The 108972-nt window shown below is 41.8% G+C and overlaps 3 protein-coding genes and 1 long non-coding RNA gene across 7 annotated transcripts; 2 read left to right on the forward strand and 2 right to left on the reverse strand.

The window, feature by feature from the left end:
* Nucleotides 1-236: 236 nt before the first annotated feature.
* On the forward strand, nt 237-31738 carry LOC144322139 (F-box/LRR-repeat protein 21). 4 transcript variants are annotated; one of them, XM_077911764.1, is made up of 6 exons: nt 237-315; nt 20134-20220; nt 22729-23095; nt 23558-23680; nt 26892-27063; nt 27954-29106. In XM_077911764.1, the coding sequence occupies exons 2-6, from the start codon at nt 20147-20149 to the stop codon at nt 28598-28600; spliced, it is 1383 nt and encodes a 460-aa protein (XP_077767890.1). In that variant the 5' UTR covers nt 237-315; nt 20134-20146; the 3' UTR covers nt 28601-29106. The 4 variants fall into 4 exon arrangements, with proteins under 4 accessions (XP_077767890.1, XP_077767888.1, XP_077767887.1 ...); XM_077911762.1 differs by lacking the exon at nt 237-315 and adding an exon at nt 342-749; XM_077911761.1 differs by lacking the exon at nt 237-315 and adding an exon at nt 18205-18723.
* A 1873-nt stretch (nt 31739-33611) lies between these two features.
* On the reverse strand, nt 33612-43251 carry LECT2 (leukocyte cell derived chemotaxin 2). Its single transcript, XM_077911766.1, has 4 exons — nt 43000-43251; nt 40974-41070; nt 39178-39323; nt 33612-33922 (listed from the first exon to the last, which is right to left on the reverse strand). The coding sequence occupies exons 1-4, from the start codon at nt 43043-43045 to the stop codon at nt 33756-33758; spliced, it is 456 nt and encodes a 151-aa protein (XP_077767892.1). The 5' UTR covers nt 43046-43251; the 3' UTR covers nt 33612-33755.
* A 12000-nt stretch (nt 43252-55251) lies between these two features.
* Nucleotides 55252-56016, reverse strand: LOC144321619 (leucine-rich repeat-containing protein 14-like). Its single transcript, XM_077910940.1, has 2 exons — nt 55746-56016; nt 55252-55656 (listed from the first exon to the last, which is right to left on the reverse strand). Exons 1-2 carry the CDS (start codon nt 56009-56011, stop codon nt 55455-55457), a joined length of 468 nt encoding a protein of 155 aa, XP_077767066.1. The 5' UTR covers nt 56012-56016; the 3' UTR covers nt 55252-55454.
* An 18929-nt stretch (nt 56017-74945) lies between these two features.
* On the forward strand, nt 74946-78514 carry LOC144321620 (uncharacterized). The gene is made up of 2 exons (XR_013387219.1): nt 74946-75077; nt 76327-78514. It is a non-coding gene; the product is annotated as an uncharacterized LOC144321620 (long non-coding RNA).
* Nucleotides 78515-108972: the final 30458 nt, after the last annotated feature.

Raw genomic sequence — 108972 nt, forward strand, 5'->3', positions numbered from 1 at the left:
CTCCTGGGTCCCACGTGAAAACTTTATTGTAAAATTTATATTCCTAGAACATGGGCATTTTTAGAGCATCATGGTTGATGAGCTCAGTCAAATATTACTGTGTCAGTCTCAGAGGATGTGCAGAATGACTATGCTGAATTACAGGACCTTTCACAAGAAATGCAGTCCAGTCATTTCCAAGCACACACAAAATCAAGATATGGAATGTGCACTTAGGAGATCACAGGCCAGCAGTTAACTGTTTGGAACCTTAATTTCCTTATCTATAAAATGAGAAAGTTAGATAAAGTGATTTCTGAGGTCCTCCTAAAGTCTGTGAGTACCTGCCTTAAGGCCCATTGAATTTCCTTCAGACTGTAGACCCATGGATACATAATTGGATAGATTATCCAATCCATATTATCCATATCCATAAATGGATAGATAATAATTTTAATTAACTTTAATGTTAGTTAAAAATTACAGTAAATGGAGCAGCTACATGCTCAAAGTATAGGGGCCGTGAGTGTCTGTCTTGCTTGGCTTTATCTCCAGGGCATTGGCAAAATCCTGCCCCCTAATGCAGAGGCTGGGCCTGGCTTGCTGGTTCCTGATACATTCACTTTGCTTCTGGTTCGCATCTCTCCAAAAGGATATATAACAACCTAGCAAGAGGTGGCTTGTTTTAGCTGTGATCAATGGCCTTCTTGTATGTCAGTTTTGAAAGGAAGAAGAGTGAAAGTCCTGGGCTTGTAAAGAAGGGATTGAAGGTATGAGGGGGGCAGGCCATTAGGAGGCCAGGGAACCAAAGCCACTCTCTAAGCAGCTGGCAAATTGGTAGGGGCTCAGTCTCATAAAGAACACCTGTCTTTTCATTGTAAGAGTGGTCAACACAGAGTTCATGTGGCATTCACACTTTGACCTCAGGAAAATACTTTTGGTTAACCGCCAAGAGGGAGCCCTACTTCCTTCTCAGAGCCTTCCCTGACTAATTTGTTCAACTGTGACATACCCACATAGCCTGGAAGAACCAAGTGAGGTTAGCTGAGGTAACTGACTGGCCCACAGTTCCCATGGCACTCTGTTGACAGTCTACATGTCATTTCCCTTCTTTCTTATGCTAATAAGCCAGGCAGTAATAGACTTTCTAAAGCTTAAGTGACGTATTGTAAATGTCAAACTACTTCTTGGGCTCATCTTACATTTTCTGTTCCAGTACAAAGTTGTCAGAAGCTGAAAGATCTTGAATCCACTAAGACTCCTACTGGTACCTGATGTATAATAGAGATATAGAAGTATATGTAATTATGCTATTTTTTTTCTTTTTGGTAACATATTTTAAGATGTTCCAATGAAAGGTGTTATTTAATACTTAATTTCTTAGAAATATAAAATGTGTAATGATTATATGCTGTCCTTAGCCTAAAATGGGAGATTTCTGTCTATAATTCTGTATTGGTGCTTGGGCTGCCTTTCCTGGAAAGGGCCTGGGGGATGATGGTGACCAGGTCATACCAGCCTATCTGTAGGCTTATTTTTATCTATCTGTCCATCCACACCCATCCATCTTCTGTCTACTGGAACAAAATATAATGTAAGATAACAAGATATTTATTTACTCATTCAATTATGCAATAAGCATGTGCTGCATGCTGGACACCACTCTAGGTTGTGCAGATGCACCAGAAAACAAAACAGGCAAAAATCTCTGCCTCCCTGGAGCTTACGTTTTAGTGCAAGTGACAGATAAGCAAAGCATGTAGTATATCATACAGTTGTTGGTGAGAAAGTAAAATGGGTAACATTTGAGTAAGTCCTGAAAGAGAAGAGGGAGTAAGCCCTGTCAATACCTTTGGAAAGAGCATTTGAGACAGAAGGAAAAGTAAGTATGAAGGCCCCAAGACAGGAGAGTACCTGGAGGGCTTGGGGAACAGGGAAGAGGAGGTTCCTGTGACTGGAGCAGAGGGAAGGAGGGAGGGAGCAAGTAGAAGAAGGTGAAGTCAAAGAGATGCGTAGGCAGAACAGATTAAGGGGAACTTTCATAGGTGCTGTACAGATTGCCTTTTACTTTGAGGGCAAAGATGCCACTGGATGTTTTGAGCAAAGGAGTGACATAAGCAAACTTCTGAACAGGATGACTCTGGCTAGTATGTGAAGATTGTATTGTAGGAGTAAGAGTGGAGGTAAAGAGGCCAGTTAGGGATGGTGGCAGCAAAGGTGGTGAGAAGTATTCAGATTCTGGACACATTTTGAAGGTTGAACTGAGAGGATTTACTGACAGACTGTACATAGAATATGAAAGGAAATTCAGGAGTCAAAGATGATTGCAAAGTGTGCCTTAGCAATTCCACACATGGTATTGCTACTTAATGAGATGGGAAAACCACAAAGAAGCAGGTTTTGAAAGAGAAGACCTGGAAGTCACTTTGAGGAAAGTTAAACAGAGAATGGGATATAAAAGTCTGGAGTTCAAGAGAAAGGTCAGGACTGGAGATATACATTTAGGAGTCAGTAACATATAGATTGAGCTAAAAGCCACAGGAAGGGATGACTTCACCCAGAGAATCAGCAGAGGCAGACAGAAGTGTTCCTGAACTGAGCTGGGGGCATGCTAATGCTGAGAGCTTAAGGAGATGATGGGGCACCAGCCAAGGAGTGGAATGGCCAGAGCAACGGGAAAAGACTAGATATTGCATCCAGTCTTTCACCATGGAACAGGAGATAATTAAACAGTGTACTTGAAAGCTCATTTTCCATTATTGTTCTCTTGCTAGAAAAATGTCTGTGATATAGGCTGGGAGTTGGACAAATTAAAACTATAATAGGGTAATATGATGTCATCTGGTCAGAGAAATCTAACTGGGGATGCCTTCCCATTATTTCTTCCTAGTTTATAAGAGGCTGCACAGTGAAGTTTAAAAGTTGAATCATTTGATTTAAAAACCATGTGGGTATATTTTTCTGCCTAATTTAGAAGAAGTCATTAGTATTCTCAACATATTTCTATGGAATAACAGCAAACAAAATAAATTTAGGCTACTTGAAAATAGGTTTCAGATAACTTCCAGAATAGAGGGGAATCTGAGTTTGTGAAAAGGAACTTTGATCAAATCCATTGACCTCATGGTTAAATTCACTACCCTTTCTGATTGGATAATGTTCTAGTTCTATACTGAGAACAATTAGGAAAAGTGCTAGAGATGCTATTAATGTTGGAAAAGAAATTCTGAGGTTTATTAATTAATGTTTTTAGCACAATTTTCTAGTTACAGGCATTCCTTGTTTTATCTGCTTTACTTTATTGGGCTCTGCAGATATTGTAGGGGTTTTTTGTTTTGTTTTGTTTTTTAGTTTTTACAAATTGAAGATTTGTGGCAACCCTGTGTCGAGCAAGTCTATGGGTTCCATTTTCTCAACAGCATTTGTTCACTTCATGTCTCTCACTTGTTGGTAATACTTGAAATATTTCAAATGTTTTCATTATTATTATATTTGTTTTGGGGACCTATGATCATTGATCTTTGATATTATTATTGTAATTGTTTTGGGGTGCCATGAACAGTGCTCATCTAAGATGGCAGATTTAATGGATAAATGTGTGTGGTCTGATTGTTCCACCAAATGACCGCTTCCTCACCCCTCTCTCTCTCCTTGAGCCTCCCTCTTCCCTAAGGCACAACAATATTGAAATTAGGCCGATTAATAACCCTGTAATGGCCTTGAAATGTTCAAGTTAAAAAAGTCACAAATCTCTTACTTTTTTTTTTTTTTTAAGATTTTATTTATATATTCTTGAGAGAGAGAGAGAGAGAGAGACAGAGACACAAGCAGAGGGAGGAGCAGGCTCCATGCAGGGATCCCGACGTGGGACTCGATCCCAGGACTCCAGGATCATTCTCTGGGCTGAAGACTGGCACTAAACTGCTAAGCCACCCGGGCTGCCCGCACATCTCTTACTTTAAATCAAATACTAGAAATGATTAAGCTTTGTGAGAAAGGCATATTGAAAAATCAGAGAGGCAAAAAAACTAGGTTTCTTGCATCAAATAGCCAAATTATGAATGCAAAGGAAAAGTTCCTAAAGGAAAAGTGCTACTCCACTGCATAAAAAATTGATATGAAAACAAAACAGGCTTACTGCTGATATGGAGAAAGCTTTATTGGCCTGGATAGAAAATCAAACCAGCCAGAGCATTCCCTTAAGCCAAAGCCTGCCACAGAGCAAGGCCCTCACTCTTCAATTCTTTGAAGGCTGAGAGAAGTGAGGAAGCTGCAGAAGAAAAGTTTGAAGCTGACAGAGGTTGTTTCATGATAGGTTTAAGGAAAGACGCCATCTCCAGAACATAAAAGTGTAAAGGGAAGCAACAAATGCTGATGGAGAAGCTGCAGCAAGTTATCCAGAAGATCTAGCTAAGATCATTCACCAAACAGCAGGTTTCCAACATAGCTAAAATAGCCTTTTGTTAGGAAAAAAGATGCCATCTAGGACTTTTATAGCTAGAGAGGAGAAGTGAATGCCTGGCTTCAAAGGACAGGCTGACTATCTTGTTAGGGACTAATGCAGCTGTTGATTAAGTTGAAGCTAATGCTCATTTACCACTCCAAAAATCCTATAGCCCTCAAGAAAGATGCCAAATGTACTCTGCCTATAATCTCTAAATGGAACAATAAAGCCTAGATGAGAGTATACCTGTTTACCACATGGCTCACTGAATATTTTAAACCTTCTGTTGAGACATACTGCTTGGAAAAGAAAGATTCCTTTCAAAATATTACTATTCATTGACAGTGTGCCTGAGCACACAAGATCTAGTCTGCAGCCCACGGATCAGAGTCATTTTGGCTTTCAAATATTATTCTTTAAAAAAATTCTTTAGCTACCATAGATAATGATTCCTCTGATGGATCTGGGCAAAGCAAATTGAAAACCTTCTGGAAAGTATTCACTATTCCAAATGCCATTAAGAACATTGGTGATTCATGGGAAGAGATTAAACTCTCAACATGCACAGGAGTTTGGAAGAAGTTGGATGACTTTGAGGGTTTCCAGACTTCAGTGGAGAAAACCACTGCAGATGTGGTAGAAATAGAAGTGGAGAGTGAAATGTGACTGAATTGTTGCAATATGATGGTAAAACTTAAATGAATGAAAAGTTGCTTCTCATGAATGTGGAAAGAGAGTAGTTTCTTGAGATAGAATCTATCCATGGTAATGGTGCTGTGGAGATTATTGAAATGAAAGAAAGGATTAGAATACTATAGAAACTCAGCTGATAAAGCAGTAGAAGGGTTTGAGAGGACTGACCCCAATATTGAAAAAAGTTCTGCTGTGAGTTAAATACTATCAAAATACAGCATAGAATGCTGCAAAGAAATTGTTCATGAAAAGAAGAGTCTATCAATGTGGCAGATAACACTGTTGCCTTATTTTAAGAAATTGCCATTCACCTCCCAACCTTTAGCAACGACTGCCCTGATTATTCAGCAGCCATCCAGCATGGAGAATCCAGCAAAAAGATGGCAACTCACCAAAAGCTCAGTCATGATGGTGAGCATTTTTTAGCAATAAGGTATTTTAAATTAAGACATGTACATTTTTTAGACATCAGGCTGTTACACACTTAATATAGTGTAACTATAACTTTTAAACAATGTAAGCAGTAGTGAACATTGTGGTGAATGCCTAGCTGTGTTGCACAGATGCTTGTGTGGCTCACCATTTGATCTCTTGTACTGTTCTCTGTCCTGGATTAGGTACCATCATCATTAATGGCAAACCTTTATGTTCAGGTTTGTGAGCCCCATTTTTTCAGTGTCCTCGATAACTTGCCCTGAGAAACCAAAAAATTCATTTGACTTAATTTTGTTTTATCACTGTAGCCCAGAACTGAACCTATACTATTTCCAAGGTATGCCTGTAGTTAATTTAAGGAAATGCAACTAAATTACATTTAGGAGTTAATGACTAAATGCATATCATCAACACCATTTGTTAAAAGCAACCTATATATGTAATTCTACAAGTTTCATATTTGTGAATTTTTCTGAATTGAAAATGAAACATCTGTTCCTAAGGGAAACACATCAATCTAATAAGAGTTTGACTGGGTTCTCTTCTGAAGCACCTGTATAATTATCCTGCTAAAAGTAACGACTCACTTTCAGGATATGACTCAACAGCAATTTGCTCTTAATGAAACACACTTCATTCAATAGTGGACGGTGTCGTGATTTCCTCTCAAAGATTTGAAAAGCTCCCTAAAGGTAAGAAGGTGTGATGTTGATAAAGAAAAATGAGTAACAAAATTTTCTCTGAAGAAAAAACCTCTTTTATGAAACATAAGGGCAAAGATGCTTAATAAGGATTTGGGGATCTAAATACACACTTACTATGATTCAACCCAAAGGGATACATATTCTCATATTCTGTGAATCATCACTGTGGGAAGAAAATAGCTCCCACTCTCACACATGAGATCTGCTCCCTCCTTGGGGAGGAAAGTCATTCCCCTTAAACCTAGAACTTTGTGCATTCTCAAAAGACTGGGCTTTTCCCCAAATCCCATCTTAGATTCCATACTGGAAAGTACTTGAAAGACATGTGGTCAAGAAAGTGGTTTTACTTAGATTTTTATTTATACATGTTTTGCATAGCTCATCCTTCTTTTGGGAGGCTATATAAGAATACTCATATGATAGACTGGAAGGTGTAACTCTCCCTGTAAATGTTGAGCTTTATACTTTTACTCAGTACAGGGAGTCCAAACAGGGAAATGGAAAAATCAGATGTGCTGTGCTCTGTTTTAATTTCTAATGTTGTAATAAATGGAATTACCACCACTGTCAAACAGCCTCACTGTAGGGATGTGTGTATGTGTGCAGTGGTGGTGTGAGTTTCTTTATGGTTGTAAGCACCTGGGTATGTTGCACAGATCACTGTGTGACTCATGGTTTGTTGTTTTGCACTGTTCCCTGTCCTGGATTGGTCATCATATTTGTTGATTGGCAAACCTTGCACATGTTTGTGAGCCAGCTTTTCTGTGTCGCCTTTATAATTTGGTAACAAAGAGCTGCCCTATTTCTGTTTGGGTACTTGGTTAGTGTGTTTGCAGGCAGTTTATTGCTATCCTGTGGCATTTTAAATATTACGTCTATTAAATATGATAGTGTTGTTTTCTATTTCTTCTGACAGTTCTGCTTTATGATCTCATTGTAATTGACTGGCAATATAGCATATTCCTTATGTTAGTGAATGATAATCATTACAAAAACACTGGAGCATTTTCTTTCTAAGACCAGTAAGTCGAATTAAATTGGTATGTACTTAACTTTCAATTATAAGATAGGTCATTTTTCAAAGATTTTGAAGTAACACAGAAAACTTGCTACACATGAGGAAATTTAAATCTGTATCTTCAAAGAGTTTATGTTTTTTTATATGAAAAATAGCTCATTGTTAAAATGTTCCTTTTGTTCAAAAAACTAAAAATTTTCATTTTTGTTAATGACTCCTTTTTGAAATGCTCTCAGAAGTAGCTGATCACTATGACAGATGTAAAACGTGACCTACTAACCTGCTTTTATTAAATGATTTAGAATGACTGTCCCTGGTTCTCTCAGTAATTCCAGATTTGTGCTGACAATCAAATTAATACTAATGGTTTGCCTTTCATAAATAAAACAACTGCAAAAAAATAATCTCTAGATTAACAAAGTATTTACGTGATATGTTTAGTTAAACAAGAAAATAAATGCATTCACTTTTTTTTTTTTTTTTTTTTTAAAGTAAGCTCCATGCCTGAGCTCAACTCAGGGCTCAAACTCAGAAACCTGAGAGCAAGACCTGAGCTAAGGTCAAAGGTCGGGCCCTTAACTGACTGAGCCATCAAGGCACTCCCATTTGCTTCTTTTTAAAATAAAATGTATTTGCAAAATTTTTTACTTGAGTTACAGCTTCTAAAACTAAGTAATACAAAGTTGATTCAGTGTTTCATTTTAAAGAGTTTGCATTGTAAAGCCTTGACTAAAAAAGTCTTAGTGAAACGCAACAGGTTAAAAATAATTTTCCTTCTTTGCTTTAAGAAATGAAAAGTTCAGGTCCATGAAAGTGTATAAGTCAAAGCTACTTCACACTGAATAGAATGTGATGTTAATGAAAACTTGAGATCCACGCAATCCTCTTGGTTTTTTTCACTCTCCAAAACAGGGTGATGGCTTAGAATCAATGTTGTCAGTGATGACTAACCCTGACCCATTTAGAAATGCTTATTTCATAATTCCTCCTATTTACAGGGGCTTCATACTATGTCTGAACACAGTGCAAACAGCAGCAAGTTCATCCACATTTAGAGACACACTAGCTGGCGTTCGTGACTTAAAATGAATTGCCCTAAGGTGTTTGTAAAGTTAAATGTCTCCTTTCCTTTGGCAAAACTTATTCTAAAAGAATATGAAGTAAAAGCTGAATCTTTAGAAAATATTTAGACTGTTTAGAAAATAGACTATATATCTTTTTAAATATTAAAAACCAAATTCTTAAAAAAAAAAAAGGCAGGATAGATACTCAGAGCATATTTAAATGTAGAAGTCACCTGGGACAAACTGTAACATAGCAAATTTTAGAGTATTTTTTTTTTGTAGATATTGTATTTGGCAATGTGCAAGAGGAAAAAAGTGGGAAATGTACCTGAATTTTTCTCTGGCAAGTTGACAGTTTATACATTAAGGCAAATATGGAATTTTTTTTTCCTGTCACACTGTCAAAAATAAATACCAATATAAATATTATATATTATATATTATATATAATATATATATATTACTAATATAAATACTTTATATTAGGTAGCAAATATTACTGATACAATTCAAAGCCATGTTTCTTTCCAGTAGGATACATAGGCAATTTCATTATAGAGTTCTGAAATCATGTTGAATTAAATATGATTTAACTCTCTGTAGTCAAGAATTATCCTTACCCAAGAATGCCTGGGTGACTCAGTCGGTTAAGCGTCTGCTTTCAGCTCAGATCATGATTCTAGAGTCCTGCGATTGAGCCCCAAATTGGCCTCCCTGCTCAGTGGAGAGTCTGCTTCTCCCTCTGCCTCTCCCCCAGCTTATGCGCGCTTTCTTTCTCAAATAAATAAAATCTTAAAAAAAAAAAAAAAGAATTATCCTTACCCAAAGAGAGGCCTGATCTTTACCCTGAGCTCCTGTGTTATGATAAGTCCTTGAAATGTTCTGTCGGACAAGAGTATCTGTTTATTTGGGGCTTTGGGTCACACCAAATAGTCTAACAATGTGATTTATGGTGAGGGCTTTGGGCCAGGAGGTATCATCTCAACCTCTGGAGGGGCTGGAGGCTGAAAGTCAGCCACATAGTTAGGCAGTCAACTGTGTCTGTGTGACCAAGCCCCAGCAAAAACTCTGGACACCAAGGCTCAGATGAGCTTCCTTGCTTGGCAATACTCCGTACACACTGTCATACATTGTTGCCAGGAGAAGTTAGTACTGTCCATGACTCCACTGGAAGATGACAACTGGTGGCTCACATCTGGAACTCTCTTGGACTCTGCCCCATACATATCTTTTCTTCACTGACTTCAGTCTGCATCCTTTCATTGTAAAAAAAACCATAACCGTGAGTATAACAGCTTTCAAGGAGTTCTGCGGGTCCTTACAGTGAATTATCAACCTGAGGGTGGTCTTAAAGATCCCTAGTATCTGCTGTTGGTGTCAGGAGTGACTGCAGTTTTAGGAACTGTCTCCCTCCAAAATTTATATAATCTCCCCCCCCCCAATTAAGATATCATTTCATGCTTGAGAGTATTTTTTTAATGATTTTATTTATTTATTCATAGAGACACAGAAGGGAGAAGCAAGCTCCATGCAGGGAGCCTGATGTGGGACTCGATCCAGGGTCCCCAGGATCAAACCCCGGGCTGCAGGTGGCGCTAAACCACTGCACCACCGGGGCTGCCCGCTTGAGAATATTTTTGATGAAATTTTGGTGGCATAATGTGATATCATTGCACTAATGTTGCAGTCATTATGGGTATTCTCAAATATTCCAGGTTTCTCCTTCCAGCATGTGATAGGATTGCATTTTCTACCCCCTTAAGGGTAGGTATGGCCATTTTGACTAGTTTTTGCCACGGAGAATGGAATTAGCATTTGGGTAGAAGCAAAAGTTGCAGTATATTCATTCCACTCTCTCTTTCCCTCTCTAACACACGGACAACTTTCTAGCTACTAACTGCTCCATTATCCTTGGTTCCAGAATGAATACAACAGACCAGAGCTTTCAGCTGAATTTTGAGAGAAATGTAGTATAACTGAGAAATAAACCTTTGTTGTGTTAAATCTGTGATTTGCAGTTGTGTGTGCCTGCAGAATAACCTTGACTATCCTGATTCAAACAATCAGCATCACTATTTGCTGAAAGCATGACAAACTGACTATACAGAGGTGGTGTCTTTAAAAAAGTTACTAATTTTTAAAATAAATTTAAATATTTATTAAATATTTAAAAATAACTAATTTTTAAATTCTGTGCTCCTTAGTTTGAAATGAGGTATATCACATTTATCAGACCAACACTATTTTAGATATTGCCATATCAAAACCTAAAATGTTTTATTTATTTATTATTTTTTTAAAAAGATTTATTTATTTACTCAAGAGAGACACACAGAGAGAGAGGCAGAGGCACAGGCAGAGGGAGAAGCAAGCTCCATGCAGGGAGCCCGATGTGGGATTCAAACCCGGGACTCCAGGATCACGCCCTGGGCCGAAGGCAGACACTCAACCGCTGAGCCACCCAAAACCTAAAATGTTTTAATCAGCAATTCCATTTCTATAAATGTTCTTCAGTAATATTCACAGAAATGCAAGATGTATCATCCTCACAGCCTACTTCATAATTGCAAAAACTAAATGCCCAGCACTAGTTATAGGACTTGTGATGTTTCCATTTAAAGGGAACTTCTCATTCAACCATTACAAAGTATAAGGCAACCTCTCATTCCAACCAAGATAGAGAAACAGGGAATAGATTTACCCTCTGTGAAAATACTGCCCCCCACCAAAGTACACAATACATAAAATGAGAACTTTCAAGACATAAGAGATATGAAGCCTACAAGTGCCCCCAATTGTTATAGGCTGCTATCTAGGAAAAGAGAAGGAAGCCAGATTCAGTTTAGTAGACTCCCTGAAATTAGGTATCAGTAATAGGCCCCTGAAGGAGTATTTAAGGGAACACTTGAAGCACTAAAGCCCATTTAGAATACAAGAAAATATCTCAAATCAATGTACTTTGCTTCTACCTTAAGAAACTAGAAAAATATCAAATTAAATCCAATGCGAACAAAAGAGGAAAAATAAAGATCAGAACTGAATCAGTAAAATATAAAACAGAAAAAATAATTCTAGAAATTAGTGAAACCAAAGCTGTTTCCTGGAGATCAATAAAATTGATAATCATTTAGCCAGATTGATGAGTTTAAGAGTATACCAATATAAGGGATGAGAGAGGTGACATCCTTACAGATACTATAGACACAAAAGGGTGATAGGATAATATTATGAACAATGTTATGTCAATCAATTTAACCACTTAGATCAAGTGGAGAAATTTCTTAAAAGACACAAACTTCCAATGCTCATTCAAGAAAGAATAGATAACCTGAGTATATCTACTAAAGTAGATAACTGAATTTGTAGATAAAAGTCTTCCCACAAGAGAAACTTCAGTCCCAGATGACTTTGTTAGCTAATTCTACCAAGCATTTAATGAATAAATAATACCATTTTTACACATTTTACATTCTTCCAGAATACTGAAGAACAGGAAATACTTCCCAACTTGTTCTATGAAAACATCATTACTTGATATCAAACTCTGCCAAGGATATTAGAAGAAAAGAAAATGATAAACCAATATCTTCACCCCATGAACATAGATGCAGAAATTCTAAACAAAATTTTAGCATATTGAATTTAACAGTTGGTAAAAAGATAATGAATTGTGACTGAGTGAGCTTTATCTCAAGAATGCAAGGTAATTCTCCATTTTAACAAACAACAACAACAAAATAAAATCAGACCATCTCAATAGATATAGAAAAAGCATTTGACAAAAATCTAAAATCCATTATTCATTTACCAAAAACAGACCTCAGCAAAGTAGGAATAGAAGGAATCTCCCCAACTTGATTAAGGGCATCTATGAAAAGCCTAAAGGTAGCCACATTCTTACTGGTTTAAGAGTGAATGCTTTCTGCCTAAGATTGGGAACAAGGGTGTCTGTTCTCACCAATATAATTCAACATTTTGCTGCAAGTATAGTGCAACCAGGCAAGGAAAAGAAATAAGAAGCTTTTATATTGGAAAGGAGGAAGTTAGACTTTTTATTCACAGACAACATGACTGTATGTAGAAAATCCAGTGAAATATACTAGGTTCCAATTGAAGTTCCTAAAACTAATAAGTGATTTTAGCAAGGTTGTAATATCCAAGATCAATATAGAAAAATCGGGATCCCTGGGTGGCGCAGCGGTTTGGCGCCTGCCTTTGGCCCAGGGCACGATCCTGGAGACCCGGGATCGAATCCCACATCAGGCTCCCGGTGCATGGAGCCTGCTTCTCCCTCTGCCTATGTCTCTGCCTCTCTCTCTCTCTCTCTCTGTGACTATCATAAATAAATTAAAAAATATATATATATAGAAAAATCAATTGTATTTCTACATACTGGAAACAAAAAATTAGAAAATAAAAATTTAAAAAGTAACAGTATTTATATTTTAAAAACCTATACAATACCTAGAGAGATATCTGATAAAATTTGCAAGACCTATATGAAAACTATAGACATTACTGAAAGAAATTAAAGACCTAAATAAATAGATATATTGTATTCTTGGGTTTGAAGACTCAATATTTTTAAGTCAATTCTTCGCATATTGATTTCTTGATTTCTTGATTTCTTGATTGATTTCTAGGCAATCTCTAGCAAAACCCCAGAAAGATTTTTTGTAGATATTGACAAGATGATTCTAAAATTCATAATAGAATGAATATGAAATAGCCAAAACAACTTGGGGAAAAAAAAAAAACAACTTGGAGGGATAAAACCACCTGATTTCAATAATTATTAAATAGATACAGAAATCAAGACAGTAGCATAAAGTGTGACATACATAAAGCATACAGTGTGACAGTAGCATAAAGACAGGCAAATATATCAATCAAACATACCAAATAGTCTAAAAGTAGATCCACACATACATGAACAATGGAATTTCCACAAAGGTGCAAAGGCAATTAGGTGGAGAAAAGGGTCTCTTCAAAAGTCTCTTCAAAAGCTATTGATGGAATAATTGGATATATGTATACAAAAAAAAAGTGAACTTTGATTCACACCTTGTATTACACACAAATATTAAATGAATCATATGCCTAAATGTAAACTCTAAAATTATAAACTGTATAGGGAGAAATCTTCATGAACTTGGCTTAGGAAAGATTTCTTAGATTTAACATCATGATCCATAAAGGAACAAATTGATAGAACTTTATCAAAAGGATGATGCTTATGCTCTTCAAAAGAAGAGAAAGACAAGCCAAAGATTGGGAAAAAAAACAGTTACAAGTCATATGTAATAAGAGAGCCAACAATACTGATTCCATCTCTTCATCTTAGCCCTCTCTTTGTTCAAGCCTGATGGCTAAACACCCACCACCACCACCACCACCATTGCCAGGCTTCTGGAACCCCTTGGAGATTAATATACATACCTTAGAAATGCCAGCCAAGGCCAAGATGGGGGTAGGCTTGCTTTGGCCTTCTGTAAATTTGTTAAAGATACCACTATCTTGCCTTCCTGGCACAGGTGGTGCCAGAAGATCTAATGGAATGTTTGATGTCAAGTAGGCACACCTGAACCCTTCTATCTCCCTACGCTGCCCTTCTGCCAATCCCCTTGCACTATAAAAATCTGTAGACTAAGGTCCCGACTTTATGGAGAATAATTGCACAACTGGATTATTACCCACCACATCTTCCTTGTCATTAAGTTACCCTGAAAAAAACTCTGTGTTAACTGTACGGGGTGGCCTGCTTTGTTTTTCAGTCTAAAAGTAAAAGCGCCTTCTTGATTTGGGGGATTATTTTCTAGTCCCTTCCCCACCTTCTAACAATCATATATCTGATAGAGGAATTGTATCTAGAATATAGAAGGAATTTTCCAAACTCAAAAATGAGAAAAACCAACCAACTAAAATTAGGCAAAAGATTTAAATAGACTCTTCACCAAAAAGATGTACAGATAGCAAATAACTACATGGGGACAAAAAAATGCTCAACATTGTTATTCATTAGGGAAATGTAAATTAAAACTGTACCATGGGGCGCCTGGGTGACTCTGTTGGTTGACTGTCTGCCTTTGGCTCAGGTCGTGATCTCGGGGTCCTGGGATCAGGCCCCCTGTTGGGCTCCCTGCTCATCAGGGAGCCTGCGTCTCCTTCTCCTCCCAGCTTGTGCTGTTGCTATCTCTCTTTCTCTCTCTCTCTCAAGTAAATAAACAAAATCTAAAAAATAAAAAAAATAATTTAAAAATCTGTACTGTGATACCCCTAGACACCTATCAGGTTAAAACATATGGGTGAGGATGTGGAAGAATTGGATCTCTAATAAACTGCTGGCAGGTATGTAAAATAGCCTCCTTGGAAACACAATGGCAGTCTTCTATAGAATGTAAAACATATGCCTGCCTTATATACAGTGCAGCTATTTCCATCCTGGGTATTTCACCCAGAGAAATGAAAGCATAACTATATACAAAGATGTATATGGGGACGCCTGGGTGGCTCAGTGGTTGAGCATCTGCCTTCAGCACAGGGTGTGATCCTAGGGTCCTGGGATTGAGTCCCACATCGGGCTCCCTCCATAGAGCCTGCTTCTCCCTCTGCCTGTGTCTCTGCCTCTCTCTCTGTCTCTCATGAATAAATAAAATCTTAAAAAAAAATGTGTACAACAATGCTCATGCTTTATTTTGTGATACTGCCAAACTAGAAATAACCTAAATGTCCATCTTCAGGTGAATGAATACACAAACTGTGGTATATCCATACACTGGAATACTACTCAGCAATAAAAAAGAACTATGATACATCCAGTAACCTGGATGAATCTCAATGCAATTATGCTGAGTGCACATAGCCAGGTAAAAAAGAGTACTACTCTGTGATTATCTGTGATTCAATTTACGTAAAATTTGAGAAAATGCAAACTAATGCATAGTGTCCGAAAGCTGGTGTTGAATGAGGGGTTACAGAAGGGGATAAAGAAACTTTTGGAAGATGTACATATATTCATTCTCTTGATTGTAGTGGTTGTTTCAAGGGTGTCAAAACTTATCAAGTTTTATGCTTGAAGTGTGTGCAGTTTGTTCATTATACCCCAATAAAGCTGTTTGAAGGGGAAAAAAAAAAAAAAAAAAAAACCTCTCCAGGGGAACTGTGTCAAAATGTAACCATGACCATGATAATAAGCAAAAACAGAAGTCCCAGAACATTAAGTATAGTTTGAGCTCAGATTTTAAAAGAACTAATGATTTAGAAAAAGTAAAAATCCTGACCTCTGTGTACTTTTCTTGTGTGTAGGTATGGAAGGTCTGGTAGTTTACACAATGAACTACTGCAGTGGTTAGCCCCAGGGATTGAGATAGGGAGGATAGGGAGGATAGGGAGGATAGGGAGGATAGGGAGGTAATATAGACATATTTAACACTGACCTGTTGCCACTTCTGATATATTTTTTTAAAGACTTTATTTATTTATTCATGAGAGAGAGAGAGAGAGAGAGAGGCAGAGACACAGGCAGAGGGAGAAGCGTGCCCCATGCAGGGAGCCTGACGTGGGACTCGATCCCGGGACTTCAGCATTACGCCCTGGGCCAAAGGCAGGTGCTAAACCGCTGAGCCACCCAGGGATTCCCCCACTTCTGATATTTTAAGTTTCAACGATTTGTATATTAATAAAGGGGTGCCCTTTCCCGGGGAGGGTTATTTCCAGAAGCTGGAAGTATTAGCTTCCTGGCATTTGGCTGGCCGTCAGTTTGACAGCGCAGGTGGTCACAGAGGCGCAGCTGAAGACCAGCGGGCAGAAGGCCTCCCACTCACCACCTAAGGAGGGGCCCTCGGGGAACCTTGGAGCAGGTGCGCCCGCGCGCTCCCACCCCAGGCTGCACCCGCCCGGGACGCGAGCGGGGCGGGGCGGGGCGGGCCGGGGCCACGCCCACGGCCTCGGGGGTCTTAGGCCCGCAGCCCGCAGCCCGCAGCCGGCTCCCCGCTCCCCGCTCCCCGCTCCCCGCTCCCCGCTCCCGGACGGCTTGGGCGCACGGTCGCGGCGGGCGGGCGCTGCCCGGCAGCAGGGCCTGCGGACGCAAGGACGCGCGCGCGGCACCCCCGCTCCGCGGCTGCAGGATTGAAGGTAGCATTTCTTTGGGAGGGTCGCGCGGTCTGCGAGGAGGGCCCCCGCCCACTTCGAGGAGGCCGCGCGGGCCGGGGCGCCGGTCCTGGCTCAGGCGGCAGGTGGTGCGCGGCCCGGGACGCGCCGCCCGCGGAGCCCCGCCTCCTCCCCGCGGGGCCGCCGCCGACCCGAGCGCCCCCCACCCCCGAGGCCGGGGGCGGTGGGAGCCCAGGGGAGCACTCGATTTCCCCCGAGGGGGTGTCAGCCCCGCGTGGCTCGCCTCTCACCGTGCGCACATCCCCGCAGCGGCCTGCGCGGGACCCGCGCTCCCGGATTCGGTCGTTTTCTTCCTCTTTGGAGGGTAAGCGCCGTGGGGATGCGCTTTGGCCCCCGCGGCCCTCAAACGCGCCCTCGCCGCTGGGTGAATACGGGCAGTTGCAGGAAACGCGCCGCGGCCGCTGATCCACGTGGTCGCCTTTGCGCGACCGCTGCCGGAGTCACAGGTCGCAGGAGGGTAACGAGTGAGAGTTCATGTTTGCCACCAAGAGAAGGCCGAGAGGTCGACTGAAACCTTTCCCGTGACTTGGGAGGGCCTGCGCTCAAAGGTGGACTGGTTTCTGCCTTGGCACCTGTGCCCAGAAACTTTGCCCAAAATGTGAAGTTGAATGAATTGATTATTTTCCTGGAAAGTAATGCTGAGAAATGCTTTCTTGCGTGCGTTGTATTCATTGTGAGAACCCTTAATGTGTCCAGCCTAGGGTGGGACCCTCCCCAGTTCAGGCTTCCCTGGAGAGGGCCGGGCTTGCTGTCCTCAGGGCCTTTTCTTTTAAGGAGTCTGGCTGGTGGGGCTGGGAGAGGAAGAAGGAGGGGAGGGGGGGGGGTGGGCGGAGGGGGACAGGAGAGGGAAAAGATGCCTGAAAGCCTTCTAACCCCAAATCAGGGATTCTAACAGATTGCCTGGTTCAAGTTCTGTGTAACCCTCTTCTTGCATCTCAGAAGGTGTTTTCAATCTACATATATTTTGAAAATTTCAGTTTTCTATGAGTCATTAAAAGGAGATAGGCCTATTTTAAAATTTAAAGTTTTCTTTTAAAATAAACTATATCTTAATATCACAGAGAGACTTAGAAGACAGTATAGAAAACTGCTAAATCGGTGGTGGAATAGGAGGACACCAAAATGCTGGAAATCCTTGCTTTAGGAAATATTTATTTGACATAATACTCTGTCGTGTTGAACCCTTGGTGATAATTGTAATTTGGTGATATTGTACTTTTTTAAAATGGCAGTTTTTGACTTAGAGGGCAACTAAGGTCATGTGAGCTGTAAAGAATGTAGTTTTTTTTTTTTTTTCTAATTATGTTTTTGTTCTGTACTTGGGTGGTATTTATTGGGCAGAAGTGTTGGTCCTTAGTATCATTGATTCTTTTATTAGAAAGCTGTGTGTTTAAGAGCTGTATTTTGAAGCAGATCTTCAGCTCTCCTGTCCAGGCCCATATCTTCCTTGCCATTGCACCCATGACGGGGAATTCAGACCCATTAGCAGAAGCCTTCTGATCTGTGGTAGCAGTGATAAGATTGCAGTGTGCTGCTTTAGAAAGCAAATTAAATAAATGACATTTGATAATTATTTCTATTCATTTTCATCTTGGTGCTTCCAACAAATTTGTGTTGGCTTTTAGGTAGTTTTGAATCTTTATTCTGTTATCTGTAATATTTACACAACATTTCTAGTGTTGTGACAATTGAAAACTTGAAACTTTTCAGAGTACTTTCTGAGTATTCATTTAACTAATCCGGAAGAATTTGGTGATGGTGCAAAAGCTGGTTTCCACTGCTGCCACCAGGTTGGCTTTGGATGTTCAGTCTTTCATTTAATCTGTTTTTGGAAATGTTCTTCTCAAGAATACTTGTTGGAGATTATTCTTAGATAGTCTTAGAGGATCCAATTCACATAGTCACCTGTTCGACCAAACTAGTAAACATAACAAAAAAAGGAAGTTGGGTTAGGGTGGTTAGTGAAGCCACTAAGTGGACTTTGAGTCATTGTTACACTCTTTACCAAATGCTAATAAACCTTTTCCAAGCTCTAGAATTGCACTGAAGATCAGTGTCAGGCTCTCCATCACTTGATGGTGTCCCGTATTCTGGTTTTATGTTCTCCTGTCACTCAGAATTCTGGATAGTGACTCTGAAACAGCCATCAAGTTTCTTCAGTACTCAAGGAAGTAGTTCATCTGATCCTGAAGACTCCAGTGAATTGATCTCAGATAGGTACTTTCTCATCATCTTCTTAGGGGTTTAGTCATTCACTCTTTCTGTACCTTTACTAGGTTACCGCTGTATTCTCCAGCACACAGAACAGCCTGCAAACACAGGATTAGCTATTTTGATAACTCAGTAGAAAAGTTTCTGCAATAAATAAAATTGAGAAAAAAAAATAAAAAAAAATAAAAAAATAAAATAAAAAATAAAAAAAATAAAATTGAGTGTGACATCTTATGAGGGGAATACAAGCCCCTTAGCTTGTCTTTCCCTTATTTTGTGATGTTCTTTGAAAATGTGCCAGGAGCTCCTTTCTGCCTACTTCTGGAGTGGAATGTAAAGTGGGAGAACCAACCTTGAAATTACCTTGTAAAATTGAACACCAATAAAAAAAATAAATTTGTAAGTAAAAAAAAAAAAAAAAAAAAAGAAAAAAGAAATTACCTTGTAAATAGTGGTTTGGATAATAGTAGGACATCAGGTAGTGGTGGGGAAATTAAATTGTGGATGTTGAGCTCAAGTACATGATATCTGTTCTCCAAAGCTCTATGTTAGGAGTAGGATTCAGAGAGAAATTGAGAGCTTCAGGTAGTAGACAGCAGTTAAGAGAAGTTTTTAGTGGATTAATGGGTTGTCTCCTCCACCTCCTCTGTACAGTTGAATTTGGCTTATGAAGGTAGTAGGATGCATTTATTTATTTACCTTGACTTTACAACATTTATTCATGATGCCAAGGCAGTGAGTTTTATCCTGGTGTAGACCTGTTACTATTTTCTTTCATAAAAATGAAATTTCCATAGACTGCTTCTAACTTTGGCAGGTTACTTTCCCTAAAATTGGTCAGACCTCAAAGACAGTATGAATGAATCGATTGAGTATGAATGAATCAATTATATCTATCAACCGAAGTGAAAAACTCAGAAGAAAACCCCACAAAAGTATATATGTTGTGCAGTTAATAGTCAAACAAATGATATTCAATAAAATTTATATGTCTTCTTATTTAATTATTATAACTGTAGTGGCATTATGTGCTCCTAAAAACTGAAACTTAAAGTTTACACAGCCTACAAACAAATAAATATAATCTTGGACTACTTAAACTTTTTGTAATATCTCTCCATATATGTTCATTAAAATGGAAATTTACAGAGCCCTTTGACTGTTTGATCCACAGATTTCTTAGTAGAGCTTCCAGTCTGATTCCTAACAAGGGTTACAATATTCCCACTAACCAGGCCAGTTGTTTTTTGGACTGGTTTCCTCCCGAGTAAAAAACAATTGCTTGGGAATCAATAATTTCCTAACAAAATCCTTGAACAAAATGAGATGATAGGTGAATATCCTAAGCATAAAAATTATTGGATTTTTACTTATACATTCTGATGAATGTGTTTTTGTGGTATTTTGCCAAGCTAGGAAGTGAAATCAGATGGATGTTGGTGAGTACCCCATGGCAGCAGTTCGTTCGTTCAGAGTGAACTATAACTTGGAAGCCTTCTTTAGGTAAGAAAGTTGGCAGTTTGAAAAAGCAATCATCAGTTTTTTAAAATGATCATGTATGTTTAGGTTGGAATTTTTATATAAGGATTTTCAAGCTAGTAAAGATTAATTTGTCTTGCATTCTAAAGTATGTTTAACTGATTCTCATTGATATGACTTATGTTAAATATATGATTTGTAGATGAGTTTTATACTCTGAAAATGAATGTACACAAAGAAAAGACATCAAAATGTTATTTTTAATAGGGTGACTGGTATTCATTTAATGTCTTGTTTATGGTGATTCTATCAGTGAGCTGAATAAACAATTTTACAATTATTTATTTTACTGAATAAACAATTAAAACAATCTGTCCATGTTATATGGAGTCAGTTTGTATATATAATATAGTCTCTTTGTTTACAACTACAGGGCAACTTGCTAACCTGACATTTAGATGAAATCTTATTTTACTTTTGGCCATGCTTCTTTTCCAGTGAAGAATTATATTAGGGGTAACTCTTTTTGTGATAACTTAGTGAAATTGTAACAACCTATCCTATAAGGTTATTAAATAAAACACATACAAGCAAAATGTCCGTAAATGTGCTCCCTATCAGAATTTAGGATTCACTGTCCATTCTTTAATCTTACCTGGGCCAACATATTTCATTTTAGGGAATTAAAATTAAAGAGTAGGGCAACCCTTTCAAATTAAGCATATTTCGAAAAAAAAAAACACACACAAAATAAGCATATTTCAAGTGTGCTTTGAATTATTAGTATCAGCATTTTGATATATTCTACATTACTGGGCCAGTTCTCAGTTATGCGTATAATTGGTTGAGTCATACTAAACATGTGTGATAGCTCTTTCACTGGATGCTTGAGGTACAGCTTTGCAACTATTTCTGTTTTCCATTTTAGTTTTCCAAACCCTGAAGGTGACCTTTCATTTTGTTCAGCAACTTTATAGGTTAGCCCTGCTTTGGTATATCCAGCTGTCTATTATGGCTAAGAAGTGATTCACATCAGAGATATATACATTTCTAACATTCAGGGATGAAAAGAGGATTAAGTAGTCAACCAAAGTTTAATAAAGTTGAGAATCACTCTTACCATGATTTTGTCTCTCAAATGATTGTATACTTAAAATACTTTGGATTCCTATGTAGAATATATGTACAAGATAACCCTATATACTTGGGTACATCTGGACCTGAAATTTGTTGTAACTTAGTTGTGTCTCAAGCTGGCTCCTACCTGAAAATTCATCATATCTTTTGTTGGGGAAGAATGACCATTCCTTTGCTCTTTCACATTTGCTAGTGAGCGTCAGGTGTGTTCTTTAAACAGGCTGTATCCCTGCTAGGTCCAGCTTCTCTAGAGCTCCTGTGTCCTATGTGTCACCTGAAAATTGTGCTTCAAATTAAATAATGAAATTAGTTCAGAAAAATGCATTGGACAGTTTAACACAACAAGAATGCAACATTTATTAAGCCTTTACTATGTTCTGGTACTTAGATGCTTTAATCCTCACAACTGCCTTATGTGATTAGGTACTGCTATTTTCCCTGCTTTTCAGATGAGGAAGCTGAGGCTTACATTTGTTCAGACAAGATTGCATGGTCAGTCAATGGCTGAGCTGGGGCTTTTCCAGGCCTCTGCTTTTGATAACGATTTACTGTCTTTCAGGACCCCAGGAGTTGTTAGCACAATTGCTATGTAATATTTCCTAATTAACCAGGAATGAACCTGGGAGACACAGTGCTTCCATGGATGTTCCCTTCTGGAAGCCTCCCCAACAATTCTCTTCCACACACAAGCTCAATCACATGTCATGGCTTTATTCTTGCAGTGCAGCTTGTCCCAATGTCAGGGATGGCACTTACCATGGTATTTCACCATTTGGCCATAGCTTTTTGAGAGCAAGTTCCCTCTTACTTACCTCTGTATGCCTAGCATATGGCAGTACCTATCAGTGTGTGAAAGTGGAAGATTACTATTAAAATTTAACTGTTTTTGGGATCCCTGGGTGGCGCAGTGGTTTGGCGCCTGCCTTTGGCCCAGGGCGTGATCCTGGAGACCCGGGATCGAATCCCATATCAGGCTCCCGATGCATGGAGCCTGCTTCTCCCTCTGCCTGTGTCTCTGCCTCTCTCTCTCTCTCTCTCTCTGACTATCATAAGTAAATAAATAAAAATTAAAAAGAAAAAAAAAAAAAGAAAAAAAAAATTTAACTGTTTTTGGGGATCCCTGGGTGGCGCAGCGGTTTGGCGCCTGCCTTTGGCCCAGGGCGCGATCCTGGAGACCCGGGATCGAATCCCACATCGGGCTCCCGGTGCATGGAGCCTGCTTCTCCCTCTGCCTGTGTCTCTGCCTCTCTCTCTCTCTCTCTCTGTGACTACCATAAATAAATAAAAATTTAAAAAAAATTTAACTTTTTCATTTTCTAATGTTATTTTGTGCAGAGTATAGATGTCTGAGGGAAATGTGGAAAATATAATAACAAAATCTTTTAATGTTTACAGAATGAAGAGGAACAATTTATCTGTTGTGAATAAGATTGTCCAGTATTCATCAGCAGTGAAACAACCAAAAGTTGGGTTCTACTCTTCTCTCAACCACACCCATTTGCCGGCTGTCCTTCTAGACTGGGGGAGTTTGCCTCACTATGTAGTATTACGCATTTTTCAGTATCTTCCTTTAATAGATCGGGCCCGGGCGTCTTCGGTATGTAAGAAATGGAATGAAGTTTTTCATATTCCTGACCTCTGGAGGAAGTTTGAATTTGAACTGAATCAATCAGCGACTTCATATTTTAAGTCTACCCATCCGGATCTCATTCAGCAGATCATTAAAAAGCATGCTACCCATCTCCAATATGTCAGCTTTAAGGTGAGAAGAGTAAGCATTAAATAGAAACAACTTACATTTTTGTTAGTGTCATATTTGTGTATCTAAATCATTATGCTGAAGCAGTCAGTGAATTTTGCAGAATCTTTACTCCAAGCTATTTCCTGGGGGTTTTGTTTTGTTTTTGTAATTATTTGCATGGACTGAGATATAGAACTTACATATAACTTAAACCTCAGTTTTCTTCATCTGGATGGTACTACTGAAATTCAGGTCATTATAAAGGATTTGAAAATATGAAACACTTAGAAAGTTACTTTGTCCTCAGCTCTATTTATCATTTTCTTGTCTGAGATCTTTTATATAAAGAAGAAATATCAATTTGATACATAGCTTGACAGGATAAATAAAGTGTTGCAGTTGAATTCTGTTCCATAGTTATATTGCCAATAACTTTCTGATAACTTACCTTCAGGAAATAAAGATTTAAAATTGTCTTTATAGGTTGATAGTAGTACTGAATCAGCAGAAGCTGCCTGCAATATACTTTCTCAGCTGGTAAATTGTTCTATCCAGACCTTGGGGTTGATTTCAACGGCCAAGCCAAGTTTTATGAATATGTCAAAGGTAAAGATGCTAGGCTTTTATGTGATATATACAAAAATTCTCAAATATTTCAATCTAGGCAAAAGGATTCTTCCCCTAAAAACATGCCATGTCCTCCTTATGTTCAAAGAATTACTTAAAGCAGTTTTCTATTGACTAGCACTTTGTTTTGTGAAATAGCTTATGGATGGTTTCATCCTTTAGATATACTTTGTAATTTTAATAATTGTTTCTACAGTAGCCATCATTAATATAAAATTTAGGTGTTATACTTAGGATTTTCAAGTGCAAGTTTACTTAGTTTCTTTGAATATAGTGTGTGTATGGCCAGTAATGCATGACTTTCTCTTTTTTTTTTTAAGATTTTATTTATTTATTCATGAGAGACACACAGAGAGAGAGAGAGACAGAGACAGAGACACAGGTAGAGGGAGAAGCAGGCTCTATTCAGGGAGCCTGATGCGGGACTCGATCCCGGGACTCCAGGGTCACACCCTGGGCCAAAGGCAGGCGCTAAACCGTTGAGTCACCCAGGGATCCCCAGCACATGACTTTCTTGTAATTCTGCAGCCTCTCTATTGGAGGTAGAACAACATAACACTAAATGAACTGTACCAGTTAGGATGATGTTGGATTCTGTATAGTAGAAATTCCAAAGCAATAGTAGGTTAAACAATGCGGCTGGAGTTTATTTCTCTTACCTGAAAGAAATCCATGCATGAGCATAGCTGGTATGAAGTTGTTAGTACTCCGCCAAGCTCCTTCCAAGCATTCCCTGCTCTTAAAGGCATTTAAGATGGCATTACATCCTGTCCTGGGCAGGAGGGTGGAAGAAATGGGGAAAAAGGGTAGGCCCCCTGCTTTTCAAGGACACTAGCCATGAGAACCACGTAATGCTTCTGTTGACATCTCATTGGCCAGCACTTAACAGTGTGGCCACACCAGGTTTCTGGGAGATCAGAAACGTTTTTTAGCTGACTGGTAAAGTGCCCAGCTAAAAATTGAGACTCGATTACCAAAGAAAGGATGAATGGCTGTTAGGAAGCCTCTATAAGCATAAACAAATAATTGTCTTCATTCAGGCTTCATTTGGAATGCCATCCCCAGACAGACCTTCCTTGACCACTTTTGCTAAACCAGCGCCCCCTTCTCCAGTTATACTCTGCTGTATTATAGTATTTTCTTTATGTCACTCCTGAGTACTTGAAATTACCTTAATTATTTAACATATTTATTCTTATCCCCTATAGCAAAACACAAAAGTCTTTGAAGGCAGGGATTCTATTTTGTTTATTTACCATTATAAACCCAGAGTTAGAGTAGTGCCTGATATATAATAAACACAGTTCTGATTGTCAGTAAAACTGACTGATGGAAACCTTCCTGTTGAAGAGGAAAGAGGAATAGTAGCATCTTCTCTCTCGTAAACTGGGTCATGGTTCTCAAGTGTTTACACTAGCCTGTTTATCTTTTTAAGAGATAGTCAGGGAAAATGGGTCATTTGGGGATTGAGTAATATAAGCAATCAGATGAAAACTTAACTACTTCTAAATAGTTATTTCCTTGCATATGAATGATGGAATCAGCTTAGCTTGAAATTCTTAGCTTCTAAGCTATCTCAAATGTTACACATCAGCTTCAGTCTGAGTTAGCTGATGCAGGCACCAGGGTGAGGACTAGTGATGAGCACACTTCCAAGATCTGCCTCTACAGTTAAAAAGAGTGTAGTGGCTTCTGGCAAAGTCGTGCATCGCTCTGAGTGTCAGTTTTTTCCACTTGTAAACTGAGGAAAGATAAGACAAAAGTACAGTATTTTGGTAGTCATAAAGAATGCTAAAGGAATATGTGGATACCATGATGAGGTACGTCCTCTAATGCTGACGTACATCCTTCAGGACTAAAAGAGTCCATGTGAGTTGTTTAAAGGGAAAATAAACCTTATATTTCTTAAGGAAAAAGTGATGTGGTTCTCTAATTGTTTTTGACACCATAAAATTTAGTAAAGAGATCTAACCATCTACCATTTACAAATTTATGTAAATCAATTTACAATGAATACAAACCAGTATACTTTTTAATAAATGAATTGAGATTTTTAACCAATTTGGTCATTGTCATAGGAGTAATAGAACCTTTGGTAGAACCCAGATTGACTTTGACAATGGAAAAATGATCATGGAAGAATTTGGTTTTCAGATTGCTTATCTGTGTCAAAAAATACTGGATCTGAAAACTTGTTAAATTGTACCCATTTTGGAGTCAAACTATAAATAAAGTTTTGTTTGTCAATCTTCAAAACATTTAAAGTTTTAAAAACGTATCTTTATTGGGACACCTGGGTGGCTCAGTTGGTTGTCTGCCTTCGTCTCAGGTCATGATCTCAGGGTCGGGGGATCAAGTCTTGTGTTTAACTCCCTGCTTAGTGGGGAGTCTGCTTCTCCCCTCTGCTTGTGCACTCTCTCTCTCTCTCTCGAATGAATAAATTAAAAATCTTAAAAGTATCTTTACTTAGATAACTTTCTAGCAAAAGCATATCACTGAAGAATAAGATCATTTAGTTATGGACAAGTATTTATTGATCTCCTACTATGTGCCAGATATTATTTTAGGTGCTGGAAATATAGGAGTGAATAAAACATGAAAATTCTATTTATTCTATGACAGAGGTTGAAAAGGTTCAGACAGTAAGTATTATGGGTTCCACAGGCTATAGTTTGGGAGCTACTCAACTCTAGCACTATAGTGTGAAAGCAGACATAGATAGACTGCATGTAAATGAAGTAACATGGCTGCGTTTCAGTCAAACTTTAATTGTGGACACTGGAAGTTTCTTGTAATTTTTATATGTCACAAAATATTATTCTTGACAAATTTTTTCCAACTATTTACAAATATAAAAATCATTCTGAACTCAAGAGCCATACAGTAACAGACAACACTGGATTTGTCCAAATAATAATTTGCCAATCCCTATTTTAGGAAATAAATATAACTATATCCTTTTAATATTGAAAATCAGATCCTTAGGATTGAAAATAATTGGAAGGTGTGTGTATTAAATCTTTGAGAAATTATTTTGACTGGCTATTGGTGTCATGAAAAAATGCTAATTTGTTGATTGCTTTTAGTATGTTATTGTAGCATATGTTGATAGAGTTTCAATGAACTATTTGATTGAAGCTGTAGATTTTTAAATAATGCTTTCATAATTCTTTTCTTATTGCCATGCAAGTCTCATTTTGTGTCGGCACTTACAGTTGTCTTTGTCAACTCAAAATCATTATCATCGATCAAAATTGAAGACACACCAGTGGATGATCCTTCATTAAAGATTCTCGTGGCCAATAATAGTGATACTCTAAGACTCCTAAAGATGAGTAGCTGTCCTCATGTTTCCTCTGATGGTAGGTTATATCTTTTTAAGGTTGCATGATGTTTTTTATTATACTAGTACTATAATAGTACATATTATATATATTATATATTACATATAATTTATATTATACTAATTATAACAATGCAATTTAATATTGAACAATTTATGCTTATGAAACATAATTTTTAAAAGTAATCTTTTTTGAAAGAAGTCTTAATCCATAAGGTAGACGTAGATTAAGTTACTTCTAAAAGTATTTTAGTCATATGTATATTTTATTATACATATTTATTATTATTATATATAACTATATATATTTTGACATTGATCTCCTCAGAAATCATTTGATGTCTATTTTATTATATTTAATTTTTAAGCTATCTTCTTTTTTTCTTTTTAAAGATTTTATTTATTTATTCATGAGAGACACAGAGAGAGAGAGAGAGAGGCAGAGACACAGGCAGAGGGAGAAGCAGGCCCCATGCAGGGAGCCCGACGTGGGACTCAATCCCAGGTCCCCAGGATCACACCCTGGGCCAAAGGCCGCACTAAACCACTGGGTCACCGGGGCTGCCCAGCTATCTTCTTTTTTAAGATGTATTCTTTATTTCAGAGAGAGAGAGAGAGAGAAAGAGAAAGAGAACGTGCCAAAGAGAGCTAGTGAGTGGGGGGGAGGGGCAGAAGGAGACAGAATCCTGAAGCAGACTCCCTGCTGTGCACAGAGCCCAACCTTGGTTCCATCCCAGGACCATGAGATCAATGCCTCAGTTGAAATCAAGAGTCAGCTGCTTAACTGACCAAGTTTGATGTCTATTTCAGCAAATAATGAATAACTAGTGTCAGATCTAAATTTACAAAATGTTATATTAGTATCAGGGTGATTCTTTGTTCTTAAGGATTTTTCCCCATTTCCCACAGGAATCCTTTGTGTAGCTGATCGTTGTCAAGGCCTTAGAGAACTGGCATTGAATTATTACATTCTCAGTGATGAACTTCTCCTAGCACTTTCGAGTGAAACTCATGTTAACCTAGAGCATCTTCGAATTGATGTTGTGAGTGAAAATCCTGGAGAAATTGAATTTCATTCTATTAAAAAACAAAGTTGGGATGCGCTTATTAAACACTCCCCTGGTGTTAATGTTGTTATGTATTTCTTTTTATACGAAGAAGAATTTGAGGCATTCTTCAAAGAAGAGACCCCTGTTACTCACCTTTATTTTGGTCGTTCAGTGAGCCAAGCGGTTCTAGGACGGATAGGTCTTAACTGTCCACGACTAGTTGAGTTAGTGGTATGTGCTAATAATGGTCTTCAGACTCTCGATACTCAACTTATTTGTATTGCTGAACACTGTAAAAATTTAACAGCCTTGGGCCTCAGTGAGTGTGAAGTCAGCTGCAGTGCATTCATTGAATTTGTAAGACTGTGTGGGAAAAGACTAACGCAGCTCTCTGTAATGGAAGAGGTTTTGATCCCTGATGATGAGTATAGCCTTGATAAAATTCACACAGAAGTGTCCAAATACCTGGGAAGAATATGGTTCCCTGATGTTCTGCCTGTCTGGTAATTGGCTACTAAAGTTTCTTAATTTTTTTTAAATTGTTAAAGATTAGCTTCTTTCTTTCTATGCAAATATACATTTTAAGATACATTGCTGAAATATTTTAGGGTAAGGTATCATTTGCAAACTATCTTCATCAATTGCAGCAGAAACATATGAGAAAATGTAAGAGATTTAAAAAGCCAGAAATTTCTATAAACAGGGTGTGGACCCTATATTGGGGAATAGGTAGTTGATAGGCTAAAAACTATACATGATTTGTAGATGAGTCCTTCAGCCTTCATTGAAGGCATATTTTAGCTTGCTAAATAAATTTATAATATTGAGCTTTGGATCCCTAAATATGACATTTATAGCTTTATACTGCTTTAACTGCTCCTCTTTCATCTTGCTATTCATATATTTTACAAGATATGTAGTATTAAAATCAGACCCAGGGGCTGACTTACTTGTACTTAATTTTTAGCACAATATAAGACCATATTATAACTCAATAAACAATTTCTAATACACTTTGAATTCTACTTTATTACATTACCTTGGGGGAAAATGAACATTAGGTTAAAATTAATACTGATCATTTTATAAAGATACTGAAATTGTTAATTGATTAATATGCTACTGAGATTTGAAAAAAGTAAATTTTGCCGAGTGTTTTGGGGAGGGAATCCGCATGTACTGACCTACTACTCTGTATCTGGAACCGTCCTACAGATCCTTCGCAGGAGTGATCTTACAATTTAATTAGTAACACAGCTAAAACTCTTTAGTACTTATGGATTACCTTTAGGGTGAAGCTATATCCTCAAAATGACCTATGGAACCCTCCGTGGTCTGACGTCTCCCTGCTTTTTTGCCATCATTACTCCCCTAGCTTCCCCTTGGCTTTCTGCTCCATTCACTTGTAGTTCCTTAAAGACTGCCATGTGCCCTCTACTCAGAGTATATGATGATATCTTATTTCTACTTTGATTGCTGTCTTTGCACCGTCAGATCTTTCCTTTAGCTATCATTTCCTCATGGAAGCCTCTGACTCTCAGCACTCTGTGACTCCCACTTACTTGTAGCACTTAACACTATCATAATTTGCCGTTTACTTATATGATTATTCTCTGCTAATTCCACTGAATGGTGAGCTTAATCAGTGCAAGATCACTGTCAGGTTTTGCTCACTGTTGTATCCCCAGCATCTAGCATATTTAGCAAATAGTAGACACTCAATAAGTTTTATTTAGGTACTCTCATTCCCAGAATTGTTCCTTTAACATTTTTCCTCAATATCTTAATTTTCTTTCTAAGAAAGCAATTATGCTAAAAAATAAAGTTTATTATTTTCAGTTTTGAACATTTTTTAATCAGGAAAAAACTTTGAATATTCTCACCTGTTAAAGAAAGAATACCTTGTGGTTTATAAGTGGTAATTTAAAAAAAATATATATAAGTGGTAATTTTTAAAAAGAGCATATTTTATATCCCTTTTTCAGAGAATGTACTTATGCAAGCACTGTACCACATCCATCCTCACGGTGAGCTCTGTAAGAACGCACATCTTCCCTTCTTCTCCTTTGTGTTTGAGACTCTCAGACCAGTGTGTGGCATATTAGTATACCCTCAATAAATGTGAGTGGAACTGATGTACTGGTTAAAAAATCAGTTTCTTAGAGACAGTTGTTACTATTGCATATCATGTCATTTATACCTGAAGATTTCAGGAGAATATGGAAGCAACATAATAAGGGTACTCAAGGTCTGGGCAGGATAACACGACAAACATAAAGGAAATGGGATAACCGAGATGGAGAGTCCAGCTGGTTGGAGGTCAGAGCGATGGTGGAGATACTGAAGAGGTGAACCTCCAGTCTCACTGGGTATTACTGTAACATGATGTATAGTGGAGGAGTAGGGTGGAAGTATATATATCTGAATGTTTAGGCGCTGGGATACCAGTAATGGTCTCACTAAAGAGCAAAACAGAGAAGAACTGAAGAAGATATCAGGTGGAGTTTCTCCCTGTTACCTGCTAGCACAGAGCGATAATAAGTACCAGTGGCCTCCTGAACATCGAAGGACAATTTGCTGCTCTAAATGTTGGCCTTTAGTTGTGGGACCTAGTGAATGAAGCACTACAATAACTCAAAGGAAAATGCAGTAAAATTGATCAGCTCAGTTACATGACCCCAGTTGGCCTAACTTCCTGGGTTTATAAATTGAATAGCAAACATTTTGAGGATAGCCAAAATCAAGACATGAAAATACATAGTATTTTTGATGCTTTATCAAATGAAAATGTCTCCATTTACTTTGGAAGTCTCTGAAAAGTACTTTTTACTTAAGATGAAAGGATGCTAGATTAAAATGGCCACTTGTTCTTACATTAAATTGCTTTTCTGTGGAAAACTCAAAACATTTTATAAATAAAACTTAATTTTGTTTGCATGATTTACAGTCATCAAACCTAATACCTGATACAGTCTTTATATTTTGCAGTCACTTTCTAATGAAAAATAGGTTAGTACTGTCACCTCTCTGTCATTCGAACCTTAACAGCACTTTAAGCTGAACATTTTGACCCTCAAATCTAAAAAGAAAAGGAGGGCAGCCCCGGCGGCGCAGTGGTTTAGCGCCGCCTGCAGGCCGGGGTGTGATCCTGGAGACCCGGGACTGAGTCCCACATTGGGCTCCCTGCATGGAGCCGGCTTCTCCCTCTGCCTGTGTCTCTGCCAATCTCTCTCTCTCTCTCTCTCTTTTTTTCTCTCTCTCTCTCTGTGTCTCAATGAATGAATGAATGAATAAAAAATAAATAATAATAATTAAAATCTTTTAAAAAAATAAATAAAAAGAAAAAGAAAAGGAAATTAAAATTTTTAAAAAGCCCTCTGGAGAAATGCACCAGAGGGCGCTGCATTTTGGCTCTTTCTAAAAGCAGTCCCATTAGTCTGAAGTTTGTATTTCCATTCAACAGATATGAAAGTGCTTATGGGGTCCTAAAGCAGAAGGCAACGTTCTTGCTCTACCTTGGGGAAGTTCTCTGTTCCAGGTAACAAGTCTGGTTTTTAAAACAATCACTTAAGAAGGTTGATTATTGTTCAGACATTTTAGAGCTCCTTTCAAAATTGTCTTCACAGAACATGAAAGACTCCTAACTCTGGGAAACGAACTAGGGGTGGTGGAAGGGGAGGTGGGCCGGGGGTGGGGGTGACGGGCACTGAGGTGGGCACTTGACGGGATAAGCACTGGGTGTTATTCTATATGTTGACGAATTGAACACCAATAAAAAGTAAATTTATAAAAGAAATAGAAAATATCAAGTGTTGACAAAGATGTAAAAAAAATTGTCTTCAAAGTCTCTGTACTGTTTCCTATTTTGTGTTCTCAATGGGAGCATAGCCTTTGTCCTTTGAAAGCAAATTGAATTTCTGGAAACAACAGAAAGCTATTTGGCAATAAGGTAGATGATCAAACCAGACAGTATTGGTTATAGTTTAAAAAAAAAACACTAAAAATTAAGTTTTAATTTGCTAGCCTTACATGAGATGTTATGATATGGTAGAGAATAATATATAATTGGTTATGAGAATATACCAGTTGTGTTGTAAAGACCCTGAACTGAGGTTATCATTAACTCTTTCTTCTTCCTGACCACCCACCTGCAAGTCTTGTTACGACTATAACATATATCATATATATCATAAATACTCATGAAATCACCTCCTAGCTGTGAAGTGATAACATTGACTTGAAAATAAATTTTTCTGTGTGGCTTCCCTTATTTATTACTTGCTTGATTTCCTTTTCCTATACATTTATCACATATCTGTGTGTTCATAAAAATTACATTTTGGTTTTAATTGTTTTGACTTTATAAAAAGAATCATACTGTATATAATCTTTAGGCTTTTTTTGTTTTACTCAAAATTATATTGCTATGACTTATCCATTTTATTATGTTTAGCTGAGGCTCATTTATTATAACCACTGTATACTATTCCATTCTGTGACTAAATCACATTTCATTTGTTCATATCAACTCTCGAGCATTTGAGTTGTTCTAGGGTTTGCCATGACAAAGAGCGATATCATGAACATTCTTATACATCTGTCCTAGCGTACAAATGCAGCTACTTCTCTAATAATAAAGCTCAGTTAATTATATTTTCCTCTAGCATATCTGTACTAAGAATAGAATCTTTCTCTAGAGTTTTCTACATTCCAAAAGGATTTAAGCAGAAACTCATGGTAAGTTTCCAGAATGATACATTCAACTTACTCATTTCTAACTAAAACCTAGGGAGCCAGTTATTTCTGCCTTTGAACAATTTGTATGGTCTTACTTCCCCGTATTACCTGTTGTCAATGTAACTAGGAAAGAATAATCTAGATTTAAAATGATGTGTAGACATAAGTGGCTGTGGTGTGCATTTGGCTAGATGAGTCTGAGTTTCCATGAGATACTTGGTTTCATGAGATACTTCAGTTTAAGACAGATCCTCTTTCTGATCCTAGTACTTCCTGTAATGCAGTCTTACTGAAATGGAGACTACTGATGTATCTTCTTGAACTGTCATCATTTATAATTTAGAAAATGTTCTGCTCATATAGTGTGGGGAAGTATGGGTGTGAAGACCAGCAAATTCTCTTATCCATGCAAACAACTCACCGTTTGACCAGTTTGACAAACCTGAGGATGTTGCTGAAACTCTTCCTTACCTGTACTCAACGTTTAACTCGTTTTTTCACTTCATATTTATAAAGTATGTATATGTGTCTAGCATGGAACAACACTATATTCTTGTACCAGGAAAACAGCTTCAAGCTTTTTCTTATTTTCAGGCAGAAAGGTAGCTAGTTTTAGAAGTGTCAAAAATGCAGTCCAGCGAGGCTGGAATTCCTATTTTTTTATCCTATGTATTGAGGACTGAGAAACTTTAAAAAGCAAAGAAGTAAAACCTGTCAGATCCCATAAATGACAGAAAAATCAGTGAACCCTCAGAAATTAGTTGACAATCAAACATCCAAGTGACAATGAGTTGAAATAAAAATTCTATTTTCTTTCTTGCATTCATCATGTTTTTATTTGGACGTAAATTTATTGAAGAGTAGGATATGCATCCAGATTTTTAAGAAGATGATTTTTAACTTGAAACATCTGGTCGTCTTCTACTTAGAGGTACATAGTAGGATCGCTCAAGTCACAGTTCTCAATGTGTATGTGGGACTGTATGCCAGGATAGACTTTCTGCAAGGGCAATAGAGTTCCCAGTTTTTCTCCCTTCTTGATAGAACCTTTATATTTAACAGGCTTAATGTAGAACATTTTAATACAGAAACCTAAAAGAAAGGAAATTAAATTAGTTATTTTCTGGGTTTCAGTAGCCTTGAATCAGAAATTCAAAAAAATAACAGAAATGGAAGAGAAGACAAAAAGAACTGAGACCTGATTGAACTCAGTAAGGGAATAGAGGAAGATGAAAAATCATATCAGAAATGAAGACTAAAACTGCAAGGTGCCCAAGGGAGAATAGATTCAAATGAACATTTAATGAAGGCATTGAGAAACAGCAGAAAAACACCAGGTTGCTGAGAAAATTGACACTATTAACATATTTTGTTCTCAGAATAATTTCAATGCCAAGACCTATTCTAATAAAATAATTAGACTTTAAAGACAAAGAGAAATGGTCATAATTGGCACACGAATGCAAATCTTACTAACACTAAAAGGGAAAAAAAGTAAAAACAAAAACCCACCAAATAGAGAAGTAGAGTTAATTTAGTACTATATTTATGACAATGTTGGGACCACATACATGAGGCATATCTATAAATCTTAAATCATCTGTTTATTTTTTTAAAAATTTTTTTAAATTATTTATTTATTCATAGAGACACAGCTAGAGAGAAAGAGGCAGAGACACAGGCAGAAGGAGAAGCAGGTACCATGCAGGGAGCCTGACGTGGGGCTCGATCCCAGGTCCCCAGGATCACGCCCCGGGCTGCAGGCAGCGCTAAACCGCTGCACCACTGGGGCTGCCCTTAAATCATCTGTTTAAAAAAAAATTCCTACTGGCTTGAAAAGCAAAAACCAATTCTATGCCATATTCAGTAAAACAATGCAAGGGACACCCAGGTGGCCCAGTCAGTTAAGCATCTGATTTATTTAGCTCAGGTCATGATCTCAGGGTCCTGGGACCAAGCCCTGCGTTGGGCTCCCTGCTCAGCAAAGAATCTGCTTCTCCCTCTCCCTCTGCTCCTCCCCTGTTTGTGTGCTCCGTCACTCTCTCAAATAAATAAAATCTTTTTTTAAAAAAAGGGTGAAAAATTAAGGGCTGGACCAAGATTTGTCAAGCAAATGGAAATAAGGGAAGCAAGGGTTATGAATCTGTTATCAGAGAGTAGAACTGAGGCCAAAAATCACTGAAACAAGACAAAGGAGGGCAATGTATCCTGCTAAATACAAGGAAGATACAGCAGTTGTAACCATCCATGCACCAAATAACACAGAAACCATGTATATAAAGACTACCTGAGATACAGGGAGAAATAGAAACTCACTAGTAATAGAAGATTTTAACAGACATCAGTGAAAACAGGTCACGTGGACAGAAAATATATGAAACGCCTTAGAATTGCACTGTCCACCATGGTAGCCACCAGTCACATGTCAGCACTTGAAATGTAGGTAATCTTTTTTCTTTTAAATGATTTTATTTATTTATTCATGAGAGAGAGGCAGAGGGAGAAGCAGGCTCCCTGCAGGGAGGCCTATGTGGGACTCGATCCCGGGAATCCAGGATAATGCCTTGAGCCAAAGGCAACTGCTGAGCCACCCAGGCATCCCCCAAATGTAGCTAATCTGAATTAGACTTACTTTAAGTATATGATACATGCTGGATTTTGAAGATAGTACCAAAAAAGTAAAATATTAGTAATTTTATGTTGCATTTTGAAATAATAATAGATAAAATACATTTTTAAAGATTTTATTTATTTATTCATAGAGACACAGAGACACAGAGAGAGAGAGAGAGAGAGGCAGAGATACAGGCAGAGGGAGAAACTGGCTCCACGCAGAGAGCCTGACGTGGGACTCGATCATGGGTCTCCAGGATCACGCCCTGGGCTTCAGGCTGCGCCAAACCGCTGAGCTACCCGGGCTGCCTGATAAAATACATTATTAAAATTAATTTTCCCTGTTTTTTAAAATGTTCTTAGTATAACTACTAGAAAATTCTAAATTACATATGTGGCTTTTATTCCTATTGGGCAGTCCTATACTAAAAATCTAAACCAAAAAAATTTTTTTTTCTAAACAAAATCAATACAGTATTTCTGGGATCCCTGGGTGGCTCAGCGGTTTCGCGCCTGCCTTTGGCCTAGGGCGCGATCCTGGAGACCCGGGATCGAGTCCCGCGTCGGGTTCCCAGCATGGAGCCTGCTTCTCCCTCTGCCTGTGTCTCTGCCTCTCTCTCTCTCTCTCTATCATAAATAAATAAAAATAAATTAAAAAATAAAGCTACTAACTTAAAAAAATACAGTATGTCTAATGTATATGTTAAACAGAACATGTGCATAGCCTCAACACTGAAACCAGTATAACACCTACTAATATAACAGTGCAGGAAGACCAAAATAAATGCAGGATATAACATGTTTATTCATTGGAAGACTCATTACTTTTAATATATCAGTCCCTTTTTTTTAAAGATTTTATTTATTTATTCATGAGAGACAGAGGCAGAGACATAGGCGGAAGGAGAAGCAGGCTCCATGCAGGAAGCCCGATGTGGGACTCGATCCCAGGACCCCAGGATCACGCCCTGGGCTGAAGGCAGACGCTCAATCGCTGAGCCAGCCAAGTGTCCCTGATATCAGTTCTTCTTGATCTTGATTTGATCTATATAACCAGTACAAAACCAACCAAAGTCCCAACAGAATTTTTGGTGGAAATCGATAAACTGATTCTATTATGTATCTGGAAATGCATATGAACAAGAATTCTCAAGGCAGTCTGAAAGAAGGACAAAAGTTGAAAGATTTATACTAGCAGATATCAAGATGTATTTTAAAGCTACAGCATATTTTTGCAAGATTGACACACTGACCAATGAAACAGAAAGACCAGAAACAGATGTATGTATATTCTGACCATGATTTATGGCAAAAGATACTATGCTGCAATACAGTAGGGGAGGTAATGGTACTGAATCAGTTAGTTACCAATATGAGAAAAAAGATCTTGATCCCTATCTCATTCCTTACCAATCCCAAAGGGATCATAAACCTAAATATGAAAGATGAAACAACAAATTTTACAGATGAGAACAGTATTTTTATGACATTAGGGTGAACAATGGATCTTAAGGAAAAATGTGTTAACAGTAAAGGAAAATATTAAATTGGACTGCACTAAAAAGAATTTTTTTTATTAAAAGAAAGCATACAGAAAGTAAAAGGTAGCCCATGAAGTGGGAGAAGATATTTACAACACACAGATCTAACAGATGACTCATATGTACAATACATAAAAAATATATAATAAGAAAAAGGCAGAAAATACAGGGCAAAATACTTGAATGGCACCTCACAGCAGATAATATCCATGTTATCAATAAATATGAAAAGGCACTCAGTTGTATTAGCCATCAGGGAAATGCAAATGTAAGACAATGAGATACGACTATGTACTTATCAAAATGGTTGACATGATAAAGGTAGATAGATAGCACCAAGTACTGTGACTGGAGCAACTGGAACTTTCATCTACTCCTGGTAGGCATGTAATTGGAAGTACTACTCTGGGAAACTGGCGGTGGCTGCTAAAGTTGAAGGCGAACATACACCAAGTGACCCAGCGCTCCCACTCCTACAGCATTCCCGAACTGGGAAAATTGCTGCAGAGTGGATTTGTGGACACACTGGGATCACTGTCAGATGGACCCTGATGAAAAGCTACGTTGATCACTGGACCCTAGAAGCCTGTAGTCCAACTGGTTGACCACAGCGGACTTTTGGGTGTCTAGAATTAGTGTCATTTTTGACTGGGTGTCCAGTAACCTCTGAGAAGCCCAATTATTTTGTCTTCCCCAATGTACAGCCATCTAGCTAAATGGCTGCAGGTCCCTTTGAGGATAGCTGGAAGTAAGGTTTATGGTAGAAATTTTCGGCCATGTGACAGAGCCCTTCCTCAAAGGGACTCAGTCCCGTTTTCTTTCAAGGAGCTCTGGGATTGTGAACTGGCTCAAGTCTGGGAGGCCGGGGGAGGTTTTGTGACCCACTCTCGTGATGATTGAAGTCACAATTTTGTTCATCAGTGTTCCTGTTTATACAAATAAGGCTTTAGTGGGCTGCCCGTTTGTTCAGCTCTCAGGTCACTGTGATTAACTAGACAATGCCCCAGATCTCTGTGCTTCAGATGGTTCTGATTACCACTTCAGCTCTGCTGCCTGTTGGGTAACCATGCCAACCTTGGCCTTGCCTACTAAGTGGACGCTGTCCGGTGGCAGCAGTTTCCCTTGTCATTTTGGGCCTCCAGAGAACAGCCACCAACCATAGAGCTCTTTGAGGATGCGAGGTCCTTCACAAAGTGTTTCTCACAGCTGGGGTGAAGGGAGTGTCCTCCGGGACCACTCCCACAGGAATGCACATTTATGTTCATTACAAACATGTGCAGGGAAAGTTCATAGTATTTTCATCATTGCCTAGGCCCGGATGCGACTGAGATGTCCATCTAGGGAAAGATGATTACAGAAATGAAGATGTATGTGTACAAAGGAACAGCCTACATCATTGAGACCAAAACCGCATGCAAAGCAAATCTTGTAAACATGCAGAGAGAAGCCCCACAAAAAGACTGCATACTGTTTAATTCTGTTTATGTCATTTCCCAAGTCAAGTGAAACTAGTGTATGGTGGGATGGTGATTATTGTTGCTGGGAAGAATGAGTATAGGTAGTACAGGAGGGTCTCTGGGATGCTGTTGAATGTTTTTTTTCTTGATTCGGGGGCTCGTTACACAAGTGTATTCACTTTGTGAAAGTTTAAGAGCTGTATTCTTATGCTTTGTACACTTGCCTGTGTGAATGTTTTACCTCAATGGATTAAGAAAAAATAAAAATAAAAAACAATAAACAACAAGCCCAACACCTGGAGTACTAGATGACCCAGCTTTACCTAGAACATACAGGCCTTTGAAAATATTTTTCCAGTTACCTTTTGCAGAAATGCTAACATCCTGAACTGTGGGATTTTGATAAATGAAAGTATCTATTTATTATAGTAAATACTGTTGACAGTGATTTTGTTTTTAGACTGTTAGGCAAAACCGCATGGGCCACAAGAATAAAGCCCTTCAGTCAGTTGTGGGGTTAGGTAGAGAGTGTGCATCAAGCAGATGATTTCAGAGGAAGAGGTGGAACATCTTTGAAAACCCATTAGCTGTTTTAGTTTGGTATCCTATGTCCTTTCTAGCCTAGATGCTATCATTGTAGAGGAAGTATGAAACTTTGGTGTACGGCAAATGCATTAAATAAATAAGCATCAAACATTTTCCAGTATGTGTCCCAGGTGTGTACAACACCTCTTACCTCTTCCAGATATCCGAACACCATTATTAATGGCATTTTTGTTTTTATAAGGCTTCTCCTGGCCCACAATCATTCCGGTGAAAGGTGCATACACAGTAGATCCATCAGAACACAAGACATCCACACCCTGGTGAAGCCTGTGATTTCTAGAATGTAAATAGGAATGAACAGACTGAGGAACTGTCCTGGGAACTTTATTGCTCAGAAACGTGGTGTTGGACCATTGTTCCCAGACTAGGATGTCAAACCACGAAACTACTAGAACTTGTTGGGATGTCCTGAGTTTCCTTACTCTTCTTTATCTCAATTTTAACTTCCCTCCGTGCAGGTAGTAATAACCATATTGTAAAGATTAAAACATTTAAGATAGTATTTGGTATATAGAGAGGCTTTAAGAACTTAGTAACTATCATATGGCATTTTGGGGAAATGAGACAATCTATGTAAGCATATTTTATAGATATATGAATCTTGATCCCTTCAAGACAGCTTATCTTGGGATAAGCAGGGAATCTTCTCATAAAAGGATCACATTACTTTCATTTTTGTCTCAGTAATTCAGAAGTCATTATAAACGATTAAGAACCTGTCAAGAGTAAACGATTGGGGAACCTGGGTGGCTCAGTCGATTAAGTATCCAACTCTTGGTTTTGGTTCAGGTCATGATCTCAGTGTTGTGGGATTGAGCCCTGCGTCGGGCTCTGCTCTCAGCATGGAGTTCGCTTGGGATTCTCTCTCCCTCTGTCCTTCCCCTTTCTCTCTCTCCCTGTCTTTCTCTCTCTCTCAAATAAATAAATCTTTTAAAAAATAATTTACTATATCATATTTTAATACAATGAGTAATAAGTCCTGAGTTATTAAAGTGAATGGAACACAAACATTAAATGATCCCAGCTTATGAGATTTGTCTCTGACAACCCTCCCTGTTGTCTTTATGCTTGCTCTTACCAGCCTCTTCTCCTTTCTAATAGGCTAGTGCCTGAAAAATCAGATTGATGATAATTGTTAGAATTATGTGTAAAGCAACACTGAGCAGGTTCCAAGTGAAGAGCCAATAACTTATTGTATAAGTCAAGGGCATAAACTTTAAGGTATGAACTAATTGAGCCTGAATTCTGGGAATTCAGAGGCCACTTTTCCATATTTCCTATCACAACCTTGTTCCAGGTATTTGAGATTGCTTCGTAAGTAGTATCGGTTTAAGTGAGAATTCTAGTATAATTAGGATGCAGGCCAATTATGCAATTGGACACATGGCTATTTCATCAGAGAGTGGCACCCCCAAGGTGGTGCTGTACATTACTGAAAATTCACGAATGTATCCCTTATTGTCTGAAAGAAATTGCCTGTTGTGGCCGCCTCTGATGTTGAACTCCTACATCCTGGGTCGGTAACACTACAATGTGATGGGAGGAGGAGCCAAAAACCTAAATCTTAGTGCAGCCATCACCACCTCCAGCTGTGTTTGGCAAGTCCCTTAACCTTTTGATACCTCAGTTCAAGTTCGTCTATAAAATGGTATAGTAATGTTGATTTTTACCTTGGAAAAACCAACAGGATACCATTGAGACGGAAAACACATCCCCCCCCCCTTTATTACATGCTATTTTCCCAATTCAGAGCCCGTACTTGAAGCAGAGGCCTTGGAAGCTGCTCTAGAAAGACACTAGTACAGCTGCATTAATCTCTGAATCCTGCTGTCAGAGGGAGATGATTATGAGTGCTTGAGACAAGGACAGAAAGCAAAGAGGTTAAGAACCATAATAATTTATGGGTGTTTTTGTGAAACTCCGTACCTTTGGGCAGTGTACTGGCCACAACCGTGGCTGTCACATGTCCTGATCTCATTGGAAGACCTGCCAGCACAGATATTAGCCCATGGTCCAGCCAGTGCTAAAAAAGAGAAACATGAGAAGCAAATTTTCTCACTTCATTTATTTCCAGTCTCTGTTTACCTTTTATGTCTCTCAGTAGATTCAAAAGTTCTGTTTTCACTATTGTTTTTCTCTAACTTTCTGTGGGTTATGGGCAGGTTTTCCTTTAACTCATGATTCAGATGTAAAATTAGCTTTTCCCCTGGCCATAAAAATGTGTTTTATTACACACAGAGTATTTGCAAAAGTGTTTATTTATAAGCATTAATCTCCATCACTACAGTTTGTTTCAGATTATTGACTAATAAATGGCATACATTGTGCTTTTCAGATTTTCTTTGCTTATTACTTGGGACCATTATGTTTAAGTTAAGCCAATATGAACAGCATAGCTCAAAGAAACAATTATAGAAATTCCAAAGTAACTTTGAAATGTTCCTTTATTATTAGTCCTGCTAATCAAATCCAAGAAAATGTTTGAAGAAGAAACAGATTCTGAACTAGCAAAATGTATTTAGCACTAAAATAAATCTTTTTCATATTTGCAAAAATAGAAGCGAGAAATTCCTAGAAATAAGAACATGTCTATCCAATTTAGCCTAGAGAGAGAAGATAAAGGAAGGAAGGGAGTAGAAATAATTATATGAAAAATTATATAGCAGTAAAGTATGGAGGAGGGGCTGGCTCAGTGCATTTTGTGTATACTTGTTTTAGGTACATCTTCTCTGTAGGTAGCAGTAGATAAATACTTAATTGAATTAAATTTCCCGGATTTCCAATGTTAACATTCACAGAGAGATGCAGTTAACAAACTCATCCTTTTATTTTGAAATACACTAACAAAACAGAAGCAAAAACAAGACCAGTTAATTTGATTATTGATTTTATTTAAAGATATTTTACTATTCATTAATAAGTGCTATGAGAGGAGCTACAGAATATGGCCACTTAAGTATATTCTTTTTTTTTTTGTATATTTTTTATTGGAGTTCGATTTGCCAATATAGTATAATGCCCAGTACTCATCCAAATATACTTTTTTAGAAGATGAGTTTCACATTATATGGTCTCGTTCATTTGGGGAATTTAAAAAATAGTGACAGGGAATAAAGGGGAAAGGAGAGAAAATGAGTGGGAAATAGCAGAGAGGGAGACAGAACATGAGAGACTTGTAACTCTGGGAAACGAACAAGGGGTGGTGGAAGGGGAGGTGGGCCGGGGATTAGGGTGACTGGGTGAGGGGCACTGAGGGGGGCAGTTGATGGGATGAGCACTGGGTGTTATGCTATATGTTGGCAAATTGAACTCCAATAAAAAATATACAAAATAAAAAAAGAAAAAGAAAAGAAAGTGAAAAGACAAAAAAAGAAGATGGGTTTCAAATGTCTTATACTTTCAAGACAATATATTGATTGAAATATAATACCATCACTTTGGTACTAATATTTATCACTGGGGATTGAGGCAAATGTTAGACTATTTATTTATTTATTTATTTATTTATTTATTTATTTATTTATGTTAGACAATTTATTAACGTATGCATCTTCCTCTCCTGCTACGACTCTTAAGGGAGTGCTCCCCTTGTCCTAATCCATACCAGTTGCTGTTATCAGGAATTCTCGAAATCAAATTCTGACACAAACTTTATTTTCCAATTATGTTTCAGTTAAATCCTAGACCAATTAAATCCTAGACCAATCCTGTCCAATTAAATTGACAGACTTCCCTTAAAGTCCTCCATTCTACTTTTATGTTTCCCTCACTAAAGAATCATAACATTCAGGTGGAAATCATGGAGAACCCCGACCATGTAGTCTTCCTAGCCCACTTTCAATAATCAACTACATAAGTATCTGTTGTGATTGTGATATTAATAACTTTTAAATCTTTTATTAAAATTTGCTTTTTAAAATTAGCCAAGATTTTAAAATTGTTTTTGACTTACCAGTCGAAATCAAGACAGCACAAAGAAAGACTCCTGTGGAAAACATTTGGCTTTTGCTTTCCTTAGGATGTTTCTTCCTCTGGTAATTTGAATTGCCCCCTCACTCTTTGAAAAAGAGCCAGGTTTGAATTATTTAGCCTTAGGATCTTGCATCTCTCATTTCTTTAATTTAGTGATACACAAAAAATACGAGAATGAAGCAAGTCAAAGTTGAATATTGGGTTCACGTGTAGGACTTTTGTAAAAGTGATCTGAAGGAGAAAGTAATTTTATTGGAAATGCTGACTAAATATTAACAGAAAATGATAAGACTGGGTGACTGTCTTCTGGGCTGTGGCTTCATGAATGGCTGTGTACATAGGAAAAGTATAAAAATATGCACAAATTAACTTTAGGATAGTAGGTACCTTTGAAGAGAGAGGGAAATAGAATTATAGAGAGGCGTACAGAGTGCTAAACTCTAAAGTATTCATATTTTGAAATTCAATATTTAATATTTAAAATATTTAAATATTAAATTATTTCAATATTTAAAATTCAATATTCAATTTAAGATTCAATATTCATATTCATAAAAAATACGAGAAGCAAATGTGTAAAAGTATTAATTTGTTAATTATCAGAGGTAGATACATAGCTATTATATTAATATATGTGTTTTTCTGTATATTTGAACATGTGTTAACACCTCCTTCTTGTTATGTTTAATACTATATGAAGCCCTGGGATTTTCTGTGGAAACATCCCCATTTAAATAATTTGTTGGGAGCCGTGGGAGACTGAGATTGATTGTGCTTCCAGTTCTTTTCTCCCTGCATCCACACCCTCCCCGGGTCTCTGTGGAGGCAGAGGTGCTTTGCCAACCTTTGGTGTGTGCTTCAGCTATATGACCTGCCCTGACCAATCAGATGAGACACAAGTGATAGTTCATGAGTAGAGCTCTCAGAATTATTGAGCACAAGAAACTCCATTGTGTTTATGGAAATATTACAGGAGTGAAAGCAAATATAAGCCAGCTAACCGAACATGCGTGCTGCAAGAGGCTGCCTGATGTCCATTTTGAAGTGGTAGCCTGGAGCAGGAAGGCACCTTCACTGTTTCTTGTGTATTCTCAGTGACTGTAAGGTGATGGCCACATGTGAGAGGTCTCTCGATTAGAAACTCTGACCTGTTAATAGACAACTCTGAGTGAGACCTTTATCTTCTTTGAGCTGTACGTCCTCACAAGGAAATGTATGTGGAATTATGGTTACTTGTTGGGCTACAGTTACTGAAGGGTGTTTAACATTTGCAAGATAAGGTCAACTATGAGCATTAAGTTGACCTCTTGTGTCTCCCCCATGCCTCATGCCGAGGCCATTTTACTTTTTGATTTTTTTTCTTAAAGATTTTATTTATTTGTTCATGAGAGACAGAGAGAGGTAAAGATGCAAGGAGAGGGAGAAGCAGGCTCCATGCAGGGAGTCCGATGTGGGACTCCGTCCTAGGACCCCGGAATCATGCTCTGAGCTGAAGACACTCAATCACTGAGCCACCCAGGCATTCCCCATTTTATTTTTATTAGCACTTTCACTTTCAAAGGTAGAGGGGCCAGGAGTAAGGGGAGAAATTCAAACTGTCTGTAATTCAAGTTTGAGGGCAAGCATACTAAAAACTACTTCCTATATCAAGATAACTACAAGTTACTTGCCTTTTTTTTTTTTTTTAAAGATTTTATTTATTCATGAGAGACACACAGAGAGGGGCAGAGACACAGGCAGAGGCAGAAGCAGTCTCCCTGCAGGGAGCACTATGCAGGACTCGATCCCAGGACCCCGGGGTCATGGCCTGAGTGGAAGGCAGACACTCAACCACTGAGCCCCCAGGTGCCCCTACTTTTTTCCTCTTTCAACACATTGTTCTCCTCTCCTGTTAGAAAAGTTTGACATAAAATAATGTGAAAGCTCACGCACTTGCAAGGCTTGATATTTCTTCTTGTCTCCACCCTGTATCTCTGTATCTCTGTAACTCTGTTTCCTGCTTCCTTTGAGGTCGGTGGTGAGCTCACCCTGAAATGCCAGTGAGACGACTGGCTGGATTCCAGGGGTTGGTAAACAAATGGGTTCTGATAAAAACCTCTAAGTCCTATACTTTGCTCCAATTAGCCAAAGAAAGCACTTGAATTTCTTCTTTAGGGCTAATTCTATCCTTTTGTTAATAATTTCTATGATTCTTAAGAAGTAGCTATATTTGTTCTTCTGATTATGCAAGGAATACATTCTTTTTTAAAATTTATATATTTATTTATTATTTATTTATTTATTTATTTAATTTATGAGAGAGAGGGGGCTGGGGCAAGAGCGGAGGGGGAGGGACACCATGCTGAGCCCCGAGTCCCACAAGGGCCTTGATCCCACAAACCCAAGATCATGACCCGAGCTGAAATCAAGAGTCGTGTGCATAACCGACTGAGCCACCCAGTCTCCCCAGTAATACATTTTTATGGCATAAATTACATTCCAAAGGAGTATGAAAATTTCCCACTAGCATTTTTTAGTATATGTGTTTCTCTTTTAAATTTTATCTGGTCTCTCTTGTTCAGGAAAATATCCCTGTCTTATTAAATGCTCTCTTCAGCTGAGTATAGCACTAAAAGTTAAATGCAAGAGAAGACTACAGATTTTAGTAGAACACTAAATTGTGGAAAAGTTGATATTTGGGGTATGTCTGAATACTTCTATTTGGGTAAGATTTACACGAAACCTTTTTGGTTTCCCTTAGCTATGGGAATAGTGGGTGAGAGGGTGAGGATACAGTTTCTCAGTAGTTTTGATCTTTGATTCCATCTGCAGTTTGGAGGCCTTTGTGAAAGGGATGAGGCCAGTGTGCTTTGCAGAGGGTTGTTGGCCTGGGTGACCTGACCAAACACACTGTGTTTCACTGGAACAAACCTACCTACAAACAGCATGCTGTGTTAAGCTGCTGATTGATTAAACAAATGCATTCAGAAACCTGAAATAAGTCCAAAAACTGCTCTGCTAAAGTCAGTCCTAGTCATGATTAGAATGAAGAGGCATTAAATACATGTTTTGGCTAGTAGAAGCCTTAGCTTCAGGGTGAGGCCCCATTTGGCGTCTTCCACCTGATTCAAGAGTGCTGAGCGAACATTTAAATCTGTTCTACCTTCTTCAACTCTGTTCTCCCCTCTCCTGCCATCCCCCACAAATCCTCCATGTAGACAGAGAACGGTGACAATGTAATTATGTGAAGTCAGTCACCACAGCGCGGGGAGGTCAAATTAGCAAGGGGATGGGACTTGATTACAAAAATAGCTATTTATTTATAAAGATTTTATTTATTTATTCATGAGAGACACAGAGGCAGAGACACAGGCAGAGGGAGAAGCAGGGTCCATGCAGGGAGCCCGATGTGGGACTCGATCCCGGGTCTCCAGGATCATGCCCTGGGCCGAAGGCAGCACTAAACTGCTAAGCCACCCAGGCTGCTCCAAAAATAACTTTAATGTGGAGAATGTTTCCTAAGTTTCCTAATGTATAGGGTGGTTGACTTATCCTTGGAAACAGGAACTTAGAGAAGCAGTTTCTAATAAGCCATTTACTTTTTCACTGATGGAGTAATGGAGGGGACAGGCTGTGGTCCTTACAATGTAGCATTAGATTTTATATATTTTAAATTGAGCTTTCCACTTTCAGTAGTATAGAACTTTATGAAATGTAGACATAGTACCTCAAGGTTAGAGGGATGTGGCCAGGAGGTTTTCTGGCTCAAGTCCCCTGAGGGAACATCTATGTCAGAGTGGCAACTATGCAGTATAGTTAACATTACTTTCCTGCCTGCGTCCAAGGTGGACAAACACCACCTATCAGGCACGATTGTCAAACTCTACTCAGACATGCCCTCATGATCTTGCTCATCACATAATCTTTCCCACCTGTCAAATTATTAAAATAAGCATCTGGATTAAAACCACTTGTCATTCTTGATTTAGGTGATTTACCTTAATACATTGTTTGGCTCTTATTTCTTAGTATCCCAGACTCTGGTGCGGGATAAGTGATTCAAGTTCATCAAGTTACTAGAAGTTAAATAAATGAACCCAAAGGTAGGTAGGTAGGTAGATAGATAAGTAGGTATGATTTTCACTGGAGGCGATTTCTCCCTACCAATAGGATGTGCTCCCTTCTTGACATTAGAACCTTTAAGAAAGTGGTTTAATGAATATAGAATGAAAGCAAGAAGAGATAAAGAATTTTAAAGGCTTTTCTGACCATGTGAAATCTTTTTTTTTTTTTTCTCTTGATTACATCGATTAGAAAATGTTTCCCTTTTGGGTGACACCAAATGGGGCCATGAACCTCTGTCTCATTGATTCCCTTTCTGGCATCCTGGGCCCATGTTTTTCAACTGGGAGTACCTGGAGGTAGGCCAGGTAACACAAAAGTGGTGACACTTGGTATCAGGTGTTTTTTTAGGATTTGGGAATGAGGCAAGAGGAATAAATACTGTATGTAGTAAATGTGTATGTTTTTTATATCTGCTAACATATGAAATCTTTTTATTTTTTTTGAAATCTTTTTAAAATTAATATTTAATTTACATATTATAAAATTTATCCTTTTAAAGTAGTTCAGTAGTTTCAATATATTTACAAAATTGTGTAGTCATTACCACTATCTTATTCCAGAATACTTTTATCACCCCAAAATGAAAAACTGTACACATTAGTAATCACTCCTCATTCCTACTATCTCCAGCTTCTGGCACCTATTCATCTTCTCCTCTTTATGGATCAGCCTATTCTGGACATTTCATATAAATGAAACCATACAATATGTGACCTTTTCTGTCCAGTTTCTTTCACTTAGCATAATATTTTCAAGGTATATCCATGTTGCAACATGTATCAGTACTTTATTCCTTTTTATGATTGGATGATAGTCCATTTCATGAATATAATATATTCTGTAGTTGGTGGACACTTGGCTGGTCTCACTTTTGGCTGTTATAAATATTGCTATTATGTACATTCAGCTAAAAGTTTTTGTGTGGACATGTGTCTTCTGTTCCCTTGGGTCTGTCTCTAGGACTGGAATTGTATGTTTAACTTTTTTGAGGAACTGTTAAACTATTTTCCAAAGCAGCTACATCAGTTTACAGTTGCACCAGCAATGCATAAAAGTTCCATTTTCTCCAAACCCTGACCAACACTTGGTACTATTTTTCTTTTAAATTATAACTATCTGAAAGGACATGAAATGGTACCTCACTGTGGTTTTGATTTGAATTTCTCTTGTAATCAGTGAGGTTGAACATTTTTGCATGTGCATTTTGCCCATTTGTATATCTTCACTGCAGAAATGTCTAGCCCAATTTTTAATTATTTATCCTTTTATTGTTGAGTTGCAAGAGTTTATGTTCTAGATACTAATCTTTGTCAGATACTCGATTTGCAGATATTTTGTCCTAACGTGTGTTGTCTTTTCACTTAAAAAAAAAAAGATTTTATTTATTTATTCATGAGAGACACAGAAAGAGGTAGAGACACAGGTAGAGGGAGAAGCCCAACATGGGACTCAATCCTGGGTCTACAGGATCATGCCCCAGGCCGAAGGTGGTGCTAAACTGCTGAGCCACCCAGGCTGCTCATCTTTGCAGTTTCTTGATGGTGTTCTTTGAAGCATAGAAATTTCTTATTTTAATGAAGTTTACTGTATTTCTGCCTTTGGCTGCTTCTGTTTTAGGGGTCATATCTAAAAAAATCTTTGGATCCAAAGTCATGAAGAATTATGCCTTTGTTTTATTTTAAGAGTGTTAGAATTTTGCATTTAGAACTTTGATCCATTTTGAGTTAATTGATGGATATGGTGTGAAGCAGGGGGTCCAGATTTATCTTTTTGTACATAGATATCGTTTTCCCAACACCATTTATTAAAAACACTGATTTCCATCATTTAATTTTTTTTGGCACTCTGTTGGAATTCTGTACTATCAATTCTGTTTCATTAATTTATATGTCTATCCCATATCAGTACCACACAGACAGACTTTATTACGATAGCTAGTACATTTTGAAATCAGGATGTGTGAGTATTCCAACTTTTTGTCCTTTTTCAGAATTGTTTTGGTTATTTTGGATCCCTTGCATTTTCATATGAATTTTAGAATTAGCTTATCAGGTTCCAGAAAAGCAGAAAGGCAGTTGAAATTCTGATAGAGATTGAATTGAATTGAATCTCTAGATCTATCTATTGCCATCTTAATGATGTTCCCCAAGGATTTGAACATGAGATGTCATTCCATTTATTTAAGTCCTCTTAATTAATTAATTAATTAATTAAATTTATTTCAGTAACTTTGATAGTTTTCAAAGGATGCATTTGCACTTCAGTAGTTAAATGTGTTACTAAGTATTTTATTGTTTTTGAGGCTGTTATAATGAGGAATTGCTTTCTTAATTGTGTGTTCACATTGTTCCTTCCTGGTATATAGAAATACAACTGCTTTTTGTATTGTATATATATATTGTATATATATGGATATGGATATATACACAAAATATAAATTATATATTTAATATATTGAAAATAATATACATATATTTATATACACATAGAAATATATATACAAATATGTATCTTATATATACATATATGAGATATATATCTTATAGCCTACTTTCTTGCCAAATATGCTTATTTGCTCTAAGAGATTCATTTTTTGATGGATTCCTTAGAATTTCAATATACACACTCATATTGTCTGTAAATAGGCTTTTTCTATTCCTCTGTTCCTCTAGTACTGCCTTCTTTTGGATTTAATAGGTATTTTCTAGTATAGAAAATTTTTATTTCCTAGTCATTTCCTTTACTATTTATTTTTCAGTTATTTTCTTACTGAGTATCCTGGTGATTATAATGTAACTTCTAACAATATAGTTCAGTTTAATACCAACTGAATTACAGCAATATATAAAAAGTTTCCTCCTGTATAGCTCCATTCTGTCACTCCTATGCTTTCTCATACACATTATACCTGTATATATTGTATGCTCATCAACACCCAGATATATAATTATTGCTTTATTTACCTATGTAGTTACCTTTACTGGTGCTTTTATTTTTTTGTACAGGTTCAAGTTATTATGCAGTGTCCTTGCATTTCAGCCTGAAGGACTTTCTTAGCATTTCCTGTAGAGCAGATGTGTTAGCAACAAATTCTCTTAGCTTTTGTTAGCTGGGAAATAGCTTAACTTCTTCATATTTGAAGGATAATTTTGCCAGATGTAGAATTCTTATCAGGCAGGTGTTTTTCTTTCAGTACTTTCAGTTTTGTTTTGTTTTATTTTTCTGTACTGTGTCATCTCATTCATTGCCTTTGGCCTTCACAATTTCTGATGAAAATTCAGCTGTTAAGCTCATTGAGAATTCCTTGTATGTGATGAATATTTTCTCATTCATTGCTTTTTAAGGTTCTGTTTTTGCCTTTGTCTTTTGGTAGTTTGGTTATGATGTGTCAAATCTTTTAAGTTTTTTAGTTTACCTGGATTTTGTTGAGTTTCTCAGTTGTGTAGATTAATGTTTTTCATCAAATTTTGAGAAGTTTTCAGACATTTTTTTAAATACTCTTTTTTTTTTTTTTTTTAGACAGAGAGAGAACATGCACATGAGTGGGGGTGGGAAGGGGCAGAGTGACAGGAAGAGAGAAAAATCTTAAGCAGGCTGCATACCCAGTGTAGCACTCAATGTAGGGCTCAATCTCATGACCTAGAGAGCAGACCTGAGATGAAATCAAGTTTGATGTTTAACCAACTGGGCCACCCAGGTGCCTCTCTTTAAATATTCCTTCTGCCTTTTTTCTCTCTCCTGTCCTTCTGGGACTCTGTTATGCATATATTCATAGTCTTGAGGATGCCCCACAGGTCTCTGAGCCTCTGTTCATTTTTCTTCATTGTCCACTCCCCCCATTCCTGAGACTAGATAATCTTCATCAACATATCTTTAAATATGCTGATTCTTTCTTCTCTCTGCTCAAATCTGATATTGAGCCTCTCTAGAGAATTTTTTTGTTTCAGTTATTACGTTTTCCAACTCTCAAATTCTTACTTGGTTTATATATGTACATAAAATTACTGTCTTCTTTATTGAAATTCTCTACTTGATGAGACAGTTTTCATTCTTTCAGTTATTTATATGTGATTTCTGTTCTTTGAACATATTTAAATTAGTTGATTTATAATCTGTCTAGTATATGCAACATGTGGTTTTCCTAATGACAGCTATTGGCTGCTCTCTGTGCTAAGTCCTTACATGCAGTTGTGTGGCTTTATCTGGCCATCAGAGCTGTGATCCCATGGGAAGTGCTTATACCTATATAAAATGCAAATGTCCTCTCTCTTTATACTGCATGCTAAGGACGGAGGGTCAAAAATATGGAGGTTATGCCTTACAATTCATCAAATTACATAGTCTATTTCACGACTTATGACCACTAATATTTTACCTGAGGTTGCTCTCATGAAGTCTCAAGAACTGATTAACTCTCCATCTGACAAACCTTTGTAGCTAAAAGACATTGGGGGCCATCTACATAAATAATAAGATCACTCTAGCCTGTGAGATTTAAATCATACATGAACTTTTACCAATAAAAGTTTCTTTATCTCACTGGGTGCAAATATACAATCCAGAAAGACTCTACACCTACTTTTTATTTAAATCCACCTTTTTTTTTCAGGGATCCTGGGTGCCTCTGCAGTTTAGCGTCTGCCTTCAGCCCAGGGCATGATCCTGGAGTCCGGGGATCGAGTCCCATATCGGGTTCTCTGCATGGAGCCTGCTTCTCCCTCTGCCTATGTCTCTGCCTCTCTCTCTCTCTCTCTCTCTCTCTCTGTGTGTGTCTCTCATGAATAAATAAATAAAACCTTTTAAAAAAGAGTTGCCTGCTTTAAAATAAATAAATATAAATAAATCTGCCCTTTTTTTTCAAATGAGAGTCTCTTGGTTTTAAAATCCTCCCTGAGGGATCCCTGGGTGGCGCAGTGGTTTAGTGCCTGCCTTTGGCCCAGGGCGCGATCCTGGAGACCCAGGATCGAATCCCATGTAGGGCTCCCGGTGCATGGAGCCTGCTTCTCCCTCTGCCTGTGTCTCTGCCTCTCTCTCTCTCTCTTTCTGTGTGACTATCATAAATAAATAAAAATTAAAAAAAAAAAGGAAACAATCTTTAAATATCAGAAAGGGAGACAGAACGTAAAGACTGCTAACTCTGGGAAACAAACTAGGGGTGGTAGAAGGGGAGGAGGGCGGGGGGTGGGAGTGAATGGGTGACGGGCACTGGGTGTTATTCTGTATGTTAGTAAATTGAACACCAATAAAAAATAAATTAAAAATAAAATAAAATAAAATAAAATCCTCCCTGAGAATTTTGTCTCACAACTGACCGTTTGATTATAAGATTCCAGAATGTACTAAGCCCTATTCAGTAGACAACTCTCACTCTATCAAAAACCTGCAGACCCACAGTAGGCATATTTCCTCACCCACTTTCACCATCTGCTAGTACTTTGACCAACAGAAAGCAAACAGCCCAGGGCCACCTAGGGAAACACAGACTGAGATTACCTCAAATCATGGTAAACAGATGTAATTGGCCCAGTGAGCTTTGAACCCCAAAATTGCACCACACACAGACATGGTCTGAGCATTGCCAGAGGTTACAACACACACATTCTTGGCACCATTGTTCTAATTGACTCAGACCAGCTGAACGTCTTAAACTGAATGATAAATTAATTATAACAATGCAAGGAATAATGCTCTTCAGTTCAGGGATTAAAATGTTTCTCTAGCTACTAATACCTCCTAAAAAAGAAACTGTCTATATAAATGATTTTCGAAGCTACAATCCTACTTTCCTGTCCCACAACACAAGCCATCCCACATCTGTTGAGCAGTGTGTACTGGCCACCAAATGCAGGATTGTGAGGATGGAAGATGAGTCAGTAGGCTAGCAAGTCGGGAAGGACTGAGAACCTGGGAGGGGTTGACCCTGGACATGGAAATGAGGATGAAAATGGGCCAGGATGAGCGGAACAGGTAAAGGGTATAGTTTGATTGCCCTGTAGCTGCCTGAGCCCATGAAGAGTTGCAGAGGACCTTCTAAATCAAGCCTAATCCCACTGTTCACTTGTTTCCAGCACTGGAAATGGAAGTTTTGAATTTCACTTGACTCCAGGGAGATCTGGAACTGCTCCAGGAATATTTGTGTTGGATGCTATGAAAGAGAATAGGGAAGTCATTTTGGGATGTGTAAATACAATTGTGCAAGGACAAGGTACGTTTGTGTTTCCGTCTTCAAAGTTTACTTTTAAGTTTTATGAGAAGTTATGTCAGAGATATAAAACAATTTTTTTGTGTGGTGGCTAAATAGAAACTATCAAGAAAAGAAATACAGTTGGACCTTGTGGACATAAAAGATAGAATGTGACTTTTAGAGTAGCTCGCCCTACCTAAACTGAGCCTTAGTCAGCCAGCAGGGTAAACAGAAGTTTTCAGGGAAAATAGTTCTAGGCTGGAAGTATCTTTGCTAATTCCAAATTCAGATACAGTTGACCCTTGAACAATAGGGAGGTCCATTGCAGGTCTACTTATATGCAGATTTGGGTTTTTTCTTTTTTATCAATACGATACAGTACTATAAATGTTTTTTCTCTTCCTTGACTTTCTTAATAACATTTTCTTTTCTCTAGCTTACTTTATTAAAGAATACAACATATGAAAAGAATGTAAAGTATGTGTCATTTGACTGTTAATGTTAATAGTAAGGCTTCTAATCAACAGACTATTCATAGTTAAGTTTTGGGGGAATCAAAAATTAGACATGACTGCCCAGGGCATCAGCACCCTTAACCCCCCTGTTGTTCCAGGGTCAACTGTAATTTCTTTCTGCTGGAGATGTTTTCTTTTTGTGGTTAACAAAAAAGTACCCATTTGTATTCATCAGAGTTCTCCCCAAGAAACAGAACCAATAGATGTGTGTGTGTACACAAAATCACACTATTATTTTTGTATATACATTTTGTATACATATCATATATATACAAAAATAACCCTCTGTATACTAAAGAAAGAAAATATGCAAGAAGAGTTATTTTAAGAAATTGGCTCATGTAATTTTAGAGTCTGGCAAGCCCCTACAGGGCAGGTAGGCAGGATAAAGACCCAGGGAAGAGTTGATGTTGGAGCTTGTAGTCAGAGGGCAGTCTAGAGCCAGAATTCCCCCTTCCTTGGGGGACCTTCCATCTTTTCTCTCTTAAGATTTAAACTTGTGGAGAGTAATTTGCTTTTTTCAAAGTCTACTGATTTAAATATTAATCTAAAAAATACCTTCACAGAGACATTTAAACTGGTGTTTGACGAAATATCTGGACACCATGGCCTAACCAAGTTGATCCGTAAAATTAACCATCCTACTTAGTACCTTTGCTTTGGAAATAAGAATTTAACTGTGTACTTTGACTTCAAGAGTTGAACTAGAACAAGGACAGAACTTGGCATGCTGTGGGAGCCAGCGGCTGTGGGAAGCCTTCATGGGACTTCAGGAAATTTCATTTTATTGCTTTAATTTATGGAAGCTTTGTGTCTCTTAATTACATTGTCATTGAAAACTTTCCTTCTGGTCTAATTTAAAACTTTTGATGAGGAGTTAGAAGAGAAATAAGACATAATGAAAATGATGGAGCCAGGGAAACCTCCCTAATTCCCACATTTCATTAGCATGTTTTGCATTTTGAGAGCACTCTGCACATCTCTTCTTATTTCACCAGTGCCAAACCATACAGAAACAGAAGGGCTGTCAAGGAAGAGCAGAGAGTGGGTGGTGTGCTGGAGCAAACAGAGAATCCCACAAGGGAGTATGTATTCAGGTTAGCTGGAGGCCCCCACATTTTCGAGAGCCAATAGCACAGACTGTCCCAACTCATCATTTCAGAGCAATGTTAGCTGGAAGAGGAATTTCTGGCCATGGTTTTCGAAATAAAAATCACCTACTGCATGACTTAGTGCATTTGTTGATCATTATTAAATATTTTGAAACATCTTTTCATCATCGGAAGTTAGTTTGTCCATTTCTTCCCTAAACCTTGTTGTAAGAAAAGAAAAGGAAAAAGAGGTGTTATTTTGCCAAAATTAGAAGGGTTAGGCAAGAATCCTCCATTTAACAATTTTTTTTAAAAGATTCTGTTTATTTATTCATGAGAGACAGAGGCTGAGGGAGAAACAGGCTCCCCGCAGGGAGCCTGATGCAGGAATTGATCCCAGGACCCCAGGATCACGCCTTGAGACGAAAGCAGACGCTCAACCACTGAACCATCCAGGTGCCCCATTTAACAATTTAGAGGACTTCATTTCTTGGTGCGTTTCTTCTAAAAAGAACAAAGCACTTTTTTGTTTTTGCATTTACTATCTCTTTTGTTCCCACTCCTGGTTTCTGCCGAAACAGAGGCTCGGCCGAGTTAAGTAATAACTGTCTGGCCTTGACTCCTGAGAAGGTCTCCTCTGAATCCAGTGTCCTCTAAGGATGGCTTCTCCGGGATGGCTGCTTATTCCTAGTCTCTTGGAACCATGGGAGCTCTCCAGGCTCTCCAGGGTGCTCTGCAGGGTACTACAGGGGACATGTGCGGTGACAAACAGGCAGGAACAGGGGAGGATCTCAGGGGGAGGAGGGGCAGGGTAGCAGTGGGGCTTGCTCACCTGAGCAGCTGGTCCAACCGACCCGAGAGGAGAGAGGAGCCCATGCTGAGCTCCTGCAGACAAGTGAAGCAGCCCATCTGGGCCAGGAAGCAACGGAAGTTGTCCTCACCATCCACAGAGGGCCGCCTGGAGTCCCCGTGCACGTAGTACAGCCGCAGGCTGGCCAGGTGCTGGAAGCGGGCCACATGTGGGATGATAACAGACAGGCCACGTAGACCCAAGCAGCCCGCGTCCAGCAGCTGCAGCAAAGCCACAGTGTTGAGCATGGGCAGGTCCTCCAACGCAGATTAAAAAAAAAAAAAAATGTGTATGTAGGACAGAGATTTTCCCTTGTATGTCTCACATTCACCTAAAGCACAGAATACCCCAAAAGCAAAGATAGTGCTCTCTCCTGCAGGACACTGAAACTGTGAGAGTCAGGGGACCTAATTACAGCATGTTATCTGAGCTGGCGTTGGAGGAAGGTGAAAGCGTGGTCTGGAACACAGATGGAGAATAAGTGACAATAAAGAAACATCTTAAAGTGGTGATGGGGTATGTTGGGAAGTTCATGTAGAATAGCTTCACAGTCTTCTGAGAGGGGGGTAAGTAGACAATACAAAGATGGTGAAAAAATGACCATGAGCTTGAGATGAAGCATGGTTGGAACTGGCCACTGTAGCTGAGAAATGAGAAATGAAGAAAGGGATTGCCAAGCAGCTGGGCCCAGGAAGCAGGCACTGTGGTTCTCCAGGAGCGTGTGACTACCCAGGAGTAGGAGCAAGAGGACATGATAAACAGAGGAGGTCGAAAGGTAGCTAAGCCCAGAGTTGACAAGCTTGAGTGCAAGTGCTGACCATGAGTTCTAGGCAAGATGGAGAGACAAGGAGACCAGTTGTGAATATGGAAGAGGATTGAGGAGTTAAAGTCATGGGAGGAGCCCTGTGAGAAATAGGCTGAATACTCTTTGTCCATGGAATTCCTTTGTGCATCGGTCATCGCCATTAATCCTTATGAATTTGCCTTCCCTGAACGCTTTTTTGTTTCCCTTCTACTGAAATGTTCTTCTCCTCCTTCGGGTTCAGGTCAAGTCTTGCCTGCTCCAAGACATTCTCTTTGCTATTCCTAGTTTTGTCGGCATCCTTTCTCAAAACTCCCTCAGAACTTCTTCTGGGGCAGCCCCGGTGGTGCAGCGGTTTAGCGCTGCCTGCAGCCCGGGGTGTGATCCTGGAGACCCTGGATCGAGTCGCACGTCGGGCTCCCTGCATGGAGCCTGCTTCTCTCTGCCTGTGTCTCTGCCTCTCTTTCGCTCTCTCTGAATAAATAAATAAATAAATAAATAAATAAATAAATCTTAAAAAAAAAACCACTTTTTCTGGGACATTTAAATTACTTCAGAATTCTAGTCATCAATTTTACCCATTGTATACATCTTATCTCCTTGTGAAGACTGGCAACTTGTCCTGGTGTAAGAATTGAGTCATATGCTACTTTTATTTTTCTAACATGAGAAAATGCAATTTAAACACAACCGTGCTTAATATAAAAATAAAAAGTATTGGTTGATTATCCAGTGAATGGCGTTACCACCATATACTTATTTTGTCAGATTTTTTTTCTATTTGAGAATTTGCAACATACTGACCTGATCACTCATGAGAAGTTCAGAATATCTGTCAAATAATTCTTACTTCCAATGTTAATTGTCTCTATGAACCACTTGATTCCAACAAAATGCTCACGGAAGAGAGGATCCCAAGCACTTATTTTAAATTATTAAATTATGATAGAATCAAAAGAACTAAAACTCTCTCTAGATATTTTATATTTCCTTGAATTAAGAGTAGAGCAGCTTTGTGCTTTGTTTTTAATATGTAACAAAGTGACTTGTATCTAGCACAACAGATAAATACACGGTGACTTGTATCTAGCAACAAATAAATATTGAATGATAGAGTATGATAGAGTATGATGAACATTTAGTGTAATGAATAGACGATGACTTTTCTGCATGGACCAAAATTGCTACCAACAGGTCAGCCCTACCTCTAACTAGCTGATGACCTTGGACAAGGCACTTCCTCTTTCTCCTTCAATTTCCTCCCACCCATGAGATGCTTGAGTGGACTTTAGGCTCAAGCAGTGTAGGGCTGACTGTAGGAATCCCGGCCACCAGCTCTTCTGCGTGGCTACATTGTGGCCTTCCACTAGTGGGCGCCATTGAGCAGACTTCAGAGCCTCTGCCCTCCAGAGCGGCCCACACAGCATTTCCCATCCTCACTGACGCATTTGGATCTGAAATGATGTATGATTATGAAAGTCATTGGCATAATTCGATTCCATCAGCTATTCTTAAGGTCTTCCCTGGCCCTCTGGTTTTGAGTCATGCCACACTGGAAGCTTGCAGTTTTGCCTTCGGAGCCTGTTGCCATCGAAACAGTTCATCCTCTATGGAAAATGCTGAACTTCATAGTGCTTTGCTCTTCCTCTTCATAGGCAATTAATCTCTTTCTGCATATTGAAGACAGGCATCAACCTCCCTGAGCTCGTGGCCTAAATTTCATGGGCAAAACCTTAGAGATGACTTAAGATGTAGAGGTTCAGAGCAGAGGGAAAGTTTAGGAATCATTCTAGTCAAATCCTCTTGTTTTACGGAAGAAAAGTCAGGTCCAGAGAGGCGAAGTGATTGGTGGAAAGCCACCCTGCCCTTCAGGGTATAAGGCAGGGCTGGAACCCGGGGACAATTCTGAACCAGAAGTAGAACCATGACTGCGTGGTTCCTCTTACCTTTCATTACCTGCCCTTTCAGACACCCTCGATGATGTGGAAGGTATGTGAGCTGCAGCTTGCATTAGTCTGGTTTTGTATAAACATCCTTCATTTTGCCTTTATTGGCAGCTCATTATATGCCAAGTGCTGGGCTGAGCTCCCAAAACACGTTATGTCTCATTTAATCCCAGGCCATGCAATCTAGGCTCGCAAGGATGGTCTCTGAAGCCTGCCACCTCTGAAGTCCCAGCTCCGCTTCTCAAGAGCCATGTGGGTTAGGGCAAGTGATATACGCTCCCTGTGCCTCATTTTCCTCTGCTGAATCTGGGAATGATAATAGAACCTCCTTCTATTTAGTGAGATAAAGCACACAAGCTACTTAGCAGAGGACCTGGCCTGTGGGAAGCACTCCAGAAATGTTAGCTATTGTTTTTATCATTTTTAATCATTAGTGTCCTTCACACTGATATTCAACACAAGAACTATCTATGTACTTTCACATTTATCATGTAAATGGAGTTTTAAAAGTGTGTACATAGCTGTCAATGTGTTAATAACTGTATATGTTTCTCCATCATGTAAATAATGTCACTGTGAAATGAATAAATAAATAAAACCAAAGTGGTATAATTATCCTAAAAGAAAATAAAGCTATGATAGGGGCACCTGTGTGGCTCAATTAGTAAAGCGCCCGACTCTTGGTTTTGGCTCAGGTCATAATCTCAGGGTCCTGAGACCAAGCCCCACATTGGGTCCATGCTCAGCTCAGACTCTGCTCTTCCCTTGCCTTCTGCTCCTCCTCCAGCTTGCACGCTCTCTCCAAATAAATATACATACATAAAATTTTTAAAACTCTGCGTTAGTCTTCAAGCCCATTTTATTTTCTTGTGATGTCTCTCTTTACCCTCATATTTAAAGAGATCAAAACAAAAACAAGAAAACACTCTGCTTCAAAGGCAGTATCACAGTTCTTCCTAACGGTCTCCCTCTCTCTATTTTTTCTTTTAAGGATTGGCACTCTGACCCAAAGTCCCTTTTGGCTTTGGATTTTTACACTTTTTGATCAGTAGGAGATAATTATGGTTCAGTTTTTTCTTCACAGAAGGGGACAGTGAAAGGCAGTGGAGACTTTGATTCCCCACACTGGTTCATGTGGCGGTGGTAGTGTCTGAACCGTGCATTAGATCCCCATAACAATAGCCCCTCGTGTTTACAAGTTACATAAGTACATAAGTTCCTGCCTTCCAGACAGCCATCAGAGTTAATGCATCACAGTCCGAGGATTCTGCTTGAATTCTTGACAGGCTCATCATTCAAAGCAATAGTTGTGTTTAGTTTGTTGCATTATAAACCTGAAAGCCAGGGTTCTAGATATAAATAGTGTGCACAGTTGGACAACAGCATTGCCATCAGGGTGAGATCACTTCCAGGAAAACGCTGAAATGTAGCAATGGGAATAACATCTGGCCTTTCCACAGTTGCATTTGATTTAGCCTTGGACATCCTACATAAAATAGAGGCTGTATTTATTAATGACTTCAGTTTCCATAAAGGTCACTCATTTTAACTTGAAAAGTAAGACCTCCATAGCTATTTGTCAAACGTACTATGTTTAGGGTATAGATACAAAGCTCATTGGGTTTTATAATTGTTTGCTTGCCTGTTCCTCTCTGGTGTAATCATCCATTCCCACCTTACACCATACCAAAGGAATACAGGCAAAGAGGACCCCAGGGAGCAAAGTTTACCGATTTTTTTGGGGTCGTGGTGGTGGTGATAGACGGGGGAAAAAGTGTCCATTCAATAAAATAAGCTCAAAATGGAAATCTTTTGTTTCTCGCTTTCCATTTCAGTATCTGGATATCATTTTAGTTTTCCCTGTGTAACAATGAATCTCTCTCTCTCTCTTTCTCTCTCTCTCTTTCTTTTTCCAGGTTATATGGCCAACCAAAATAAAGCCTCCCTTCCCAGCCTTCTGTGAAGCTAGATGTGAAAGTAACCAGTTCTGTCCAATGAGATATAAGCAGGAATAGTACTTGCAAATTCTGGAAAGTGTTTCTTAAAATGAGCTTGTGAAATCCCTTTTCTTCTTCATCCTGTGTTTGGAATGTGATTCCAACAGCTGGAATTTCAGCAACCATTTTGAACCAGGAATGGCCTTGAAAATGGGAGGTCCGTGTAGTGAAAGCACGGAGTAGAAAGCCTCAGTCTCTGACACCATGGAGGATCTTAATAATCCTGGACAGAGAACTTCCAGATTACTGTAGAAAAATAGTATAAAAACAATAATGTTGAAAAAAGAAAAATATACAGTTCAATGATCCATCAAAAGAGAAAGGTCCATTAACTACCAGTTGATCAATTTTTGTAAATATTCCAGTTAGACTTGAGAAAATAATGTACCCTTTGTGGTTTGGATGGAAGAAAATGGTCAGTTTGCTAATCATGTTGTTTACATTTACTGTATTTCTACTGGCTACTTGCCTGCTCTCTCAGTTATCCAAACATGTGTGTAATAATCTCCCATTATGATTGCATTTGACACTTTATTCAAGAGTTTATAGTTTGAGGCTATTTTATTAGATGCATACAATGTTAGAATATCATCCTCTGAATTGAGCTATTTGTTAAAAAGTGTTTATCTCTGGTAATGCACTTTACCTTCAAGTGTCCTTTTGTCTTTGGATATTAATCTAGCAAAACCAAATATATTTAGTGACTTCCATGTAAATCATCTTTTAATCTTTTGCTTTTAACCTTTCCGGATCCCTATGTTTTTTGAGACACGTCTCTTGTAAATGTATGTGGTTGAGGCTTGTATTTTTTTTATCTTTACTTTTTTTTTATCTTTACTTTTTTTTAAAGATTATTTATTTATTAATGAGAGACACAGAGAGAGAGAGAGGGAGAGAGAGGCAGAGACACAGGCAGAGGAAGAAGCATGCAGGGAGCCCGACGTGGGACTCGATCCCGGGTCTCCAGGATCAGGCCCTGGGCTGAAGGCGGTGGTAAACTGCTGAGCCACCCTAAAGAGCCCCATGTTCTTTTAATTAGAACATGTAAAGTGCCTTAGCCATACTGAAGAAGCATGATAGACCCTACCCAATATGCATGGGATGTTGAGGCTGATGATACCATGCATACACTCCAGAGGATAGGAAAAGATTTATTACTTATGTCATTGAAGCTGTCTGGGAAAACAGGTCAGGCTCCCCGAGTGGGCCTGAAATGGCTTAGGGAGAACAAAGAAGGGAGACCGTGGTTAGGAGACTATGGTTAGGGGATTGGGTTGGTGACTTGTGTGGTTTGAATCTCCTCTTGGTTCCAAAGAAGGGAGCTACAAGCTTCTCACTTTTCCTGGACGTGATGTCGAGAGTGAAGATGGAAGAGGCTTTTAAGAACCGTGAGGGGTAAAATACCCCAAAATGGAGGTAGACTCTCTTTATTACCTAGACCAACACGTTGAATGTAAACTCTGATACTTTCATTTAAATTCATTGTCTTAATTGCTTTCTACTTTTCTTACCTGTTCTCTCCACTCTTGCCTTCCTTTCGACTATTTTTATATTTACATTAATCCCTTCGTTAACTGGTTTATATGATTTTTAGTCATTCTTTTTCTCTTTTTTCTTGAAGTGTCAGTGACATACAATGTTATATTAGCTTCAGCTGCACAACATAGCGATTTGACAATTCCGTACGCTACGCAGAGCTCAGCACAGTAAGCGCAGTTGCCCTCTGCCGCCATACAACCCTATTATCATATTATTGACTGTATTCCCTATGTGATACTTTTCATCTCCATGATTTATTTATTTTATAATTGGAAGCTCGTATCTCTTAATTCCCTTCCCGTCTCCCCTCTGGCAACCACCAGTTTGTTCTCTGTATTCATGTTGGCTTCTGTTTGTTAATTTGTTTTGTGTTTCAGATTCCACATGTAAGTGAAATCATGTGATACTTGTCTTTTCTTTGCCTGACTTATTTCACGTAGCATAGTAGCTTCCATGTCCATCCGTGTTGTCACTAATTGCAAGATGCCATCATTTTTTTTAAATGGCTGAGTAGTATTCCATTGCATATGAGCACCACATCTTCTTTATTCATTCATCCATTGATGGATCCTTAGGCTGCTTCCATAACTTGGCTACTGTAAATAATGCTGCAATAAACTTGGGCACATATATCTTTTCAAATTGGTGGTTTTGGTTTCTTTGGATAAATACTCAGTAGTGGAATTACTGGATCGTATTGTATTTCTACTATTAATTTTGTAAGGAACCTCCACACTGTTTTCCCAGTGGCTACCCCAGTTTGCATTCCCACCAACAATACACAAGGGTTCCTCTTTCTCCACATCCTCGCCAACAATTGTTTCTTGTGTTTTTGATTTCAGCCATTTTGACAGGAGTGGGGTGATAGGTCATTGTGGTTTTGATTTGCGTTTCCCTAATGGCAACGCCCATCTTTTCATGTGTCTGTTGACCAATCTATAGGTCTTCTTTGGAAAAATGCCTACTTGGATCCTCTGCCCATTTTTAAAAAAAGATTTATTTTTTTACTTGAGAAGAGGGAGGGGCACAGGGAAAGGGAGAGAGAATCTTAAGTGTGGAGCCTGATGTGGGGTTCAATTTCATGACTGAAATCACAACCTGAGTCAAAACCAAGGGTTGGACACTTAACTGACTGTGCTACTCAGGCACCCTCCTGCACATTTTTTGTTACATTACTTGAGGTTTTTTGCTGTTGAATTGTGTGAGTTCTTTGTATGTTTTATTTTTTTTATTTTTTTTTATTTTTTTTTTCTTTGTATGTTTTAGATATTAACTCCTTATTGGATATGTCATTTGCAAATATCTTCTGCCATTCAGTATGTTGCCTTTTCATTTTGTTGATGGTTTTCTTTGCTGTGCAGAAGCTTTTTATTTTGACAAAGTCCCAGTAGTTTATTTTTGCTTTTGTTTCCCTTGCCTCAGGAGACATATCCAGAAAAATGTTGCTAGGGCCTATGTTCAGTGGGTTACTGCCTGTGTTTTCTTTAAGGAGTTTTATGGTGTCAGGTCTTACATTTAGCTCTTTAATCCATTTCGAATTTATTTTTGTGATGGTGTAAGAAAGTTGTCTACTTTCATTCTTCTGTCTGTAACTGTCCAGGTTTTCCCACACCATTTTTTTAAAAGTTTTTATTTATTTATTCATGAGAGACATATAGAGAGAGAGAAAAATGAGGGGGGGGGGCAGAGACACAGGCAGAGGGAGAAGCAGGCTCCACGCAGGGAGCCTGATGTGGGACTTGATCCCGAGTCTCCAGGATCACACCTCGGGCCAAAGGCGGGCGCTAAACCGCTGCGCCACCCAGGGATCCCCTTCCCCACACCATTTGTTGAAGAGACTGTCTTTTGGCCATTGCATATTCTTGCCTTTGTTGAAGATTAGTTGACCATATAATCGTGGGTTTATTTCTGGACTCTCTTTTCTGTTCTTTTGATTTATGTGTTTGTTTTGTGCCAGTACCATTCCGTTTCGGTGACTACAGCTTTGTGGTGTATCTTGAAACCTGGGATTGTCATACCTCCAGATTTGTTCTTCTTTCTCAAGATTGCTTTGGTTGGTTTGGGTCTTTTATGGTTCCATACAAATTTGGGAATCATTTGTTCTAGTTCTATGAAAAATACTATTGGTATTTTGATAGAGACTGCAATGAATCTGTAGATTATTAGTCATTCTTTTAATATTTATTCTGGAGATAATAGCATGCATTATGACTTATCAAAATCCAATATTAATTGATGTTTCTATTTCTTTCTGGATAAAGCAGTGATTTTATTTAATGCTTTAACTCTCTGCTATTGGTTGTATTTTAATTTTTGTATCTTTTAAGCCCATAATATGTTATTATTATTATTTTCTGCCATTAAATCATTTAGATTTACCCACATATTTTCTACTTCCATTGTTCTTTATTTGGTTCTGCATCTCCAAACTTCCATCTGGGATCATTTTTTTTCTTCCACCTGAAAAATACTTTTTAGTATTTACTACAGTGCAGGCCTACTGGAGAAAAATTCTCTCATTTTTTATTCGCCTTCATTTTAACATGTAACTATCTATGAATAATATTTTTGTGGAATTCTAGTTGGCAGTTACATTTCTTTTTTTTAAGATTTTATTTATTTACTCATAAGAGACACACAGAGAGAGAGGCAGAGACATAGGCAGAGGGAGAAGCAGGCTCCCTCCAGGGAGCCTGATGCAGGACTCAATCCTAGGACCCCAGGATCATGATCTAAGCCAAAGGCAGATTCTCTTCAGAGCCACCCATGTGCACTGCAGTTACATTTCTTCAGCACTTTAGAACTATCCTTCCAACACCTCTTGGCCCCAGTTATTTCTGTTTAGAAGTCTGCTCTATGTCCAATAGTTACTCCTTTCCAGGTAACCTGTTTTTGTGTGTTTATTTGGGCTGCTTTTACAATTGTTTTTGTTTGCTTATTTTTGTCTGTGGTTTTCAACAGATTCGCTGTGATGGTTCTAGTGTGGATCTTCTTTAATTCCTGTTTAATGTTCCTAGAACTTCTAGAATCTGTGGCTTGATATCTCGTATCAGTTTTGGAAAGGTCTCAGCCACTGTCTGTTAACATATTGCTTCAGATCCAGTCTCTCTGTAATCTTGTTTAGAGGGATCCCTGGGTGGTGCAGCGGTTTAGTGCCTGCCTTTGGCCCAGGGTGCGATCCTGGAGACCCGGGATTGAATCCCACGTCAGGCTCCCGGTGCATGGAGCCTGCTTCTTCCTCTGCCTGTGTCTCTGCCTGTCTCTCTCACTGTGTGCCTATCATAAATAAATAAATAAATTTAAAAAAAAATATTAAAAAAAAATCTTATTTGGAGATTGCACATATGCTTATGAAAGACTGGGATCTCATTGCTTTCGCTCTGCCCCTTACATTCCCTTCTGTGTTTTTCATTATTTTCCCCCAATGCTTCATTCTGAAAAATTTCCTTTTTCTGACCAACATTTCTCAAATTTTAATGTCTTTAAAATCACCTAGGGATCCCATTAAAATATAGATTCTGATTCACTAGGCCTGTGGTGGGGCCCAAGATGCTACATTTCTAAAACCCTCTGGGACATAAAGAGAACATTACATAAAAACTCAGGAGGTATGAATAAAGTATGTGGTTTAGTTAATGACAACATAGGAGTAAAGGTTTATTAATTGTGACAAATATACCATATCACTGTAAGATTTTACTGACTGCAGGAATTGGGTATGAGTTATATGAGAACTTCCTGTTCTATATTTGCAAATTTTCTGAAATATAAAACTATTTTAAAATTTAAAAATCTACTTTAAAAAACATTCCCAGGTTATGTCAATGCTACTGGTTCACAAATCATAGTTTAAGTATAATATTCTAGTCTATCTTACCAATTTTCTCTTTCATTGTATCTAATCTGTTAAACATACCTATTGAGTTATTAATTTTTTTTAATTTATTTATGATAGTCACACACAGAGAGAGAGAGAGAGGCAGAGACATAGGCAGAGGGAGAAGCAAGCTTATCTCATCTTTTCGAATGTAAATAGCATAGTTGCTTTAAAGCCTGTGTTGTAACTCTAACATCTGAAAGCCCTGTGGGCTTGTTTTCTTCTCTCTATTGTTTTCTTATTTTTTCTCTCATGCTGTCATGTCTTGGAGTGGCTCTGGTCATTTTTAATCTTGTGCTGAACATCCTATTTACAAAATATTTTTGTAGAAATAGAAGACTGAACTGATGTTATAATTCTGGAGAGGAATTGTGCTTGCTTTTGCCAGATCCCAAAGCATCCCAAGAAGCCAGGACAAGCTCAAAAGAACTCTAAGATTGGGAGGAGCTATTGTCCTTGCCAAGGCCTACCTCCTTCCTTCCCTCCTACTCCCTGGGGAGCAGCTCCTCACTGTCTTGGCCCAAAGCAAGGCAGGTGACTTCTATCTTCCTCTAGTTGACAGGCCCTGGATTCCACTGCTTGATCCCCTAGGCTGCATAAATCTGTTTAGACTCCAAGTCTAAGCAGTAGGTTGCATCACTTCAACCAGGAGCCACTGAGTCGAATGCCCTTCTCTCATTCAAAATAATTCCTGTAATGCTAGCAATATACTCCCTCTCTCTCAAGTCCCTCACTTAGCCCAAGAATCAGTCTTCAAATGGGAGAGTCAAGAAAACCGTGGGCTTTATTTTACATCCTCTTTCTCCCTATACTAAAAAGGTACAAATTCAGGTTGAATAAAATTGGAAAAGATGTGACCTTTCAAGGCAAAAAGTTAAGTCCAGCTATGTGGTTCTCAAAGGTCAGTGCACATGAGAATCCTTGGTAAGGTTGTTGAACATGCTTATGTCTGGGTCCTGTCCCCAGGTTTTTGAGTCAGGGTGTTTCCCCCAAACTCTGAACGATTTTGATGCAGATTTTATCACAAGGTGTTCTCAAACTGCCTCCGTGAACAGATTTGTGCCACCCTCCTCCACCCAGCTCAAAGCATCTAGTGGCTTCACAATGCATTTACACTGATCTGTGTGATGTGACCCCAGCCTACCTGTTTTCTTAATCCCACCCCACCCACTCATCTCTTCCACGCTACTGCACTCTTCAGCCATCTGGACTTCTTCCTATTTCTTTAACATGCCCAGTTTAGTTCTGCTTCAGGGCCCTTGCACTTGCTGGCTCCTCCATCTGGAATGCCCTTTTCACTGCCTCACTTCTTTTTGTCCTCAGATCTCACTTTAAAGGACATAGGTCTTCCCTGACCCCTAGTTCTCTGTCATCCTATTTTCGTTCCTTTAACAACTGCTGCCATATGGTTTGTTTTGTCGGTTGTCTATTTTCTGCCTCCTCATTATATTTAAACCCCTTGTGGGCAGGAATCTTATTTGTCTTGTTCACTGCTGTATCCTCAGTATCTGAAAGAATGCCTGGCACAAAGTAGACGCTCATTAAATATTCATCAGTTAGCTGAACGGAAGGCACACAGGCCGTTTGGATGGACAGACACAGCCTGTCTTCTGAGGAATGCTGTCCTCTCAGCTCCTTAGCAAAGTCTATGGACTGGGCTTAGCCAATCCCTGCTGAGCATACACTCAGCACAGGCTCCATCTGAGGTGAGAAGTGGACATGGTTCTCAACCTGCAGGAGAGACTGATGGAGAGACAGACACATGGACAAATACAAGACAGTATGAAAAAATGCTGTGATCCAGCTGGGGAAACAAAGAGAAGGTACAAGACCGTTGCACCTTGCACTGTTGGGTACAAGACCTTCAGGCAGTGAAGTCAGGGGAAGCCACAGAGAAGGATCCCTTGGGATGTGTGCATTTCCCTCTCTTGCAACATCTCATAATATGAATTAAAAGACGATCCTCCCCACTCTTCCCTCTCCCTCAAGTGTGGGTCTATGAGAAGCACCAGTATGAGCAATTTGTCTTGAGAGAAGGGGAAGCTGCAATACCAAGTGCAAGGGAGAGCTTTGGATTATCTATTCTGTTTGCATGTCAACAGCCAATTAGGTTACTCACACCCCACAAGTGGATTTTTCATTAACCTGAATATCTGGTTTTGGTAGTGTCTTATAATCTGCTCAGTTAGCTAAGTGCCCCTCCTGTGCTGGCTAGGGGTAAGGAACTCTCACAGGAGGCACAGTGGAGAGAAACAGGGCCCCCTACTCCAGGGGACAGCCAGCCAGCTGTGTCTCCATGGGGAGGACTTCAACCCACGGCCCTAAGGTGGGGGGAGGCAAGTCACACCCAAGACCAGCCTCCTTAGACAGCAGGGTGCCACCCTGCTCTTTACCATGGGTGCTGACTCCCATCTGTCTATCAGACATTCAGAGAGAATATGGAATTCTGAACACAGGGAGAAAATCCCCCTGGAGCAGAGGAGTCTCCAGGACAGGTCCCGAGGTCTCTGCTTACCCTGACGTCGCAGGAGTTACTCACTTGAGCCTTAGACTCTCTGTTTAAACTTGGCCTGACAAAAGGGTCAGGGCACATTGTCAGAAAGAAGCAACACCCAACTTTTTATGGCTAAATTATGAATCACTTATAATAGGAAGAATGGGCTTCTCCATTTTATAAAGGGGCTGACAATCATTTTCTGCTACATTGAATACACATGCACACACTCAGAATGATTCAAACAGACAAGACCTTTGGAAACCACATGCTCAGATCATTTACAGGCCATTTTGTGTAAGGGAATCTAGCAGGCAAAGAGAAAAGCAAGAAAGGCTGGAGCTGAGCACTCCTGGTTGGATGCGGGGACTCTCGCATCCAGCACTGAGGCTGGACTCCAGAAGGTATCCGTCATTTCTGCTTCTTTGCCCCTTGGGGTGATCCATCAGCCCAAGGATGGCCCATCCCCCTTTTCTACAGAATTCCCATTGAATCACAGCAGCTGAGAATGATGATGAAAATTGGAGCTGGAAGCATATTGGAAACTCTCTAAACCAATCCCCTTATCTGTAAACAAGGCAAGAGAATTCCAGAAGGGAGCCTGACTTGGTCTGATGTCACATAGCAAGTCCGTGCTGGAGGCAGGAATGGGTAGCCAGAGCTTGAATCTTGGCCCCCTCCCATCAAAACACATCGTTTGGGACTGTGGGTTATTTTCCACGTGTATCTGTCCTCACTCCTTAATGAGACTCTAATCTCCATTGGCTGCTTACAGTGCTCTATTCTTTGTGAGCCCCAATAGCCTTTTGATTAGAAGATTCCTTAAAACTTGAATTTTTAAATGGTACTTGAAATGACAGGACACCTGCACCCCAATGTTCACAGTAGCCATGTCCACAATAGCTAAACTGTGGAAGGAGCTGTGGCGTCCTTTGACAGATGAATGGATAAAGAAGATGTGATGTATATATATATACAATGGAATACTACTCAGCCATCAGAAAAGACGAATTCCTACCATTTACATCGACCTGGATGGAACTGAAGGGTGTCATGCCGAGTGAAATAAGTCAACTGGAGAAAGACAATTACCATATGGTTTCATTCATATGTGGAATATAAGAAATAGTGAAAGGGACCATAGGAGAAGGAGAGGAAACTGAGAGGGGAAAAATTAGAGAGGAAGACAAACCATGAGAGACTCTTGACTGGGAAACAAAAGGTTGCAGAAGGAGAGATGGGGGGGATGGGGTGACTGAGAGGCATTAGGAGGGCACGTGATGGGATGAGCACTGGATGTTATACTATATGTTGGCAAACTGAATTTAAATTTTTAAAAAATGATACTTGGGCAGCCCAAGTGGCTCAGCAGTTCAGCGCCGCCTTCAGTCCAGGGTGTGATCTTGGAGACCCAGGATCAAGTCCCACGTCAGACTCCCTGCATGGAGCCTGCTTCTCCCTCTGCCTGTGTCGCTGCCTCTCTCTCTCTCTCTCTCTCTCTCTCTCTCCTCTTTGTGTGTCTCTCATGAATAAATAAATAAAATCTTTTTAAAGAGTAAAAATTGAAATTAAAAATATGATATTTGGTTAATAGCTCCCTACTGGGTCCTTCCCAACTTCTTGAGAAAATATCTAAAATGACAATGGAAATAGTAAAAACATCTTTCCGTGAATTTGGATCAATATTCAACCAGGTAAGAAACTAGATTAAAAATGTTATTTCAGGACCTTCCCTTCTGTGAGCCAGGGAGCCAGACCCCAAAACCAGAACCAAGGGGCTAACCTATCCAAAACATCAGGACGCCATCCAGAATGCTCTCTGCATCCCTGGGCAACCTTCTCCTCAGGTCCTGGGAAATGTGGATGGAGAAGAACGAGGCTCCACAGAAGCCAGGAGGGGAATCTTCACAGACGTGACAAGAGAGCCACAGCCTAGAGACAGAATACCAGGGAGCCAGGCACGCCAGGGCACCACTCTTTCTCTGTTCCGCATTTCTTCATGGTGTCAGAGAGCTCCCCGGCAGAGATGGTGAAGAAGGATTTCGGTGAACAGCTGTTCAGTAAATACAAACCTGCTGGTCACTTGGAACCACGATCTTTGACTTGACAGGGTTTTTGACAGGACAGGGCTTTTGACAGATACTTTGCAATGACAGAGGCAGCAACAGGCATAAGCCTTCACAGCCGTCCCTCGTGGAAATTAGTGGATCTAGATAAACCTTTCACTGTGGAGGATGAGCAGAGTGGGAGAAACAACAAGATAATAGGATCTGTAACAAATCAGTCAGGTTTGCAATTTAAACATTTTTAATGCAATACCAGAAAAAAACCCAACCAATCAACCCTGCATTTGGTGCACAAGAAGCAAGGCTGATGCCATAACAAGTGAATGAGTAACATGGAGGACAAGCAGGAGACTCAAAGAAGGCAGAAATTAAGGGCAAATTGATGGAAATGACAAGGAAGGAGAGGAGAGCTTGCATCCCTTTCACTATCCCACCAAATTCAAGAATTATAGAATATCAGACGGGGCGCCTGGGTGGCTCAGTGGCTTGAACATCTGACTCTTGATTTTGGCTGGGGTCATGATCTCAGGGTCCTGGATCAAGCCCTGTGTTGGACTCCTGGCTCAGCAGAGAGCCTGCTTGGGATTCTCTCTCCCTTTGCCCTTCCCCCGATCACATGCACTCTCTCTCTCTCCCTAAGATAAATAAATAAATCTTAAAAAAAAAAAAAAAGAATTATAGAACATCCTAAGGAAACTCACATAATGGGAACAAAAACAATAATGAGTGATAAAATTAAAGAAAACTTTAATTAGGATGCAATCTAAAGGAGCTCATCCCATTTGAAGAAAAAATAAAGAGGGCTGTGCAGAAAAGAGTTCATAAAGCAGACCTGGAATCCCTACCCTCAGGAAGCCTTGCTGGCTGGTGTGTCTGGGAACTCGGCTGGTCCGTCGTTCCCTACACTGATAGAAAACTTCGCCTAACTGGTAAGAGTGGCTAACGGTGCCTAAACTGTTTTTACAAATACTATGGTTTATGCTGAACATCTGCTTTCCTTCCCAGAGTCTGGATTTTGGTCTATGCAATGTAGAGTGCCTATATGATCAGATGCCAATAAAAACCTTGAGAATGGAGTCTCTAGCGGGATTCCCTGGGCAGACACATCGCACACATGTTACTCCATTTTCCTTGCCAGGGGAAGAGTGAGCTCTGTGTGACCCCTAACAGGAGGGAGAGAGTAAAAAAGAAGCCTGCGCCGGGATGCTGCCAGACTCGCTTGTATTTTTCCCTTTATAAGCTACTGGCATACTTGTTCGACTTTGTTGAAGTAAATCTCAGCCATGAGAGCACTTTATGCAGAGTTTTGTGAGTCATTTTGGTGAATTTCCAATCCTAGTGACAGATGCTCTTCAGGACCCCTCACAGAGGGGAATGAATGCAGTCACTTAAAATGCATTCTAGCAAAGTATTTGAATTTTAAGAATAATTTACTTTTACATAATAAGCATCAAGGAAGAAAAAAAACTTCTTACAAAGAATATAAAAATTGATTGGCTTCAGACTTCCTTCACCACTCTATGTAGAGCAGCCTTCAGAAAGTTTTTGAAGAGAAACAGTTGGGACCCAATAATTTTGCAGCCTTCAGAGTCAGGGAAATAGACAGACATCCTTAGATATGTAAGCATTCAAAATAGACTTACATTAATGACTGAGATCATAAACTCTAAGAATGTGAGACGAGGATATTCTGGATATGCACTTCTTCTCTTATGGAGATCCCAACCTCAGAATCCAGTTGGGATGCTCTACCAGAAAGTTCTGCAACTTTAACCTCACTTCTTCATATTTTCCTCCAGTGTTTTTCTGCTTCTGCAGTTCTGCTGAGACCAAGAAATGGAATTTTTGGTGCCATATCTCTCACTCCAAATTTAAGAGGACGCTTCTCCTGTGGTGGATGGCCACAGAAACTATCAGGCTGTATATTTCTATTTTCAATGATTGCTAAACGTTTTTTTTAAAGATTATATTTATTTATTCATGAGAGACACAGAGACATAGACAGAGGGAGAAGCAGGCTCCCTGCAGGGAGCCTGATGAGGGACTCTATCCCAGGATCCCAGAATCATGACTTGAGCCAAAGGCAGACGCTCAACCACTGAGTCACCCAGGTGACCCAATGATTACTAAACTTAAAGGACAGCAGTAAGCCCTCGTTTATGAGACTTGCTGTACTAAGGATTGCTGTTTTGAGTAACATACTGAACCACATGGGTGCTCCCAGGAAAAGAAAGAGGGCATCAATGATGGATGCCTGTCTTGGGGAAACAAAATGGAACATGACGGTAAATGTGTCACTTGTTTGTCATCCCCGATCACATACTCAAGATACTGTGATTACAAAACTAATAAACAAAAAAAAATCTTAATTTTGTTCACAAAAGAACAGTTGCACAGTGTAAGAAAAAAGAGCATTTACATTTCAAGAAGCTTGAGTAATAGTTTTCTGCATTTGAAAAATTCACACTAGGAAAAAAATTTTCCCATTGAATGACTTGGGTCATTGTGTATGTGTATGTATGTGTGTGTGTGTGTGTGTGTGTGTGTGTACCAGCAGAATTAATAAACTCCTCAAATGCAATGATTATCTGTCATCAAACCCTCACCTAAATAGTTTTTAATTTGGATCTTTAACTGTTCCCTGGTTAACTATGCTTTAAAAAGCAACTATGCAGTAAATCTCAACCGTATAAAAGTCGTGAACATTACAGTCATTGCAAACTTACCAAAGTATTAATCAAGTTTACCTTTGGATGGTGGATTTTTTGAAAGATTTTATTTATTTATTTGAGAGAAAAGAGAGTGTGTGTGTGCATGAGAGTGGGGAGGGGCAGAGGGAGAGGGAGAAGCAGAGTCCTCCCTGAGCAGGGACTCCAACACCAGGCTCTATCCCAGGACCCTCAGATCATGACCAGACCTGAAGGCAGACATTTAACTGACTGAGCCACTGGGGCACTCCCTGGATGGTGGAATTTTGAAGGATTTTTACTTTTCTTCTATTGTTTATCCTGACTATTCTCTGTGCCCCTGCTCACCATGGGATCCATTCTCCACTTTTCTCTACCTTGCTCTGTGATTCTGGATCTATAACCTCTATAAGCCACATTGCCCAGGATGTCTTGTGCTCTGGCTTCTGGTTGGGTTTGGACAATGTGGGTATCTGGAATAGATCAAAGGAAGGAAACAGAGGCCAGGGAAACGTAACATTGGAATAACACAGGCATTCGGTAGTATTTCTCACCAGTATGGTGGATCACTCATGTATATATTTTACTGCTCTTTTCTGCCTTTTGGATATTCTTCACCATGTATAGAAGTAAATGAGGTCATCTATAAATGTTTCACAATTGGAATCTGCCCCCAGGCTTGTTGACCTAGAAGATTTCTATTCCTTTCCACAGGGAAGAAATTGAGAAGGCGTGGATGCATCTGGACTGGGGGGACTCGAGGCTGGGGTCAGGATGGCACTCCCTGCTTCCGAGCTCTGTGATAGAATACAGATGGTATTTCAACTCTGAACATGTGGAGACTGGGTGCAGTTCTATGCTTAAAAATGTTTAAAGTCCTAAAATGTTAGCTTTATGATAATTATGAAGAAAATTAACCAACACTTTCTGATAGTTAAACACTTACGAACTCCATTTACCTAGGTAAGAAATGGTGATGAGTTTGAAATAGCAGACCAAAAAAATACACACATATAAACATTTCTTTCTCTCTTACTGATATTACAAAATAAAACAAGTAACTGGGTCAGTCTACATGGCAGTTTCATGATAGATGGGTTACTTGGTTTTGTTTTCCAGGGCAATCAGCTGATAGGGTTTACTTTCACTCTCTTCCGTCACTGAGCTACCCACCCTGACATCTCAGTTCTTTAGTTCATGTTGCAGCAAGCTCAATTTAAAACATCAAAATAAAATGTATATTCAACATGAATGTTTATGTCATATTGCTAAGGAGACAGAAGGAAGTTTAAAGAAAATGATAAAGGCAGGAGGTACAAAGAAAAAGATGGATATAGATCAGCTGAATAATATTTTAAAGCCTCTGACAAAAATGCAAAAACAGCCTAAGATAAATTGAATTGAATTTTATCTTATGGTGCAACTGAATAAAAGCAAGACAAACTGAGACGTGTATTTGCAATCTGGGCAGCAGAGGATTAAAATCTTTAATGTAATAAGCTTCTGCAAGTCAATCTGAAAATGAATCACACAACAGAAAACTAGGTTAAAGAGCATAAGCAGTAAACTGACAAAAGAATAAATTAAAATTGACAATGAATGATTAAGAAATTTCATTGCTTGATCACTAAAAAAAAAAAAAGACTTAAAGTTTACAAAAGAGATATAAATTTTAAAAAATCCTTGCCAATTTGATAGATGGAAGATTATAATACCCCGTGTTGCCAATATAATTTTTTTTAAGGCAATTTGCCATTTCTTTCAAAATTCTTCCAGGTATGTGTGTCCTTTCATTAAGAATTTCACTATTACCAAATCATCAGAGAATGAGCTTAAAGATTTCTGGACTTATTGATCATCTCAGGATCATAATGGCAAAATCTGGAACATGGCTACAAAGGTTAAGGTAAGCCTATGCAATGGCATAGTGGTGGCTGTAAGAATCATGGGCAGAGGACAATTAAATGAAGGAGAAATTAGTCCCAATCTATTATTTACTTCTTTACTTTTACTTTTTAAAATTTTATTTATTTACTTGAGAGAGAGAGAGCAAGAGAGAGAGGGAGAGGGAGAGAACATCTGAAGCAGACCCATGCAGAGCGTGGAGCCTAACATGAGGCTCAATCCCACAGCCACAAAATCGTAATCTGAGCCAAAACCAGAGTCAGATGCTTAACCAACTGAGCCATCCAGGTGTGCCCCCTCAATCTGTTGTTTAGTGAAAAATCAGGACACACACCAGTCTGCATGGCACACAGATGTGTATTTTGGGGCAGTTTGGGGAGGTGGGATCTGGAGTGCCCAGCCTGCTACTGAATCCTGGGCCCACCAACCTCCCTGGGGAATCCTGGGCAGATTCTCTGCCTCTTCCAAACTGTAGTGCCTTCATTTGTAAAAATGGTAGTAATGAAAGTGCTTTCCTAACAGGGCTGTACTGTATATGGCCTGAGATCATCCAGGCAAAGTACTTAGTACACTGCCTAACTCAGAAATGTATATTAGGTCATCATTGTTTTTAAAAACAAGGTTGAAAAATATGCATGGAAAATAGACCAGGAGAACCTATACTAACCCCTGGTAGTGGGACTGTCACTGGTTTTTGCTTCTTTTTCCTCTTCTGGGTTTTCTGCATCGAATGCAGACTGCAGTTGCAATGTTAAAACACACGTACAATAAATACTGCTTTTGAAGGAGGTTACCAGGAGTCTTCAGGGAACAGCTGAAACCCATCTTTCTAGGAAGAAAAGAAAGAAGAAACGGCCAGATGAGGGGGAACCACCCCCACGCTCTAGGAAACAAGCTCCGAGCCTCTGGGGCTGCGGGGCGGAGGAGCGCCACTCCCCAGCCTGCCCGGCAGCGGGCCCGGGGTCACCGCTGCGGCGTAGCTGGGTGCAGGCTGCACACTGGCCCATTGTCTGGCCACGGCTGCGCCGCGGTCAATGAGAAGCAGATGGCCCAGACGCCGTGTGCACGCTGTGTTTTCCCTCCGCGCACACCTCCGATGCAGGCCCTGCTTGGAGCCCCTGGCGAGGCAATCTGCTTTTCATTTTATAGGCAGGGAAAAGCTGCAGAGGAAGGAGGGCGGGGGGGCCGTAGTTTTCAAAGTGTTGGGGGAGTTGATATAACAATAATTCAATTCTCTCCTATTCTGAAAGACAGGGCCGTCCAACCTCTCTGGGTGCCTGCACTGGCCCAGCTGTAAACGCAAGGTCATCTTGCACTACCTCAGGCAGAAGCAAGCCAACCCCTGTGGCCTGGATTCCAAGACCCAAAGCTCTTAGGACCAGCAGCCTGGAGAAGAATTCAAACTGGGGCTTCTTCAATCTGCATTGTGTAGAGGATCCCGGAAAGAGAGTTGAGAGGCCGGGGAGCAGCAGGCCTCCCACCCTGCAGTCAAGGGAATCATTATCCACACTGGCAACCAGTGGGTAGCCGTCCTACCCATGGGGCTCCTCCTTCCCCTTGCCTTGAGGCACTATGCTTTCCTGGATAGGGGCTGGGCTCTGGACCCCACAGCCGTGTCTGGAATGTCATCCCAGCTCTCTGCATCCTTGCTGTGTTACCTTAGATCAGCTACTTAAAATCTCTGAACCTCTATTTCTTCACCAGACAGATGGGCGTGAGACTTCTGTTACCTCAGAAGAAATAAGATGATCATAGGAGATAATACACAGGAGTGTCCACAGAGTGCTTGGCACATATTAAGTGCTTATGATGGTCAGCTATTACCATTGCTATAATGGCCAGGTTCTCTCTGGGTCTTATTTCCCTCTTCTTTACACCATGGCATCATTTATGACCCAACATGCTTTGGGGACTTATTTCTTCTCATAGCAGCGGCTGTATTCAGTCTTTGCTGGGGGAGGGGGGGTCCCCTGCTGCTGTAGCTCATGTGCATTTCAATCTGCAGTCACCAGTGATTTATGTTGTCTTTGGGATGAGTCTAGATCATTGTATGTGATTCCTGTGGGACCGCCCAACATGGTCCAGGGTTTTCCCCAATCAGGCAATTGGGTAGCAAGCACTAGCCTTGAGAGCCAGAGAGTGGCTTGTAGGTAGGCCCAGTAGAGGGGTTTCCCCTGAAGCCCTAAAATATGGGACAGCAGGAGAAGAAAAGACCAGAGCAGATGGTTGCAGAGGCAAGTCTAGGAAGAAAAGACAGAAATAGTCCCCAGAAGAAGGGGAGCACCCAGGGGGCATCTGAGAAGACATCAGAGAAGGGTCAGAGTTTCAAAACATTCAGGAAGGAGAGTGGCCTTTTGGAGGTGGTCAATGATGAGAGAGACATCATTAACATGAAAGTCTGGAAGACCAAGAATCCTAAAGATACCAACATGATGGACAAACAAATCATAGGCACAAAGAAAAGAGCAAGGGTCTGTGTAGTCTGCATGGTGACTGAGACTTTCAGAAAGAGATGATGAGTAAATTGCATCAGGTATGTCCAAATCAGGTGAGAGTGTGTCTGACTGGCAGCTTCCCTGGATGTGCTAACTACACTTATTTGTCCGCAAACAAAAATAGCTCATTTGTCATAAGGGATGAGGTCCCAGGGTGTGAGACAACATCTTCCCTCGGTGAGCAGGTGGGTAGTTCTGTTTGAATGGAAAAAACACGCCTCTACAGTGATACAGTTACTTTTCATGCAGATTTTTGGGTTGGGTCCTATATCTCAGAAATAAATGGATCAGAGACCTGGCTAAGATGAGAAGTCCCAGAAAAACAACTTAAGTTTCCAGTGACAGATGAATGAATAAGGAGAATGTGGTATATCCATACACAACAGAATATTACTCAGCCATAAAAAGAATGACATGTTGCCTTTTGGAACAACATGGATAAACCCTGAGGGCACTACACTAAGTAAAAGGAGTCAGATAGAGAAAGACAAATACTATATGATTGCTCTTCATTGTGGAATCTTCAGAGAAACAAAAAAACAAAACCCAGCTCATAGATACACAAAATAGATTGGTGGTTGCCAGAGGTGGTAGGGGTGGAGGTGGCGGACAAAATGGGTCAAGTGCATCAAAAGGTACAAACTCCTAGTTACAAAATCAGTAAGTCATGGGGATGTAATATACAGCATGGCAACTAGAGTTAATAACATGGCATTGCATACTTGAAAGTTGCTGAAACAATAATAGATCTTAAAAGTTCTCACCACAAGAAAAAAAGTTCTCATCATAAGAAAAAAATTGGTACCCAGGTATGGCAACAAATGTCAAATAGACTTATTGTGGTCATAATTCTATAATATATTCAAATATTGAATCATCGTGTTGTAATGAAACTAATATAATATTGTATGTTCATCATGCTTCAATTAAAAAAGAGAGAAGGTGGCACCAAGATTGATAGTCATGCTGTCCTTTGTATCAGCCAGGGATAGGCTAGGTTATGCTGCAGTAACAAACAATCCCAACTCTCAGAATCATTAGACAACAAAGATTTATTTTTCATTTATGCCACAGTCCAGTGTGGGTTGACCAGGGCTTTGTTCTGCGTACTCCCACCTGGGGATTCGGGCTGATGGAGCAGCCACTACCTCAAATCTTGTTAGTCACCATGGCAGAGGGAAAAAGAGTGAAACAAAACACACACACTGGCTCTTACAGCTTCTGCTCGGAGTGATATATGTCACACCTGCTCACCTTCCCTTGGCCAAAGTCAGTCACATGGCTGGGGAAGTACAGTCCTACCATGTACTGCTCAGGAGGAGAGGAAAGGGATATGGATGGGTGGCCCTAAGAACTCCCCCAACCACCCACTCCACAACATAGCCACGATCCATCGGCTCTCCTTTCCCTCAGCACGCGCCCTCTCAATGACTGTGGGCCACCTCTGTCCAGTAGGTCACCACAATCTTTACATCACATTTTGGAGGTGATGATTGGTAATGGTGCTTCCATCTTAACTCCGTAATCATGAAATAAGGGAAAACACAGAGCAGAACCTCTGAGAGGACCTAGCCCAGAACTCCTCTCTTTAGAGGTGGGGAAACAGTGAGTTAAAGAGGAACCAGGGTATCCCTGGGTGGCTCAGCAGTTTAGCGCTGCCTTAGGCCCAGGGCCTGATCCTGGAGACCCGGGATCGAGTCCTATGTCGGGCTCCCTGCATGGAGCCTGCTTCTCCCTCTGCCTGTGTGTGTGTGTGTGTGTGTGTGTGTGTGTGTCTCATGAATAAATAAATAATAAGTTAAAACAAAAAAAGAGAGAGGGCAGACCATGTGTGGTAGGCAGAATTCTAAGACAGCTCCTAGATACGCACTCCCTGGTGTACGTGCTGCTGGATCTTCCCCCTTGAGCCTGAGTGGGACCTCTAAATACGATGAGCTGCCACTCCAATGATTATGTTACTTTATATGGCAAAAGGGATTCTGCAGATACAGTTAAGGTTCTTGGCGTCAGCTGAAAGGGAAGTTCTCCTGGGTGGGCCTGACTTAATCTGGAGTGCCCTTAAAAGAGATCAAGTGGCAGCAGGCTCTCTCCTGCTGATCTGGAAGAAAGCAAATAGCCATCTTGTGATGACCTATGGAAGAGCCCCATGGCTAGAACCGGGGGGCAGCCACTAGGTCAGCAAGGAAATGAGGACCTCAGCTCTACAAGTGCAGGACTTGAATTGTGCCAACACCCTGAATGAGCGTGGAAGAGGATCCTGAGCTCCAAATGAGAGCACACCCTCAGCCAACACCTTGATTTCAGCCTGGTGAGACTGTGAACTGAGAACCCAACTAACCTATGTCCCAAATCCAGACTCAAAGAAACCATGAAATTAAAAAAAAAAAAGGAAAAAAAAAAAGGTGTGTTGTCTTCGCTATTGAATTTGAAGTAATTGCAATGCAGTGATAGGAAAAGAATACGGCATGCCAGGGGTATGATCTGAGACTTTCCCACGTGTCTCTGCTCCACTCTATCACCGGGGATGCTTTTGCAGCTGGGGAGGCCACCCTTGAAGCTGGCAGGAAAACAAGCTCAGATAAATACCTACTGTTTTGTTATCTCTTTTCTTGTATTCTTTGCTCTATTCAAGCCAACTTGCACACCAACGATGGGAATCTTTCAAAACACTGCTTTTGCCCATGCCCTTCCCTGCTCAGACACTTGCAACAATTCCATGTTTTAGTTTGTTTGGGACATCGGTGCTGAGTTTCTAATCCCAGTGTTCAAGGCCTTCCAGCCCTTTCTCAGCCTCTCACTGAACACAAGTTCTCTATTCAAGGTCCAATGGCATCTGCAAGGCCCTTCCCACCTGTCAGGACTGCTCCCTTCTGGGTGCTGCTCCAGTCCACTTCCAGGGGCGCTTCCCTCTTCCCCTTGGCCCCCTGGTCCCCATTCATCTGACGGGGCTTTAACATGCCACTTACCCAATCAAATAACCCCTCCCAGTGACTCCTGCCCACCGTACTCTGGCATCCACTCGCTGTTCCATCCCACCTGGCACAACCGCTAAGCTTTCCTGCAGTTGATTACAACCAGTTATAAACCTCCACGAGTATCACATCATTTAAACCTCTTCCTGCCAAGATTCCAAGCTCTCTAAGGGCAATAACCGTGGTCACTCCGAGTGCTACTTCCAGAAGCAGAAAAGGCATTTGTAGTCCTAATACCCCTAAACGGGAAATGCAGATGTCTACCATCAAATGAAGAGATGAATACACTGTGCGATTTCCATACCATGGAATACTGCTCAGCTAAAACAAAGATGTTACTAATACCATGCTACCACATGGATGAACCCCAAAGCCATTCTGCTGAGCGTAAGATAGGAAAGTCTACATACTGCATGATTTATTTGTATAAAAATCCACAAAAAGCAAAACTGATTTATGACAGAAAGTAGACACGCATCCACCTGGGGCTGGAGGCCAGGGACACGCCGGGCATGGGGCACAAGGAACCATTGGGGGTGATGGAAATATTCTGTATCTTAATCGTGATGCTGGCTACGTGGAAGTATACATTTGTCAAAACTCATCAAACTGTATACTTAAAAAGGATACATTTTACGATCTGTAAATTATGCCTCAAGGCTGACTTAAAAAGAAAAAACCCTTTGTATATTCTGAGTCGACTGAGACTTTGTTGGAAATGCCATAGGCTGCTCCTTCCTGGAAGGGAGATGCGCGCAGGCTCTGTAAAGGGTGAGCCCAGGAAAACGCCTGCGGCCCCTAGAACGCCCTAGAAGAGCCCCCATCCCTCCCAGGCACATGGGCTCCCAGGCTGAGACCAAAGATGCTGCTTACGGGGTGAACCAGCTTCAAGAGGGATGGTTCAGCAACAGAAGGCCAGGAAAGGGAGTGAGAGGAACGCAAAAAGGGGCCCTGTGCTCTGGAAGAGGGGGTCCAAGCCCCGGGCCGCCCACAAGCTCCTGGGCGCTGCCGCGAGGTGGGCTCTGCAGAGGCCTCAGCTGGCCCAGAGGAAGAGCTTGCGGGCCCCCCGCGCCCTGAATCCACAGGCCCGGCCACCAGCCTGTTATCCTCTGAACAGGGGGCCCGGGGCTTCCCACCCACGAGAGGCATTCTCATCTGGAGCGGGCGCCGGAGGACCCCTGCCAGGGGCACGCGGCCTCGTGTGGCCCGTGGCGCGCCCGCCACTCTCCCGTTTCCCACTGTCGCTCTCTGAAGGAGACTTGTCATGGAAATAACTTCTGTAAAATATTCAGAATCATGGGACGCCTGGGTGGCTCAGTGGTTGAGTGTCTGCCTTCGGCTCAGGGCGTGATCCTGGGGCCCCGGGATCAAGTCCTCCACTGTGCTCCTTGCAGGGAGCCTGCTTCTCCCTCTGCTGTGTCTCCACCTCTCTGTGTCTCTCATGAGTAAATAAATGAAATCTTAAAAAAAATTCAGAATTAATGGCAAGGAACATATACATCTACAGCCCTCTGATGTTTCACTGACATGAAATAATAAATATGGTTGACAATATGAAGTTCTAAGATTTAAAATGAATTTGATGACATAATTAAGTACCTATCTTTCCACTTTTACTCATATTTAGAACAAGATCCCTCTCAGACTCTATCTATACTTATACATGGAGTTGGCCACATAGTCATATAAATCATGTGAAGATGTGGAGCAGATGTTATCGGGTAGCTGGAATTCTTTAGAAATGCATTTTAATGGAAAAATGACACAGAGCAGACATCCTACATGCTTCACAGAGAGAGTAATATAGCTACTTGAAAGGAATATTTGTATTGTAGATGGACTGATCTGTAATCACCGAATATGACTGCTTACTGTCTGCTCTTGGATGAGTCAGGCAGCTGCATGTGTAGGCACTTCCGGGCAGGAGGGTGGTGGGCCACTGGGGAGAAGGCTTCCAGTATCTTCTCTGTCGGTGTGGTCTTGCGCCCTCTCTCCTTGTATTGGCTGATGGACCACCCTCCCGGGACATTTTCACAGCAAATGTGAAAGCTCCATAGGCTCGCAGCTTGAGAGGGAAGCAGTAAGTGTGACCTAAAGCTGAAACCCCACCAACAACAATAGAAAAGACCTCTTTGGCTGTGTGCATTCAAAACATTTTTGAAATCATCTGTTTTGTGGGTGTTGACTCTTTAGAGCCTGTTTCATCTGAAGTCTTTGTTTGGAACGGTTCTCTAGGAATGCTTCTCTGGGGAAGCAGAATGTCCTTCTGAAGACCCCTGTGCTCCTAAGACAAAGTGATGTCCTGCTTCACGTGGACTCTGGCTTTCTGGGTTTTTATTCCTTTCAAGTTACCGAGTGGAGCATCACAGAACCATAATCCATAGCATCATCTTCATCTTCTTCATCTTCTTCTTCATCATCTTCTCTTCATCTCTCTTTTTCCTCTCATAATGTGGAAGATGAAGAAGTCAATCTACAACATTCAACATGGGAGTTCTGGTGGATAAATGGACTGGAAAATGACTTAACCCAAACAATGACTCAGATTTTCTGGGACAGAATGAAGTTGCTTAACTCTGCTGATCTCACCTTAGGTTAGGTGTTCCTAATAACTTTAACCTACCACCGTCAGCTGGGCGGTTACCTGTGGCTTTAGGCTCCGGAGAGCGGGGTGGGAGGCGGCAGGCAGAAGCAGCAGCCCCATACCAAGGGCTCCCTGAGTGCATGCTGGGGTTTCAGGGTGGGGGGATGCTGACTTCCTCCCCGCCTTGAGCACCTGGGTGCAGAGGCCCCATGGTTAGTGTTCTTCCATAGGAAGACTCTGGGGTTGGAAAGGCAGCCCCAGACTCAGCACCTGGCTTGTGTCATGTCAGACTAGCCTGGGTTCAGTCTGGTGGAGTGAATGACAGACAAAAAAGAATGACAAGAATGCCATAAATTCAAAAATCACTCTTCCGGCTGAGATAATTACAAGGACCACCGAAAACAGAGTAGATGTTATCAACCTGTTTTAGGGAGAGCCTTGTGCATTCCTACTACAATTTGGTGCCAAAGCTAGACTACACTGCCCTGGTCATTTTTTTGTTTCAAAAATGTACTGAATGCTTACTATGTATTAAGCCCTATACAAAGCTCAGCGATCATGTGACATCCCAACTAAATAGATTTCCAGGTTGTTTTCATCATCATAGGGTATTATTCATAATATATTGAGTTTTTAAAAAAAGGTAGCTTGAGATGTCTGGGTTGAGCATCTGCCTTTGGCTTGAGGCGTGACCCCAGGATCCAGGATCGAGTCTCACATCAGCCTCCCTGCAAGGAGCCTGCCTCTCCCTCTGCCTATATTTCTGCCTCTCTCTGTGTGTGTTTCTCATTAATAAATAAATAAAATTTAAAAATTTAAAAAATTTAAAAAATAAAAAAGATAGCTTGAATCATAAAAAGACACACAGGCTATAAGAACATATGACAAAATGCTAGCTATGGCTCTTAGAGTAATTGGATAATGGCCAATTTTTTTTGTACATCATTAAAAAATATATATATATATTACTTAGGATAGGTCTTACTCAGGCTACCAGAAAAAAGTCCTCTCAACAGTGAATCATCCACAATTAGCAAGGGCAGCATGTTATTTGTTGCGGTAACTACATGAGTTGTTACTGACTGGTCACATACTGCATTTGCCAGTGGAAGCTGGTTGATCTAAATTTCTACTTCTTAAAAAGCCCCCAAACTTAGATCCTCTTAGATTCTTGCAGAGCTTTGCAGTATTAGCTCCTTGGTGGATGAGTTTGATTCAAGTCCCAGAGAACCCCTATGCCAATGCCTAATTTGTTTTGACATATTTTATGTGCAAGAAAACAGAATTTATGTCAATTTCAAAGCCAATACAAAAACCAGACCTTCCATTTTCCTCCAGAAAACTGCATCACACTACTGCTTTTAATCTTTCTTCTTGGGCTAAGTTTAGATAAGATATAAACTCTAAGCAATTTGGAATGCACCGAGATATGCAGAGACACCTGCTGCCGGAACACAGAAGACTTCAATGAGTAGCAGTGGGGATGCACTCACTGTGAGTGATGGCCAAGGACTTAACTCCTTATAAATACTGACTTCACTGAGTAAGTATTTTGGGATTTCATGTAAATGTCTCTATTTCAACATACTTTCAGAATCAGTAAGAAAAAAATAAAAATGAAATATCTGGTGAAACACCGATGACCAAAGATTATCTTCCTGCAGGGAAAATGTGCGGACATGTTCTAAGTGAAATTTGATGTTGTTTGAGTCCTGGATACAGCCCAAAGTCACATGACATTTTGATAATTATCCATGGTCAGAAAAGGCCCGCCTCAGTATTGCTATAAAGTTCAAGGCACAAACTGTTATACAATTATTTTTGCTTTGTAGTCAACCAGTGGAAAATACCAGTTTTGAATTTGGACCTGCCAAAGCGTACCTCTAAGTTATGCTTTGATTATCTCAGCATAATTTTTCTTAATATGTTTGCTAAACAGGGTAACATTGCCATGGATACTTTCCATGGCCCTACAACTTCCCTTACACACTCTGGCACCTTCTCTCAAAGCTACCACATATGATACCAATTGAACACATTAGCATGTCATTTGTTCTCTCCGTGGATGGGAAATCCAGAGAAAAAGCTGCATAGAAATATGATGAAGAGAGAGGAAACATAAAATGGAAGAGAACGAGCAGGGTGGAGATGGGCAACTTGACTCAGAACATGTATTGGGCTGACTTAACCCTTTCCTGGCTCATGCAGTCTCCATGTTTAGGCTAATGAAACCCACTCCTGTGTGAACAGATGGAGCTAGCTGACAATAGGGGACAGGGAGAAAGAGGAGCTGTAGCACCCAGAGAAGATGGGGGAAAGCTTTTTCTCTTTGCTGGCTGATGTGGGAGCTAAGAACTAGCAACCCCATGTCACCCCTGGGAGCCATGTGCAGAGGACCTGTGCTCACCTTTCAGCTTCACACACCTGAGCAATGTCAGATGGAAATGTCTCTGCTGCAGTCATTCAGGAAGGCCTGTCTGGGAACTGACCCTTCTAAATGCTGTGCTGGGCTCATCCAGGAGGCTGACAGCACTGCTGATAGTCACTGGGTACTTTCTGCTGGGCAGTGACAGGTGCTGCAGTGAGCACAGCACAGCAGATGAGTGTTCTTGTTATTTTGCTGCCTGTATTCTCTCCTAAATGTCTCCAAATTCTGTCTGCTTCTCTCCACTTCCACTGCTGGCTAAGGCCCAGCTATGAATATGGCAATGTTCTCCCCAATGCCCTTTCTCAGTCCCTCTGTCATTCTCTGTCCCTCACTGCATCCAGAGTCCTCTTCTCAAACACAAATTTGATTGTGGCTCTTACTCTGCTTAAACACCTTCTGGGGTTTCCTGTTTTGTTCTGAGACAAAATCCAAGGTCTCTCATGTGGTCTATGAAGTCTGTGAAGTGGGCTTCTGTACGCCTGCCCCAAACCTCCACCTGTGGGCTCTTCTGACACCACAGTCCCCCTACGGGACATATGGGTCATCATCATGCAAGGCACTGGCATGTGCTATGCCCTATGCCTGGGTGCCCTCCTCTTCTCTGCCCCTTGGCATTGCCCCAGCACCAGCTTCCTCTCATTCCTGCTCTTCTTATAGATCTTGGCTTAGGCCATTACTTCCCTGACCCTCAGGCTAGGCCTGAGGCTCCCTTGTTATTCGCTCTAAGAGAACCATATTCTTGACCTCCATGGTACTTACTAAAGTTTGGAATGAGACATTAAGCAAGAGAGGGAAATGCACACATCCCAAGGGATCCTTCTCTGTGGCTTCCCCTGACTTCGCTGCCTGAAGGTCTTGTACCCAACGGTGCAAGGTGCAACGGTCTTGTACCTTCTCTTTGTTTCCCCAGCTGGATCACAGCATTTTTTCATACTGTCTTGTATTTGTCCATGTGTCTGTCTCTCCATCAGTCTCTCCTGCAGGTTGAGAACCATGTCCACTTCTCACCTCAGATGGAGCCTGTGCTGAGTGCATGCTCAGCAGGGATTGGCTAAGCCCAGTCCATAGACTTTGCTAAGGAGCTGAGAGGACAGCATTCCTCAGAAGACAGGCTGTGTCTGTCCATCCAAACGGCCTGTGTGCTTTCCGTTCAGCTAACTGATGAATATTTAATGAGCGTCTACTTTGTGCCAGGCATTCTTTCAGATACTGAGGATACAGCAGTGAACAAGACAAATAAGATTCCTGCCCACAAGGGGTTTAAATATAATGAGGAGGCAGAAAATAGACAACCGACAAAACAAACCATATGGCAGCAGTTGTTAAAGGAACGAAAATAGGATGACAGAGAACTAGGGGTCAGGGAAGACCTATGTCCTTTAAAGTGAGATCTGAGGACAAAAAGAAGTGAGGCAGTGAAAAGGGCATTCCAGATGGAGGAGCCAGCAAGTGCAAGGGCCCTGAGGCAGAACTAAACTGGGCATGTTAAAGAAATAGGAAGAAGTCCAGATGGCTGAAGAGTGCAGTAGCGTGGAAGAGATGAGTGGGTGGGGTGGGATTAAGAAAACAGGTAGGCTGGGGTCACATCACACAGATCAGTGTAAATGCATTGTGAAGCCACTAGATGCTTTGAGCTGGGTGGAGGAGGGTGGCACAAATCTGTTCATGGAGGCAGTTTGAGAACACCTTGTGATAAAACCAGGGTCTCATCCTTCGGTGGGGATGACCCTTTATACTCATGCTGCTTTTAAGGGGGAGGAGATGACTTTTGCTACAACCTTGCTTGCTTAGCCCCTCTGGTGCATGGTTAGACCTGTAGAGGAGAGGGACTGGCTCCCATGTGGTTAGAAACCACAACTTTGGGCTTGAAAGCACAAACCAACTCCATACTGGCCAGGGATCTTTTCATTATAAGCAACAAGGACTCCATGCAAACTAGCTGAAGTCAGAAAGGGAATTTGTTGGCTGCCAAGACCGATTATCAGTGGCTGAGCTCACCTGAAGGGCTCAGGGTCCGCAGGACTGTCTCTGTCCCTTGGCTTCCCTCACTCTGTTTCTCTCTTTGTATTGACTTTCTTTTCTCTTCTGCTAGCAGGGCTTCCTCCCAAATGTCCTTAGTCCTGCAAAGTGGAGTCTCTGTCCTGGGCCCCATGCCTCAAGGGGCCCCATGCTTTGAAGTAACTTCCTTGAAATTACTGGAGCTGGAGTCATTAGACCCATCCGAATGAGCTCTGGTCCCCTTCTGTTCCTTTTTGAGCCTCTGACCCTCTTTCACCTACGCGGGGTCCACCAGATGCTCTGAAGAACTTGAGAACTCAGATCCTTGGAGTTATCCTGGGGCCCTGTGGACAGGCTCCAGCTCTAGGATGATGGTCTGATGAGTAGCTCACACTCCCAGAGCAGCATGGCCTTTCTTTCACAGGATCACACGAGATGGCCATCAGAATGGTGCAGACATGCTGATTTGGGATGGCTGTTACCCTAATGTGATACCGAATGAGTTCAGAGCTCTGGGCAGCCCTGACTCTTGGGCCCAAGCCACAGGGGAAGGCTGGAGTGTCAGCCTCTCCTGCTCATCTCCTGGCTGAGGTGCACCTTTAGTGTGTAGCGCCCAAGTGTGGTACATTGGTGGCAGGCATCCTTTACCCTGCCCCCTGTAGCTCACCGTTCCACACCACACCCACATGTCAGGATCTCTGCCACATAGTCATGCCTGTCCCCGTCAAGGGTTTTGAGACCGCTGCTCCACAACCCCAGTGAGCTATCACCATTGATACTCTCTTTTGCAACTGACTCATGTGCTGACTTTGTGCCCTCCTGCGTTGGTCATGACCCATGCCAGACAAGGGACAGGCATACTTTGTGCAGATCAAAACAATAATATAGCTCTGGCTTCTGCCCTCAACCACCTGCATCTTTCTACCCTACCTTTATAAACTCTCTTCCATATATGATTGGATGGGAAACCTTAATAAAGCCAGGGCCAAGTGGTCCAGGTTCAAGAAACACAGACTATCCAAATTAATCTCAAAGTAGCTCAACTTTGTTTTTTAATTTTTACTTTTCGAAAATTCATGGGGAGGAGGGGGGAGGCAGGAACCCCGTGGATCTAAGTGCCTACTTCATGATGATTCTGTACATTTATACCTGACAGTTCACAGCTGCTCCAACACAGATTTCTTCAAAATCCTTACCCTTGCCGAAGTGCCTCACCCCCACAGCCCATACAGTATTTCTTCTTTACTTCTTCTCCGTTTCTTTGTACTGTATTACCTGGCTCTGTGCTGTCCAGCATGGTGGCCACATGCCACATGTGGCTGTTACACATTTAGAGAATGGCGATGTGCACTGAGTATAAAATACACACCAGATTTCGAAAATTTGGTATGAAAATTATAAAGGAAATTTAGGGGTATCTGGGTGGCTCAGTTGGTTAAGCATCTGGTTCTTGATCTCAGCTCAGGTCTTGATCTCAAGGTTGTGAGCTCAATTCCTGTGTTGGGTTCCACATTGGGCATGGAGCCTACTAAAAAGAAAGAAAGAAAGAAAGAAAGAAAGAAAGAAAGAAAGAAAGGAAATTTAAAGTATCTAATTTTTTATATTCATTACATGTTGAAATAATAATGTTTTAAATATACTGGGTTAAGTAAAATATGTACTTAAATTTAATCTTGTTTCTTTTGCTTTTTTACTATGGCTACTAGAAAACTAAAAAGAGCATGTGTAGCTCATGTTATATTTCTGTCATATAGTGCTGAGTCAGATCAACAAAGACTTTGTAATTTTCTCCTTTTCCCCCTGCTTCTTCCTGATTCCTTCCTGGTTTTTTCTTCCTCACCCTGATACCCTGATTTGAAAACACAGAATTTCCAATAAGTGGCCTGGCAGGAACGAAGATGTCCTCAGGTTGGGGGGTGGGGGTGGAGGGTGGGTATCAAAGGGCAAGGGCTCTAAGTCAATCATTTTTTGTCTCCTCCCACATATGTTACATTGTGTTTGTGTTAAAATAGACATTTAGGAAACCACTGACTTCACTGTCTCTTGAACTCACCATCATAAGATTTACCACGCAGAAAATAGCATCGAATGGAGGAAAGACACTAATGATTTCCTTTCCTGAAACACGAGTCCACATTTTACTCTAGAGTTTAAATTATTCCATTCATGAGGGAACTCCTCACTACTGTCTGTTCTTTCCAGGCTCTGCCACAATTCCATACTTCTGAGGCACACTCATATAAGACAGTTAGCTCTTTTCATTTAAAATTGGCAGGCAATACTTTCCTATTTTGTTTTTCTTCCCTTGGATAAATGTCTAGCTCCCAGTCCATCATCACCAATAACTTAAGAGCCATTTTATTCTTCACTCCAGGAGTCTTTCCCGAACCATGACTCACACCTCACATAAAATAGGTCTGCGTGTTTGGAAAAACAGCCAGAAGTACTGCTTGATCGAACCTTATGATAAAAGATAGAAAGTAATCGTGAACACAATGAGAGGATTTGTTCTAAGCTTTGAATATCTTGCATTTGATAATCTTTTAAGTCTTTTTTTTTAATTGAAAAGCAGTGCACAACGACAGCTCGCAGGAAACGTATTCCAACGTCTAAGTGTTCACATCTGCAGGAACATTCAGTGTGGGCTGAATATATGCATTTGAAACAAATCGTGGCGGAAGAACAAGAGAGATCTTTTACTGGATGATTATTCTCCCTAGGTTAATAAGGGAACCATTTACTCTGTGTGGTTGCAGCCAAAGATTTAAAAGCTATTAATTGTTATCGGCCTGTGGTTTTGTACACCAGAAATGAACCTGGAAAATGATTTTCTGGAGTCTCCAAGGTCCTGGGAGGACATGGGGAGGAGGGGGGGAGGCAGGAACCCCGCGGTAGGCCTGTCTTTGCCCGTGAAGAGCACACACATATAATTCTAGAATTTATTAGTTAGTATTCTCTGTGGTTTTGTCTATTTAATATTTCAGACAATTGCTTGCTCATGTTCACTGAGGAAGAGGAAGTAACCTATTGCATAATTAAACGGAACCTGGAGAATTAACGCTGATATTTGGTAAGCCGTTTCCTCTTCTTACTACAAGTGTCTAATTCATGCTTTTCCCAGTAAGTAGCAAAATTGCAGTTTTCATCAGAAAATGTGAAGCCGAAATAGAAACCTCAGAGGGCCTGGTTGACTCTGAAGTGGCATTTTTCTCAAAGAGTTTTTGGGAAGCCAGGGGCCGATCCGAATCTAGAACAATCTAGATGGTTGCACAGTTAAATGCACAGGCACGGGTGAACAAAAGTGTCTCGGTGTTTGATGCAGAAAGCTCAGTTGCTTCCCACCCTGGGCTGCAGTTTCCGTGTGGGAGGGCGGCCCCGCAGTGGTGCCGAAGCAGCCCAGGGCGCTGGAAACGTTGGTGGAGATTCAGACACTCAGGCAAAAGCCAGAGAGGGATGCGCAGCTTCTAGGGCCTCCGGATGGGGCAGGCTGCACTCCTCACAAAGTCCCAGGGTGGGAGCCCCTTTCAAGGGCTCCCTTCCCCACCCCTTCCCTCTCTGCAGTGCTTGTCCTCAGCCAAATGGGACCCAGGGCCAGTGTGTTCTAAAGATCTCACAGCGGTGGACACCTCCCAGCAGCTTCCACATGGCCTTCCAAGCCTAACACTCCAGCAAATCCTTTCAACGTGTGGTGTAAATTTGCCCGGCTCTCCTTACGCGTTCTCCCTCCTGAGCTGTAAGTACCAAGGAAGGACGCTTTCTCTGGAGACCTAGGCTGTGGTGCTAAGAAGACAAGGAGACAGACATTTCTGGCTCTTGAGTAAATCCTGCCGTACACCTGCAACCTTGTCAGAACAAATTCTGATCTCAGAGGAAAAATGAACTCCGAATGTGACCCACACTGATGATTCTCAGAACCCTGTCTGAAAATTAGGCTGGCAGAGCCACAGAGAAAGTAGGTACCGGGACGCCTGGGTGGCTCAGTGGTTGAGCGTCTGCCTTCAGGTCAGGGCGTGACCCTGGGGTCCTGGGATCGAGTCCCACATGGGACTCCCCACATGGAGCCTGCTTCTCCCTCTGCCTCTCTCTCTCTGTACATCTCTCATGAATAAATAAATAAAATTTTTAAAAGAAGAAAAAGAAAAAGCAGGTACCAAATCATGAACTGGAAAAGGTATATACACCTCTATGTTCATCACAGCATTATTTATAATAGCCAAGATACGGAAGCAGCCCAAGTGCCATTGATAGATGAGTGGATAAAGGAAAGGGGAGGTGTATACACACAGACACACACACACACACACACACGCACACACACACAATGCAATATTATTCAGAAAAAAAGAAAGAAATCTGCCATTTGCCAGAATATGGATGGATCGTGAAGGCATTATGCAAAGTGATAGAGGTCAAACAGAGGAATACAAATACTATCTGATTTCATTTATATGTGGAATCTAAAAAAGAACAGATTGGTGGCTGCCAGCCTGCAGGGGGTTCGGGGGTGAGGATAGGGGTAGGGGACAAAATGGATGAAGGGGGTAGAAAGGCACAAACCTCCCCTTATAAAATCCTGAGCATGCAATGTGCAACACTGTGACTATAGTTAATAATACTGGATTGCAAGTTTGAAAGTTGCTAAGAGAGTAGATCTTAAAAGTTCTTATCAGGAGAAAAAAATAATTGTTAGCAATGTATGGTGATTGATGTTGACTAGGCTTACTAGGGTAATCATTTTGTGAGATGTATCAAATCACTGTGTTGTACAAATAAAACCAATGCAAGGTTATATGTCAGGTATACCTCGATTAAAAAAAAAAAAAAGGTGAGTGGGTACCTAACAAGGGCAGGAGGTGAAAGTGAAGAAAGCCTCCCAACACTAAAGGAGCAGCAGCTGGGGCCCCAGGTCCCTGGGGAGGAAGACACAGGTCAGTCCTGCTTAAAGGCGCATGGAGGCATGCGGTGTGATGGTGGGTGGAGCCCTCCTCCCTGAATCCTGTTTCTAGACATTAAATATCTGGTTCACTGCCGGAGCAAATCACTAAATGATTTTTGTAACATGAAGGGAAAACAGAGGAGGAGTCCAAGCCTCAATGCTAATGCAAGTCTCTGCATTAAAAAAACATTTATTATGGGTTTGAACTGAGGCCAGGCTCAGGCTGCCAGAGGGAGCTGGAAGGGGAGATTCGAGAATGCTTCCTTTGAAGTTGGTGGTCAGGTTTCTGCTGGCTGTGGTGGTGAACCTATCGTATCCCACCAAAGAGTAAGGTTATTATTTAGAAGGGAGGGGGCCCACATTTGAAGTTCTATATTAACATTACTACAAATGATAGAAGACTTTTTATTTCCAGACTGCTTTTATGTTGCAGAGACCAAAGCAACTTGCCTAATGTGGGTTTTGCCCACTCCCCTTAGAGGAGTCATTTTAAAAGAGCTTGCTTTAATTTAATGAAACAAATTGCTGCGCTGAATAGTCTTCAGTGGGGGGTGGAGATGGTCTGCAGTACTGAGGGGCTCTCGGGCCCTGCCTGGATTTTCCAGGCTATGGGGCTCTCCTGGGCCTGCCCTCTGCCTGGGGGTGCTGCTGTGTCAGGTAGCTCTGTGTGCCGAGCCAAGGGCCAGAATGAACAAGAACAGGTGGACCCCACTCTGCCCTCACGGCAGCTCTCAGCCTAAGGGGTTGAGGTGGAGCAGGGAACAAGGACATCCGATGTGAATCCAAAGTAGAAAATGTGAAAGTCAGAACATGATGGGGAGATCACCACCAGGCCGAGGGAATCAGGTGGAGAAGGTGTATTTACGATGCCCCTCCAAGGATGGGCAGGACTTGGACAAGAAATAAGTGGAAGATGGATGAAAAGGCAGCACGTGGGAAACTTGAAAGCATGTTTGGGGAAAGAGGAGTGTTTAGAGAAAAGGCTGAGAAGCGTTATCAGGACCAAGTTGCAGAGGGTCTGGCCTGGGAGGGCAGGGCTGGGGGATTGGTGGCTCGGGTGAGAGGAGCCACACCTGGCAGTACCACGTGGACGTGTCTGTGACAGTGGCTCTCAGGATGGCTGTACAGGGGAATGGCCCCATGAGCTTAAAAACTGGGGCCACAGAACGAGAGTTCTGGCTTAACTGGTCTGAGCTGTGGTGGGGAGCATTAGGGTCTGGGAAAAGTGCTCCGTGATCAGTGATTCTAAGATGCTGCCGAGGTTAAGAACCACTACTCTGTAGTGGAGTCTGATTCAGTATGGGTGGGGCTCATCTTAGAAGCTGGAGGTGATGCCAGTAATCCCAGCCCACGGACCTCTCTTGGAGTAGCAAGAGGATCTATAAGACTAGCCATGCAGATGCAGCCATCTATAAACCTCCCTGCAGTTTAACCTGGAGAGGAGAACCAGGAAACATTTGACCTCTTCTGTCTGGTACCTCTGGGATGCTGGCCCTTGCTGAGAGAGGGCAGCCTCATTCACCTGCGATCGCTGCCCTTCAGGGACAAGTAGGGGCTTTAAAATGAAGCATCGAGGGGTATCTGAGTGGCTCACTCGGTTAGGTGTCTGACCCTTGATTCCAGCTCAGGTCATGTTCTCAGGGTGGTGAGATGGAGCCCCAAGTCCAGCTCTACACTGAGCGTGGAGCCCACTTGGGATTCTCTCCTTCTCCCTTGCCCGTCCCTGCTCCTGCTCTCCTCTCTCTCAATAAAAATAAATAAATAAAATGAAGCATACATACCTCAAGGGCTAGAAGAAGATTGCCCGTGGGTTGTGGGGGCATGCACAGCTTTTACTAGATTTTGTTTGTTCAGCTTCCACAAGCATGCTCTCCCATAACAGATCTGCCTGAGATCACCCTCCTCCGTGCTGACCTCCCTACTCTTCCTACCTTCCCCTCCCAGTCTCTTCTCTCACACTCAGCAAGGGCGAGATTTCCCTCTTGTGGGGCTTGACATGGATGGGGCATTGTGGATTTTCCAGGCTATGGGGTGGATGCAAAAGTTCCCAGGATGTGGCAGGATGCAAAAGTTCCCAGGTTACCTACCAAAGGGCAACTAGAAATGTAGCCTCTCAAGATCAAAGCAAGGGATCCCTGGGTGGCTCAGCGGTTTGGTGCCTGCCTTTGGCCTGGGGCATGATCCTGGAGTCCTAGGATCGGGTCCTATGTCGGGCTCCCTGCATGGAGCCTGCTTCTCTCTCTGCCTGTGTCTCTGCCTCTCTCTTTCTGTGTCTCTCATGAATAAATAAATAAAATCTTAAAAAAAAAAAAGATCAAAGCAAGAAGTGGTGAAGGTGTTGTGCATGGCTTCATGGGCACAGAGCCTTCTCTGTCTCTGCTAGAATCAGAACTCGTAAGGGAGATGGTTCTCAGGAGGGCCCGTAGCAATAGGTTTATTTGAATAAAAAAAAAAAAAAAGGAATCCGGGGCACCTGGGAGGCTCAGTCTGTTTATCATCTGACTTAAGCTCAGGTCATGGTCTCAGGGTCCTGGGATTGAGCCCTGAGTCAGGCTCCCTGCTCAGCCTCCCTCTCCCTCTGCCACTCCTCCCCACTCATGCTCCCCACCCCCTCTCAAATAAATAAAATCTTTATTAAAAAAATGAAATGAAAAAATAAAAAATAAAAAATGAAATGACACTTTTCTGACCAAACATATTAACCAAAAGCTTTGGTTAATATTGACAATGAGGACTGACTTTGCAATTAGATATTTTTAAAATTATATAATAATAATAATAATGATAGCAAACACTAATTTAGCAGTATGGACCGGTCCTCATTCTAAACATTTTACATGGATTAGCTTATTTGAATTCTCCCAACAGCCCTATAATTTTTTTTTAAGATTTTATTTATTTATTCATGAGAGACACAGAGAGAGAGACAGAGACACAGGCAGAGGGAGAAGCAGGCTCCATGCAGGGAGCATTATGTGAGACTCAATCCCAAGACCCCAGGATCACGCCACCGAGCCCAACGGAGCCGAAGGCAGACGCTCAACCGCTGAGGCCCCAGGTGCCCCCTAACAGCCCTATAATCAAGTACTACTATTATTCCCAATTTATAGAGTCCTGACATAGAAGAGGTTAAGTAACTAGCCCTAGGTCACATGGCTGGCAAGGGGTAGAGTTGAAAGATAGTAGACATTTTCTATAAATTGCAGGAACTAAATCTAAGGTTCCAATATTTTGACAAAACTATGATATGATGTCCATATTCAAAATACATTACTCTAGCATCTTTAGCAGTTATTTAAATATATGATTAAAATCTTTAAGTATCACCTTTAAAATTTGGCTCAGTGGCCATGCAGTGTCGGCCCAACCCCACTTCTCTGAGGTTCAGTCTCTTGTCTGCAAAAACAGAACAGCCATCTCTGCTCAGTGGGGTTGTTGCAAGAGCAAATGAGAGAGCCCAAGAAGTGGCCTGGCCTGCAGCCAGTTCGTGATGAATGGCAGATATTATTAACATGGTTGGCATCTGGAAAACCATCTTAGCATGTGGTAGGAGCTCCCTGAATGTAAGCGCCTTTCTGCCTTATTAATGATTCCCAGATTTTATTCCCATGGAATAAACCACCCCCGCTGTGGGGGGCGGTGGCCTGACACGGTGAGGTTCCTTGCTTCCTATTGTCTTCCCTGCCCGAACTTTCTCAATGAAGACATCCCACTGCACCTCCTTCAGTGTGCCTCCTCTGTATAATAAAGCCTCACAATGATGTCTCATTTCTTCGATCTTATAACAGGCTCTCACCAGTCCTCCAGGAAGAGGTCAGTGAATCGGAAGGAATGCTAGGAATAGGGTAGTGAATGAGGCAGGCACTTCCTTGCCTTCACCACACTTGCAGTCTAGGTATCACCAGGTAATTGCAACACCGACAGATGTCATAAAAGTAGAAGACATAGGGGCCAGTACAAGCCCAGAGAAGGGAAATCAAGGAAGGAAAGGAAGGCTTCCTGGAGGAAACGTCGTCTAAACTAAGATCATATGGACAAGTAGAAGCCAAAGAGCAGGAACAGTGTGTCCGTCATCCTGGAGGCAAGAAAGAATGTGCTGAGCTTTGAGAACAGGAAAGATTTAGTAAACTTGACCACAGAGATGAAGATTTCCTAGTCCTGAGCTTGATTTCTTGCCTTTGGTCGGCACTCCCAGATCATGGAATGCTTCTGGAAAACACAAAGAATTTTCTACGTCTTTTGTATGTACCCCCATGTTTGCTCATTTCTTGCTTCCTGGAGCTCATCTCATGCCTCCCTGGGTCTGGGCAGCATTGCATGGACCCCAGTCTAGCCAGGGCCCAGAAAAGGGGTAACAGAACCCCATCTGCTGGCCCCTGAGACATGAATCCCCGGGAAGCCACACTCTGAAATATCTTTGCATACGTTGTTCCAAAATTGAAATTATGTAGGAGCCTTTCACCTGCAAGGGGCAAACCTACCCATTGGCCCTGGGGCTAGGGCTTTGGGCCTCTGGGATGGATGAAATATGTGGCTTGTCTCAGCCTGCCTTTATATACCAAGAGCAGAGAAGGGCACAGAGTCAGCAGCCAGGTTGAGAGAGTAGGATTGTCCATTTACACTCTCGCTCTGTGACTGAAGGTCAGATCCCGCCACCAGCAGACAAACTCAGCCTCTGTTGCTTCCCCAGTGTGACCCTGGCCGCCCCCTTACCCTCACACTTTCTGGGGCTTTCTGTTCCAGTCTGTAAAATTTACTCCTGCAAATGAAGCAAGAAGCAAGCTCTGGTCCCCGCAAAGCAAAAACCAACTGAGATCAGATGACTTTTGAGGCATGAAAGCAAAGATGTTCTGTGACTTTTTGGAGCGTTCTCAGTTGCGAGATTTTCTTGGAAATCCACAAGTAAGTGCTACTTGTGTTCTAGAAACAATGAAACTCATTCTTACAGTTGGCTCCGGAGTGGTCCGTGATACCACCACACAGGCACACATACTCCCTATCTGTCTGCTGGAGAAGGCCATGTTTATGTCAAACTAATTTATATGTCTCCAGTCTGAAAAATTCAGTTTATTTTCCCTGTGATTGTGATGAGCAGATTGGCTAGCAAATAAAAGTCAGTAGAAGGAGACTTTCCCAAAAGTCAGAAGAGGACTGGAGCAGAATGTGAGAGCCCTTGGTGCTGCTGGCCTGGCCTCCAGGCCTTGGGCCACTGGCAGCCTGACTGCTACACTGACAAAGGTCTGAGGTTGAGGGTGAAATTCCCCCCAGACGGAGCTTGGCCGCTTGAACCATGCTGGAGCCTGCCACCTTCTAAGAGCACTTCGTTTTGCTCCTGAAAGTAGCCCTGACTATCCTTAACGAGACCTCTAACTAATGTGTGTTCACCAGGATGTCTCTCTGGACAAATCTCTTCTGGCCTGGGTTACTGCTTTGGTTTTGTTTCTTCGGTGGGCGTGTGCCTCATCCCAGGTGGTAAGCCCCCTGCAACCGAGAGCGCACCATCTCGTGACTGTCCTCCCAGCAGCTCGGGAGGAAGCATTTCATCAGTGCTACAGAGGGGGTCCCTCACTACCGACTGCACGTGTACCATGTCTTTCTTGCTGCGATGTTGACCTCGGATCCAGGCCCGGTCTCCCTCCATGGTTCAGGACTGCTCTTCTATGTATGCAGGTTTGCACAGGCAGCTTTTTCAGGAGACCCTTTGCACTGTGGTGCTTGTGTTTGGCTGCAGGCAACCCCGTGGCCTGTGCCCAGCTGCACACTCAAGGTCATGCTTCAGGCAAGGGAGGCCTCTGAAACGCAAACAGGCCATCCTGCTGGGACCGGTAGCCGCCTGCCGTCAGCTGGGGAGGAAGGACTTTCATTCGTTCTTGTCACTGAGCTGGCACGGCGCCGATCCCCACATCTGGAAACAGTTATGAAGAAAGAAGAGGCATGAAAGCCCGGGCCTCATGACCCTGCAGTCTTCCTTTCTGCTGCTTTATTTATTAATTTACTGGTTTGGAGTGATCAACCCAGGTCCCCAGTGTAAGTTATAGGAACCGAAGTTAAAAAGAGGCCACGACAGTCACAGTATGCTCTGAAAACAGGCCAGGGTCTTATTTATGGGGTCTTGGATGAACTTGACGTCTAAATAAACATGTTCTGAAGTTGTGTAGCACATTGGACTTTAATCAGCAAGCCAAGCCTTTTTAAGCTCTGCCTCAAGCTTCGTGCTCCTCCCCAACTTGGCAGGACCCTGCCACGTCTGTCTCCAGGGCTCGCTGGATTTGTGCTCATCAGATTTGGACACACAGATAGAGTTTCCTCTTTGCACATCACACAGACACACACACAGGGACACACTTGTTGCCTCCTCCACGTGCCGCCTTTAAACCATAAGAAGGCAACTGAACTGTGTTTGCATCACACCAACATACGTTGCCATCAGTGGTTGATGGTGCCCTGAAGATAGGGGCCCAGTCCAGGGGGCTGGTTGGTTGTGAAGTTTGGAAAGTGCCCATACAGAAAATGGTGTTTTTTTGTTTTTTGTTTGTTTGTTTTTTAAAGGATCAATTATCAAGCCTTAAGAGTATTTAATAGATTTCTATACAATGGAGGCAGGTTGGGGGCAGTGGGGAGGAGATGGTTTTAAATAGAGCAATCAAGATGGCATTTTCCTTGGCCATTAAGAATGGATGCATGGAAAAGCAACTCTTCCAGGCTCTTGTGTGTCTTGGGAACTGTAAAGCACTAACGAGAACCAGAAACCCAGACTAGCAATGTCTAGTATGTCTCTGGTACTAACCCTGTCTCTGGTTTTTGGTTTGATGAGTTGCAGTCTACCTTGCTGACTTGGCTTCCCTCCCAACCAAATGATGAATCACCTCTTCTGGGAAGGATACCAACCTCCCCCCGCCCCCACCACCCCATCCTCTCACCCTTAACTAGCCGTTCCCCCTCCCCACCCCGTGTGGTTGGGTACTTTCCTTTGGAGCTCCTTTCCGTGGAGCCATGGATGAAGCACTGATTTCATTGTATATGAGCCTGGCTCCCCCACCAGTCTGAGTGCCTCATGGATGGAGAATGACGGAGTCATTTCTAGAATTGCTGCACACAGCCTGTCACTGAACCTGTAGCATGAGTTCTCTGAGAGTTTGCAGACTCAGTCTCAAACCATTTTCTGAAGCAAGACGGTTGTCCATACATTGACAGTAGCATTTTTTCAGAAGATACAGAACAATAGGACTTACTCAAACTGTAGTTCAGCTGTGACTTCAGAAATGTGCTAATTAATCCAGACAAATCTTTTCTACAGACTCCAGGGTCATTTGAATTCTTTTCTTGCCCTGGGATTTTGTTGTATTAAATGTTTATTCAACTGACTGTGCCATTAGCTTGAAGAATTCTCAGGCACAGGTAATTGATGTTTGAGCACTAATTTAGAAAGGTATGAAAGGAAAGTTTGGGCTTTATTTTAAGTGAGCCTTGCCAAAGTGTTGTCACACGTGGTGTTGTGTCAAGAACCCCCCAAAAAATTACCTTTCACATCTTATTTTACACACTTCTACAGTGCTTTAAGAGAAACAATGACTGCTCAGTCTATGCAGTCCATCCCCAGTGTGAAATATATTAGGAAAGAAAATGACCCATCTTGCCAACCAAAGAGTCAGGCAGAGGTCATTGCCAAAGTACAGAAGGCTACAAAACGGGGTCTGGATAATTAAAGAGGAATGGTGAGGCCTTGCCAGCGCTTGCTCCAGTATGTTTAAGAATCCACACGAGCTGAGACTCTAAGCACTGGGAGCCTAGAGGGTACCCAAGGGTAAAATGGGGTGCAACTGGGGAATGTTCCCTCTGGGAGCTTCCAGGCCACGGGGACCTCAATGTCAGTGCCGCAGACTCCCTCAGGTATCTACCTAGACCCTGGCAAAAAGACGGGGATGTGCCTCCCACAAATTCAAGAAAGCAATTCCCCTCTTGCCCATGCCAGCTGAGCAGCATTTTTGTTTGACTCAAATTCTGGAGACTTTGTCAGAGGAGAACCCTACAACTGGGTGATTCGGAGGAGCCAAAATCACTGCCACAGGAGCAGACTGATGATCCCTGCCCATGGATCTGGGAAGCACTGGCTCATTTAGATTCACCCAGCAGTAAATACAGATGGTTCTTCTTGTAGGCTGGGAGTGGCCTAACGGTAAGGTTATCGCGGATTAGTAAATAATTTGAGTCAATCCGCTCAAAGGAACCCTGATGTCATGATGAAATTAAATGGTGGTGGGAGCAGCTCAGGCCCCTGTGGCTCTAGGGCAGGGAGGATGTCCAGGTGTCACCCAAACAGCCTCATTCACCAGAAAGTCTGCTGGGAACATGCAGGGGTTTGCTCAATGAACATCTGTGCAAGGGAGAGAAAGGTTGAGGGCTTTCAAAAAGGGTGCGATTACACTGCCTGCTGAGGGGCATCAAACAGTGGTGTAGGCAGGGCCTCCTGCTAGGAACTGGGCCGCCTCCGTTCAAATGCCGACTCTTCAGCTTACTAGCTTCATCACTTCTCTGGCGAGTCCCTTCACCTCTCCCAGCCTTGCCTTCCTCATCAGTAAAACAGGCAAAATACCCAACCCATAGGATTATTTTAAGGATGAAGTAACTTAATGCATGGAAAGTAATTACAACAGTACCTGCCCTTGGTAAGCAGTAACTGTTCCTCAGCGGGCTAGTGCTCTGTGCGTGCACACGTGTGCACGTGTCTGCTTTGCTCCCGGACTGCTTCCCTGGCACTCTGAAGCTCATGGCCTTTCGAAGACACAGCTTCTTCCGGAGGAACCCCAGCCTAATCCTTACTTTTGCTGTCTTTTATAGAAGTAGCGATTCTGGGGCAGCCCTGGTGGCTCAGCGGTTTAGTGCCACCTTGGGCCCAGGGCCTGATCCTGGAACTTGGGATCGAGTCCCATGTTGGACTCCTGCATGGAGCCTGCTTCTCCCTCTGCCTGTTGCCTGTGTCTCTGCCTCTCTCTCTCTCTCTCTCTCTCTCTCTGTGTGTGTGTGTCTCTCATGAATAAATAAATAAAATCTTAAAAAAAAAAAAAAGTAGCGATCCAAGCCCCAAGCCCCATTCAGTGGCTCTCCTCATCACAGCATTTAGGCCCTCCCGTCCCCGGGGGAAGGTCAGGGGCCCCCAGGGTGGAAGATTGAGGAGGAAACGCAGGAGACGGCTGGGGCGCTGGGGCGCTGGGGCGGACAGGCGCGCTCTGGGCTACATCCTTTTGGAAGAGCCCAGAGCCTGACCGCTGTGTGGGGGTGTGGGGTGGGGGGCCCAGGGAAGTCTGAGTGTGTACCACGGAACACTCAAGTGGGGGGAGTTTTGCCCTTTCACACCAGGGTAAAGGTGCTGATCTAGACAATGGGCATGTTCTCACGTGTGCAAACCAGGAGGCAAAATGTCATCTCTTCCCTCTCAAGCTCTGGCCTGCGCAAGTCACCTTCTGCGCCACGGCTTCATCTGTTCGGAGTCATTTGCGTGAGGCAGGGTGGCGTCAGGATCAGCACTTCTTAGGCACTTTTAACTTGCTCTCAGAATGGCTGCTGCAGAGCCAAGTCTCTCCAGGGCCGCAGCCTCTTCCCCTTTCTGTTCTCTGACGCTCGCACAGCACTCGGGCTGAGGAAGCAGAGGCTTTCTTTGCACTTAGCACGGTAGAGGGGGCAGGGGACGGCCAGAGAATCAGGGTGTGATGTGGGGAGCCCCCGGCCCCACATCACATGTGGGTGGCTCCTTCCTGTGGGGACTGAACGCCCCCGCTAGGGAAGACGGGGAAGGGAGCCAGGACCGAGGCTCTTTAAGCCCCTTGGGTGTCTGCCCGACCCAGAGGGCCACGGAAGGCAGCGAGTCCTGGGTGTGTGGTGGAGCAGCCACCGAGCGGCCGGTCTCCGCCTCCCCAGCCCAAGCCGCTACAGGCGGGAGGGGCCCGCAGCAGAAGGGATGCGGGCTGGCCTTTCCGGGCACAGGCAGCCGTCACTTAATGCAGCTGTGAATGTTCACTGGGCTGAGTTCTGCGAGAAGCGCAAACGTAAACCCTTGGGCTGACTGTCGCGGCAGATCCGAGCACTCACGGCCAGTCAACGTGGAAAAGGAGAGCCTCCCGAAAGTGGGAAGGCCAGGGAAGGACGACAGATGCTAGCACTACAGCTCAGAGCGGTTAAGGAACTTGCCTGAGGACACACAGCTTCTCAGTAGCAATGCTGTTCTTATAGGGAGAGGAGTACACACACACACACAAAAGGAAAGGCCAAGAGCAACCCAGTGCCCTGCCCGGCCCCGGGGGAAGCACAAGCACAAGCAGGGCTGTGCGGGCTGTGTGCCATGCCCCACGGAAGCCAGGGCTCTCGCCAGGGTGCCAGGACGTGTGGGGAAAGCTGACGAGATCCATCAAAGGACAAATTCGATAGAGGCCTTCAGAGGCCAAGCACAGGAAGAAAGGCAATGCGTCCAAAATATCTTTCGCTGTAGGGATTATGGATGGGTCAGTTTTATTCTATGATCTAGCCTTTCCGGGGTTCTCCAAGCTCTGTATAATCTGCATGCATTCTTTTTTTCATCTGAAGAAAAAAATGTCCATTAAAACGAAAGAAAAAAATGCCCATTAAAATGAAAGAAAACAGGCAGAGAAGTCTGGATTTTGTCTTATAAACAATAGAAGCCATTGGAAGTGTCCTCACAGAGCAGCATTTGGGTCCAGGTGGTGTTTGGGGAAGATAAGATAGGCAGTGTTGGGAAAGACAGATGGCTGGGGGACAGGGGCTGGGGGCCGCCAGGGGTGGGAGGTGAGGCAGCGGGGTATCTGAGTGCTCAGCGGGGAGCAGGAACATCTGGGGGAGGTGAGGAAGGAATGCTCACTTGGAGGGTCTCGGTGACCAGTTGCACGTGGGGGGCGGGAAGGGGGGAAAAGCAGAACTGGCTGCAGGGTCTCCAGCCGGGGCAGTGTGGCTAGCAGGAATACAGTAGGGAAGGGGAGCCCGGACTAGGGAGCCGTGGGGTTGGGGCTCCTGAGGCCTCTGCCCTCCAAGCAGGAAAACTCAGAGCGAAGCAGAGGAAAGGTGTGGGTAAGCCTGGTCTCAACCTCCCGACTGTGGGCATCACTCCTCGAAAGTATTTGAGGTCAGGTGATTGAAGCAACCTCAAGAGTGCCCGTGGATCCTTCTAGGAAGGACATTTTATCTGAGCCAAATCAATGCAACTCTCTTGTGAAAAATCCATTGCCCTGGAACGTGAAGTTGGGTTCTAACCAACAAGTAGCGTTTGGCAAGCCCTGGTTAAGAAAGCCAGTGTTTGGAGAAGTTGTGAAAAGAGCAAGTCATTCAGGAAAGTAAACACTGGGGGCCTAATGCCATTTTAGGGCTGTGATAGCTGTTCTGTTCCCATCAAATAAATGCAGAACCTGAAGGGGCAGGTTAGCTTTAAGTGCTGGTTGTTGCAAACCTGTGGACCACCCAGGCCCCCTTTGCAGGCTTTGAAAGGCGAGAAGAATTGGAAGTGACCCCGTTTGAACACAATTTCCTTTCCCTGTTCGGTGTGTGGAAGACACTGAATATCCAACCACTGGACCTAGTGGGGGGGAAAATTCCACCTGCCAGTCACCAAGGCATGTTGACTCTCCTTCACAAAGTCAGCAGCAGCTGACCACATTTTCAAGATGGTCATGTCATCGGTAAAAACCTTCAGGTGTCTTTCTTTTCGTCATGTCTGTATTTCTTGAAAAGCTTTCCAAAAAATGAATTGTAGTTTAAATTCATCTGAGCTTCATCTATTTTACATAAAACCCTGTAGGCTTGTGCTTCTCAGATCTTGACGTGCACACAGGGATCTGGTGATCTTGTTAAAACGCAGTCTGATGGGTGGCAGGGGCTGTCTAAGATCCTGCTGTCCACTAACAAGCTCCACACATTTTCGGTAGCAAGATCATGGAAAATCCTTGACAACCCCAATCCGAAATCCCTAAATGGCACTGCAGTAACCCCTTAATTTTCGTAAACAAGGCTGTTTTGTGCATTTGTTTTTAGGGGGACAGATAATTGCTGTGTGTGAAATACTGTTCTAAACTCTGTGTGTTGTACAAAGAACGGAAACTTCCCTCCACATGTGAGCCATGTACTCTTTTAAATTAGATATCTCATGCCAAAACCCATCCTTCTTTCCCCCCGGCAAGTCTTAGGGTACTGAATTTTTTTTAAAGATTTTATTTATTCATGAGAAACACAGGAGAGAGAGAGGCGAGTCACAGGCAGAGGGAGAAGCAGGCTTCCTGTAGGGAGCCCGACATGGGACTCATCCCGGGTCTTCAGGATCAGGCCCTGGGCTGAAGGAGGCGCTAAACCGCTGCGGGGCCCCCCCCCCCCCCCCCCCCCGCCCCAGCTGCCCTAGGGTGCTGAATTTTAAGAGCTAATTCGTTACATGATGGCAGGGTTAGAAAGGGTTAGAAATCACGTTGACCGTCTCCCCCATCCCCCCTGATGCGCAGACATCACTGGGAACTCCAGGGAGGAAGGCCAGAGCAAGGCACAAAGTTGGCCAGGCTGCAGTGCCAGCTCTCTGCACCCTGCCTCCACCCCCCACCCTAGACCCCCAAACCAGTTTTGATTGGTTTCCCTTGTGGGGAACTTGCTGGAACCACGAATTCATCCTGATGTTTAAGGCCTGTTGTCAAGCACAACAGGGTTATTTTCAAAAACTAAACGGTTTCTGGTGATCTTACACGAGCCACAGAATGTGAAAGTAGTCATTTTTATAAAGTGCCTGAAAAAATCTAGTAATTATTGTTCCAAACAAGCCGCTCTTTCTCTTCAGTCTGTCTGACATGGAAAGAAAAAGAAAATCCTTTCCAAGTGAGCAGTCTTTTAGGGAGCACGGCTAGCCCTGGGCTGGCCTTGGGTCAGCAAGGACAGAGGACCCCTGCGTTTTCCTACAGATGCATCTTGTCCTGGGGGCAAAAACACCCCTCAAAGCAGCCGTCTCTGGTGGGAAAATAGGTTTACATTTGAGGGGCTCTGTGTCTTACGGTTTTAAGGGACAGTGGTGGGCATGAAGGTGAATTTTTTTTCTTACATCTAAACAGTACATGAAATATGACTGTAATCTCTTACTGAGCTCATGGAAAAACTCAAGTCATCGAATGTTAGTTTTACAGATGAGGGAAGTTTTACAGAGAGATTACCTGACTCGCTCCAAAGACCATAAATCTTGCTGCAGGGAGAGCTGGGCCGGGAAGGCAGGGCTCCCGGGCGCTCACATACCAGAGGCTTCTTCCCTGAAACGGAGATGTAGCCAGTGCTCGGGCCCCAGGGGAGATTTCAAGCCTGAGCCTGGTCTCCTTGAGGACTTCCTCGTGTCCTGTGCCAAGCAGTCATGTTGAAACAGAGAAATGTTCGGCTTGAAATTAATTAAATGATCATTTTCACATGATTGCTTCTATAGCTGCTATTCAGTGACTTCTATTATATAGAACAATTAACCGGGGAGAAGTAAGCAACTCATATTTATTGGCCACTCTACTTGAGCTCTGTTATGTAATCTAACCTAAAGTCCTGTGAGGTAGGTTTTATTATCATCTCTATGAGAGAAGTAGCTACTGAAGCTCACAGGAGTGTAACAACTTGCCCAAGGCCACGCAGTTTATAAGTAGGAGGACTGGGATTTGCACTCGGGCCACCTGCCCCCAGAGCCTGGCCTCCACATCTCTGCTCTACCAATGCCATTACTCAGGCAAGGCCGGCTCTCTTCCCCGGGGGACTCTGGTGTGGGGACCCCACCTTTGCTTGAAAGGTGAGCCACCAGACAAAATTGCCAAGGGCTACTTCCTTCCTTTCCTTCCCAGAAATTTCCTATTGTTTCTTACCCTGCCCTTTTTGTCAAAGCCACCCCAAATTTCTAAAGGAGTCCAGCTCAGACGACAATCCATGGAGGCTGCTGTGTTGCTCAGACCTCAGCCCCGTGAACCCAGCCTTCCCAGCCGGTGATCCAAGCAGCCATCCAGACTGACTCACTGAGTGGGGTCTTTGCCAAATGACACCTCTCTCTGCGTGACCCCTGGCTGAGCAGAAAGTCAGCTGGTAGGATTTTTTGATGTGGAAATCATCAAAACAGTTCTTCCTATCCTGTTCTCTGGCTTTTCTCCCCAGAGGCTCCAGGAAAAAAAGGAGATGATAATCAACTCCATGCTGAGGCAAAGAACTCACAGATCAAGTGGAGCTAAATCCCAGGGACCCGAACCCAGAATTTAAAAGGACCAGGAGAGACATTCTCCTCTCTCAGAAAGTTGTTTTTGGGGAAGTTCATCTATTCCAGACTGAGGTACATGCTTGACAGTGCTCACCGGCGAGCCAACCAGAGGCTAGATAGAACCCGCTCAGTGATGGGATCCAGCTGGAAACCTCTGCCCCAGCTGGCCATGACGGTGGCTCTCTGGAATCCCCACTCCACGGGCCTCCCTTCAGGGCTCCTTCTCTGCCTGCCCCTCAGCCTGTCAGACAGATCCTCCCCAGGCTTGGAACCTGCTTCCTCCTCTCCCCTCCCCCCCATTTTTTCTCCTTCTCTTGCCCCACTACCTGCTACTGTGGTGACTCAAGTCTGCGTCTCCAGTCCTCACGCCTGCCCTGGACCTCTCCACCTGGAAAGGCAGGGGGCTCAGCAGGCGTGATGTGAACACACCCAGAGTCATGCCATACTCCCCACTGGCACCCCGACGTGCACCATCCTGCATCCAGTCATCCCAGCTACAAGCCTCCGTTGCTTCTCACTGGCCCCCTCACTCCCTCACCCCCTATTGCCCATGGGGTGTCCAAGTCTAGTCAATGCTACCCTGAAATCTCCCTGACACCTGTCCTCTCCTCTCTACTCTTCCCTCCCCTCAAGTCAGGCCCCAGTAGCTTTGACTCCCTTAGTACTCGGCCCCATCCCCTCAGCTGCTCTGCTCCACGCCTCTCCCTTCACCCCCCACTCTGATTACCCCACTCTCTCTTTCTTCTTCCTTTCCATCAGCCTTCTAACACGTCCAAGCCTCTCATGATTTTGTCTTCCCCTGGCCCCCACCCCGACTCTCCCCTTCGCTTCCCAGACAAGATTCTTGAAAGAATCCTTTATACTCTGTACTTGGGTCTCCACACACACACACACACACACCACCACCACCACCACCACCCCTGCCCCCAGGCTCTCCGTCAAACCACCACAGGCTGCCTTCGGCCATCCTGCTGCCCACAGCCAAATCCCCAGGGGCTCTCTGCCACACAGCAGGCCTGGTGGATCTGTCATGTGTGCAGCATTGCTGCTAGCAGCCTCTCCTTGAGGGCACCCTCCCCACTGCCAGCTCCGCTCCCCATCTCCTTCTGCTCCCCCATCAGCTGTGTCACTTGCTTTGCGGCTGCTCTGTGTCTGTCAGGGCCCATCCCTCACCTCCTGCTCTGTCTGTCCTCCCCAAGAGTTCGTGCACTCCCATAGTGTCAGCTTCATGTATGCCCAGGTGACTCCCACATGTGAATCTCCACCCCATCCCTCCTGGAGAGCCACATCCTATATCTGGCTGCTTGTGGGACACTCCACCTGGATGAATCACAAGCACACCAAACTCTACTTACCCTCTCTGGCAAACCTGCAACCCCGTCCGTGTCCCTTATTGTAAAAATGGTGTCACCACCCACCAAGATGCCCATGCCAAGAGCCCCTAAGTCATTGTGCCTCCTCCTTCTCCCCTCCTTGGGTACAGCATCCAAGTTCTGCTGCTACTTCCTACACACTCCTCAAATTGGCTCACTTTTCTCAATGCCCACTTCCACCCCACATATGGCCCTCCTCCTAGTCACCTGACCTTCGGGGGTCCTGCCTTGCTGGGCTGTATCTGAGCATCTCTTAGCCTGTTCCTGACACTGATGCCGTCACTTGTCTGCTTTTCCATCACCAACAGGACTCTGCGACACCTCTTCCAGCCTCCTCTATCCTTGACTCCACCTCCCCATTCTTCATCTAGATGTCATTCACTAGGCCCTCACCGGCTCCCCATGGCTACCAGATGGTGATTAATAGGAGCTTGGGTGAATAGCAAGGGCCCTCCCACGTGACTATTTGCTGAGGTGCTCCGAGCTCCTCCAGGGCAGGACTCTTGCCCCTGCCGTCTCTTTGCAGCACCAGGCACAGAGTGCTGCAGAGAGGTTCAGGCAGAGAACGAGTGTGCACCAGGTGAGGGACCCCGCCTCCTGCCGGGTTCCCAGGGGAGCTTAGCGTCCAACAAAGCCGGTCGCACTTATTTCTGGCTTCTGTCGATGATCAATCGATGGATCCACCCTAAGGTTTACTCCCGAGTTAGCCGGCCGGGTGAGTTTCCGACACGCGGAGGCCAGCGCGGAGGGAGGGCGGCGGGCGTCCGCAGGGCCCGCGCCCCGCGCCCCCGGAGCTTTGCAGCGAGGATGAGGAGGGTGTGTGGGCTGCGGGAGCGGAGGCCTGGGGGAGCGAGGCGTGCGG

Source organism: Canis aureus, chromosome 10 (assembly GCF_053574225.1).
Source record: "Canis aureus isolate CA01 chromosome 10, VMU_Caureus_v.1.0, whole genome shotgun sequence".
NCBI classification, from domain to species: Eukaryota; Metazoa; Chordata; class Mammalia; order Carnivora; family Canidae; genus Canis; species Canis aureus.

Bases quoted from the DNA above. Each gene is read 5' to 3' on its own strand.
- LOC144322139 (XM_077911764.1), top strand. From the start codon at position 20,147: ATGGATGTTGGTGAGTACCCCATGGCAGCAGTTCGTTCGTTCAGAGTG. The intron at 23,096-23,557 runs GTGAGAAGAGTA...TTGTCTTTATAG, and splicing joins TCCAATATGTCAGCTTTAAG to GTTGATAGTAGTACTGAATC. The intron at 27,064-27,953 runs GTAGGTTATATC...CATTTCCCACAG, and splicing joins TCCTCATGTTTCCTCTGATG to GAATCCTTTGTGTAGCTGAT.
- LECT2 (XM_077911766.1), bottom strand. From the start codon at position 43,045: ATGTTTTCCACAGGAGTCTTTCTTTGTGCTGTCTTGATTTCGACTG. The intron at 39,324-40,973 runs GTACGGAGTTTC...TTTACATTCTAG, and splicing joins GGCCAGTACACTGCCCAAAG to AAATCACAGGCTTCACCAGG. The intron at 33,923-39,177 runs GTAAGAGGTGTT...CCTTTCTTTTAG, and splicing joins TGTTCGGATATCTGGAAGAG to GTTTCTGTATTAAAATGTTC.
- LOC144321619 (XM_077910940.1), bottom strand. From the start codon at position 56,011: ATGCTCAACACTGTGGCTTTGCTGCAGCTGCTGGACGCGGGCTGCTTG. The intron at 55,657-55,745 runs GTGAGCAAGCCC...TGTCCCCTGTAG, and splicing joins CGGTTGGACCAGCTGCTCAG to TACCCTGCAGAGCACCCTGG.